The following is a 144,179-nucleotide window of genomic DNA, read 5'->3' on the forward strand; positions in this document are numbered from 1 at the left end:
TGTGTTCTATTGTGCCATCATTTTTTATTAATATTTCATTGGTATTAATTAGTCAGTAATATGTTTTATTTATGTATATGTTATTTTGTTAGTACGTATTTCGACTTTTGATACATGAATTTTTAAACTTATTTACTAGATGCATATTTAAATGCTTCTATGGATGTATATTATCTGGCATTGCAGGAATATTCATATTCAGTATAAGATTTTTTAAAAGAGCCATATTATTCGAAGAGTATGTATGTAATCTTGTAACTTGGAGAACCAAGCTTTATGTTTTGTGAGCGAGTAATTATTGAAATTTAGGATGAAATAAATGGAAAATAAAGAATAGTATCTGTACTTGGCAGTTACAGCTGAAAATCTGGCACATCTCCAATGGTTTACTTTATAACACGTAACAATTTTGATTGTGTGTGTTGTCTTACTCAATCAAAATTAGTAATATCGGGAATCGGACGAAGAATTATTGCTCATGTGCTGGAGAGCTTCACGTTAGCTGTACTTCACCATACTTTTCTTTTGTTACTTTTCACTCAAAGGTTTAAAATATACTTTTGAAAATCGACATTCTTTTTTAAGTTTATGCAATTATGTAACAGATCATTTTGTTATCACTGACTGTAACTGAAACCACAAAAATTATAAACTGTATATATGTAATCAATAATGCAATTGGTAATTTAGTATTCTAATTTTCCTAATGTGAACGAAACACGGTTCTATGTCTGATTTTTATATTTCAATCACAAACTTCTTAATCCTGTTTGTGGGGAGGAAATTTAAGTCTTAAAAATTAAATTAAAAGACAATTTCTGACCAAACCATATATTAACTAATAAATAATAGCGTTACGGCAAATTAACTTTGTCTTCGTCAGACATATTATGAAATGCAGTTTCTAAGATTACAGCTTATATACTTCTTAAAATGAGAAGTATATAAGCTGTAATCTTAGAAATTGTATTTCATGTGTCTGATGAAGGCAAAATTAATTTACCGAAACTGTATCGCTATTATTTTATTAGTTAATATGTGCTTTGCTTCAGAAATTGTCTTTTAATTTATACAAGAAGTTCCAAAGATAGAATGAGTGGTATTAAAAATTAAATATAATGAAGGGAGAGCCGGTAATTCTTAACACTTTCCCACGCTTTTATTGGAAAAATAATTCATGTCGAAAAGCGAAACCAATAGTTTTTGATGATATGTTAATTTCTCATGCATTCTTTACCTTTAATTTCGTAAATGACTTTTTACCAAACTGAAGGCCAACGAACTGGGTCGAAAGCTGGGTAGTTTGCAAGTACTAAAAGCAGAATTTTGAAAGTAAGTGATTGCACTTATTATCGAGAAATTATTATATCTGCTGCCAGGATTCAAGTTTCCATTTAACATTCGTTTTGTATCTGTTAGACGAACTAGTGTTGCAATGTTATTCAAGATCACGCACCTTCTTTTTCCCGTTAATTGCCCCGGAAACAGAATGGTTTGATATAAGGATAATGACGGAAACTATAAGCAGCGGACAACCATTATTCCATATTCTAGATACAGTGGAGGTGAGAGTGCAAGAGTGTTCTATTTAGTTCTCTTAAATATACAACCATGAGTGAGTCAAAACTACATAGAATATTCTCCTCGACGCAAGGCGCAAAATTTCAGTCAGACGCACTCGCCAATCGAAAAACGATGGTCGCCAGTATCTCACACGTACAAATTACCCCCCTCCTCCCCCCCACACACGGAGACAAACCATTTCGATTGAGGGTGGAAAAGGAAGGGCGAATTAGAACGTTGTGAAGACCTCACATTCCGCGTTTTCTGTCTCACAGTGACAATTATTTTCGTGCGAAACAGAAACTGTGCAGCCCTGTGAGTTTAGACAGAAACCATTCTTACTGAACACTGGTCGCCAGCTCTAAATTTCTAGTCGACAATGGCGACCAGAAATTGTGCGCCCTGCCTAAACATACTGGACCTTATGCAGAGACGTTCTGACGCGTGATTAATGCCATACTAAATAGTTCGACTAACATGTTTCCTGCGGTAGTCAGGCCTTTAGTATGACTCTAATCATACGTCAAAACGACTCTGCATAAAGCCCAATGTGATACGAGCTTAATAATATTTAACATTCTTGAGTATATTTTAATTGCATATTGATTAATAAGGCCGCCTTCATATGTACGTACTTCGAAAACAGAATTTTTCATGGCAACTTTATTTCCAATATACATTTATTACATATTTTGCAACGACGTATTTTTTGTCTCCAATACGTAGTTTTAGCACTATATCGAGTGCCCGAAGTTACTGTTTAGATGTGACTTGATCTATTTGCCCGATTAACTTCGAAAAGAAATCTGCTTGGAATATAAGAATATATATCTGCTTGGAAAGTTTTATATAACGTATTTGCTAAAAATTTTAAATAGAAAAATAGAACTAAAATACTTCTCAAAAAGTACTATTATAGTGTAATGTTCTATTTTATTATAGTATATCCCTGTCTCTTATTATTGAGATTTCTGAAAGAAGAAAATGCTTTGAACAGTGAATTTTTAACGAATTAAATGAAACTTATAAATTATTCATTGTAGCTTTGGAAAATTCAAGATTACTAATAAAACTCCAACTGACTAAAGCAGTATATATATTTTAAGATTATATATTTGTGTTACATAGCCGAAACTGTAACACAAATATATAATTTTAAAATATATATATATACTGCTTTCGTCAGTTGGAATTTTATTAGTAAATGGAACTTTTTTTCATTTAGAAAGTTTAGAGTTATCTCAACAGATATACAAAGGCTGTTTGGATAGTGATGCGACAGCTTCAGCTATTTTATACAATTGTTCACAGATGGCACTAGTCTAGCAGCAATTCTAGAATAACGACTACAGTCAGTCAGTCATTTCGAAGCTTGAAGTGAACAGTCTTTTTCTGAACAGAACTTAATTATTCCAAAATTCTTGAAAGCATGCTAACAAGATCTACGATTTTCAGAACAAAGCTATTTGAGCAATATATGAAAGCTTTATTTTTGAGAAGCATTTAATGGCGTCTCTTGGAGTGGAGGAAACCACATGTACCCTATCTTGTGACCATTTCTCGCTTTCATCTATGGAACGAACATTCTAGTCAAAATATCACGTGATCGGTCTTCCTTCGCCCGCTTCTCATCTGAAAGTGCTTTGGCTTCATAAGCCGATCGGTATAAGAAAACTTAGAACTGTGAATATAGCCATGTGACTTGTGTAGCAGCAAGATTTAAAATGTTACGTAACTAGAAAGCGTGAAATCTGAATTCGAATATTAGTACTCGTCATAAATTGGACTGAAATTAGCCAGTCAAATATATGGTAGTTGTAGTTCTAGAAATAACAGTAGATTGAAACGTGAGAACACTATACTCTATGTTTTTTTTTTTTTTTTTCTTGCTCACATAAATTGTCAGATGAAGATAGTGAAACGAAATCAGTTGAGACTGACAACGTTACGGCCGCATCAGCTGTAGGCTGTAGAGTAATTGTCAAAGATCGTAATTACAGGAACTGCGATGATAAGGCATTCATGCATGGACTACATTTACATGCTTGTAGACTCACTTAAGAACGTAATTAGTTGACTAAATGTGTCAAGTACTCAGCTTATATCGTATTTGTCAATATATACAGGTTTCCTACTGATCTGGAGAAATCTATTTCCCTGAATTCTCCCTGACCTTTGGCAGGAAATTCCGTGATTTTCATGACAGGTGTCGGATGACGTTGACATATAAATAAGAAATAAATAACGGTGAATGTTTATATATGAGAACATTTATTCTACAGAGACAAATAGTAATCAATTGCTCATATGTACATTCCACTTATCTCCCATAAAAATCTGAACAACGTCCATTATAATAGTTGACTAAGCTAAAATTGGTATACAATTAATGTTAGAAAACATATATTTTAAAAAATTTTCCTGACTTTCCCTGATTTCCAGTCTTTTTCCCTGAACACTCCTGACCTGCACCATTTTCCCTTTACTTCCCTGACCAGTAGGAATCTTGATATAAGACGCATTCTATTTTCTGTATTCAAATTTTGAGAAAAAATATTTTCACTGCATATTACAAAGATATATATCTATATCTATATCTATATCTATATATATATATATATATATATATATATATATATATATTAATAATACAAAATGATATTTTAGCAACAAGAAACGTACTCGGAATTTAGAATGCTTAACACTCAATGTCAATTTTGATCCGTCAACGTTTTAGTTATTGTATTAAAAAGCTTTGAATAACTGGAAATGTAAAAAATACGTATGTGTTGCATAGAAATCAGTCAAAATTTTGATAGATTAAAAATGATCCTATGTTTGACAAAAAGCGTTATGAGATCGTCATCGGACGAGTGTTAACTAAGTGTAGAATCGGACGTGCGTCTGCGAATGTCTATAGCGTATACGCCCAGAGAAAATTATACACACTATACGTCAAAATAAAACGATTGTGTCCAAACTAGATTTAATGAGTCTCTCAATTGTACGTTATCTAGAATGCTGCGTAACGAAGCAAGGAAGACTTATTGAAATTAAAATAAAAATCTCTGTATCAGCGTATAAGACAATCCACTTTTTGGACCTTCTAAAGGAGAAAAAGTGCGTCTTACACACCAGTAAATAAGGTTATTAATTCCTTCTTTGTAAACAGCTAATGCCACAGTTACGTGCAACTGTATGAAAATATCAAATTTTGAAGTTTTCATTGAAATCTATTACTGAAGAAGGAATACCCTATCGATACTCACATTATTGTGTTGTATCCGTAGCCACGACTCTGTATTGAAAACAAAAACTATTAATTGGCTACCGCCCTAAACGACTGGTTTTCAATAGGACAAATGGTGGTCGTTTACTAGAAGGTTCACTTTGTATTTCCATAGCAATTCCCTAACCAACATCTAAATTCGATAAATAGTAAATTACTGTAACGAATTAAGACAGTCTCAATTGAATTCAGTCGAAAGAATTTAGACTTTTTCAAGCTTAAGATGGCTCGTATGCCATTACTTATTGCTGTATAGCTCCTTTTGTACTAAGCGATCTTGTTCGAAGATTATACCAAGTACACTCCACTCTCGTTAATCTGATATTTCTTATACGGAAAAATAGCGAAATAGTGAAAGTGTCGGATTTCTGGGAGCTCTTAAAATCTTTGTATTTACATTACATACTATATTGCACTCAGCAGCAATGGCTTTCTGTGAAACTCTTCTTAACTAATATAAGATCTCCAATTTCTTGGACAAAATGTGTGTTTCTTATTTGATCTGTTTTGGGTCTATGACTGAAATTTGCGACAATCACTTTTTTGTACTTCAAAATCTCAAATTTCACACATTGTTGGTGTAGTCACAACAGTTACTACTAACAACAATAAAAGAAAAAGCAAACCATGGTGACAGCCAGATTAGCGAAAGTGTACTATACTTTCATTCTATTTACAGATTTCTGAATTTCCTTTAAACTTCCAAACTTTCGACCCTTCCTTGGAGTCTTGGTCACAGAGGTTAAAAACAGGAAGAAAAATAACAGAAACATCAAGGAATATACATGGAACAGACTTACCAAGGGAAGAACTGTATTGTTGTTAGAAACACGTTCTGAAGTACGTCGGTGATCAACAGATGAAGATGATGGAAACTAAAAAAACGAAGAATTAATTTGTGCGCCTTTCTTGTTCCTTGTTGAAAGGTTGTCAGTTCATGTTATTATTTTTATTGTCATGCCAATGCTCAGAAAATTTTGTAATCTGTAAGTAGAAGCATTCAGAGCATTGGCATGGAAAAAAAAAAATTGTAACATGAGTTGGCAACCTTACAATAAGGAACAAGAAAGACGCACAAATTGATTCCGTCATATTTTGGTTTGCAGCATCTTCATCTGTTGATCACCGACGTACTTCACAACGTGTTTCTAACAAGAACATAGCTCTTTCCTTGGTAAGTCCGTTCCATTTTTATTCCTAGATGTTTCTGTTATTTTTCTTCCTGTTTTTAACCTCTGTGACCAAGACTCCAGGAAAGGGTCGAAAACTTGGAAGTTTAATTACAGAAATTTGTAAGTAAATGATAGAATTCCTGAACGTGGTTTTGCATTATGCTAGACTTGCTTCAACCTGCGCTCATTATCCGAATAGCCATTGTATATTGAGCTATCTGTGCTTCCACCCATTCACCATGAACGTGAGTTACCTCCTTCAGTTGAACTACCATCTTGTTGAAAATAATCCTCTCTTTCGCCTTCGAAGTCAACAATGTAACTGTTGGAACACTCGGTATATCGCGCTTATAATAGTGACAACATAGGCTGAAGAGTGTGCATGATTCTTTTCTTTGTTTAGTGTAAATAGCATGTTTTTCAGATGATTGCATCCAATCTATTTAATGTCTAGGCTGCTGAATGAAAATGTGTTACAGAATGAATTCTATATAATAATAGTAGTATTAAATAGTTTGTATTTAGAATGTGTATAAACTGTTGTATCCTCCGTACACTATATAAAAGTCTATTTTTGTGTATTCTTCTATAGCTAAAATAAAATTTAATAATAGTAATATTTTCTTTTTTCTAGTTAACTCAGTTACGCTTCAATATATTCGCATCCAATAAAATTAAGATAAAATAATAGTGTCAATTCAACAAAATGTAACGGAAGTTTCACAACGTTATTTCAGTACAAACTATTTTCGTATGTATTATTGTAACCGTTTGAGAACTATCAAGTGTAAAAATACTGTATAAGCAGTTGCTACATTTAAATTTACCATTTAGAATTTATTTATAGTTTTTGATCGAAGAATAAGGTACAATGAAGTACGGTATGCAACATCACTGCTAAATCAGCATGTACTACAGGAAGCATATGCAATAGTGAAAATTGCTTTCCAGCTGTGCAGAGAACGAAAGTATAGAAACGGATTTGGTCAATCCAAAAGCTTGGAACACAAAGGAAATCTAAAATTAACTATCATCCAAATTTTACGCCGTTTCTTGAACACTATTGGAATTTCCACACAATTATATAAAATAAATCAATTAAAAAAGACTTACCAATGTGCTCGTCTAATGATCAGATCGGCTCAAAGTAATTTTACGTTTATTTGTGTGTGATGAAACTTTCCAAGCAGTGACTCATGACTAGACATTGACAAATATGAAACCAGTACATACCTGAAATTAATGATGTAGAGAATAAATGATTGATAGAATCCAACACAAGTAGATCAATCAAGTATGGTCCCAGCTCCAGTCAGTGGTGGATCCAGGACAGACTTCTGGGGTGGGGGTGGGGGTTGTCATACTGCTACTTAGAGCTACTTTTAAGAGCTTCAAACTCTGGGATGGATTTTATTTATATACAGTAGAGCGTCGATTAACCGAACGACCGCTTAACCGAACTGTGTACTCGCTCGCACCAGTTACTCTCCCACCCTACCGTCCATCATTCCCCTCACTCCCAAACCATGTTTCTCACAGTAGTCGCCGCTTTGAGCTATCGCTGGCGGAACATTGCTTCTAATGGGGCCTTCATAAGGCGCTGCTGACCGGCCAAGCCGCCAGTCGCTGTGTTTCAACAATCAGCACACTTCTGTCGGTTTGGCACTGGCTGTAGATGTACAGTACAGTACAGTACAGTACAGTACAGTTCGATTATCCGAACAAACCAGTTTTCCGAACACCCATGTCTCCCAATTACTTCGGATAATCGACGCTCTACTGTATATAAAATAAGAAAGTTTCCTCTTCTGGGGGACCATAGTCCCCCCCCCTTCCGGATCCAATACTATGTCCTTCTCCGAGTGTTACGTCGAAACTATTTCCAACTTCGGAATGGGAAGTAGTTTTCATTCATGACTCGAGCTGAGGTCATCGACTTCTTGTACTCGTGGTGAAATCGTAAATACGTATACTTATGAATACTTCTCTCATCATATATGTCCTGCATGAACTTACACGATGACTCGTGAAAGATAGATCACTTCAGTGCTCGGAAACGATTTCAAAGACGAAATTACATAGCAGTTTTTACAGATAAAGAATTCTTAAGTTAACTACAATTGAGTTTTGAGATAGCCAAAGTTTTCTTTCGCTGTTCTTTGAAAGTCATTTGAAGAGTAATGAACTAAAAATACAATCACGGATAGAAGTTGAATAACGTCCGTAACGTAATATTACTTTTAATTCCATCATTAATTTCTGGAATATTTCATATTTATTTAGCTTATATCCATACAACATGTAGCAAACTTTAGTGTCCAGCAATTGATAAGTACACACAATTTCTAATACGATGTAATTCCCTCACTGATTTAACATGTAATTTACTTAAATCTTGACTCAATTACTTCTACAAGTGTCTTTTTCTCTTTCTCGAAGATGCATGAAAAATAACAAGGCATTTCTATAAAAATTAGAATATAACTGATTTCATTTCAAAACAGTGCCATAATATTATTTATTAAGATTTCATATTGCCTGCTTCGCTTAGTTCAATCGTTAACTGCTGGAATCAGCCGCGCAATGTAAATGAACATGACGGACCGCTTACCTGTTTATGAGCGAGCTTCTAGGACGTTGGCGACTAGACAGATGGCCAACAAGAAATCTAGATCTCACTCCGCGTTTTTTTTTTTCTATACTAAGAAGCTACAGAAGCCCAAACCTCGAACAATGGAGGAATTGAAGGCATGGATTCAAGAGGTTATTGTCAATATCCCAGTTGATTTCCTTCAAACAAGTATCAATTGTATTCCTGGAAGTTTGAGGAAGCTGGTTAACAACATATTCGAAATTTAATATATTCTTCCATTTTGTAACGAAGGACGTATATATTTTTCTAGATAATTATCGACATTACAGAATTTATAGTTTTTTTTTTTTTTTTTTTGTAACTATCTAGTTTTTCATGCACCTGTACTTCCTACTTATTCTTTACTATAAATAATAGTAATAACAAGGAATATACGACGTTCGTGTTTAGTTTCAGTGTAAAGGAGCTTTATTTATTTTCCGACAGCTGTTCGGCTCGAAATGAGAACTTGGTTGATGCAGTACTTTTACATTCTTGTTAAAATGTACAAAATGTTTTAAGAAAATTATTCACAGGTATCCAGAGCCCAAACACGACCTTCTACCTTGTGATCCTATGTTCCGAGTCATCGAGAACGAACGACGGAAGAGGGAAACGAAATTTTGATCCTAAAGAATTTCAAGATATGGTCCGAAAGACATCTAAAACGTCTGTAGTAGTGCAATCCAAATCAAGTATATTTCTAGACTTCCGGCCTCATTTCGAAGAGAAATTTCACAAGCTACCAACTCTTTACACGGATAATAAAGGCAACCAAGAAAGAAAGAAAAAAAAATCAACCTCCTAAAAGAAAAGTCCTAAGTTTACATCATCAAAGTAGAGGTATATAGAATATAATAACAGGGTTCCCACAGATTTTTAGAAACTGTTTTTCCGTGATTTTCCTTCACAAATGTTACGTATTTCCCTGACAAAAAATTGTTTATTTTTCAATTTTTCGTAAACCCATTAGTTTAGTTGGATTCCTATACTAAAGATAGAGTATTAACTTCGTATAAAACGGATAGGTCTAGAAAACATGCGTAATAATTATATATAATATGCGTGTGTGTGTGTGTGTGTGTGTGTGTACAGCTGCGGATCCAGGATATGGTCAAGAAAGTAGGATTGAAGCCCATTTTATCTAGTGTATACCTGAGCGTCAAGGGAGTCTATAACTCCTATAGTCCTCCCCTTGGATCCGCGCCTGTATATATACAGGGGTTGGACAAAAAAATCTAAAACGTTTGCAAAAGTGAAAATCATACCTAGTATGGTGTGGGGCCTCCTTCTGCGTCCAAAACAGCTTGGATCCGACGTGAAACGAAATGAAATTTTTGAGTTTTACGTCCCACGTTTATGCCGGTTAGGCTAAAGGAGACTGTGATGATGAGCGATGAATGAAATGGTGGAATGAAGCAAGTGGGAGGAAACGGGAGAGCCCAGAGAAAACCCACGCACACGGTGTTTGTCCACCACAAAGTTCACTTGGCGGGAGCAGGGTTTGAACCCGGGACCCCAATCACCAGAGGTGAACGCTCTACCACTGAGCCACCGCGACCCCCCGACCTGGAACGGACGTATACAGCTCCTGAATCGTGGTGTGTGGAATTTTGTACCATTGTTCCTCCAAAACATGCTCCAGTTCCTTAAGGAATGCTGGTGGAGGGTAATGAGACCGAACACGCCTTTCTAACTCAGACCACAATGGCTCAATAATGTTCAGATCTGGTGATTGTTGGACCCAGGTGATAACTCCTGGTCATGCTCCTCAAACCATGATTTCACCGTTTTTGCAGCGTGACAGGGTGCCAAATCATCTTGGTAGATGCCATCACCATCAAGAAATAATATTTGGGCCATAGGTAGAACCTGGTCCCCCAAATGGCCTCATACGCCTTAGCATTCATCATTCCATGCAGGGTTATGAGGGGACCTGCGGAAAACCATGATATCACTGCCCATACTGTAACAGAACTACCCCCATGCTTTACAGTTGGGAGCAGTCAGTCTGTATCATAGGCCTGCGACAGTGTTCTCCATACGTAATCACGACCGGTTGTTGGAAACAAGGTGAAGAGGTCGATTCATCGGACCATATTACGTGTTTCCACTGCTCATGAGTCCACGCCTTGTGGTCCTTGCACTACTGGATACGTCTCTTCGCATTTACTGCTGTGACTAGGCTTTTGACGATAGCGGCCCTGCCATGAATTTTCATTTTATGAAGTTCCCGTCGCACTGTTTTCGATGAAACCGGGTTCTGTAGGCCAGAATTGAGTTCAGACGTAATTTTCATTGCAGTGGTCTTCTTTTTAGCTGCTACAATCCGTTTTAATGCCCTCCGGTCCCTATCTGACAGTATTGTCTTTCGACCACTGTTGTGCTTTGCAGACGTCGTTCGCCCATGAATTGTGTTATGCACTCATGATATTGGACAGTGCCTTTCGATACCCCCACAATATTCGCCATTGTTCCACTGAAGCTCCAACCAGACGGGCACCAACGATCATGCCTCTTCGGAAGTCTGTCAGGTCGCCCATTTTACCGCACCACTTTCACTCCACGACACTCACAGGTGAACTGGTTACTGCTGACGGAAGAGGAAGGTCCACAAGACACATTGAAAACAAAAAAACGATCGGCAACCGCAACACGTGTTGTACAGTGGAGGGCCAAACAACTTATGTGTCCTGTATGAAGTATTTTTAGATTTTTTTGTCAATCCCCTGTATATATATATATATATATATATATATATATATATATATATATATATATATATAGTGGTGTTATTCTAATTTTTAACAAGCGATTCTGTATTATATATAGTGAGAGAATGGATAGATAGGTAGATACATAGATATAACTCTTAGGAACCAAACCATACAAGGTAGACAAAAGGAAATTTTTACTGGCTACCGCAGGTGACACAGCATCCTAATACAAGGTGGTGTGACGAAATTAGGTAGCACTGTGAATATCTTGGAAACCAATTATCCAAGATAGATGGTTGTCAAGAAGTATTGGAAAGACCTTAATGCAGCAATGGATCGACAATTGTTGATGATGTATTTTATATACGTTTCAAATATACATAACCCTCACCATTACACTCATGTGATCCCAGTTCTTCTTGATATCTGAGCACTTGAGATCAAGAAATAAACGCTTATACCTTGTCCTGAGAGATCATATTGTAACTAACGGTAAGAATTTATAAAAACAAAGATAGTTAAACTAAAATTTGCTGTTCTTTGGGTATAACTGGGTAAAATTTACTGTTATGTTTGGGTATGACAAACGGTTCTGAGAACTCGAAATATTTTAACAACCGGTTCTAGCGAACCGGCTGAATAGCACCATTGTATATTATATATATATCGATACGGAATTATACGTGAAGATAAACACGGTCTGTCGAAGAGTTTCATGGCCCATCTCGAAAGACTATCATTAGATCCTGTCAAAATTTATATAAAACCTACGAGAAAGTATACTCGGGAATTAAAAAAGAATAATTAAAATTAATATATCTGTGTTGAACTTACGCGTAAGCATACACATAATGAAGTCGGTTTACGATATTAACACTACCAACAGTTGAAGAATTTATCATGCTCAAACTCCGATGACTATTATCAGATCCTAATAAAATTTATATGAAATCATCACGAGAACATACTTTTTCAAGCAAAGAAGTAAATCAACAAAATTGACGCCCAATGTCAAAATTATGCGTGATCATACACACAATTATTGTGTGAAAACTGTCAGCCATTGAGAAGTTTTATGTTCTAGTTCCGAAGACTATACTTAGATTGTCATGAAATTTATGTGAAACAATCGGAAAAGAATACCCTTTCAAACAAAAGAAGAGAAGATAATTAAAATCTATTGAATTGAGAACATATTTTATATATAAAAGTCTGCTTATAAGACATGTGTATCTCAGTTCAGAATTTTAGGAAATTTCAACCTGTCTACATTAAAGGATTCAAGATGATGAAGCTCAACTGATTTCAGTTATAAACTTAACCACAAATCATGGCAGAACACACCTTGATATAACTTAATGAATCTGTAACCTATTATTTTATATTGCTGCATTGTATGATGTCTAAATCGCAAATAACATTATTACTTCAAAGTTGCCTTCATTATCGAGAAGGACTATATTGTTTACCTGACATTAAAGAAGTTTTCAATAATTTCCCTAACAAAAGTCAAATTCCTTGATTTTCTAGATTTGTGAGAACCTAGAATAAGGATGAACTCTTGTATAGCTGTTCATTTTTGAAAAAAAAAAAAAATCCAGATTGTAAAGCCAAACACCATTTTTCTCTCTGCCAAAACCTGACAGCAAACTTTATTATGGTCCCTTAAGCATAAAAAATAAAATTAAATAAATAAATAATAATAATAAAAAGATGTGAAGGACTTAGCATTGAAATATGTCCCTTCCCCCCCCCCCAGACTGTATTTGGTTTTATAATGAACTTGTACAGACAACGACAAAAGTTTATTTGGGAATAACAATGATATGGCTGGAACATACCGAAAGTTATATTCTTTTTAATTCACTGAAACATATATTGAAATCGTCCTTCCATTCTGAAGTTATTTACGAAACTAATTTCATCTTTTGTTGCTGACTGTGCAAGATGATAATGCTAAGGACAGTAAGAGTGATGATAAATACTACAGAGAAAACAACAAACAAGAGAGTTTCATCTATTAGTGTTTATCAACAACTCGTTTATATATTAAGTGTTTTTGAATTGCGTAATGATTCTTTTTATGAGATCCTAAAAAGTGTACATTATCGGAGCAAAAGCGGGATAATTTCACATTACAACATTATTTTACATACGTCTATATTATCTACAACTTTTAATTAAAATCTGAGTTAATTTCGTTTTATAGGGGTAAAACGCTTCTTTACAAAAAGTTCGAAGGCTAAAGTTAAAAGAAAAAAGTAATTTTGTTTTCAATCCTAGAAATATTGCAAAACTGAAAGGAAGCTTTAAATTTTACGTCCCACGGTTATGCCTGTTAGGCTAAAGGAGACGATGATGATGAGAAATGAACGAAATGGTGAAATGAAGAAAGTGGGAGAACTCCGAGAAAACCCACGAGCACGGTTTGTCCATCACAGTCCACAGGGCGCGAGCTGGGACCGAACCAGGGACCCCAAGCATCGGAGGTGAACGCTCTACTACTGAGTCACCGCACCCCCATGTTCCAAAACTGAAGTTGATCTCTTCTTGCACCGGTCTTCAACTATCTTATAACAATTTGGACAAAACCACTTTTAAGGAGGTTACTATTTGAACTAATATTACTTGTTTTATTTCCAATATATAAACATTTTTTGAAAGTACAACGCCAGTTTGGGGACTCCATTACTCTCTGCATTGTAAACATTTTTAAAACCCTTATAATGTGTGTTAATCTTTCTCCGTGATTTAGAAGTTACTCTAACGTCATACTATTAAATAATCTTTCCAGTTTTCTTTCTTTGAATGACTAGGTACACCTACCCATGATTTTTATTTATTTATTTTAATTTTATAGGCGAAAGATTCGACTTTTACACCTGTGTCAATAATGTTTGTTCCTTGTATCCATTCTATTCACCATCGTTTTCCAAATATGAATTTAATTTCTCTCTCGACGCCTTTGTATTGGGACACAAATTGAATGCATTTGAAAAAAAAAAAAAAAAAATTACATTCTCGCTTTTATCCAAAAGGAGTGAGCGGATTACGGATAAATATGCTGGAAATCATTCGCAGTTTTTGCGAACTTCTACTTTCTCATCCCAAAACATTATCTTTTTTTCTCTCCTGTTACCCTCATTCTAGCGTAGACTTGCTTAAGAAGGAAAATGGTTCACTTCACAGTATGAAAGACTTCTCAACTACCAGGATACAACTTTGAAACTGAACATTTATCTCTGGATTCAATAGGAATGAGTTTCCCAGGTTGCCCATCCCTTTCCAGAATAATGAGTTCATTGTGCTTCCGAAGTATTGGCCCTCTTGTACCTAAAGAGGATGATTTTTTGATCGTTGAAACCATAGACAAATATTGTGTATGTATCACCATGATCCCACAGACTTTGCGGATATATTTTTAGTTTCTGTCGTCGATCCAATACCAAAACCGCGAATGTGCTAACTTTGACTGAGCTATAAGCATTTTAATATTCAACTTACCAGGACAAATCAGTATATAGACTTAGGCACATGTTTTAACTTCTAATATACTCATGTTTCACAAATGGGACTTTGATATTGGAATCTGTGTGCCCCAAATAACATGAAACTTCACTTAAGTGAAAATAGCAAAATTTGCACATTCGCGGTTTTGGCATTGGACCGACGCTGTGCAGATGAAGGATAAAAATGCGGATTCCCGAGGCGAGATTCAGTACTATGAGCAATGCAACAAAGCCAAGTACCGCATTTCCACTCGAACATGTGCTGGACAAATGCCTCTCCAACGTTCTCACTAAGACACACAGTCAATATACTCCTGCCTTCCTATGCTTCGGCTTGCCTGTCCTTCGTTTGATCAATATGTAGCCGGCCTTACAGTTCGAGCTATTTTTGAAATCGTTTCATAGAATAAACAAAATTTGTTATCTCATCTGCGGATGCGGATAGATATTGCGGATGTGATTATTTTATATCCGCGCAGACATCTAGTTATGTGAAACGATAAAAGCTTTCCCCATTTTCCACCACCGAAAGAGGCTGTGCACAGCTTTTTGCCAAGAAAGTCATGCCTTCTATTTTCTGGCATTGCAAGGACCAGAAGGGGCTCCTAAGGGAATCACACTGGTTAAAATTAAAGTGTTTTCGCTTCAAACTAAAAGATGAATATTGTAATGTATGGTAGAGAAGCAGTATACGGGCTTTTCCTCACCTTTTTTTAACGCTTTCAGCCCCAACCCTGTTTGAGTAAATTTCATCCCGGGACCAGACTACAGTTTGCTATGAACACTGTCAGCCAATGTGTATCTATTTGATACACGTGGTCCATCAGTAAACCCTCACTGTGTATCAAAAAGATACACATGGGGCTGAAAGTGTTAATATAGAAGTTTATATATAATTTGTACACAGTGTTACAATGCCTCTAATAATCCTCTCTCTGCAAGTTGGACATCCTGCCTAGAGCAACGCGGAGATCTTGAGGACCTCTTGCTTGAAGTAGTACAGAGCTGGGTTGGTATCTCCTGCCCAGCGCACAGACGGATAAGGAACCTCTTACCCGAAGCAGCACAGAGGCAAGTTTAGGGAGTCTTTCCCGCCCAGAGCAGCTTGGAGAAAAAGGTAAAATATGATAAGTTGGTGACTGATGTCTTCTGCCGCTGTGCGTCCTCTTTTATAGCCAGTTTTCGAGGTGGAGGAGTTGTAAGGGCCCTCTTAGTGATTCTTCGTGTCGTCCTCGTATTTCATCGGAAACTGCATCCGTAGGCTGCTTGTGTTAAAGCACGTGGTATTGCTCGTAAATATGAGGGGGCAATAATAATTGAGACCTTTTTCCTTAGCTTGAAGCGTTAAAATTTTAACCATTGTGATTTCCATGAGAAGCCGCCTCTAGCAAGAACATCATTCATTCTCATTGATTGTGTAACCTATGTTTTCAGTGTGTCGGGGGAAGGGGGCTCCTTTCGCCCGTGCCGATCGAGACGCAACGCAAAATAAGTGTTTAAGAAATTGTGAAGGAATAGAATTCCAAAACGTAATATGGAAAATCGCAATCTAAAACGAATTTTGCGTTGCAATGACGAAAACCGACATGGAATGAGAGACAGACACATTACAGCGATCTACTACTGAAACTTCATGACCTGAAAGTAAAGCTCCGTGACATACTCACCTGTTAGTCGACAATGCTCCTGTTCATGAAGACCAGGAAATACAATGTTGTGCGAAGACTCAGTTCTTGCTTCCGAATAATAAGCGGTCGCTGAAAAGATGTTTTCTTCTGGATGCTGAGGTCATTTCCGCTATGGACCACTAGCCAATGTGAATCTTTTACAAAGAAAGGAGGTTGAAATGCCGGTTTGGATAAATGCGTTACTTTGCACGGTGGTTATTTGGAAACAACATATGTCACCTTTAAATTTCTAGCTAAACTCTCCATACAAGCGAAAAATCTTAAGTGATTCACTCATCTTATTTTACGGTAAAATGATACAATGATACAACCAATTTCAGTATTTTTACAGTATTTTATTCGTCTTAATGAAAGAACATTAGTATAAATGATTTTGGATATGGGAGCGGCAGCTGATTTACCATTGCCTGCCTCCTTCTTCAGTACAAAAAGTGTTCAGGGTTTAAGCTAAGCTTTGAAATGTTCTATTTCTTTTAAAAAGTTACTCTTGACAAAGTTATTGTTAGTATTATAATATAATTTCACATTCCTTCATTTTATATATGAGGTGTTCAAAAAGATTGGCAGTGATATCTTTTGGAATCATATTTTTTTATTATTATTATTATTATCACGAAATGAAAGAAGAGCGTGTGTGTGTGTGTTCGCTTGACTAAATTGCCAAGATGACAGATTACTGCGAGCACTGTTATGCCATTAAAATTTTTGTAATCTGAAAGAACGTTTCGATTACCTAGGTGAACATCTGAAAGCTTTTGATGAGTGTGTCTTGAAGATCTTGTTTTTAATTACATATACCATTTCAAGATGGCCGTGAAAGTTGTAAGAAAAAGAAGACAAGCTACAGTATTAACGAAGAAAAAAAAAATCAAAATTCCAACTGTCACTATTGGTACTAACGCTTGAATTGTTTGACAACAAGTGCAATATTTAAAATATCGGTAAGTGGCACTCATATCTAGAGCATATTTACGACAGGTGCCTCATATATTGGCTGAGTTCCTGAACATAAAAGACATATCCACATTACACTCTTTATCTCGCCCCCTCTGACTTTTTTTTTTTCCTATACGCTATAGCGAAGATACACTATACACAATATTCCAATATTATTATGTACTGTTCCAATTGATCTGATTTTGTATCTATTTGAAGCTATTTGTATTCAGCACTGTTAATGGAAAGGTTCTGAGGCGTTTGGATGGACTATCGACACAAAATTAGTTTTTTTTTTTTTTTTTCATCTACAGCAGTATCAGCAAATGCGAGATAAATGCATTACTGAAACAGCAATAGCGCCAGACTTCATTGAACACCCCTCGTATATAATATTTATTTTCGCAGTGTTAAAAATAACTAAAGCAGCTTAAACCCTTCTTCTACTGTACAGTAACTGACTTACACAAACTTATACTTTGTACTTCATACTCCCAGTTTTGAACTTCATACTCATCACAGCCCACAGCGAGTTTAAAATAACATTATTTACACATACAAAAAGTATACGTATATACATAACTCAGCTTGTATACTTTATGGAACATGTTCACTCATTTATTGCATGAAAACAAGTATCAAAGAACAGCAACACATTTCAATACTATCTAAGTAGCATTGTAACTAAAACCAGTTGTACATTTTCAATACTATCATCTAAAAACAATCGTACAAAATATCACACGAGAAATACAAATAGCCGTTGCTCCTGCATAAAAGCTGCAGCATTTCCCACCACACGTTCTTGACAGTATATATGTATATGTATTTACAAAGTTGGATACGGAAATAACTTTACCAAGTTTATCCTGAAACTTAAGATTATATTCTTATAATATCGAACGGGATAGCTCTTCACGACTTATGCACAATCCGCCTACAAATACATGTATATCACCTTAACACTGATGTAAAATAACCTATATAAATACAGGCAAGATTTTACTTTGACTCGGAGAGTGACTTCAATTGGTTCTTATAGGATCAGTCACTTCCTGGAACTTTTTGTGCCTCAGTCACTTGTTGGAACTGTTTGTGCTTTTGGTGCTGTCACGTGGTATATAGTCCACTTTTCACACACAACTTTATTGATTAAAAAAAAGTGATTTACTTACGTTGCGAAACATAGCTCAGCGAGCGAAGGGGGTTAGAAGCTCTGCAGGGTTCGTTTTATTCTACTTTTACCCCCAAGATAATACCACGTGATATTACGTCACGATTGGGTGGGGCAACTTCAATATGATTCCTAAACTGCTCCGGGAACCGGGACAGATGAAAGTTACTATACGAGTCAAAGTAAAAACTTGCCTAAATGCATTACGAATTCACCAAGTGTGTGTGGGAGGGGGGAAGGGGAGGACGACTTGAAAAATGAATAAATAAAAATGGCATTTTTCAAATGTTATTCTACCCAGTGTAAAAATGAAAATTTTCGAGAAAGGGGAAAATCTGATCCTCAACATCCTTATTTTCGGTACGCCCTAGTCTTTAGCTAATAAATACTATAAAGGACTATATTGTTTCGTATCCCTTGCGAAAAGACACTGTATGCTGTCTTACTACTGTAATTTATTTGCTGTAATTCCATATGCAACATTTTTTATGGAAGATGAGACTACAGTTATACGTGAGATCCAAACACAGTCAAAACTTTGCTTACTATTTTGTTGTCTATAAAAACAAGATCATTAAAATAGAGCATACTAGCCATAGGGTTAAAGGAGAGCACAATATGTTGTTTAAACATAGCGAGTAGCATAACTAAACTATATTCTACATTTTAAATAGAAAACGTTTCATCTAGGATATCCTATATTTACAACTTTACTACACAAATTCTTTTTCTATCAAATACTGCACTAAGAACAAAGGCATGATTGTCTAAACAATGAAATAACAGATCAAATATATAGTTATCTTCAAGGTAGCTACAAGTACTAACATATTAATATGTAATATTCTAATAGTTCAATTATAGGAATAGTACAATGTTTAACATCTCTTTTTTGCACTTTGTTGTAATAACAATATTCATAGTACAAGAAAATACTATTTACACAACGCACTGGAAAACTGCACGATACCCCTCAAATGTATCTGAAGATATGTTCTGAGATTTAAAAACAAGAAAAAAAGACCAAATACAATACGTAATGCATAATACCAAAGAACGATTGACCCATAATCAAGTAAACTACAGTTATGACACACTTTTCTGGAGTGTAGAAAAATAACACAAAATAAAATAAATTAACTGAAAGCTTTAGCTATTGAATATCAGTACCACAAAATCCGAAACAATATTGTCGTACTATATCTTATGCATACTTTTTAAACTGATTTTACACATACAAAATGTTAATTTTAAAGCTACATTATTTATAGAAACAATTTTAACAATATAATAATTAGTATATATGATCTCGTATATTAATTATGATTCCATATATAATGGCCATTATCCATAGATTAACCGTTTCCAAAATTGTGGTCTGCGGCAATCACATAAAAGTGCGTCGAATGCGTCGAAAGAGGCCACTACCCTTTACTGATCTTTGAATTTGATTTGAAAATAAGTGGGAACGTGAAACAATAAATAATGGGTAAAAATATGCACATTTCAGATCATTTCTTCATGAATTGTTTACAGTGTTACCATTATAATTGTTTATAATATCTTTCTGTCCCCATTGTGAATGTGAGATTCTATTACATTTACCATAATATAATTCACATAATTGGAACTTCGAATATTGATATCTCAAAGCGCCTACCACAATTTCAGTACAATTAAAATTTTCTTATAGTGACAAGCAGAGGGACATAATAACAAAAATAAGTTTTCACTCTATTACCAATTCTCATGTGAATTAGGAGTTTTTTCATATCTATTGAAACTGATTTAAAATACTGTTTTTTCACACATTGTTTTAAAACCATTTAAAATAAAATGAATCTATTCCTAAATACAAAGATTCCCGTCTAATTCAGACAATAACTAGTTTTTTCTTACTTGTTTGTTGCAGAGTAGGCTTTCTTTCCTGAAGTTCAAAAAGGGGCATAAACAGAATTAGGATGAAACAATATACTGTATGGAATTGCCATACAAGTGCGTTTGAGGCATTGTATTTATGCTGCAAGAGACGTATTACACCGACATGTCAGTTAAGTATAGAATAGACAATGAGAACCGTTTCATTTGGCGTCGCTGCTATCGACATAACATGTGTGAGCACTACTGCTTTCTCCATATTTAGTTGGTATGTTGCTCAAGCTAATTTTAGCATACTAGTGTCATATGCATAGACCTAAACTCTACATGGCGGAACAAGATTCGAACTAGCACATTTCCAATTTAGAAATAAGTAAAGGGTCCTGCAGGGTATTGGTTTTGACAAACAGTTATACCTAGGTAGACGCTTCATCTATTAATGGCAAACTATCCTTACTCTACTTCAACACTTCTTTCAAGAAAATTTTGACACAAATAGTGAAAATAATCTACGATAAACCTTACTTTCTAGAAATCAAATTTCGTCCAGATCTCACACTTTTTGCACAATATGATATCCAATAACTATTCACGAAGTTTTTAAAACTTGAATAATAAAATAGTTTCCCCTTTCAAGGCTCAAAATAAGTAATTCATTTTATAAAATTGAAATGATTGCGATAGGTACTTTGATTAAGTATTTGCATTTTATGTATCTACGTGATTTGAATTAGCTTCAAATCATACGCCTCTAAACCGCGTGAAATAGCATTTATACAAATATTAATTGTTCTACGAACATATGTAAAAAGTACATGTATTTCTTTTTATAGTGATTTCATGAAATTTCAAATAAATATAACTTAGTTGTTATGAAGAAAAAACACTTTTCATTTTCATATACTGTCATATTATTGAAAAAAAAAAAAAAAAAAAAGCTACACCGCTCATCTGACATCATCTTTCTTACCCTGGTGAATATCATACGTTGATTCATGGTCCTGCAAGAAAGGCTTTATAGGGACAATGAAGAGATGCTTTTCATTGACAACGTCCACGATCAAGATTCATTCAAATAGAAGGTACTTTAGCTTCTACGTCATGTATCTTTCAACTAAAAAATAATCTGATGCTAATTTTGCTAGCTTACCAGTCTTTTTTTTTTTTTTTTCCCAGAGATGCACCATATCATCAAAACTTTAGATATAATTTTAATCAAACCAAATATTTTGTTTTAGCCCCCTTATCTGACATAATAGGTACCGGCAGTGCTATGCCGGTAGAGATAGGGAAGCCAGCACTTTTTTCTTGAATGGTAGATGGGAACTTGCACATTAGTAGATTGAGTAGAGAGATATCTTAAGAATTCGGATTATTTATATCAATAAAGAACTAATGCTTTCACGCGTCTTTGGCGTAGGTGAGACCCGGGTTCGATTCCCAGCATGAGCACATATGGTTCGGATCCCACATTATGCTATAGGTTCATATCTCATATAGTCTCGCTGCTGAAAGGGACGCTAAACTCAAAATCAATTCAATTCAACAACTTCACCCACACACTAAAATTAATATACTTCTGATCTTCTCTAACTTGTTATGGTGTGCAGAAGTTAGGTCTCTCACAGAGCTATGTTGATTATAATTTTCTGAAAAAAAAAAAAAAATCCAAACTTAACGTTCACAACTATGAGTCCTATTCTGGGATTGTGCAGGTGCGTGAGGTCCCTGGTTCCATGCCCGACCAAGTAAGTTAGTGGTGGACAACAGTGTCCGTGGGTTTTCTCTGGTTTCCTCCATGTTTCTCATTCCACCAACAGGGTAAAATTTCAAAATGAAATTTCGTGACTTTTTTTGTGACCTTTTCTTTTCCAAACCATAAAATTTCGTAACATTCTCAAGTGCGAATTTGGGTGCGAATTAGGCCGAATTTTCATACATGCGATAGAAGCATACTTTGGTTTCGATTTGGTAGCGTTTAAAGCCGACCATAGACATTTTTGGTGATGAATTTTGTCGTTTTATGCAACGAAAGCTTCCGTTCTGCACTTATATATGTACAGGTGAAAAAAAAATCGTGACCCAAAAGCTAAATTTCGTGACTTTTTCATGACGTTCATGACCGATAGACACGCTGACCAATTCTTTTATCATCATTCACTTGCCTTAATCACCGTCTTCCTTAGCCTAACGGGCATAAACGTGGGACGTTAAATGAAAAAAAAAAAAAAAAAAAAACTTGTTCATTGCTGCTTTTGCGCTTTGTTTTGTTTATACTCTACACATCATTCTTAGTTTATTTTAATTTCATCTGTATTTTCTAACATGTTTATCTTTTACTTCTTATTTTTGGTTTGGTGTACTTTTATCTTATTCATATACTATATACTATATATATATATATATATATATATATATATATATATATATATAGTTTCTTTCTTGGGTACATGTAACCAGAATAGAAGAAAATTGGAACGCTTTCACAATTTTAACTGGAAACCCAATGGATAGAAGACCATTAAGACGACCTAGGGAGGAAAATATTAAGATGGATCTTGCAGAAATGGGAATCCAAAGTAGAAACTGGATCCAGTAGGCCAATGATAGAAGTCAATGAAGAGCTTTTGTGAATACGGCATTAAATCTTCGGCTTCCATAGGTCATGGAGTTAGTTATTTATCTAGCTATAAACATTTTGCTTCTGAAGAGCGGATCATACAATGAATTACGATAAATAACGACCTCCATCATGTAGAAGTCATTTCAACAGAATGCTCTATCACGTCACAGTTCGATGCTCCCCTTCTTACTAAATCATATGGTGAGAGGAAAGAGTTGATTTTGAGTTTAAAGTCCCGTTCAGCAGCGAGGCTATATGTGACAAGGACCTACTGATTAACGTGGAATCCGAACCACATGAACTCCGTTAGGAATCGAACCCGGGTCTTCCACGCCAAAGGCGCGTACGCTAACCGTTTAGCCACGAAGAAGCTCCATGTTGTGAGAGATAGAAGAAAACATGAATTGATAAAATACAGTGGTGACAGGCAACAAAAAGATCCATAGTTTGCAAGCATACTAGGCGTGAATCCAACATCATGCGTACCTGTCAGAAACCTGCTTATTCCCTTAATCTACCTTATTCCCTCTCCTCCACTGCGCATTTTTCAAACTATAAAAGCAGTTCTACGTGATATATCGGCCACCTGGAAATACCTTGTGTAAAACATCAACACTTAAATCAATCTGTTAACTACTAATTTGCTAATTCTTACTAATGCAGTGAGTAAAACACTATTTTACACACTGTGGGAAAAAAAAGTATTTCGAGAGTTGTGATATATAGAACATAATGACACTACAGCGGATACCTTTTACATCAAGATGAAGAGAGTATTGCTGGATGGAAGCTTCCCACTTTACAGTAAATACCCTATCAACAATGACTGAATACTTATAATACTGACAAGTAAAGATAGCACTTTTTATTTGGATTTCGCAATACAATGTCAACATGCTATTTTATTTATTTATTTATTTATTACAAGTTCATAGTTTTTGTAGTAGCGAAACTGACCAACAAACATAGAAACAATAAACGTCACAGTGTAGAAAACGGATTAACAAGCTTAAGAGCCTGACATAGTAAAAATAATACAAAATTTACCATTTTTCTTTTGCTTGTTTTTGGTAAGTAAAAGGAGATAATGAAATGCAACTTACCACAATCACAGGTAATGTTATTCTACAACAAAAAATATGAACCTGAAGCATTTTCAGTGTTGCCATCCATAGAAATTACAGTGTTGCTAGAGTAACATTTCCCCTAAACTCTAAGACAGAGACTAGAGGAACGAACTCAACTGAATTTTTAAACGTATCATGTTGTCTTGGAATCTGGTGAACTACATTTTAAATAATAGTTGTATCTAGTTTGTAATAACAAAATAATTTTAACATACAGTTATTAAAATTAAATAACAATGTTATTTAAAAAGTAGTTCATAGGATTCCAAAACAACATGATACATAATCAAATGCAGCTCAGTTCGTTCCTCTAGTCGATGCTTGTACTTAGATTTTGTGGGAAATTTTATTCTGGCAACACTGTAATTTATATGGATGGCAACACTGAAAATTCTTCAGGTTCATATTTTCTGTTGTAGAATAACATTATCTATGATTGTGGTAAGTTGCATTTTATTATTTCCTTTCACTTACGAAAAACAAGCAAAAGAAAAATGGTAAACTTTGTATTATTTTCAGTATGTCAGGCTCTTAAAATAAAAATTTAGCCACAAACTCAACAGTGATTTATTCTTCAGATACGCAGATTTGCAGCACGAATGCCATTGACACGCTTTTGGGATCTTAAGACGCTGTCCTGAAACGATAATGTAGCTAGCCAAAAGGTGTCTGCAAAGTAGATCATTAAAAGACTGTAAATGCAACCAAAGAACTTCTGTTTCAATGAATACGCTATCGTACATACTACCCACATTTAGCACCGTCAAATAACTGTTTCCAAATGTGAAAAACAAAGAAAGGAAACATTCTAGACAGTGATTAAGAGAGTGTTCTGGCAACACAGAAGAGTTCTATCCAAATATGACATTTCGGAAATTCAAAATGCACTGAATTACTCAAGATGTGTATTTAGTCAACACCTAGATTCTTTTTAATGTGGCTGAAAACATTTCACTCGCCCCTTAGTACACAGGAATAGCACAAATGATTCATTGATTTTGAAAAGGCTATATTTTCGAAAGTATTGCACATACACACATGAAAGATATATGAAAAGAACCACAATCTCACCAAGTTTATACACCCTCTTAAAAATGTTCAATATGTGTCCCTTTAGTGACATGACACACGTCCAGACGATACTCGAGCTTATTTCATAGATTTTGTAGCATGGTTCTGTCAACTGTCTGTAGTGCAGCACTCATGCGTTCTTTGAGCTTGACTAAGGATTGCGGTAGTGGGAGTACGTAAACAGGTCCTTAACGTACCCCCACAGGAAGAAGTTGCAGTGCGTTAAACCAGGAGATCTGGGAGGCCAAGTGCTTTTCCCTTTGCACAAGCAACCAGTGTCCTTGAATTGCCGATACCACCGCAAAATGCTTTGTTTACGTGGCGGTTCTTTTCCATACTCTCTACTGAAAGTGCGTTGTACAGCTATAATAGACGAACATCTGGCATATTCAAACACACAAAAACTTTTTTCTTGCTTTCCCTCCATTTTCGACATGTGCTAACCTCGAACTGCCACACCCCATCGGAAAGATAATGAAGTCGTGCTGCCACACAGTACAAACTTTGTATATATCTTCATATATCTTTCATGTACGTGTAGTACTTTTTAAAGGTATGGCCTTTTCAAAACAAATGCTAATCCTGTAGTATGTAATGTGTTACGCCTTTAGATTTATCGAAAGTAGATAGGAGAATTCATTACTGACTCTCTCTTGCATATAAGATCATTCAACTTACAATTTTTTTTTCTTTTTCTTAAAAACCTATTACGAAATGATTATTCATATGAATCAAAATTCATCTCCCGTGTGTATGCGTATATGTTCTTTTAAGCTGTCCATATACACAAACGATCTATAACACAGCATGCAATCGAAAGTCTTACCATTACGACCTTTTGTGTGCCTCATTTTGTGCTTTTCTAAAGCGTCCTTGCGATAAAAAGCTCGTTCGCAGGAGTCACAAGCAAATGGTCTTTCACCAGTGTGAATTAAATAATGTCTTCTCAAATGACGTTCTCTCGTAAATAATATGTCACAGACATCACACTTGTAAGGCTTCACTTGCTCACGTTCTTCACTTACTTCTTCCTGCTTAACTGGGGAACCAGTCTTATTGGAGTCATGTTTTTCTGTTTCCGTATCTACAAATGATTTCTCGACAGTACACTTTTCTTCTGTTCTCTCATCTAGAAACGAGGTTTCATTAGTAATTCTACACGTATGTTCAGATAATTCATTTGCAGTTAAGAATGTGTCACCACAACTGGTACACGCAAACGACTCGAAATGCGAATTCACATGATGTTTAAGTTCCTCATCCGTTTGAACAGTAATGAAACACAACTGACATACAAATGCATTTGTTTCGGTTTCTGTATCTGTACACGAAAAACAATTCTCTGAAGATTTGGCCACATTACTGTTGATTTCACAGCCATTATTAGCACAATGAACAGTGTTACTTTTTCCACTTCCCCCAGTTTTGTCACATTCGAGACCCGAATCACAATTCTTCTCGTGACTTTTTGTGTGAGCCACATACCGCCATTTGTACACGAAAGTTTTGTCACATTTCGAGCAGGTAAACCTACTCGGATGCAGTGTTGGACGAGGGATTCTAAAATCAACCTGGTCATCGCTTTCAAACTCCATAGCTACTTGCTTCAAATGAAATGCAAGTTCTTCCTGTTTTTTACGAGCGTCATCTTCATCGCGATCCTTGGAACAAATCGATGATTGTACTTTGGTTGTAATGTTATTTCTACTACCTCTGTCCTCCTCCTTTGCTTTCACTTCATTTCTATTTATTGATTTAAGTACATGCTTTTTAGTTTGGTTCGCTCCACTCTGTAAAGCTTGCTTTCTAACTTTAAGGTTTTCTCTGATTCGTGGTTTGACACGTTCTCGATCGAATTTAACTGTTTTCGTACTCAATGACCGGATATTAAGTAACGGATAAGTCTTAAAATCCGAACGGTCTTTAGTTCGCGTAAAATATTGCTTTCGTTGTTTCATTTCAATATTTATTCTTGTTTTCCTTCTAAGTACGATAATTTTATTACCTCTCGGTTGTTCGATCGTTCTGTTTTCTCTCGGACGTACGATACTCCTATCTTCTTTCGGACGTATCGCGCTTCTGTTTTTTTTCGGATGTATTATTACACTTTTATTTTCCGCCGGACGTACGACACTTTTATTTTCCCTCGGACGCATGACACACTTATTTTCCCTCGGACGCATGACACACTTATTTTCCCTCGGACGCATGACACACTTATTTTCCCTCGGACGCATGACACACTTATTTTCCCTCGGACGCATGACACACTTATTTTCCCTCGGACGCATGACACACTTATTTTCCCTCGGACGCATGACACACTTATTTTCCCTCGGACGCATGACACACTTATTTTCCCTCGAATGTGTAACACGTCTATTGTCTCTCGAATGTGTAACATTTCTATTGTCTCTCGGACGCTGAGGTAACTGCTTCTGTTTCATTTTAACTATTTCACTGATTACAGATCTCAACGGGAACTGTCTTCCTTGAGCTGTATCACGCGATTTACGAAATTTTTTCCTGATGACCTCCTTACTCATTAAGAATTGTTTTGTTGATTTCCTAAGTTTCGGTCGCGATTCCGCTTTGTTATCCTTATTCACTTTATGATTAAGCGATGTTATTCGAAGGACCTTTCTCGTTTCTACAAAACCTTGCCTGTTCGCGATACCACTTCCTGCTGACCTTAGAGAATACTTTTCAGCACGAATGTCTGACGGTCTTTGCTTTGAACTAGAACCTTGCGATGAATTAGAACGCTTTATTGATATCAAATTCATCCGAGACCTTTTGGATTCAACTTTCGCTGATGTCCGCACTCGCTCTCTTCTTAACTCCATTCGCTTATTCTGATGTCCTAACAGGTCTTTGGTTACTTCAGTTCTGTTTCTCATGGATGATCTTGTGGTCATCTCACGCTTCATAGTCACATCTGCCTTTCGCTTTCTTAGTACAACATGCTTTTCATTCTTTATTTCCACCGATTTCAGCGAAGCATTTTCTCGTAAAGACCTGAAATGATCACTGTTCGAAGTTCTTAAATTATTTTGACTTCTGTTAACTATTTTACGCTCTATCAATAAATCTACCCTTCCTGTGTTGGTCACTCGTGTTCCTCTTATCTGGAACTCATCTGCGTTCCCTGGTCTAATGGGATGCTCTTGTTTAATGTGTACGTCATTGGCATGCATTCTCAAGGAGCGCGTCCTTACCGTAACATTTCCAGACATTTGAGATCTTGGAGGCCACACTCCTTTACTTCGACCTTCCCGTCGCTCTTTGTCATCTTCACGCCTTCTTTCAACACGATTTGTCTTTATATTAGATGGATCACGTACACTTAGAGCTTCTTTTGTTTCTACACCAACGTCAAAAACCCGTTTTAGCCTACGTATACTTACAACACACTCCTTTGTCACACTGCTTTGCACACAATCCCGTGATTTTACAATAATATCACTACACGACTGGTTTCTCTTTTGCAACATTACAGAATATCCACTCCTGACACCAACTTTGCTTTTATTTTTTCTTCTTATATTGCTGTTCTGTTGCCTCACACGATGACTTCTCATCTGGTTCCCATGTGGCTTCCGAAAACATTCATGGATTCTTTCTTGAGCATTTTTCACAGAGGACCTCCCCGAATGTCGAGTTCTTCTCCGCATTTTGTATCAATCAATGTTTCCTCCAATGACTGTCCTTTCCACTTGGAGCTATGCTTCGTTTGATTTCTGCAACAAAAGAAAATATTTTTATTATTTGTTTTTCACAAATAAGTGCAAGTGGAATTTATAAGCCTCTCAGTTCATCATCGCCCAGGGCATTAAAGTCAATATAAAATCAAGAACTCCAAGTACCAAGAAATTATTATGGCATACAACTGCCAAAACAGATACATACAATAACTCACCTTTAATAAGATTGTGTTCATTGTCTAATAATATAGCGTGAGCACAGAAACAGTACCTGATTTTAAAGTGCCATATAATTAACATTTAATTGAATATTTACATGAAATTTTGTACAGAGCTCAGTAAACTCAAAGTATTTTTCCATCTATCTTTTCAGAATCCTAGTTCTGACCATGGCAGCTAGAGGGCAGTAACATCGAAAATTGCGTTCACCCCACAGCAACGAAGCTGGTGCGTTTTACAATTTGCAAAAACAAGCAGTTTTGTGAGAGTGCAGCGTGATTTCAAACGACAATTTAATGCTGATCCACCCACACACAAATCCATTGTGAAGTGGCATAGAACGTTTATTGAGACGGGGTGCATTTGTGATCAAAGAAAAGGACATTCAGGGCGACGTCCAGTCTCCGAGGAAACTGTGGAGCGCGTAAGAGCAGCCTTCGTCCACAGCCGACAGAAGTCTACACGTAAAGCTAGCACAGAGTTGCAGATGCCACAAAAAACAGTAAGCAAGATCTTACGTAAGCGTTTGCGATGTTACCCGTACCGACTGCAGTTGATTCAGAAGTTATACCCACAAGACAAGGTAAAGCGCCGTGAGTTCTGTGAGACTATGCAAAATTTCATGGAGGACGACGAAAACTTCCTAACTAAGATCATTTTCAGCGATGAGGCGACATTTCACTTAAGTGGAAAGGTGAATAGACACAATGTAAGGATATGGGGAACCCAGAATCCTCATGCAGCTGTAAATGTGGAACGTGACTCACCGAAAATCAATGTTTTTTGTGCAGTATCAGAGCGTCGGGCGCACGGTCCGTTCTTCTTTCAGGAACAAACAATTACAGGTGAAAGATACTTAGCATTGCTACGTAACTGGTTGATTCCGCAACTTAGTAGTGCAGAGATAGACGACTTCGTTCTACAACAAGATGAAATGCCGCCACACTGGCATCGTGCTGTACGCAGGTTTCTAAACGAGAACCTCCCAAACCGATGGATAGAGCGCTCTGGAGTCAATGATCAAGTTCTTTGTAAGTGGCCTCCAAGATCACCTGACCTCACTGTTTGTGACTTCTTTCTGTGGGAATTTGTGAAGGACAAAGTGTATGCACCTCCACTACCCGCAATTCTGAACGATCTCCAAGAACGCATCAGTGATGCTGTCAACTCCATCACACCGGATATGCTTCACAACGTGTGATTGGAGCTAGATTACCGCCTCGATATTTCCCGCGTTGCAGGTGGCGCGCACATCGAGTGTTTGTGATTTCAATTATTGCTACAAAAACTTTTTGAGTTTATGTATCACTGTTCAAAATTTCAGCAAAATATTCCTTCGCATATTAAATTTACACTAATTTGAAACCTGGGACTGTTTCTGTGCTCACACTGTATAGTTGAAAATATTGATGACTGACTTAAGTTTGAAATATTTAGAGAATTATTGAACAAGTATTTGTGCGAAATTAAGTTGAATATAAAAGAGTAATTCATATTCTACATTACTATATTTAATAACTACGATAATCACATTTAATTATTTTCATGTTTTTGTAATGTACAATATCCATGGTGAGCACATAATGTGTGCCTGTGAAATGTGTTCGTGCAAAACATATTTGTATGTATAAATATTCATACATACATATATATTTGTATGTATAAATATTGGTGTATGTATATGCTATATATGTATACATAAGTGTATATATGTATGACTATTTCTAGAATGAAAATGAGTTTAAGTTCATAAGATGTATGCATTGATCTATGGAATGTCCGCATACAAGGTTAAGTACTGTATTTGCTTATTGCTAGTTTAATATTTTTACTATTTTCATTTATTAATTTCTGTTTTACTTATTATAATATAATATTGTAAGAATTGTGTATACCTCCTATAATTGGAGGAAAACCACGCTCTCTCTGTTGGAGGAAATACATAAATAAATAAATAAATACTACAGGATGCCCAATATACAATGCAACCCGGATTTTGGGATACTAGAACTTTTGAACCTGAAGCGATATACAAATAATGGTTATACCAAAATGAAGCTTTGTTCATGCATATATTTTTAAACTAGGAAGCAACGATTGGGGTACACTAGGAACCACACAGTGCTGCCAGATGTAACCGATTTTTTTTTTTTTTTTAACAAGATACGTAAATTGACTCATAACTCACACGTATAGATGTTCTGTCGTTAATTTTCAGTTTGTGTAGTTTGAGTAACTTGGAAACTATGGAATGAAAAAAGAATTTTTCATTTCCACCGATAACTAATTGGATGAGGCCTCTGTAAGGGGTTACTAGGAAAAACGTGGTTTTCATAAATTAACATTCTGAATTGGCAACAATGCTGATGTTTCAGTGCATCAAAAGATGTGTTAAGGATCTGCCTACATTATGCAATTCCTGAAAACAATGAAAAAGAATGAAATTATCATGATGAGACTTTTACTTACATACACCCGGCAACACTGCTATTCATTGAATCAAAACGGGGGCACTTCCAGAATCTGCCGTAGAACTGACACTTCAGTTCGTGATGAATAGCAATGTTGCCGGGTGCATACGACAGAACATCTATACGTATGAGTCAATTTACGTGTCTTGTAAAATAAATAAATAAATAAATAAATAAATAAAAAATAAATAATTTACACCTTCGGTTACATCTGACAACACTGTGCGGTTCCTAGTGTACTTCAATCGTTAAGTTCTACTATCCCAAACTCCGGGTTTCATTGTATATTGGACACCCTGTACTGTAGACAGAAACTTGAAGTTTGGACTAACCGTCTTAACTAGTAAAGTGGAGGGCCGCAGATAATAATAATAATAATAATAAATTATTATTATTATTATTATTATTACAATACAAAATAAAAATAAAAAATAGGTAGTGTATTACATATAGCTATTCAATGTGACAAATGAGGGTGACTAGCAGCGTTTACAAGGGCTGGTATATCTATTCCTGTTGTTGCGAGTCACAGGAGATATAAAAGAGAAGAATCTCCAATGCAGCTTCTGAAGCGATTCTTCACAATTTTCATGGTAGAAAATGCACTTTGACACAAAAATAAGTACTATCAAACATTGACACTCTTTTCCGACCAAACACCAAGGTTTAGGGAAAAATGTTACCGTGAATTCCCTTGACTTTTTGTTATACTGAATCGCTAAATGTATGCCTATTTTGAAATGAGAGTGGAAACATTAAAAGAATGAATCAATATAAATGAAAATAGTATCAGTAATAACAATCGTAAATCGTGAGAGATTTGTGGGCTGCAGAAAATGGTTTGGCGGGCCACATGCAGCCCGCGGGCCGCCATTTGGAGAACACTGGTGTATCTTACATATCCCCGAGGTCAGAAAGCTAGAACTTGGCATTTAAAAAAAACATCAAAATTTTGCAAATACATGTTCCAGCGTTTTCGAAAATTCTTTTCTTAAGGAAGGAAAAGGAAGATATTTCTATAATACTACGCGCTCGTGGAACAAGGATAGCGAGGTTCCTAATATGAAGAAAGTTTAGGATTCTTAATTCCTGTTATCCGATTGATAGATCTAGTGTAAATACCGAGAAAAACACTCTCAAAACCACGAACAATATAGACAAAACATGCACTACCACCCGTAAAAAGTTAAACTAATTGAGGAAAATATAGACATAAGAATTTCTATTAAAAAATGTGGATATTATTAATGAATAAGGGTACGAGTTTTTCGCACTAAAAATTTGAAATTTTCGCTTTTCGTTTTTCATATTTCGCGTTTTGTCGCATTTTCCAAGAAAAGTTCCGCATTTTGTAGCTCTTGTGGAAACGCTATTCCCTGACATTTTTACAATGGTTCTTTTTATTTATAAATCGCTACAGAAATAAACCATTACTTAAAACCAAAATACACGGAATATTTCACTTGACATTATAAATTTCACTTATAGAAAATTATAATTTTTAAATCGAACTAAAGGAAAATCAGTAACTAAACTTACTACGAGTAGGAAAGTTTCGCTGTCTTCTGAAAACACATAGGCACAACTTACATTTAAGCATTAAACATAGGCATGCTACATAATAATGTGGGATATATTGTGTCCTTTTTGCTTTTTTTTTTTTTTTTTTTATAGCTACTGGTCGCGAAATACCTTTCTCACTAAATGATAACCAGATGTATCAGTATCGTCTCCAAATAATGACACAAATGTGTAATGGTACAATACAATTGTTAGCATGATACTTTTATAATACTTAGTGAATGTATATGTTAACTTGAAAATCATCCGTTGTCTTCATGTTATTGTACACAGTTATTAATATTTGGCACTAAATAGAGAACTTTTAGAGCACAAATAGTAATGTCCTAGAAAATATAATTTTCCTACTCTGCAGTGTGACCCATGGCTTTATATATATATATATATATATATATATATATATATATATATATATATATATATATATATATATATATATATATATATATGCAGGTGTGTCATCTGTTTACTTATATCCTTTTCAAGGTCATTGTAACGCATAGTCCTCTTTCTATAGATTATGGAAATTTTTTTTTCAATAATTTGACCTTGAGAGTGACCTTAGATGGCTGGTTCGGTTATTGGATCTCTGTATTGACCTAAAGTACCTATATACCAAATTTGAACCCCTAGCTGTTATAGGTAAAAAAAAATTACCTTGTTTACAGAGAAACTTATTTCACCCCCATTTGCGAATTTGTATAGCTTGTACCTCGCCATATTAAAATTTCTCTTTCGTTTAATCAGAGCCTATTGAATGTAAGGATTCATTTAAGCTAGAGGTCTGAAATTCGATATATAGCCTTTGAATTTAAAAGAAAAACGTATTTAAGCGTTTCCGAAAATTCCACTCTTAAGAAATTTCTATACTACTAAAATTTCCTTTATTTACTTACAAAATGCAGAATGTGGGGAATAAAAGTCGATATATCAACTCTTAAATATGGTACTAATAAAGCAACACTGACCACAAAGTATTGCATATATTAACCTTTTTGTGGCCAGTGAGAAGTATCTTCCCATGAAAAAAAAAAAAAATCTGAGTTGGCGGTTAATTGTTTTGGTATGAAACGTTATTCTCAGTACAGTTGAGACAGTCGAGATTATTATATAGGAGGAAGTAAAACTCTCACGAAAATAAATTTTTCTTTGAGCTTGCGCTGCCGTATTTTATGCAACTTTGTAAACAGTATGAATTCAGGTTTCTACTTAGGTAAGTTCAATATTCAAATCTGCAAGGACTTCTTTTATTTTATTTTATTTATGGCACCTAAACACTTTTTCTTTTCTTTTATTCACCGTGAAGTAATATAATGCAAATTATTTGGAAGCAACGAATGCCACAACACCTTTTATGTACTTTTACTCGTAATTCAACTTGGAATGCAATTCTGAAAGTGTGTATTGAATGACTGGTAATTGTGGTTTTCAACTTGTCAGGAAATAACATTTTGGCACAGAATTTTATATTATATATACATATTCCAGACGTGGCTCGGCATCAATATCTTACCACGTCAGAAGCTCTTTATGACTTGCCAAGTGATCCAGATGATTGCAAATTTGTAGTTCATATTCTATATGCCAGTACTTTCTATTTTACGTACATCGAATATTATTCAAATAATAACCTGAGACAGGTAATTTCATTCTTATATATATATATATATATAATGAAATTGTAACTTACGAACCTATTAAATGTATATACATCAGGAAAACTCTCACTGTTCACCTCAGTAACCTCGAAAACTATGAGTTCGACACTAATATCGCAAGTTTTAGATTTTTTTCTTTTTACATATTACTTCTTCCCACACCACCTCTGGCTCACCCTCTATGCCGATGAAGACTGAACTTTGGATTTGAACGCCACTGAGAGTGTTACTATTCACCTCAGCGATCCTGAAAACTATGAATTCGATACTAATATCGCAATTTTCGATTATATTTACATGTTATCCACTTCCACCCACACAGTATTTCTTTTCCAGATGTGTTATCTGCACGACGTTTCTTGAAATTGCTCCAGTATTCGAGTGTTATGCTGGTACTTACACGCATACGTTCCGTTTTTTTTTTTTTTTTTTTTTTTTTTTTTTTTTTTTTTTTTTTTTTCAATTTTCAGCATCATAGATTTGTAGACATCCTTAAATAATATCGTGGGAAGAGCGATTCCCACACAGCTGAATACAAGGAAAAAGTAGGTGGGCGCTGTAAGCTAACCTTTTATCCAAAAGCCTTGACAACTCTAAACGTAAAATCAAAAAGGGTATCGTTCTATCACATGTGGAAAGAAGTGGCCCACGAAAGGGTTAACAACACTTGTGTACCAGTTTTGGCAATCAAACTCCTTAGGGATTTACGGTATATATATATATATATATATATATATAGGAAAGGATGTGGGGGGAGATATTTAAAACTGATCGAAAATGACCCATATTAGTCTAACCCACAGTTTGAGATCGCCGAGATGAAGAGTGACACTTCCGGTGCCGTTTAAATCCAAATTCAGCTCACAATAATAATAATTAATTTTTGAAGTCATTTTTACAAACACATTACTATATATATTAATGCTGGAATTTCTTTATTGTTTCGTCGTACATGCATTGCAAAACAGGTTACATGTGTTTTGAGGAGGAGCTCGTCAAGTTGGTGGACGTCATGATGTTAGCCGTTGTCAAATGCTTATTTGGTTCTCTCGCAAATCCTGTCTCAAACGTTTTGTGGGATCCAAGAACACATATGTCGTCGACATGAGCATCAGACAGTACACGTGCTATGGTTTCTTTCCTCTTCCTCTACAATTTTCTTATTGAGTAAAAAGGCACTGGTCTTCAACTTAAAATCCACTCTCAATATAGAAGTTTCTCATTTTCCTCGAAAAATGAAATGAAATGAAATATTTGAGTTTTACGTCCCACGGTTATGCCGGTTAGGCTAAAGGAGACGGTGATGATGAGTAATGAATGAAATGGTGGAATGAAGAAAGTGGGAGGAAACGGGAGAACCCCGAGAAAACCCACGCACACGGTGTTTGTCCACCATAAAGTTCACTTGGCCTCATTTTCCTCGAATTCACTTTTTCAGGTATAAAATACGAACATGCGAATGGTACCTTTGGAAGATTTATTCTGAAGAAAATGAGGTACAAACCAAAATCTTAGGATAAACAGTGATGATGCTGTAACTGCTTGACTGAAAGTCTAAAATTTACGTTAAAAATCCCAAAAAGGATAACACTGCCTTCATCAGACATTATATACTGCATAAACATAATTTAAAATTATACTTTTGCAGTCATATACACTTCCAAAATATTTTTATATTTTGGATTTCAAGCCTGGTAACGTCAACTTATTTAAAATAGGTGGACGATCTAGTTAGAATATATCTGAAGAAATGATTCCATTTACACCCGTCGACAGCGGACGATAAGAAACGCGATGGAGGGCTAGGTTTTCCGAATATTGCAACTCATCTTGCTGGCCCAACTTAAATTAACATCTTCCTTATATTCCCAGGATAATGATGTCTTTTGATAGCAGTTTAGAATAGAATTGTTAGAATGGAATTGCTAGACCGTATAATTTGTAATTTCACATCAACAGAAGAAGCAATTAAAAGAATCTATTTGCCGATTGTTCTAGGAGGGAAATCCAAGGTAAGGGGATTAATTATTTTTAAAATAATTTTTTAAGTAATATCTTACTGTTTGAAGGTAATTTCCATGACAATCAACTTATAAAAGTCTTTAAAATGTATACAAATACAAATGGAGTATTGGTTGTAGTTGTTAGGGTTCACTCTGAATCACGAGAAAATGTGTAACACGTTACGACTTTCTGGAAACCCTTGTGTACGCATTAGGAAAATGCTATACGTATGAATTAATAGACGCATTACTAAATATAATAGGGTTGTTGATAAACTAATTAAGCAGTTCCATATTACCAAATTTAAAATTAATGAAGAGCCAGAAAGAATGAGAATGAAAAGCTAAAACCTGATATAATATTCAGGTTGTTGCTTTTAAAATTACCTTTAACTGATTATTTTTTTTAGTTATATCTGCATTTAAAAAAAACATACAGAAATTGTTTTAATTCTTACACAATATTTAAGACAAAAAAAAAGAAAAAAACTTGTATAAAGATAGTTCTATAAGCTCCCGCGTCTTCAAATAAGTATAAAAAGTGCAACTGGAAATTTACTCAAACGTAGGTGCTGTTACCATTGGCATGAGATTTAGTTCTTTCAGTTTATTTCTTACAAAGCTTGCTTGCTGTGATGACAAGTATTACTCCTGGTAATTTGTGACATGATTGTCATTCCAGCACTTTGATCTCGAAGAGGTATCACAGACTTACACAAAAAATAATCCCATGGAGCAACATCTACTGTATATGATGAACCTGACAAAATTATTATCATGTTCCATGTTGCAATGGACACTCTTTCTCATTATCTTAAGTTTTATTCTCATTATCAGTAAGTATACAGTCATTACTACTACGTATACTTACTAAGAGAGTAAGTATACTGTAATATCAGCAACTATACAGTATAGAGATGTATTTCTCTACTATTTGGCGCATCCCTTCCTGGTAAAGTTGCCAACGTGCGTGCTATCTATGTATGTAGCTCCGGGTTCGATGACTGTGGAAGTATCTGGCTCGCGTGTAAGCTCGAGTAATTATTTGGATCCCACTTTAGGTTCCGTTTCATATAACCCCTACGATGAAAAGGGGCGTTAAACACTAATCACATGTACTGCTGGAGGTTCGAAACGCATGCTCTTAACTTTCAGTGGCTCAACCGTGTTCTCAAATCTTTCAACCTTACTTTAATTCATTTCTGGATGTAATAGAATGATAAAGTGTTGTACAATGACAAAATTTCTTACATTCAAACATGAATGCCCTTTGTCAGTAATAATGCACCTTTTTATAGAATAAAGAAAAACTTTTGTAAACAGGATCTGAACCTATGTTAAAATGAACATTGATAAACGAATTCGTTACGTCAATGTTTTGCAACCTGTGATCCGCGGTACATTCTTAAACTATCACTGAAAATATAGTTTAACGTCCCACCGTTATGCCAATTAGCTTAAAGGAGCCAGATGATTAATAGAAGTGACCATTGTAAAATTAAGTTTTCCAGCTCTTCCACCGGGAATCAAACCTGGCACCACATACACCAAAGACACACGCGCTTGCCGCTCAGCCAGGGAAAAGAATTTTATCCTTCAAGATATATAGTCACCTTCAAGATAGATGTTGCTCACATCTACGATATTTGTATTGTAGCACAGCGTATGCTCTCCGAAATGAAAACTGTTCTTGATGAGTCAGTATAAATCGTACATTTTATTAGGGCTAATCCTTTTTAACAACCTGTTATTTTCTTCTTCTTGTAATGAAACAAGAAGGTTATCAGGGATACTTACTACATAAATTAGCTAGCTTTTTCGGGCAAGGTTTTGATGCGGTTGTATGAGCATGACCAAATGAAGTTATTCCTCATCAATTCGAATTTGGGTTAATATAAAAACGATTTCACATGGCTCTCGTCTCTTGCTTACTGGCGGACATTTTCAATATCTTTAATACTTTTAACTTAAACCTTCAAGATATATAGTCACCATATTTCTGTGTAAACAATATACCGGCAACAATCAAATTTGTGATGCAACCGTTTGGAGAAAAAAAAATACAATTCCTTTTACATATCGAGCGATTTCATTGATTTCATGTGATATTGCTGAAAGTCTTAACATTTGTGGTCATTGGGATTTCTACTAGAATATTTTTCGATTTGTCCTGAAAAAAATAAAAAATCGGATAGAAATTGGCTTTCTAGGCTCGACGGAGTTTTGGTTCCAGTCTACGCCTGTTTAACCTGATATTCCCAAAAGGACTGTCAGATACCTACTGCCATTTATTAAAAACCTGCAGATGTGTTCTGGTTTTATTTGAATTAGCGTTCCTTTCAGGAGTGAGGCTATATTAGACGTGGACCTATAACTTAATGTGAGATGAGAACCACATGAGCTCCCGCCGGGAATAGAATCCGGGTCTCCCGCGCTGGAAGTGCGTAAGCTATCAACATAGCAACAAGGTAGCTCTACTATTGTACATATCTGTGCGAGATAACGTTTTCTCATCTCACAGGAACATGCTTAACGTTGAATCAGATGTACGACTGAAATTACCCAGTTTTGATTCGGATATCTGAACAAAAGCATCACTAATCCCATTAGGTAAATGTTGAATTCATAATATTAAGTATAATTGGTAGGATGTGTTCTTCCGAATATCTCCATTAGTAACAGTTTCCATTGTCATAAATCACACGGTTAGTTGTAGAATGTTGTAATGACATTAATTTATCATTTCATTGTTATGCTATGTAAAATATACAGCGGATGGACAAAAAATTCAAACGTTTGCATAAGTGTGAAAATCATACCTAGTATGGTGTGGGGCCTCCTTTTGCGTCCAAAACAGCTTGGATCCGACGTGGAATGGACGTATATAGCTCCTGAATCGCGGTGTGTGGAATTTTGTACCATTGTTCATCCAAAACATGCTCCAGTTCCTTAAGGAATGCTGGTGGAGGGTAATGAGACCGAACACGCCTTTCTAACTCAGACCACAATGGCTCAATGATGTTCAGATCTGGTTATTGTGGGACCCAGGGGAGGTGTGATAGCTCCTGGTCATGCTCCTCAAACCATGATTTTACAGTTTTTGCAGCGTGAGAGGGTGCCAAATCATCTTGGTAGATACCATCAGGGAACAATATTTGGGCCATGGGTAGAAATTGGTCCCCCAAAATGGCCTCATACGCCGTAGCATTCATCATTCCATGCAGGTGAAAACACGATATCACTGCCCATACTGTAACAGAACCACCCCATGCTTTACAGTTGGGAGCAGAGTCTGTATCAGGCCTGCGACGGTGTTCTCCATACGTAAACACGACCGGTTGTGGGAAACAAGGTGAAGGTCGATTCATCGGACCACATTACGTGTTTCCACTGCTCATGAGTCCACGCCTTGTGGTCCTTGCACAACTGGATACGCCTCTTCGCATTTACTGTTGTGACCAGGTCTTTGACGATAGCGGCCCTGCCATGAATTTTCATTTTATTAAGTTTCCGTTGCACTGTTTTCGATGAAACCGGGTTCCGTAGGCCGGAATTGAGTTCAGACGTAATTTTCATTGCAGTGGTCTTCTTTTTAGCTGCTACAATCCGTTTTAATGCCCTCCGGTATCTGACAGGATTGTCTTTTGACCACTGTTGTGCTTTGCAGACGTCGTTTGCCCATGAATTGTGTATGCCCTCGTGACATTGGACACAGTGCCTTTCGATACCCCACAATGTTCGCCACTGTTGCCACTGAAGGTCCAACCAGACGGGCACCAACGATCATGCATCTTTGGAAGTCTGCGAGGTCACCCATTTTATAGCACCACTTTCACACCACGACACACACAGGTGAACTGGTTACTGCTGACAGAAGAGGAAGATCCACATGACACATTGAAAACAAAAAACAATCGGCAACCGCAATACCTGTTGTACATTGGAGGCAAACTTACGTGTTCTGCATGAAGTTTTTTTTTTTTTAGATTTTTTCCCCTGTATATTTTAAAATAATTTTCAATTTCATTGGTATTGGGGAGAATCAGCAGTTGCTAAATTGGATTCGCGACATTAGGAAGGTTGGGAATGCTGTGTTACGTTACCCACAAGACGAAGAACACTTGACCATTCGTCTTCTTAATTTGTTTCTATTACTGCTCTCTTTATTGATTATTCTCCAAAGTATTGAATCTGATGCCCTACAGTATGCCAGTTTTTGACTTTTCTTTGTCACATTTTATGACTTTTTTTTACATGCCACTCATACATTTACTAAGAGGCAATGTCCAGATGGTTTATTTCTATTAGAGAATATGCATGTTACTCTAACAGAATTGAGAGAAAACAGATTTCTCTTGTAAACAGACCCTACAAACATAGGGATTAAGGTTTAGCTTTTTGATCTTAAGACTCCAGAGAGCAGTTTAGGCTTTTGTGACCCAATGAAATCTTTCAGTTTTACGTCCCATGATTATACCGTGTAAGCTAAAGGAGATGGTAATAATGAGAAATGAATAAAATAAAAAAAAAAATTGAGAGGAAGAAATGAGAGAACCAAATAAAACCCACGCACATGGCGTTTGTCCACCACAAAATCCATTTGGTGCGAACTGAGATCGAACCAGGACCCCACATGTTTTGTGTCTAGAAGTGTACAAACTACCGAACTGCACACCTGCATCCCTTCAGAGCATCGAAAAAACTGGAAAACTAAGATTTGAAGGAAACTGGAAAACTAAGATTTGAAGGAAACTCGAAAACAATCCAGTTAAACTTCTGCATACCCATATGCCATCACGCATTATTGAGAGCATTGTTCATTATAGTGGTCACTTATTATTGGTTGCGTTACAGTGACCCAATACATTAACTCTTCGTAAGTGTGGTGAATTTCTGGAACACCTTTAGTGTGGCTGGTCTCAGAGACCGGCTTTTTCTTTCGTTCTGCTCTGAATTCTTTCTTGTTGTTAAAGCTAAATATGGTTGTTCTATATTACCATCACATTTATCAATATACAATTATGATCATTTCAATTATCGACCGTAAAAATACATTTCGAGTCGTAAATGAAATCTACCCCGAAAAACATCTAATTTTGAGTAATGATAAGAGAGACAAAATAATTATAATGAAACTAATATATATTTTTGATTATTTTCTCACATTCCTCTTATGATTTACATTTTTATGAACATTATTATTATTATTATTTAATTTTCGTTCCACAGAATCTGTGAATATTTCAACTAGAAATATGACCAAATAGATGTAATATGGCCAGAGACCATATACTGACTTCCAGTCGCAACGATAATGAGGAACTCACTGACACACACATGACATTAAAGCACATTGCGGGAGAGAAAGGTACTAAGAGGTCCAACTCCCACCACCTGTTGCGGAAAAAAAATGAATACTAGCCAGAATCTGAGACCGTGCCACACTCACGAAGGGTTAAGAAAGCACTCTACATATTTAATATATTGGATTACAACCGGATTTATTTTAAACCAACGAACAGTATCGAATACTTCCGATCCACCCAGTCTTCAACCATGTGCCCGTACCAAATCCTATTTGAGCACATAGCCTTGGAGTACGAATCCAACAGACCGACCATCCTGACATTTCTCCTCACTTCTACCAGGAAAATGTTTTCTATTGCTATTCTTTGTACGAGGTACATTTATTTAATTTTGTTTGATGAATCACTCATACAGTATCGAAACTTAACATGGTACATATGTTTTAACAAAGTATGTACTGTCCACAATTAGTTTAATATACTTCCACAAGGTCAAATAATCGTTTAATAGAATTATTAATGCGATTGTAAACTGATCTTTAAGACTACATCTGGGGTTTCGTTAAAAAGTAGACTTGCAACTTTAATAGTCACGGCACAAATCTGCTACATACTAAATAAAGTCTCCCAACGCCACGCGCATGCGTAGTGCCAATAGTCTCTCGTATGAGCTGATGATCTAAAATTGTACAATAGTGGTATTCAAGATTGAATCTGCTTACGATATTGTTCATTTTTGAAATATGATCAGCGGTAATTGATCCAATATTTCCTGGATAATTCTCTCATCAGTTGACAAGACAATGCTTAGTGGCAAGCAGAGCAACATGTGGCAGATTTGTTCGCTTGGAGAGACTAGGAAGTGCTAACATCCATTATATTCCCCAGACTTAAGTCCTGTGACTAATTTCACTCCCAAGATGAAGGAACTGGTAGTTTCCTAAATGCTCCTGAGATTTTCCAGGCAATAAATAAACTGCTCCATTGGAACCTTCAACAGAATACGCACTGCTACAGGTACACTACGATTTCCACATCTCTGACAACAGTTCGTACACAAACCTGGAGACAGCATTGAAAGACAAAAACTTAAGAAACTTATTCTTTCTGTATCAGTTGTAATACAAAGTTGCCACTATTCCATCTCCCGCAAGGAAGTTACCACATTCCAAGAGATCGTACTTCCGTCTATCCTCTTGGTGAACTTAACCCTTTTCCGCAGCCCAAACTACCAGAAATTAAGATACTACGTTCATTACAAGAGAACACATGAAAGTACAGTTTTTGGTATTTAAAAATATGATCATATATTGTATTTAACACAACTGCGGGTTATCACGCTATCTTTCACGGTGTTTTCACGGCACAGACTAGGTGAACAACTGAAGCACATGTTACTGGTTGTGTTTGTAACTTAGCGTTTTTTTTTTTCCGAAGCTATATGGTATGGACCTACAGTTTAGAGTGCAATTCGAACCACTGTATTGCGTTCAAATGTTAATACTCTTCTACCGGGAACTGAACCTGTGACCCCGTACACCAAAGGCACATGTGCCAGCAACTAGACCAGAGGGGAAGGTTAAATATCTGATCTACTTCACCATTAAGATTTAAAAAAAATAATTGGGAAATATTCCCACAATGAAATCTACGTATCTCTAATGCTATACTCAAATGTAGGATGCACAATATATCTAAAAAATTTTTGGAATACCTGAATTAAAGTAGATATTACTTAATGAAGTAATAAGATACATATTACGTTGACGTATTCATTTTTGTTTACGTATTTTTATATTAATGTAGCAAAATAAAACAATTACCTTAGTACGTCTTTTGTATTACCCAAACTTTTGGCAACTATTACCTTACCTCGTCCTCCTCAAAGGTAACAAGTTAATAGTTATCGACAGTGAGTAAAAAACTAAAGAACATGTTCTAAAATAAGTATCTTACATTGCTTTATTATTATTATTATACATATTACAGTAGGCGGCATACGAACTGGCGTGTGACCTTCAGCAGTGCTCTCACGTCGACCAATTCGGCTGCAGCAATGTTGACAGTGTAATAAAGTGGTAGACTACTTCGGCCGAAACTAAGATTCAAATCTAAAACAGTAACCAAGAGTTGTAGAATATATACTTCTGAGAATATTGGTGAAACAGCCACGTTTCTAGCTAAATTTTTTCGTGTTCTACGGCAATTTTATTTTCCTGTGATTTCTTATTGTGGTTATTGCTTTATTACGAAACTTGATTTTATCAATAAAAATCAACTTATAACTATTAACTTTATGAATTTTCTCTAATTTTAAATTTCCATTGTGTATGGAACTAGATCAGTTCTAAATGGAATTTATACCTATAACTGTATAGTGTGTCCTTCTGGTACTACTGTGTAGAACTGTTCGAGGACACTTATCTCAACAGATTTTAAAATCTGTTGAGATAAGTAGGTTATAACAGGTGTTCCTAAACTTTCTTGTGCGAAGCCCTGGATCAACGCAAAATATTCAATGCTGTAATATGATTAATAACTTTCTGGTACATTATACCTTTAAATAGTATTTCAATTGTTTATTTTAGCTAAAGACGCGGTGGTGAAGTGTCTAGCAGAGACAACACTTCTTGGTGCTCATGAAACACAAATGGTTAACTTGGGGAGTACTATTAATTAGATTTTTTTAATGAATCACTATCACCAACCAGAAAAAAGATCAAGCAAGGAATGGGGCCATAGCTCTTCACTGAAACCCAAAAAATTCCGCATTAAACCATCAGCGGGAAAAATCATGCTCACTCTCTTCTGAAATGCAAAGGGAACATCACATGCAGAGGGAGCAACAGTAACCAGTACTTCTTATTCACATCTGCTCACAAACCAACTTCGCTAGAATATTCGGAGTAAACGATAAGGACTTCTCACTTCAGGTGTATTGTTATAGCACGACAACGCTCGACCGCATACCGCCCATTTGACACTTGAGACTACCCAGGATCTGAAATTTGAATGTATCCCAAACCTATCTTACTAGACATCGCCAACTTTTGTGTGTTTTGGCCGCTTAAAGCGTTGGCAGGCAAGCATTTCAAAAGCGATAAAAAATATGAAAACAGTGGTGCCCGTGTCACAACCAAAATACTTTTTTGAACGTGGTATTCATACACTTTCGAAGCGTTGAATTACTTGCACTGAACGTTAGAGACTACATTGAAAAATGATATGTTTTATCTTAAATTGTTCTAACATTTACAGCACTTTAAGTTTTCAATTCAATAACTTTCGTATTTTATTTAATCAATTTCGATCAAAGGAAGTATTTCATGAAACTGAACATAAAAATCAGGTATTTTTTAAAAGATTAAATGTTTAATTCTAATTATAATTCAGGTACAAATGAGTTACATGTTTCCTACATTATCTAACAAAACAAACTTTATACCATAATGAACTAAACATATTCAATATTCTTAACGAACATACAATTTAACGATTATGCAAACATTCAAAATTTTATTCAACAGTCTTTATAGCTGTATCATCAATTTTACACTTTATGAAAATAATGTCTACGGTATATAAGTACTTAATATATTCAATATTGATGTCGTAGAAATAAACAAATCATTGTAATATTTGTTTGCTTTTACAGTACAACACAACACAACACACCTTAACAGGACCTCAATGCTCTAAATTGATATATTTCTGGAAATAATACAGAAATAAATTTTCAATAAATTACCCTAACAGTCCGAATTGTTTTGAATTTTTTCTCATATTTTTGTTTGATCAAGTTCACAGGGTGGCGCAAAATCTACCATCAAATTTAAAAGTAATTTTCTCTGCAATTAAGTTATAAAAGTTGACGAAACATTTTGCCACACCTTATGTGTACCAGGTGGTTTCTATGTTCTTCAAAAATTTGTATTGAAAGAAAGAGAAGATTGCATAAAAGGCTTAAATTTGAAAGAAAATTTAATATGAATGGCAAGTATCTAGTAGTAACTAAAATTTAGACTAAGATTTCCTATCTTTTCATTCAATAATAGTTTACAATTTAAGTTGGTGGGCAGGTTTTGTGTTGACATCAGATCAGAATCCTGCGTACTACTAACAGCGAAATGTTATCGCTAAAAATAAAATAAAAAAAATTAAAAGGCTTTTTTGAGAGAAATAAAACTTCTGGATTGAAGACGAAAGAATTTGCATTGGAATGAGAAATGGAAGAAAACTGAACAATATGTCCACAACTTCACATGCACTGGCACACAACCTACAACATACGGAAACCCCCTTGGCTGTATGGTTACCATAGATGTCTTCGATGCTGAAGCACCGGGTTCGAATCCCAGTAGAGCTCAAATAGTTCGAATTCCATATCAGGCTGTAGATACATGTTTCTCACAGCCTTAGTGCTGAAAGGAACCAAGTCCCCAACGAATCTACACCTTTCCACGAGTGCTGTACCACTGAAGAGAATGTAATATCCTGTAAGAGTCTATCAGTCAATTTAAATTACGAAATTGGCAATCGATAATAGCATACTAACTTAACGGAATTAAATGCTTTTACTTTTTAGTGTATTCTAATATAGAGGGTTAACATACAGGATTCATTCGTTTTGAAAAGGTTATATTTTCAAAAGTATTGTACGTACACACATAAAAGATATATGAAAAGAACTACAAACTCACTAAATTTGTACTGTGGCAGCACAAGTCTATCTTTCCGATCGGGTGTCACAGTGTGGGGTTGGAGGGAAAGCACGAAAAATGTTTGTGCGCGCTTGAATATGCCAAATGTTCCTGATATAGCTGTGCAACGCACTTTCAGAAGAGAGTATGGAAAAGAACCGTCTATTTTGCGGTGGACACTGGTTGCTTGAGTAAAGGGAAAAGCACCTGGCCTTCCAGATCTCCTGATTTAACACCCTGCGACTTCTTTCTGTGGAGGTGCGTTGAGGACCTTTTTACGTACCACAATCTTTAGTCGAGCTCAAAGAACGTATCAGTGCTGTAGTGCAGACAATTGACAGGACTATGCTACAAAATGTATGGAATAAGCTCGAGTATCCTCTGGACGTGTAAAACATTTATAGAGGGTGTATATACCCGGTTATTTTATTGAGTTTGTGATTCTTTTCATATATCTTCCAAGTGTGTACGTTCAATACTTTTGAAAATATAGCCCTTTCAAAATGAATGAATCATTTATGCTAGCCCTGTATAATAAACTTTGCGAAGATTTCAATGAAGCCTTCATGAGTCTCCATTGGGATTTTATTTGCTTGGAGGAAGTATCAGACAATAACAATCAAGTATATAATATAAACTTACTATTTACAGTAGTACCAAAGGTCATAAAACAAAATACAAAACATTTTAAATCATCTTATTAACCTGATTTCCATCACATTTAAAGGAGTACAAAAATAGTGAAGCAAATACGCTTATAAACAGTCAATTAGTTTGATTTTTTTTTTTTTTTTTTTAATGTTTATTTGAACTGTCACCCTAGATAATTTCCTATCTCTAAACATCAAATCTTGGTCCTGATTTTGATTTCTCTAATGGATTTCCACTGTACAAGTAGTTTAAATGATTACTTACATAGTAACATAATCGCCTGCTTGCACTTTGCCGAGAAACTTTTAATTATGGAGTTAGGATTTTTAGAAATATCTAGGATCAACTATGAGGGGCTGCTGAACCCAGGACTGCAGGCTGAATGATGAAATAGTACGTTTTTAATGAACATCTCTGTAGGCACAAATACAAATTTTCATATTAATAACGAAATTCTTATTGTGTCTTTCAGGACCCTCAGTGATCATGCGTGCCCAAACAGCGAATTTCACGGACCAGAACTGTCATCACTGTTCCACCAAAGAAAGTCACCGAAGCAAATTCAGAAGGAAATCAATGAAACATTAAGGGTCTCTTCTCCATCATATGCAGTGGAGAAGAAATGGGTGGCACAGTTTAAACGTGCCAGATGTTGCTCCACGTGCAAAAAGACCAGAAACAGTGACTGTCCCCGAAATTCTGAAAGAAATTCATTACATTACTCTTGAAAATCTTAGAATCTCCGCAAAATGTGTGACAGAGGTTGTGGACATTTCTCGGTAACGCGTAGCTAGAATAATTCATAATGACCTACGCATGCGCAAGCTCTAGGCAAAATTAGTTCCCCAAAAATCTGTCAACAGATCAAATATGAAAGACTGAGGGCATAACGGGAAGTCACCTTCCATTTTGACCGCAATGCCGATCAATATCTGTCATGAATAGTAATAATGGACGAAATATGATTCTATTATTACAATCCTCAAACGAAACTAAGTCAATGGAGTGGTGGGACTCAGGTTCCCTCACCTCAAGAAGTTCAAGAGACAGAAGTCGACTGGGAAAGTGTTTGTAACATTCTTCTGAGATACGGATGGAGTCGTACTCATAGACTACCCGTCCAAAGGTAATACATTTAATGTAGAGCATTACTCTGCATTACGCACAAAAAAAAAAAAAAAAAAAAAAAAAAAAAAAAAAGTCGCGGAAAATTTAAAAAAGGAATTTTGTTTCTTAAGGATGATGCCCCTGTCCATTGAGCACTGCAAACCCAACTGAGATTGCATGATCTAGAGTTTCAATGTCTTGATCATCCCCCTTATTCATGAGATCTAGCTCCATCAGATTATTGCTTATTCCCCCAAATCTTCACTTCGACACTTCAAAGGACGCTATTTTGGATCTGATGATGAGGTGATTAGTGCTGCGGAACAGTTTTCCGAGGAACAGTCTTCAGAATTTTTATTAACAAGTCTGCAAAATTTGAAGTATCATGCAAGGAAGTGTATTGAACTTTAAGGGATATGGAACAACTGTAAAATTTCATCATTTCACATGCACTCTTTCTGGGTTGGGCTTCGAACTTTTCACCAGCTTCTCGTATACCAGTCCAATGTTGTAACAAAACTACACACGCATTGTTAAAAATTGCTCTAATCTCTATAACACTCTACTGTCTACACTTTCAAGGCAAATAGCATCATCCATAAAAGCTATTAAATTTACCATCTTCCATTCACAACTAGCTTTAATTCTGGTGTCTATATCAATCTTTAGAAATGTTTTTCAACTCCGTGCATTGTCATATAAAGTACAAATATGAGGTCCTTTCAAAAATCTGAGTTCTAGATCTGGGAAACCGAGAATGTAAAGAATATTATTCTCTTTAAATCTAACTTTAGTATACGGAAGGAAAACAAAAATTAATATCGACATTTTCATCTCATAACATTTAATATTTTATGGCGTCATTTCTCAATATTAGGGATTACAAAGAGAAAACATCGGTTACTCCAATATCTTGCGAGTATTAAACCATTATAAGACCAAACACTTTTCTTTATTTTGAAAGCTAGTTTAAACTTTTCATAGTAGTTTGCAACTGCAAGAATGGTAAACCAGTTAACATTTCCAAAATGTATATTGTCATATGAATGTGCCATAAATGGCTTCCATATAAATGCTTTCTGATAATACAATATCTTCAAAACAATATAAAAACATTTTTTTTTTTTACAATATTTTCTGAGTACTACACGGACACAAACTATTTTGACACGAATTATTACGTCATGACTGAATGTAGCCACATATATTTATTGTTTTTCATCAAGTTGCACTACTTAATTCGACACTTTAATACAGTTCTAGCTGGTTTGGCTTTTGTGAAAGTACGCTCCTATTGCTCTATCGAATTTTACTACAAAGGGTTACGGTGCAATGGTGTCTTGAGTTGAAGAAAAACATGGAATTCGTTAAATCCTTTTACAAATTTTACAAAATACGTCAAAAAAAAAACTTTTGAAGAAAAATTAAATGACGATCGTTACCAATCACTTTAAATAAATCATAATATGCGAAATACAATGATGAAAAATTAGTGAAATAGGGGAACGTTAGAGAGTGCGTCAAATGAGTGCTTTTATTTGCCGCATAGGGTCCCCTAATTTGATACATAACTTAAAAAAAAAAAAAAAAAAAAACCTTTTATAGGAAAAAGGTTTTCATATGGGGTGTAATGTACGAAATGGCCAAAGCCATTTAACTTAGAGTTCTTGCACAGCACGATAAAACGCTTAGTGTTTATAAATCAAACAGCTAGAGATTTTTTTTTTTTTTTTAAAAAAAAAGAGTATCAGTGGACGCATAAAATGGAACGCTCTATTTGTCCCGGGATCACCCGAAAATTTCTGAAGTTACGGTGTTATTTGAAATATCACTGAAAAGATCATGAAAAAGTAAACAAATTTAGTAGGATAAAACTGTTTGTGTGGGGCACAATTTATTATGAAATTAATACAATTTAATATTTTTGTTTGACTAAGAATTCACAGTTACAGTCTGTTACAAAATAACTGCACCACCTGCTAAAATTTCAATGTTTTAGTTTCACTTTGAAAATTGTTAATTAATTTTATCTCTATAGGGGCTTAACGTATCATACAATTGTTAGCCATTGCATTTTGATGTGATTTTGTTTGTTATTGCTCATGGATTTTGTGTGCTCTTTGCTCAACAGGTGCCAGTACATTCAGTATATAAATGGCTGCCTTATGTATGCACAAGTGAATGGTTATCCGCTGATCGTTGTTCATGAAAATTTGTTCTATACGTGATCTTTTGTACTTGTGAGTTGTTGTTTATGATTTGTATATAATATTTAGTGCTTTGTGATTGTTCCTCAATAGTTAGTGTGATTACGTACTAAAAATGGGTAAAATACTGAAGACACATCCCCGCGTAAACAAAGGAAAATACTGGCGTTGTACCATACTTGCATTTCGCAACATCAAATTGCAAAACAACTTGAACTACATCACACAACAGTCGGTAGGGTTATTAAAAAGCGAACAATGTATAGTAAGTCCTCTTTGAGAGACAAATGTGGCCGAAGGCGAAAAGGAAGCCCTCAAATAGACAGAAAAATAAAGACCCTAGCTCTGATAAGCAGAACATCATCTTTACTGCAAATTGCTCAAACTCTGTCCGATGATACTGGTCTTAGTGTAACCTACGTGACTGTTGTTAGAGAGCTAAAGGAAAAGGAATTCGGAAGAAAACACCTAGAAAGAAACCGATACTTAACGTAAATCACATAAGAGCCAGGAAACTTTCTTAGTATGTACGACGCGTGGCGTGTTAAAGATTGGGGACATGTGATTTTCTTCGATGAAAAAATAATGTTGGGGTGCTTGGGAGTGACAGTGGTGTCCGAGTATGGATGAGAAGTGAGGAAGAACTAAAAGGCCACAGCACATCACCGACAGAGATGTTTGGTGAGAGTATAATTCTGTGGGTCTCTTTCACGTCGAAACATATCGGAAGACTATAAGCTTTCAACAGTCAATTAATACACAGTGTTACATGGACATTTTAAACAGTAAACTTCTAGTAACTGCAAGGGATCATTCGTCAGGCAAAAACTTAGATTGCTTCATATTTCAAGATGATAATACTCCGTGTCACAGAGTTGCTGTAGTTAATAAGTGGTTTCCAGACATGCATGTCCAAAGGTTGTTGTGGCCACCTAACTCTCCAGACGTGAATCCTATTGAAAATTTATGGCATATCATGTCCCGTAAGCTTTCAGAAAAGTGCTTCCAAGCAAGGAAGGAGCTTATTGAAGCTGTGATGCAAGTTTAGTTTCATGAGTTAGATGTATTCTTGTGCCAGTCTCTCGTACACACCATATCAAATAAGTTGGCAGCACTGAAAGTAGCACATGGGAGACATACAAAGTACTGAATAGGGTATATACGCAGATATGGCTTTTATACACTTAACTGTACTATTCAAAAAAGCTCGTATCCATTTCTTGTTCATTAATGAGATGTTAACATGCGTTCATATAAAGTGCATGGAAACCAATATCTTCATATTTTTTGTAACAATGGCTGTTTGTAGTGCATTTATTATGTAATATATTGTATTCCAATCATTTGTCTCTATATATGTAGTAGATAAAACACCAAGTGATGTATGAGAAATAATTTGAAACCACTGCAATTAATATCCTTCATACTATACATAACAATTCGCGAAATGTATCGATTTTTCTTAGGTGGTGCAGTTATTTTGTAACAGACTGTATATGGTGACTTATTTTGTAAAGGATGCCCCACATGAAAAATCTTTTCCCACAAAAGTTGTTTGTTCTTATGCCGTGCCATTTAGAGTTTTTGGATGACCAACCGGAGTTCCATAACAGAGGGTTCTGTGAGGGTAAATAGAGGGTTCCATTTCATATGCTCTCGGATATTTTCCTATTTCATTTTCTGCTTAGTTTTTTTATCTCCAGCCGCTTGTGATTCATAAGCACTGGACGTTTTATTTGACTGTACAAGAACTCTCAGTTAAATGGTGACCATTTCGTCAACACCCGGACAGCACATTGAGATTTTTTGATAGATAAATGGTACGCTCCATTTCACGGCCTCTCTTAACATTTTCGTCTCCTATTTTCATCCTCACATTTCCGATCTCATTTTTGTTGATTATATCTTGAACCGATTGTGTTTCATAAGTACTGGGTGGTTTGTCTGAAACACCGGTGTGTATATTATATATATATTTTAACGTCTTTTATGTTTATTTTTACCCTAACAATTGTTAAGATAGGGAAATGCTAAATTCACACGCAAAATAAAAGAGAAGCATTAAACTAAAAATGATTGTTAATTTTAACAAATAAGATGAATAAGTATTAAATATAGAGTTGTTTGATTAAATGAAAGTAGTAATGTGATTATAAGAATTTGAATAATAATACAGTATTATGAGAATTATAACCTAAAATCACATTTGGACAACATAAGTACTTTTACTTTGCTTTTTACGATAAATGCAACGTAAAAGTAAGTTTAATACGCATACATATATTTATAATAGCATATGTATCTTTTATACATATATTTAAACTGGTTGAATTTCGAACAGTCTCAAGTTTATTTCACGGATTTAATGTTGCTAAAACTTTGGTCAAAACTTTCTACGTTCTTAGCTCTATGTTGAAGAAGAAAGTGGCGATCAAAAGTAATGGAAGTAACAAAGGAACTAATATTTTCAGTAAGAAAGACCATTGAAGTAATGCCACGATATCATACTGTTCGCATAGTTTTCATCAGTGATTAGTGGAACGAAGTTTTGGTAAGATGCGAAATACAAGCGTACCAAAAAGTATTTATACAAAGTTTGTCCGGGAAGTAGTAGAACTGATTCCCCCCCCCCCCCCGCGAAAACGTGGTGAAGGAGGGGGATGTTATTGCGCTGGTTGGGTGGTGATGGGTCTTAGGTACCAGTCGCCAGTTATCTCCCAAGTCTTCACGGAATGCAAATCAAGTTTAAGGTGAACCCCTTTCAAGGTCTCTTGTCATCTCCACAATAAATCGTTATTTAGAAGTAGCGTTAAGCGGTGAAGTTTTGCGTCAAAGTGGGTAAAACTGCGAGTGAGATCCATGACATGATCAAGAGTGCTTATGGGAGTGATGCCATGGGTCGCTCAAGTGTTTTTGAGTGGCACAAATTGTTTCGAAAGGGAAGAGAGCAAGTTGAAGATGCACAACAGTCAGGACGCTCTTCAACGGCAAAAAGTGACGAAAACTTACTGCAAATGCGAAGTCCTTTGAACTGACCGCAGATTGAGTGTGCGGATGATATCAGAACAATTAAACTTGCCAAAAACTATTGTGAACAAATTTGTGACCGAAAACTTCGGTATGACAATACACCGAACCACACCGCCTTTGCTGTCATGGACTTCCTGACCAAACATGGCATCACACAGCTTCCCCAGCTACCCTACAGCCCAGATGTAGCAGACTTCTTCCTCTTCCCCGACTGAAAAGAATCATGAAAGGATGGTACCACGGCTCGGTCCAGGCCAGTCACGAGGAAGCTGAAGAACATTCCAGTTTCTGCGTTCCAGGTAGCCTTCAGTGATTGGCAGTCACTGGAAACGCTGTATTGATGCAGAAGGGGTATATTTTGAAAACTATTACGTCGATGTGTCAAAATTGTGTATATTTTTTTTAAAATTCAGTCCTACTACTTTCCAGACAAACTCTGTAGTGTCTTTATTAGAGAGTGTCTTCTAATTACGTTATCTAAGGTATGGAAATTCCACAGAATCAGCTTGTTTATTCAATCTTCCACCACGGAAAGGTCAAAACTTCAATGTACTAACCACTCCAGAAAATTCAAAAGAACAAGTATTGAATCCAGTCATTTTTTGTTCATGTATTTCATGCAACAAGGTATTAGAACGCTTTTGTAACAAAAACATGTGCTCCAATTCAGAGCTTCAGCGTAACTACAAGTTTTAAAAATGGATTACACAGCATCACTCACACACAGAACTCCAACTAGAACGCCCATTCACGATGATTTTACTAACACATGGCAACAAAAGCATTAGTATGTGTAAAGTTTGTCAAACACTTTAAAGAATGAACTATAGTAACTTCCTCGTCACATCTGTCAAACAATATCCAGGAATAGAATATAATATTAAAAACTCAAATTTTCTCGTAGCCGATTCTAAACTGCATACGCTTCATACAATGTTTCGTAACGAGAAAATATTTATCAGCTGAGAACTGAATCGAAAACTATTTTTAAGCAACGTAGTAATGGAACAATTACGTAATATGAGACAACTTATTTCTCATCCTTAATACGTTTTCTTACGTTGACAGGCCCCGACTTGCTTCCTAACGCACGCAAGCGATGCTGACGAGACCTAAAGTGTCTCCGAAAGTGATCTTTCCTATAGAAGTTGTAGCCGCACAACATACACAAAAACCTCCGTTCAGCACTATGTACGAGAGAATGCTTTCGCAAATTCTTCTTCTGCGTAAATATTTTACCGCAATCAGGACATGGGTAATCCTTCGGTAGTTCATGTACCTTTTCATGTTGAATTAAAGAGCTTTTCAGAATAAATGGTTTCTGGCATATGCTGCACTTGTAAAAATAGTCATTGTGAACCTTTGCTTTATGAGTGGTTAAGCTGAGATGTGTAGAAAATGCTTCACCACAATAATCACAGCGATACTTCTTTTCAGCGTCTAACCGTTGCTGATTGAACGAAGAATTCAGAGCTCCAGTATGACTCTTGTAATGTTCTTGCAGCTCAGTGATATTAAGGAAGACCTTATGGCATTCTGGGCATATATGATTGTTCCAAAAGTGTATTTGCACATGCTTCTTAAGTAAATAATTCTCTGAAAATCCCATACCACAAACTTGGCACGTGAATGGTTTCAGTTTCGTATGTGTTAGCATGTGACGATTTATACGGTAGTTGTCACGAAAAGTCTTATTACAGATGTTACAAGTAAGCATACGAGTCGTACGAGAATGACTTCTCACATGGGACTGCAGTCCGGATTTAAACATAAATTCTTTCGGGCATAGTTCACATTGAAACTTCGTCGTACTACATTGGAACTCTCTGTGAGTTCGCATATGACTAAGATAGCCAGCTTTGTGAGTAAATTTTTTGTCACATTTCTTACAGTTTAAGTCCCCTGAGATGTTTAGATATGGCAAATCACTAAAAAGTTTGCTGTCCAAATTATTTTCTTTATTGTTCGTTTCATTAGAACTAATAGAAAGGTTATCCAATAAATCTTCTAATTCTTTGACTTCAACCGCAGGCATTTTCGAAACTGGCATTCTTCTATTACTACCTACATGTTTTCGTTTTAGAAGGTGGCTTTTCAGTTCTGTTTCTGAATTAAATTTCTTTTTACAGGTACCACACTTAAGACAACTTGACTCACTCCGATAAGATTTATCAGAATTCTTTGTGTTCAATGTCTTGCTTTCAAGTTTCAAACGGAAATCATTATGTTTACGCGACCTTTTATGCAGTTCTACTCGCGATGTATTATTGTTTAACAACTTATTATCTTTTGAACGCTCCTGACTTGACACAGCACTATTTGAACAAACTCCGTTTACAAAGTGATTCCAAAATCTAGATTTATACAAAAACCTTTCACCGCACTTTTCGCATTTGAGTTCACATTTCACATTATTCACTGATTTGCTGTCCGATAGAATATCACTGTCCTCGGTATTGAAAGCAAGTGCTGTCGTTTTCAATACATTGTCCAAATCTACTAGCTTCCATAAAGGCTCGTTTCCGTCTGAAGAAACTTTCATCGTATTTTGAATGTTGAATTCTTCATTCTTTACACGCACACTTAACTTCGGGCTACGCGCTTTACTTGATGAAGCTTCAAACGAAACACTAGAAAATTCCTGTTTTATCTTGAACTCTCTTCCTTTTGATTCCCTGGTGTGTTCCGTTAGTCCTTGATAGATATCAACTTGTGAAGTTTCACTATGAACGTCCTGAGCTTGCACTCTTGATTTAGCTTTAATATTCTCCAGAGATGATCCTCCCTTCATGGATAACCGTACGGATCGTTTTTTTACGTCATTACCATTAGAAATCCTCTTCAGTTTTTGGTCTGCAGAAGAGTTACTAAGATGTACAACAGGCACACTACTCCTCGGTTTTACGTAATTTCTGATGTGACGTGCTCTACTGGTGTTCTTGTAGCAATAAGGTTTTGAGTTCGATATTCGATACAACTTCTTATGTAGTTGTTCATTATCTGCTTTCTTTCTTCTATAGATCGCTACAGAATAAGACTCCAATTTACCCTTGTAGTTCTCAACTATAAAACCCTTAAAGCGAATAACTTTACTAGCGGCTCTTTTCGGACGCCGCACGCAACTTTTGTTTACACTGACTTGACACCGCACGCTACTCTTGTTGGTATTGACTTTACGCCGCATGCTGCCTTTGTTTACATTGACTTGACGCTGCAGGTTACTTTTGTTTATACTGACTTTATGCCGTATGCTAGTTTTGTTTACACTGACTTTATGCTGCATGTTACTTTTGTTTATACCGACTTGACGCTGCATGCTACTTTTGTTTACACTGACTTGACGCCGAATGATACTGTTGTTTACACTGACTTGACGCCGCGTTTGCGTTTCTGATTTTTTAATTTGATTTTTCTTCTGTAGTATTCTAGCAGAACGTTTCGGTGAATCTTCAACCCTCGTCTTCAATGGCTCCTTCCAAGGTTTCAATTCTCGACTGTTATTGACTTCTGTATATGTTTCTCGCGACTTCAGTCGTTTGATTCTCCGCATGCTACTGTTTGGAGACTCAGCAAGGGAACGTTTTTTACGACTTACACTGTCATCTTTTTTACTGGATTGTCTTTGGATTCTTACGGATCGTCTGGCTCTTTCACCAGATTTGCGAGTTCCTTTAGCGTCCATATTTACTCAATAAGTTCTTGATGTGCCTGTAAATAAAAATATGAGTCTTAAAAATGTTATACTTAGCCCAACTTTTTTTTCTTTTGAAAAATCAACATAAAAGTGGGGTACAAAAAAATACTTAAAAGTTTGCACCAGGCGACATTACTGTTTCTCGTTCATATACTATAAACACGCTATATTGAAAAATGTTTTGCATAAAATAAAAAAAATAAAAAAATAAAAAAGAATAAAACCTACTATATAACGAAAAAAATCAAGAAGAGGTGTATTGGGAAAGTCTTTTTTCTCTTTACAGGGGAAAGGAGCATTCCTAGAATCTTAACTGTATTCGCTGAAAACTTAGCCCTTAAATACACGAGCGAGAGATTATGCATCCCACTTGTTACGCTGTTGATTGATTTGTTAGCTATTGATTGATTGATGTTAATGGAGACGTCATCAGAATCGAGGCTATTTGTCCCACATTGAAAAACTTTACAAATTTTCTTTGCGGAAATATGGTTGAGTGGATATTACTCCAGCGCATATGTTGGAGGGTTAAAGAACTAAAGGATTGAATTCTGCTCGCAAACCATAAATCCAGCATATGCCTAATGAAAATAACACGAAAAGTTAACCGAAGTTTATACAAATCGAGAAACAAATATTCTGGCGAAAAAAATAGTAGCGAAAGTGGAATAAGAAATCAAACCTTGTGTTATATCTCGACAATAAAAAGCACAGAGGAAGATGATTACTGTACATAATATTATCGACACCACATGTTCATCTGTACATAGGTTGTCCTAGTGACAGAGAATGAAGATGATAACCGATTAGAAAACTCAAGAGCAGACATGATAAACCATATACATTAAGCTCCGAAAATTCAACAGGCCTAGCATCTTGTCCTATCTCAAGTCCTGCTTTGATATGGGTGTCTTATAACAGTGCTACTCGATTTCAGAAAATAAGGAACAAGAGCTGCTGTCAAAGTATACGGAAAAACACAGTTCTGAAACCAGTAATCAGCAGGACTGCACGGGCCCACATGCCACGGAAGATTCAAGAGTGGCTTCAAAGAGTTGTAACTGATTTCATTCCTCTTGATGATTGGCCTTCTATCAGACATGATCTCAATCCACCAAACTACATAACGGACAATGCTTGGGGAAATGGCTTATTCGAAGTGACAATGAAACATTGCCAACCTTGAGTGATCACTGACTCCAAAGGTAGCGCGTATTGTTAGAGATCCTGCAAGCTGATTTTGACGATCAGGTGATAAAAAACTGGCACCACATTTGAACAAAAAGTTTTTAACTTTGCAAATTAAACTTTCTATGAATTTTACGCTTCCAGTCACCTCTTATGCAACTCTAACAAAAATTTTGAAGCTCGCAAAGTTCTTTAATATTTTCGGATTGAGAAAGATGTTTTCTTTCTTTCTTTTTGAAACTTTATATACTTTGAGCACAATACGAAAGTTATTTCTATATTACACTACTTTGTGAAAATTTTATCAAGGAGATATCGGATTGAAATGAAATTTATACCATAGAGTATTTACATGACAATACACGAATGATCAAAATTTCAGATCTGCACGCATTATATAACCCTGAGAATTCAGTATAGTGTAAAGCACACACGTGCTGTAATCAGAGCATCTACAGATATATATATCATAAATAGATACACTGCAATATAATGAAATCTAATGATTTGAAAGACAAAAATGGTTGTAATTTATTATTCTAGCTGTAGACAGTGTAAAAATTCCACAAGAGGAACAACGATGCAGTGACCCAAACGAGAGGGGTGACTTTAAATGTAGTTGAATAGTGGGAAAATGCTACTCAGTGCAAGCCAAAGGCATACTTCACGAAACCTTCAGATTTAATTCCCCACTATCAATTGGGTTAGTACCCCTTTAAAAGGAATCAAAAAGAGAGTGAGTCCATGTTCTAGCCAACCAGGTTCAATGCAACGCCAGTTGAGGACTACCAAAAGTTGTGACTCAAAATCCCAGTGCAAAGTTCCAGACGTAGCAGAACACCTGAAGGTCTGTATCAACTGGACTATCACGGGGGAGCTGCAAGACGATCCTGGCTTACTAGCGCCAATATTGCTAAGCGGAAACAATGAACAACAAAAATGGTGCGGCACGTTAGATTTTGGAGCCAGGCAACTTTTTCTGATGAGTACATATTTCCCAATTTTCATTTAGCAGATGCACATGGGTTTGGAGACGAGCTCTTCCGCAATTCTACTTGGACCGTGCACAACCAACGGTCAAACACGGAGAGGGTTTTCATTAATAATGTGGGGAGCTATTTGGGGATCTAGACAGTCCGAAAAGCTGGAAAGTGTTGGAACATCAATAGCGCTGGATACATTGACATTTTGCACGGATACAGATATCTGCCACTGTATTACTTTCAAAAACAACAATTCTGTTTATGGTAGATGGCTTCCCTTATCACACTAATACTACCAAAACCACCCACACCTGGCAAACACAAAATGGTATTAAAAATAGCATGGGTCAGTCAGCCCCTGGATTTGAACATGTTTGAGTTATTCCAAATCGTGCCATCAGAAGGCATCCCCACAAATTCCCTTTTCATAAGAAAAGTATCCAATATGTGTGTATGAAAAATGGACCCCCCCGGTCAAAATCACGTAACTCATTAGTACACATCATAGCATGGAATCAGAGAGATCCTGGATATGTTCCTGAGATATCTTCCACGCAGTTCGCATGCGAGTCTACAATGCAACAACACTAATTGCTGAAAGCCCATGATAATAAGGTCGCGGACCAACCATATCCAACATATGTTCGATGGGCGACATGTAAGGCGAACGCACAGGCCCGGGAAACAGTGAGTCCGTTGTTCTTCAAAGAAGTCCCGCACATTCCTCGCCACATATGGCCGGGCATTGTCCTGCACAAACATGGTATGTGGAGTTGCCTGAAACAGGAGCAGTGACAGATTCTAAATCCTCCCTGATGTAGCGGTTGATGTTCAGAATACCCACAATACCAAGCATGTTGTTGTCAATAACACACTAAACCATCCCACTTGTACTTGTTCGCTATTTCGTTCAACAATGCAGGTTGGTATATTGCGCTCATCACCGCTGGATAGGTTGAAGCTGGACTCGTTCGAAAACACTAATTTGCCACTCACTTCACACAGCCAGCGACAGCGTTATATACCCTTTACAGACTGAAGCAGCTGCAATACTACTGGCATCCAACGCAAAGGTATGCGTGCCACCAGCCTAAGCCGCAGCAGATGGCCGAGTTGATTTTTAGTTTAGCGTCCCGTTTAGCAGCGAGGTTATATGAGACGTGGACCTGATTAACGCGGAATCCGAGCCTCATGAGCTCCCGGCGGGAATCGAACCCGGGTCTCCCACGCCAAAGGCGCATAAGCTAACCGCTTAGCCACGAGGGATCTCCCCGCAGCAGATGGCGTTGAACCATCGATACACCGAAGTCCACGCCCAGATTCGAGTCAACAGGGGACGAAGATGTAGAGTTCTTTATAGTCATGCACAGAAGATGGAGATCATCTCGTTGTGTGGTCTAATATCAGCTAGTCGCTAAATAGGATCCTCTTCTATCCACTGTTTTCACACGCATCACCAACGTAGCAGCATACCCTATACGAGACGAGGTCTCACAATATGACATACCTGTTTCTCTGAGACCGATCACTCTGCCCCACTCGAATATTGTGGCCTTTTGCGTCGACACAAATACTGGCATTTGCTTTCACGTTTCAACTTCTTTAACTGTTCTTTACTGACTGAGCATGGCATAACATATACAAGCAAGGAAGCAACGCTAATACAAGAGAGGCGCTGCTGAGCCTCCGCGTCCACAATCGCTCTGCATCATTTATTGCTGGTTACTGTTTTATTCATCCTCTGAGTTTAGTCATTTGGACCATTCTTTAGACTAGACACTAATAGGATACTGCAATTACTTCTAAACCTTCAATTGGCTCATTTCGAAATGAGCTGTTTTCTGCGAAAATTAGCTACATAGCGTGCTCAAAAAGGAACGATCCATGTTTGGGTTAACCCACATTAGTGCAGAGTACACTAGAATACAGCATAAATAATTCAAATTAATGGAGCTCGATATGACCGCTCTGCATACTGAGACAGTGTTCCCGAAACTTTGATGTAATTTGCAATCTATTTCCACGACAATCATTTCGTTTTCTCATTTGTAGGTAATCTGAAAGAAACTGACGATGCAGCAAAGGTAAGGATTAAGAAGATACTGAGAAGTAACGAAACATTTCTAGGAAAACGCTAATTGGGTTCTCTCATTTGCAGGTAATGTGAAAGACGTCGACCACACAGCAACCAATAATCGTCGTAATCTGGAGAATCAGTGGACTACCCTTTGCTGAGGAAGAAGGTTTGACAATATTACCACACACAACCCCCAAGGTAACAAAATATCCGACTACTGGGCAACAAGTATCGCCAAACAGGGAGTGCCCTCGACGAGAAACGTTCCGGACAAAAAATGTCGCAGGAAACTTTGAAGACTATATGAAGGCGATCAAGCAGAATCCTAAGGCGTCCACACATCGTCTCAGTTGAGAACGGTATTCAAAAGTTCAGTGTGTGTGGCAAACATCACACTTTGTGGGAAAAAAAAAAAGGTCTATCATATCCCAATGTTACATCACCTTGAATCTCACGACTATTTGATACACATGGTCTTGTGCACTAATCTCCTTGAGGTAGTGAACAATAAACATTTGTTGCATTGTTGCAACATATAATGTTCAGTGACGAGGTGGCATTCCATACCTGTGGTCTAGCCAATCACCAAACAGCAGCGAATGAAGAGCAGCCACAATGATTATGGAATGGGAAGGATACATTCCAAAGGTGAACGTCTGGTTGAGGTTCACTCAAGCGCATTTACGGACCATTCATATCTGCCGAATAAACAGTAATCTCCAAAAAAGCAATTTCTGGAGCCACAATTGCTGACAACATTCTGGATACGGTAGTATTCAAACATGACGGTGACCCACAGCAATTTGCTCGGATTGTTCGCTACTACTTGGACCAGATTTTCTCTGAACGCTTTAATAGGAGATAAAGACGCTCGCAGTTCTGGTCAGACGCTCGCCTAACTTGAGACTCTTGAACTTTTTTGAATGGGGTTACATCGAAGTCTGGTGTACGAGTACAAGGTCAGGATTTGGGATTTCCTGCTCGTGCGTGAACACATTGAGGCAGCGGTGCAGATTCTAACCCCTGCAATACTGCAGTGTTCTGGTCTACCGGAGAGGTGGCAGCACTGCCTCACCATGGAGGGTGTCATGTCTAGCTGCATTGATTTGACTTATTTATTGTGTATTCCATTGTACTCTGAATTTTTCACATCGATTAAAGTGGGTTAATCTGAAAATGACTCGTTACTTTTCGAGCACCTGTATATACATGAACTATCTGTAAGATAAGCTAAGCTTCTAATATACTGCTTTTCGTTTTCGAAATTGGCATGTTACACATATTTTGCACAATGTTAATAGGAAAAGTACAAGTCAAGATAATAGATCAAGAAATGAACCAGATAACCACATGATTAACAAATGAGCTCAACGTAGGTTTCACGAATGAAAGATATTACTTTTATTCCATCTACGTTTATTATATGACTAGCAGCGTTCACCCCGCTTCGCTGGGGTCACCCCGGAACGCAATAAACCTTGTTAATTAGATAATTTTTACTTTTTCGCTTTCAAGTGATATGATAAAAACCATAGTAGATTGCAGTAAATGTTAACATTATATCGCCTGTCATTTATGTTAACCCGCCGAGTGACACGGTCATGCGGGTTGCATATAAATACGTTTATTTTTACCTATGATGAACTAACAAAGGATTTGTACGTTATGGACACTTGAATGGTCAATTATCTCAAGACACTGGTAATTGAAAATTAAAGTGATATGATAAAAACCATCTAGGGTCCAAATCCTAATAACCCCCCAAAAATGAAAGAAATTGGTTCAGCCGTATTAGCGTGATGAGGGAACAAAGGATTTGTGCGTTCTCTTTTATATATAAGATTTTAAATGCTTTCGTTATCCTTTTGCATCAATCACAAAGATCTGGAGTAGGAAAACAATAGAAACAACACAGAATTTCATTTGGAAATACGTATAGTTTCAGCGGATCCACATATGAATACAAAAGATTAGTACGAGACAATAGGAGTCAAGCTGAACAGAGGTAGATTAGAAATTAAGAGATATTTGAAGAGTTAGATCTCTTCAACTTTATAATAATATAAATGAAAAACCAAGTCTTCTTTCTTTCACGAGACGATATTTATACACTTACACTGCAAATTGAGATATTAAACCATCTTATCAACTCCAGTAAAAAAGTTGTCACAAACCATGGAAGTGATTTCCCCTGATGTTTCACAACTTTTGGATTATTTTCTATCAGTAAGTGTAATTCATGGAAATAATAGCATTAGGGTAAGGGTTTATTTTAGTTGTTACAACATAAATCCAAACCTGTAATTGCATGCAACATAGTTCTAACTTGATTGTATGAAGAAAGAAAGAAAAATGAAAGTATTCCAGAGAATTCAATGCTGCCCACGTTGTAATATTTACAAGCATAAAACCACAACAAATCATCCTTCAATCCAACCCCTTTTTTTCATCCATCTGGGGCTGACACTAGATTGTCTTGTTACCTTGGACCATACTGCAGACGTCGGCGTGGAAAATTCGGGTTCGACTCCCGGTGGAAGCTCAGGTTCGGATCTCACATTAAGCTATTCGGCCATGTCTCGTACAGCTTCGGTGCTGAGCGCGATGCTGAACTCCGTTAAGTCAAATAAACCAATTTACTGCACATATTCAATTTTGCGGACAAGTTCGACCCTGTAGTCGATGCCAGACGGACGCGACACATCGTGATACTAAAAGCTTCGAGTAAGAATGGTGGAATGCGTTCAAACAACTTGCATTAGCTTGTTATAAAAGTCGGTCCCACTCCGAAAAAATTTTTCGGTTTACGTCCTACGATTATACCTTGTAGGCTAAAGACGACGGATGATTAACGAAAGTGACTGAGTATGGAAGAATTGGTGGAATGAGAATGCGAGGAAACGAAAATCCCAAGAAAATACATGGAACGATTTTGTTACCCCCTCCCCACCTTCACCCACACGCCCTGGGATCAAATCATCTACAGGGTATCTACTGAGTTTCATTTTCAAAATTCCAGTATATTCAGCATAACTATCAGCAAAATTCCAGTACCTAATACAATGATTTTTTAAAAAGTTATTTAGGAATAATCACACTCTTGATGATTTCAGGTTTGTAATTGATTTACCATCAAAAGAATATTTTTATTTTTAATAAATTTAGTTAACCTTGATTTTTTGAAATACAAATGATTTAACATTTTTCAAAGGACTTCCCAATTACCCTCACAGCCCTCCACTCCACCTACTGATTTAAATATCTAATTACAAAATGTATTCTTGTCACCACGGTATAGCTCGTCCTGAGGTTGCGGATCGAGAAGAAGGCCTCTAGATATTGAGGTTAGCTGCAATATACTGAATAAGCAGTCGCGGACAGACAAGGAGTGGTCCTCCAGTTTGGAGGTCTGGTTAAGGCTAATAACCTCATCCCGTAAAAAAAGGCACTTTTTCAGAAACATTCACAGAAGCCTCGGACAAGGATTGATAATTTGGCACGACCTTAGAAAAAAAAAAATGGGCATGAGAGTTGGAACATGAAATATTAGAAGTCTTTATAGGGCAGGCGCGTTAAAATCCGTAACGAGTAAGTTAGAGAAATAGAGAAGGGACCCAGTAGTAGTTCAGGAACTTAGATGGGAAGGAAATGGAACAGTGAATTCAGGAGATTTTACTTTTACGGGAAAGGAAATAAAAATCACCAATTAGGAACAGGGTTCTTCGTTCACAAACGAATAATATCAGCAATTAAGCGGGTTGAATTTGTTACTGACAGACTTTCTTTTATTGCTCGTAAGTGTCGGTGGTGTGACATTATTGTTTTAAATGTTTATGTCCCAACAGAAGATAAGGATGACGATATAAAATACAGTTTTTACGAAGAAGTGGCACGCATATTTCACCCAATTCCCCCGAAATCATATGAAAATTCTACAAGGGGATTTCAATGCGAACGTACACGAAAGTCTGCATAAGGAAAGTAATGACAACGGTATTAGACTCGTGAACTTTGCAACATCCAAAAGCCTTATCGTAGAGTACAAAATTCCCAGATCGCGACGTTCATAAATACATTCGGGCCTCACCAGACGGAATAACACAATCAAATTGATCACGTTTTAGTAGACAGAAGATGACAATCTAAAATAATTGATATCCGGTCGTTCAGATGGGCTGATTGTAACACTGATCACTATCTGGTAGCAGCGATAATAAGAGAGATCATCGTTGAATAAAGGAAATATTCAATATCTGAAAACGGAGAGGTTTAATTTAAAGAAATTAGAAGTGAGCCAGGTAAGAGAGGAATACCAGATTGAAGTTTTGAATAGATTCTCGGCTTTAGAAGATTCGGAGTGCACTAGTGTTGAGGACACTTGGATTGAAATTAGAGATAGCATTAAAATTACAGCAAATAAATAAATAAATAAATAATTGGGACACGTAGGAACAAACCATGGTTCGACCAGGAATGCATTAAACTAGCAGAGAAGAGCAAACAGACAAAATTATGTTGGCTACATAATCCGAATGAAATAACTACTCAAAATTTCGTAGACATCAGGCGAAAAACTTCCAAAACTTTTAGAACAAAGAAACGCGATTTTTTGAAAGATAAAATTAAGGAATTTAAAGATAATTGTAAAAATAAGAACATTCGGGACATGTATAAGGGGATCAACAAATTTAAGAAAGGCTACCAACCTCGTGCTTATATATTAATGAAAGCTGACGGAACGGTTTTCATTGATACAGATAGCATCTTAAATAGATGGAAAGATTTCTTTGACGATTTGCTTAACACGCAGCCAAAAACTAATGTGCGTGGAGAAAGGGAGATAGATACCGCAGAACCGCATATTCCAGAATCCAGCCGAATAGAAGTAGAAATCGCTATAAAGAAATTAAAGAAACACAAATCTCTGGGTGCAGACGAAATTCCTGCTGAGTTAATTTTAGCTGGAGGCGAAAAATTGTGGAACAAAATACCCAAATTCATTCCCCTTATCTATTTGGTCTAGGAATTAATTCGTGTTGCAAACCCCTGTCATCGCGTATCGTTCGTAGTATAGGGCAGTGGATTAAAGCGTCAACAACACCAGTTTGTAGTTAAGTGAACATGGCGCAATTTGTGCTTTAGTTAAGTGAACATGGCGCAATTTGTGCTTGATAAAGTGTTTTTGCGGGGTGTCCTGCTGCATTACTTTAACATGCAGAAAAGTGCGACTGAAAGTCATCGTATTTTGGTGGAAGTGTATGGTGACCATGCTCTAGCTAAGCGAACGTGTCAGAAGTGGTTTGCACGGTTTAGAAGTGGTGATTTCGGCTTGCCAGACCAAGAGCGAGCTGGACAGCCAAAAAAATTTCAAGACGAAGAATTGACAGCATTGCTCGAGCAGGATTCGTGTCAAACGCAGGAACAACTTGCAGCAGCATTAGGCGTTGATCAAACAACAGTCTCCAAACGCTTGAAAGCCATGGGAATGATTCAAAAGATGTCACATTGGGTTCCACATGAATTGAAAGACAGAGACGTTGAAAGACGAAAAACCATTTGCGAATTGCTGCTTCAACGACAGAGCAGAAAGGGGTTTCTGCTTCGAATTATTACGGGTGATGAGAAGTGGATCCATTACGAGAACCCTAAACGAAAAAAGGCCTGGGTGAAACCAGGTGAACCAGGTCCATCACAACCAAAACGAGATATTCACTGTGCAAAGGTTATGCTGTGCATATGGTGGGATATGAAAGGTGTGGTGTACTATGAGCTGCTGCAACCGGGTGAAACTATGAATGGAGAACGTTATCGACGACAATTAATGCGTTTGAAGCAAGCTCTGGCCAGAACACGACCAGAATGGGAGAACAGACATGATAAACTTATTGTTCAACATGATAACGCTCGCCCACATGTCGCAAAACCGGTCAAAACCTATTTAGAAAATGTCGGATGGGAAGTTTTACCCCACCCGCTGTATTCACCAGACGTTGCTCCTTCGGACTACTACTTGTTCGATTGCATGAACAACGATTTGATTGGACAGCGGTTTACTTCTTTAGAAGATATCGAAACATGGGTCTCTGACTGGATCGCTTCCAAGGATGAGGACTTCTTTCGCCACGGAATCCGTACATTGCCTGACAGATGGGCGAAAGTGGTGGCTAGCGATGGACAATATTTTTCTTAAGGTATTTATGTATTTTGTGTTTGTACTACAGCTTCAATGTGTGCGTACCAACCGCACGAATTAATTCCTAGACCAAATATAAGGAAGAATTGCCACAAGAGTGGAAAGAATCAATCATTGTTCCAATTCACAAGAAAAGCGACAAAACTGACTGTAATAATTATCAAGGCATTTCTCTTCTGTTAACATCCTATAAAGTTCTTTCAAACATTCTATTAGCAAGATTGACCCCATACGCAGATGAAATTATTGGAGATTATCGGTGCGGATTTAGACGAAATCGATCAACTATCGACCAAATATTTACCATTCGCCAAATACTCGAAAAAAAAAAAAAAAGTGGGAATACAATACCCCGGTACATCAACTATTTATTGATTTTAGAAAGGCTTACAACTCTGTTAGGAGAGAAACATTATACATCGTTCTTACAGAACTTGGAATACCGAGAAAGCTAATTAGATTAAGATATGTTTAAATGAATCCCAAAGTAAAGTCCGGGTAGGAAAGTTTTTCACCACGAGCTTTCACGTCGAGAATTGCCTGAAACAAGGACATACGTTGTCGCCATTATTATTCAACCTTGTCCTGGAATACGCTACAAGGAAAATCGAAGATAGCAACCAGGGCCTAGAGTTGGTGTTCATCAGGTTATGGCGTATGCAAATGATGTAAATTTAATAGGGGATGATAGAAAAACAATAGAAAGAAACGCAGGTCTTATTAAACGCTTGCAGGGACATGGGCTAAGAAGTAAAAGCTGACAAAACTGAATACATGGAAGTGCGTCGGGATCCTAATACGGCAAATTATGGATGCTTTAAAATATTAAATACTACTTTTGATAAAGTGGATACTTTCAAATATCTAGGATCAATATTAACAGACGAAAACCATATTTACGAGGAAATTAAAAGTCGACTAAAAAGCAGGGAATTTGTGTTATTTTTCAGTTGAAAATCTCTTGTTGTCGCGAATTCTGTGGAGGAATTTGAAACTTAAAATATGTAAAACTATAATAATGCCTGTTGTTCTGTATGGTTGCAAAACATGGTCGTTTAGTCTGAGGGAATAACATAGACAAAGTATTTGAGAACAAGATCATGAGACGAATATTCTGACGAATAAACACTATCACACTTTATTCACACGCAGTTCCATTAGCACTTTAGGAAACACTGAAAGTATCAAATACTAAAAATGAAGTTCTTTTACACTACACTAGCAGTTTATTTTCACTTACGAAAGTTAATTCACATTTTTTTCTCTGAAATTATTAACAACTTCATAATACTTTCAAACAAAAGACTGCGTCCTGTCAAAGAATTCGCTTTAAATGTGGAAATGCTCTTTCAACATCTACAGATGTATATTGAAATAAAGTAATTTGGAAAGAATTCATATCACCGTCAAGAGTTACATCAATATCATCTTTCGAACACTACCAATGTTCAATTTTTCCAAACGTGGATTAGCACTTACAACACGATCACACTTTCGCCAAATGTGTGCGCCCTTATCACCAGATTATTGCAGGTTTTAAGAACAAGATAAAACTGTTTATTTTGAAAAAAAAAAAAAAAAAAAAAAAAGGTAATAGCGTCCGGCAACTTTAAAAAATGTGTTTCAATGGAAGCTAGGTCCTTTTTCAAGCAATTCTTGAAAACACACACTTTGAGCAGTTTTAATTGAAAACACATCATTCTCATCAAAAACAATTCTTTTGATGGACTGAAGTTCTTAAGCATAATAGAGAACAGCTGTAATCCATGCACCGTATCTCCTTAATACGGGCTGTAGTGGGAACGAAAGTTCAAGAGGTAATTCACGAAAGACACTAGTTTGCGTGGAAGGTTTCAGAAATATCTTTTTACATTTGACACAAAAACGTCAACGCCGGGAAAATGAAAACTTACTTTCTCTGCAATTCTATGTAGTGCGTATGGCAGACAGATGACATGCAGCATGCTTGGGAATAGAATCTTTAGGGCTTTTGCTGCCCTTTCATGTACACAGCTTTATCTGTGACAAGAACCCTATTATGTTTAGGCATTCTGGTGATAGAATTGTCAGCGATTTTGTAAAAAGATGTGGAATTGGCTACTTCAAGAACTTCTGATGCAAATATGTTTGTATACCTTCTCTCCCTTTTAAAGTTCCAATTACAACATTAACAACAAAACGGCCTAGAAAATAGTGTTTCAGCAACTGAAATCCATATATTTTTCGTCCTGAACACTTTTACGGATATCGTCACTAGTTCTGTTGTACGCGCTATCAATGTAAGTCTTTTTCAAAGATGCTTCACTTGGAACTCTGTATTTTTGGAGACACTTTCTAACAAACATTTTCTCACTTCCATTAAAAAAATAAAAACAGCCTTCGCTTTCGAACAGCGAATAAACAAACAAACAACTTGAAAGTAGGCTTCCAGTCGGTTTCTTGGCAGTGTAGCAAAAGGTGCAATGCCCTGTTCACAAGACTGACATTAGAAGTAATTGCTGTACGATATCCTCACCAAACCCTAAGCACTAACCCTTGGATGAGTGCTCCTGAAGATCCTTACGACCTTTGCATTAGCTCGTAATATCCTTACTTTGTCGGTTGAGGACTCTCAACAGCAGAGTTATTTTCATCACTAAAAAGAAACTGTCGGCTGATATTTCTGTGCATAATTAACACTTCTTCGTACTTACTATGATTCATTTACTGTTTTCATATGAAGTATTCTACGGTGCAAACAATAATTTAAAAAAAAAAAGCCACGAATATGTAATAAGATGAAGTTCAAGTTAAATTCTGAGAAATTAGCCAGGGAAAGTTCTGAATTAGCCAATAAGAGAAAGAAATATCACTAAGTGAAAATACAACCAAACACTTGAGATAATTACAAATTTTATTAACTATTTTCATTTATAAAGTGGATTAATATGCACAATTTAACTTACTGAGTAAAATGTTGACTTTGGTTATCAAGTATGAACATGAGTATGATTTGTATTGTGTGAGAACCCGTTTATAAAACTTTTAGAAAGACTATAAAAAGACAACAAGTGTATGGAACGTCAACAGTAGAAGGAAATGGAAGAGCTTACTGAAAACAGGACAGATATGAGTGTGTGTCCATTACAAACTCTTACAAGTTTGTGGTCGAAATCGAGACTCATAAAACAGATGTGCAATGGTTAGATACCAGGGTTGGCAAAAACCATGGTTTTTAATGAAAAAACCCAAAAATAAAAAAGGAGGGGGGGGGTTGGTTTAAACCCGGTTTTTAAGGTTTAAACCAGCTTTTACTGGTTTAAATAATTTGCTCTATGTATTTATATCACATATGGACAGGAATAAGTTTGATTCGCCTTGGTGTTATTAGGCAACAACCACAGGTTATGCTGGAAGGGGTCACATAAGGTTCAAGCGGAATCCAAACCGCTTTTCGACTTACATCTGACAGAAATTGTCCTCCATTTGAATTCGAAACCGGGACTAATTGGCCACAAATGCCAATTTCAAAATACTACAACAGAGTACAGAGGAACTAATGTAGTCCAAGTTAGTTCACTACAACTTTTATTAGTCCAAGTTAAAGAAATACGACTTAATTTGCATGTCAGTAAGAAAAGTGAATAAAGATACGAATTATTTGAGTCCACTTTGGCTCTGACCCATTTATACATAAATAGATACGAAAGAACTTCTGATTTCCATAAATGCCTCTCGTGGGGTTTGTATGAGCCCCCTCCTTAAAAAAGTCCCGCATTTCGATGTATTTTATCAATAGTAAACATTATTAAAACGAAACAATATTTAGAATTTTTCTTTGATTATAACTGCGTAACAAGAATAACAAATTATATATATATAAAAAAAAAAATCACAGAAGAAACATTGATCAACTTATTTTAAAAACAGGTTGCTTTTGTAGTATAATTTCTTTCAGTAATGAATGGGAAATTTAGGTCTGAATATAATACGAATAATATACAGGAGTGAAACGTGATAACCCACAAATGTGTGTTCATCAAGATTTTACTAACATTTATACTTTTACGAAAAATTTTCGTTTTTTTGGTTTAAACCAGTTCGTTTTTTCTGGGGGAAAAAAAAAAAGCTGGTTTAAACCAGCCAACTTTGTTATATACCATACTGCCCGGTTTGGAATACATTCAACAAGTCTTCCTTCTATATTAAATTACTTACACTTAATGTAATTCATGACATATACGTAGCACTTAGCTGTTGTTAATAATTATACTTTCATTGTAAAAATGCGTTTTAATTCTCTTAATTTTTGTGCCAGTATTATCAACAGAAACAAACTATCATCAGAACTTGTGATGGATGAAATTTGTGTCCGGATGAACTTGTAAAAATACAAATTCTTCCACAAAATGGTGCTGCGAAATACAAACCTTCGTAATGAGGAGTTTTTAATCAGTAGGGTTTATACAGTACAGGATACGTTTGATCTGTAGTAATAGCAGTGTTGGTAATATTTGTTGATGTTTGAAAAAACATGCAAAAGAAGCAAAAAAATCTAGTTTCAAACGTGTCCCCTATTACACAAATTCATTCAAGTTTCTAATACTTAGGCTTCTCTTAAGTTCAATCTGGTAACCCTAGAGAAGGGTGCTCTATCACTTACACTAATGGTTAATATAATGAAATGCGCTTCTTCAGAATAGGGCTGGCTTTCAAATGGTACCACTTGCATGCTCATACCATATACCAGAAGCGGAAAAAAAAATGTCAAAGTGAAAATTTCGGAGGGAAAATTTTTTTTCTCGAACATTGCCCCCCCCTGGACCCCCCCCCCTGTGTGATCGTAGTCATCTAAAAAAAATCTGATAAATAGTACTTGGTATGCTGAATGTGTGTGCCAAATTTCAAGTTTCTATCTTGAATAGTAAGGGCGGGAGAATTTTTATCAAAAATTCCCACAATGCCCCAAATTACCATAAAACACTATGATCTCAGGGAAGAAAATTCCTGAGACATCCCTAATTACCCTAGGACTATAATCCGCCAATCATTCTCTTCAGAATAGAACTGTCTTTCAGGCGGTTCCATTCACATGTCTCCATCATGTATCTAAGGCGGGAAATTCCTTTTAAAAAGGGATTTTTTGGGGCAAAATTTCCCTTTTTTCAACTTTTGCCCCTCTGGAATCCCCCTAGTTTTTACGCAGAAATCGAAAAAAAAAAACTTCTGGTAAATACTACTCGGTGGACTGAATGTTTGTGCAAAATTTCAATCTTCTACGTGAAAAAATAGGCCCGCCAGAAAAAAATTCCCTATCATGTCCCACTTTTACCCTATACAGAAGTATATTTGGATAAAAATTCACTGAGACGGCCCTAATTACCCTAAAATAATAATTCGACCTTCGTTCTCTTCAGAATGGAACTGCCTTTCAGACGGTATGACTCACGTGGTCCTATCATGTATGTGAGGCGGGAAAATGACGAAAAACGGGATTTTGGGGATAAAAAATCCCTTTTTTTAACCCTTTGCCCCTCTGGTTCCCCCCCTGTTTTAACACTGACATCGGAACAAAAAATCTGGTAAATACTACTCGGTGGACTGAATGTTTGTGCAAAATTTCAATCTTCTACGTGAAAAAATAGACCCGCCAGAAAAAAATTCCCTACCATGCCCCACTTTTACCCTATACAGAAGTATATTTGGATAAAAATTCACTGAGACTGCCCTAATTACCCTAGAATAATAATTCGACCGTCCTTCTCTTCAGAATGGAACTGCCTTTCAGACGGTATGACTCATGTGGTCCTATCGTGTATGTAAGGCGGGAAAATGACGAAAAACGGGAATTTGGGGGTAAAAAAATCCCTTTTTTTTTACCCCTTTGCCCCTCTGGTTCCCCCCTGTTTTAGCACTGACATCGGAACAAAAAATCTGGTAAATACTACTCGGTAGACTGAATGTTTGTGCAAAATTTCATTCTTCTACGTAGAAAAGTAAGCCCGCCAAAAAATATTGAACATAGGCTTAGAAAATGAGAAAAGAAATTTTTGACTTATGACGTCATCACCTATGTCTGGACGCAGGACGGTCTGAAACCATACGTAATGTCTTCTGCAAGGCCTCTGGACTTGAAGAAAGAAAGAAAGAAAAAAAAACGGACGAAAAAGCTCAAATAGAAGAGAAATAACGCAATGTACCATGAAAAACGCGTATGGTACAAATTGTACCATAGGATCCCCAAAGGGTTAAAAATGTAAGAAATACGTAATAGTATATAAGAATATGTAATATTACATATGTTACATATTTATGAAAACGTAATATTAACACACGTATGAGTATGCAATATTTAAACGAATTATGAAAATAAAAAGGAAAATCTACTACACTTTATCCTGCTTAATGCAAGTCCCCCGATGAAGTGAAATGCTTGAACAGCTGAGACAGCCATACGTCAATGACGTGACTGATTGCAGGATAATAAAAATCAGACGCGAATGACGGAAGATTTGAATCGTCTAGAGAGAAACAGGAAAGCCTCGAGAAAAGCAATGCATACGGCATTTGTACGTCAGAAATATCATGTAGTGTGATGTGGCCCAGTTTCAAATCTAGAATCTTTTACACGAAATGCGCATCCGTCACCACGGCCCAATCTTGAATTATACGCAATATACGGATTTAAATACTAAAAGCAACTTAAGACGAAATGTATTGTTTTATATATATTTCAGGGAAAAGCAGTCCTATATCTTTTAAACAATACCAGCTGAACTAAGATGGAAGAATATTTCCACTAATGAACATTTTAAATTTGAAATAAAGTACTTACAAAAGATGTGCCTGCAGTTCACTTGTGTGTTGTTGCACAATGGATTACAAAGTACATTTCCAAATGATCAGAAGTAAAATTTTGTCGGCGATCGGATAAAATATTCTTGTATGCAGAGTATGTATGTATGTATGTATGTATGTATCTTTCCACATCACAAGAAGTAACAGGAGCGTATTTCAACAGGGGGATGTAGTTGGGGGAAATATCTTCCGGGGGGTTCTTGTTTCACCACTAATAATCTCACACACTGCCAATAGGCTGTCGTAACCCGGGTTTCTTTCAAGTACTGCATTTAGTTTTTCAAACTTTTTCTCCTACATCTCCACACTCACACCTTGCAGCAGTCTCTTTGCATCCTCTATGATTTCCATGGATTCCAGAAGAGGCCGCCCAACAGTCTCTCGCTTTTTAATGCTTGTAGGTAGCCAACCAAAATTGCTGTCTACGTATGCGATATCACACGCTAGTCTTAACGCATTAAATAGTTTCTGATCAATGCCAACTGACACAGCAGACTCCAATGGAAATGAAAGAACAACAGGCTTAATTTTTTTGAAAATGTTCATTGTAGAAATGTACTGCCTGTATCCAAGTGCCCCATCGCGTTAGCACAGGCTCCGGAGGAAGTGGCACGTCTAGCAGTTGATCTCTGTAAACTTGAACACGTTGTGGCGCCTCAACAAACATTTCTTTCGTGGAAGAAACTAGTTGATTTACTTCGCAAAAGTTGTCTCTCACCTCTTCAGCAACACGCTGAAGAGCATGGGCCATACATGTGAAGTGCATTAAGTGAGGGTAAAAAAACTAAGTGCTCTAGCCGCTTTTAACAGTACGCTGCACCGTCTGTATAAAGAACAAGGACTTTTTCTTCCTGAACTCCTCTCGGCCACAACACTAAGACCATCGTTTACAAAGCGAGCAATCGTGGAATGATTCGTGCGTTCCAGCAATTTACTCGCAATAAGATAGGATTTAGATGGAGCATCTTCACTTAACTTTCCAATCACTAAATTTGCTACATAACGTTCCAAAACGTCAGTTGTTTCGTCCACAGAAATCCAAATATATGAACTATCTATTTCTGCCCTAATGGTATCTATAGCTTCCCTATAACAAACTTCGAGATAACACTTTCGAAGAGTGGATTCGTCAGGAATTCGACGCCCGCAGTACTTCTCCAGAAAAGCACGGTATTTTGTTCCAAGGAATGTTTGCTGCTATTATTGCTTGGCACAAGTCTTTGAAAAAACTAACTCACTGAAGTATCTTGATGCATTTGTGTCAAGAGTATTTTTTTTTTTTTTTTTTTTTTTTTTTGCAGCTCGGAAATTTTTATTTCTTGCATGGAGTGCACTTCGTACATGTTGTTCTAACTGAGATTTCATTGAACATCCAATTTTTTTATCACACACTTGGAACACCACTTTACCGTCCGTAGTAAACGCATCATCGATAGTTACCCACAACCGCAATTTTGCGGATAAGGTTGAGGCAACCGGAGCCATTTCTAACTTTGACGGTCAATAGAGAACACGTGCGTTTTGCAACCGCAATACTAGAGTACTGTCCTCCTGTCATTCAGTTGAACAAGCGAAGTTCTTTGAAAGCTTAGGTTACCTGCTATGATATTAACATTGTCGCCAGCTTCTTGGAACGAACTTTTGCAGTAAATTCCTGGAAGCACACTAGCATACAGTTTAACTTGAATTGCAGGCTTTGCTTTCATCTTTTTTCCCGCCCGACCTCCGATAATAATCAAATAGACTTCATGTTAGGAATTTCCTCGCCAGTCGCCTGCCAGGCGCGTGATCTGTCTTCCTCCAGAGTTGACAAAGAGCGCTGCTAATGTACCCTGGAAGGAGGATTTTTACTTGTTTCTTATATTTCTTTTGTTATCGGCGAAAAGTCTGCGAAACATGGTTTTTTAAAAAAAAAGAAAAAAAAAAAAGAGAGAGATTTCTCTTTCGGTAAAGAAACGAAAAGATAGACATAACGTTGAATCTAGATGGAAGTCTTGCACAGTTGGAGAGAATTTTTTTTCTTTATTTCAAATTAAAATTTCAGTATACGCAAAATTTTAAGACAGTTTTATGTAAAAATAAATAAATAAATAAATAAATAAAACGTAGAAACCATAGAAATATATAATATTGGTCAAAACATGTAAAAATATGTAATATGAAACTTGAGTTGAAGCACTCTAGAGATGTGCATCACAAACTAAGGATTTGACGAACTTACATATGAAGGAAAAAATATGTAATTACATACAAATCCGAACATTAGTCATTTCTAAGGCCAATGACATCCTTTTTTTCATTTTTAGCTATTTTTAATTGCATAAAGATCTCCACTTTTAACGAGGAGACTTTCGCTTAAAAAAAAAAAAAAAAAAAAAACATTGGGTGGATCTACCTGCGCCATTCCACATACACTTTAACACACTTATGTTATCTTTTCTTCCTTTTCTACTCTATCCAAAATTTTCTCTACAAACCATGGATATTCAGTCCACTATTCCAATTCATCATTTCTCTCTTCTCTTCATACCCATTCCACCTCTTTCCATTTCCTTATTATGCTCCTTTCTCTTTTCAATCCTTCTACACCTACCCAGTCTATTCTGTGTTCTGTTTCTCTCACATGCTTATATACTGCGCTATTATCCCTCTTTAATCTAGCGTCGTCCGTATGTTGATTAACACTTCCTTCTACTTTTCTTTCTCTTATAACTTATTTCGCATTCTTTTCACCTAATTCTATATACTATCCCTTTTCACTTTCTCCATTTCTCTTCTCTTCCTTTTCAATAAATCTAATATACTGCTACCCTCTTTCCTGCTTACTTCTTCAGGACTTCTGTTTATTCTCCTATACTTTCTATTCCAAGTCATCTTTTCTTCTCTCACTTTCCTTCTTCAACTTGCTCTATTTTATCCACTCTGCACTAGAACTATAGAACTTCTGTGGTCTTCCTCTTTTTTTCTTCAATGTCTATCATTTCTATCCATTTTTTTCCATATTTCTAATAAAATTCCCTTTAGTCCCTTAATCTACATCACTTCTTCTATGACAAATATACACCTACTAAGCATTATTTCCTGTACCATGTTGTTTTGAATCTCTGTCTGACATTTATTATTGTCATATCCAAAATCTTATTTCACAGTTTTCCCCTAATTCCACCTCTAGATTTATTTGTTTTCCTAGAAATAAATTATTAATTATTTTGTTTTTCTTAGTTATCAATGACTATTTCGGTTAAATATTTTTTAAAAGTAATCCTTATATAATTTTTCCTAAAACGTATCATTAACTCAAAATGTTAATAACTTCTATTCTAAAAACGAAAATGTAAGTTTGTTGAATCTTGATGAGGATGTGATAAAAATAATGTAGAAAAATTACGATATGGTAGAAATACAAAAGTAAGGTAACTGTTAAACTGCATATCCTACTAAATTGAGAAAAAAAATTATGTTTTAATATATTTTTAAGAAAATAATTTTAAAGAAATTTCAGTTCTGATCAGAATAAAAGTTTAACAATATTTCAGTTTTACAGTTAATTTTGTAGTTATTTTAGGTCAGAAATCTAAATTTCGTATATATATTACAATTAAAAATGTACGAAATCTAAGTCATAGGTGATATATTTTTCTTTTATTGTACCCTTTACAAAACAATTTCAAACATCAAATGGCCAACCGATACAGTAAAGCTATAGCTATTGCAGATACACAACAATTCCATGATTTCATACCTCTACAGTGTGAGACAAAGGTAAATGTTAAATTATTTTCCAATTTAACCATTACAACCGCCTATTCTGTAACAACTGACGGAAAGAGTGATATAAATGGATATGTAACTTCTATCTACGGTAACAGGTGGTGGATGAGCTATGTTCTGGCCAAATATGAAGAGCAACAGATGATACAAGTGTCTTAGGACCGTGGTGTTCGTCGTGGTTAGAATTCTCTGTAAATATGAATACAATACTCACTTTTCTTTTCTCTCTCTATGTAATTCGCTTTTCTTTCTTTCTTTCTCGTTTTCCCAGCTGCGCCACGACGAAATACTCACCAATCCTCATCATCCAATACTCACATCATTATCGCAACCGGAGCTGGGAAGCGGCGAACAAGAAAAAAATGAAATGAAATCTGAGTTTTACGTCCCACGGTTATGCCGGTTAGGCTAAAGGAGACAGTGATGATGATTAATGAATGAAATGGTGGAATGAAGAAAGTGGGAGAACCCCGAAAAAACCCACGCACACGGTGTTTGTCCACCACAAAGCACCAGAGGTGAAGGCTCTACCACTGAGCCACCGCGGCCCCAGCGGCGAACAAGAATATGAGTACCGTAGAATATATAACTTAACTAAACACAAACAACAAGTTAAGAACTAATCTCACGAGCAAATGACAGAACTTGGTTTGAAATGTATAGCATATGTAATGACATTCAATATGGATTTTATAATATACATAGAACAGCATTAAACATACAGATAAACAAATCCCTGCTTTTACCATTCACGGCCTTTCATTATCGATAAATTTCGGTGGCTTGGTGGAGATTTGGAATACATTATCATACTCACGATAATCTTCGACCGGTCAACTCGTTCGGGGAGTTTATGGTCCTGGTGTCAAGTTCCAATTGGATGCAAGAGTCCGTAAGAGGCTCCACAAATGGTGATTTAAATTGGTTCGCATTAATATGCTCACAGCTGCTCAATAACTACTCCAAAATTTCTTTCGTGGGGGTTTCAAATGACGCACAGTTACTTAACATATAAAAGCATAGGCTAGTATTCTGGTATACGAAAAAACAATATGCACCACACAACGTACAGTATTTCAGTAATTATGACACTATTGATAGCAGCGGCGGATGGAACTATATGTTGCATGGTTGTGCAACCGTATATTTTTTAATACTAAAGATATTTGTAAGTATTAAAGTGTGTATCAGTAAAAAAATAAATTAAAAAAACAAAGGAAGAGAGTGATTTACAAATCCAGTTGCAGGGAGCGTTGCCACTGGAAGCAGTAACATTGCACACAGGGCAGCGGGCTATCTCTTGACATGAGGAAGTGGATTTATTCTTGCATCACTGCTATCCTTCTGTATTGCGCTCTTCCACTTGCTACTTCGTCCGCAACTGGTATATAGTCAGCTTCTGTAGTAATTACGAATTCCTCCGCTTGGCAGCGCTTGACTCAATTGATAGATTGAGCGAGATATAGACGCTTGGAAGAAAGAAGTTATTCACCAAACAAACTAGCAAAGAACAAATATGCATCTGGTGGTAGCAGGGGCGGATGCAGGCTGAATATTTGGGGGAGGGCGGTCGTTCAAAGTCAATAGATTTTATTTTACATTTATAATACAAAGGTAAAAATTCTTGGGATAGATTTTATCTTTAAAATAAATATCCTATTCTGGGAGGAGGTGGCGATTGTCTCGAAGAAGAAAATGTCTTAGCTCTGTGTCGTTCGTGCACATGATCCCGTGTTCGATTTCCAGTGGAGAACATAAAATAATCTTAAATCATTCACTTTCAATACTCATCTGTCTTCTTTAGCCTAAATTGCTGGAATGTTAAACTATTATTTTTTTTTTTAATTTTCGAAGGGAAAAATCTTATATTTCATGCTTCTTTATAGTAGAACAGCAAACAAAAATACGTAGTTACTGAAAATGAACTTATTGTACCTTATATTCATACAAAGATGCTAAGAAAATGCATATTGTCGGAGGAGAGGTGTTTCTGTACCCTAAAGAAAATAAAGCGGAAAATATTTGCAGTAGTGATGCTTTCTATTCAGAAAAACTTGGCGAACAGCATTTCAGATTACAATTAAGTCATAGAAAATTTGAAGCTCGGAAAGAACGAAGAAAGACCTTCCATTTTAAAATAATGCCTAGTTTACTTAACTAAGTAATTTTGTTTAACTGCGTGCAGGAATATATGTGTTTTTTTGCTTTTTTTCTTCTTTTTGGATTCATGGCTTACAGCACATGCTATATATTCGATTTCTCTTTTGTTCAATAACATGAACGTAGAAGGTTTGTATATAAATAGTGTATAAACGTACACTGATAGTGGTTGTTTGAAAAAAAACAAACGAAATAACGTATATTAAATCAATATTAGAGAATACACTTTAATCAATAAATATACAAATGGAGCTTAAAAAGACTTTCCTCTTCATATTTCCTGATTTTTTTTGGATAAGACTCAAGAATGCTGAGGGAGGGGAACACTTGAGCGTAACTACATACCTTCGATATTGCAGCATTGCAACCGGTGCTTCTACAGACCACGAACCGCTACTGATATGCAGAACGGACCACTTTAGAATTTTTTCAAGTTAATGTCTCGTCTCCTAAAATACTCAACCCAGGCAGGGGAGTTTACTTTACACAAAATGTACAACTTCGAACAGCGCGGACGCCAAAGGTCAGGCTCCCATTCACACAAGCGCGCGAATAATCTTGTTTGTCCAACGGGCTTCAACCTACAGCAAAGCGTGGGCGGAAAGAAAAAGTCCCAAAAATCCAAATTCAAGGGGCAGACACAAAGAATCATGAGAACAGTCTCCCTGTTCCTTAACCATGTATGGTCACAGGATTGGAACTAAACGCACCAACACATGAGTAGGCACACCAAACTTGTGAGAGCGGCTTCGAGATCTTTCTCTCATGTACGAGGCTTGGTCAAATAAGTTCAAAATTAACACTGTCTTTCCCATTTTGATTTAGGGGCCGGTGACATCCTTTGTGGGTTTATTGCGAATAGGACGACTTATTTTGATTTTGGATTGCTAACAGATTTTTTTTTTTTTCTTGCTTGCTTTAAACTTTGGTTTTATGGCTTTTAGCGCTTACAAAAGGTCATAAACCATACCGTTTTGTTTTTACTGATTGGATATTGGGAAAGAGGAGAGTGCTTGCCGTAAAGATTAATGAATAAAACAAATTAACTTACAAACCATTATAACACACTGTAAAGCTACGAGCGATTACGGCTAAGGATTAAACGTGAGATTAAAATTGCGAGTACTATATACTATGAGTAAGCAAATAATATATAATAAGCAAATTATATTTTTAACAACTTGAGCGCTTTAAATAATTATTTTATTTTTATTTTTTAAATTTATTTTAAATAAATGGCTTTTTTAATTTATAAGAGTTACTTTTTTTAAATTTTACTTATAGTTTGCGCTGACGGTAAAGAATGAGAGTAGGGGATAATTTATATAACATTTGCGTTTTATTATGCACATTGCACTGCACAAGGAGGGTGGGGATTAAGTCAGCCGTAGTTTTTTTTTGGGGGGGGGGCTATATATATATATATATATATTTGGTCTAGGAATTAATTCGTGCGGTTGGTACGCACACATTGAAGCTGTAGTACAAACACAAAATACATAAATACCTTAAGAAAAATATTGTCCATCGCTAGCCACCACTTTCGCCCATCTGTCAGGCAATGTACGGATTCCGTGGCGAAAGAAGTCCTCATCCTTGGAAGCGATCCAGTCAGAGACCCATGTTTCGATATCTTCTGAAGAAGTAAACCACTGTCCAATCAAATCGTTGTTCATGCAATCGAACAAGTAGTAGTCCGAAGGAGCAACGTCTGGTGAATACGGCGGGTGGGGTAAAACTTCCCATCCGACATTTTCTAAATAGGTTTTGACCGGTTTTGCGACATGTGGGCGAGCGTTATCATGTTGAACAATAAGTTTATCATGTCTGTTCTCCCATTCTGGTCGTGTTCTGGCCAGAGCTTGCTTCAAACGCATTAATTGTCGTCGATAACGTTCTCCATTCATAGTTTCACCCGGTTGCAGCAGCTCATAGTACACCACACCTTTCATATCCCACCATATGCACAGCATAACCTTTGCACAGTGAATATCTCGTTTTGGTTGTGATGGACCTGGTTCACCTGGTTTCACCCAGGCCTTTTTTCGTTTAGGGTTCTCGTAATGGATCCACTTCTCATCACCCGTAATAATTCGATGCAGAAACCCCTTTCTGCTCTGTCGTTGAAGCAGCAATTCGCAAATGGTTTTTCGTCTTTCAACGTCTCTGTCTTTCAATTCATGTGGAACCCAATGTGACATCTTTTGAATCATTCCCATGGCTTTCAAGCGTTTGGAGACTATTGTTTGATCAACGCCTAATGCTGCTGCAAGTTGTTCCTGCGTTTGACACGAATCCTGCTCGAGCAATGCTGTCAATTCTTCGTCTTGAAATTTTTTTGGCTGTCCAGCTCGCTCTTGTTCTGCCAAGCCGAAATCACCACTTCTAAACCGTGCAAACCACTTCTGACACGTTCGCTCAGCTAGAGCATGGTCACCATACACTTCCACCAAAATACGATGACTTTCAGTCGCACTTTTCTGCATGTTAAAGTAATGCAGCAGGACACCCCGCAAAAACACTTTATCAGGCACAAATTGCGCCATGTTCACTTAACTACAAACTGGTGTTGTTGACGCTTTAATCCACTGCCCTATACTACGAACGATACGCGATGACAGGGGTTTGCAACACATGTGTGGATACACGGAACTGTGGGACGCTCCGTTCGTTGCACCATCTCTTGTCCACCCGCACGAATTAATTCCTTGACCAAATATATAACTTTGTTTTAACTGTTTGTTATATGAAAGAAAAAGTATTTAACAGCTATGCTGCTCACAACGGGGTTATCATTTGGAGGTGCTCATGCCAAGGTTAATTGATTGCATTGAATTATGTTTAAAACTGGCTTACTATTTTTTTTTCTTTTGCTACAATTTATAAGATCACAAAATGGATTTAGATGCAAGGTTTGTTTTATAATTATACATAACTAATACTTTTTTTTATTTATAACTTTAATATTTTAGGAACGAAACTTTGTAACTAATTGGTGTTGGTGGGCTAAGTCCGAGCCCGCGTAAAAGCCTATTTTACGAGCAGGATGCACGACAGGTGCGAGGCGCATCCCTGCCTAATCGAGTTTCTTTTTTTCTTCTTCTTCTTCTTCAACCTTTTGCGTTGCTTCTCCAAAGAGAAAATGCCGGCTCTGACTTGAGATGCAACCAACTGATACAATGGCTAAACTTAGCGATGAGAATTTTTGCTGGAATGCTTTGTGAAGATTTTTTTTTTTCTTTTTTGCCATTTAAGGATTGCTGGGCGATTTGATTGAAGTTAGTTGCACACACACATTTAAACATATATGTATATGCTTGCGAAGAGTGTGTTTTCGAAAATTTTTATACGAGAATTTTTTTAAGAAGTTTAGATTTACATTCTAAACTATGTGGGCGCCATAGGTTATTACGGATGTTTTGGGCTCATTAATTCTGTTAATCAAAAGAAGAAAGACAGTCGATGCAGTGTGAACTTCCAAATTAATGAACAGGCCTCGCATGGAAATTTTCCAAGAACTTTTTCTTCGCAAGCATATACATATATGTTTCAATGTGTGTGCAACTGACTTCCATCAAATTGCCCAGCAATCCTTTCATGGCAAAAAAAAACGCTTCAAGAAGATTCCAACAAGGGAGACTCATCGTTAATTTTAGCCATTGCATCAGTTGGTTGCGTCTCAAGTCGAAACCAGGATTTTCCTTTTGGAGAAGCAATACAAGAGGTTGGCGAAAAAAGCAAATCAGTCCATTAGAGAGACTCGGTTAGGCAGGAGTGCGCCTCGCACCTGTCGTGCGTCCTGCAGATAGAGTAGGCTCACACCCAGCAAGTTGACATAAGTTTAGTTTTCGGAGTGTCGCTCCTAAAATTTAAAGGAAGAAGGAATAGAGTGTTAGTTTTGAGTAATTACTAAACGAGCCTTGCATCTAAATCTATTTTGTGATCTTACGATTTGTTGTATCCAAAAAGAAGGAAGGCTAGTAAGCCAGTTTTAAATGTTTTTCGATGCAGTCAGTGGACCCTGGTATCAGCACCTCCAAATGATAACCCCGTTGTGAGCAGCATAGCTGATGGATGCTCTTTCTTTCGTATGACAAATGGACAGTTGGAACCAGGTTTCTGAGAAGAGGATAGCCCAGAAGAGGGAACTTTAACCTCTACCCTCCTTGTACAATGCAGTGTTGTTTCGCGAAACGAGTGTGTTATATAATTATCCCCTACTCTCATTCCATGCCGCTAGCGCAAACTAAGTAAAATTGAGAAAGAATAATTCTCATAAATCAAGAAGGCCATCTGATTGAAATAAATGTGTTTAAGAAAATAAATTTAAACTAAAGTAATTGTTTTGAGCGCTCAGGTCGTTAAAAATATAATTTGCTTGTAGTTTTTTTTTATTGTACATTGTTTGTTTAATAATAATAATACATAGTATTCGCAATTTTTAATCTCACGTTTAATTCTTAGCCGAAATCGCTCGTAGCTTTACACTGTGTTTTAGCTGTTGATAGATCGTTTTAGTCATTAATCTTTACGGCAAGCACTTCTTTTCCCCGATACCCTTCCAGCGGTCGGTGGAGACGGGGGCTGCTTGTATGGTTCATGATGCCCTTTTGTGGGCGCTGGAAGCCACGAAACTAGTTTGGGGCAAGCGAAACAAAAGAGAGAAATAAGTCGTTTGTTAGCAAAGCAAAATTAGAATAAGTCGTCCTATTCGCGATAAACCCACAAAGGTCGGTCATAGTTTTTCCTACAGCACCTGATATCAGGGTTTGAAAAAACCCGTTTTTTTTTTTTAAAAAGCCCAACACACCTGGCCCATATGGGTTTTTTCGGGTTTAATTGGGTTTTATCGAAATATTTCAATGCATTTAGGGTAAAAATGTTAAAATATGATTTATATTTCAAGATTATCATTGTCACAACTTGCAACAATTTTCCATTAACTGCTGTTTTGAGAAAAATGGCCAGCATTTTCAAATTTTATATTGAGTCGCCGAGAAAATCTATACAGCAAATTTAGAATGTCTCATGCTTCTACCCTCAAAATTTCAACTTGAAAGTCTGAAAATTGCACCCTGTAGCATGTATAACCGCTATTTTGAAATTTTACGTTTGATCGCCGCCAAAATATATACAGGTAATTTGGAGTGTCTCGTGCTTCTGCTCTGAAAATTTCAACTTAAAAGACCGAAAATTGCACTTTGTAGCGGGGATACCCGCTATTTTGAAAAAAAGGCCGCCATTTTGAAAGTTTACGTTGGTATGCCGCCAAAATCTATACAGGAAATTTAAGAGTGTCTCGTTCTTATACCCTGAACATTTACACTTAAAAGACCGAAAGTAGTACCCTGTAGTAGGTCTGTGTGTGGTACAGGCAGACGAACGAATGTCGAATTATTCCAGGAGACTCAGTGACATTCGCCAAATACGAACATCATATACATTAATTTAAAACAAAGATATAATTCATGTTTTATAAAATAATCGCTTTAAAATGTCTTACACGACAAATATTTTCCAATATAAATGGTTTTATTGTTGAAGTTGACTTCCGATACTTTGTGCGTTCAATTTCGAGAATTTCCCGAGCACTTCTTCACGATGGCTATTTTTTCCCCTTCGAAAATGCAGCTTTCTTTACTGTACATCGAAATTTCAACTAGTATGGAAGTTTGAATTTAGCAGTTGAAATAGTAAGCATTACGTAGTCTTCGGAACTCCGAACATTAAACGTCTTAAATTAAACAAGAATTTTTACGCTATTGTTGGTGTTGATTCTACAGAATCTCTATTTGAAGAGTAGCAACAAATAACTGAACTAAACTACTGTTGTTGGAAAATTAAATTTTACTGAAGAATACCTTTGTTACCATGAAAAGTAATAAAAAAACAATACTAATAGTTTTACTAATGCACTACATATTTACTAGTAGTACCAGCACCTATGGCCTTACACTCTCAAACGTATGAGAGAACGTCCTTCGGCATCGCCGAGCACATTATTCTCGGAAAGTATTTCATAAAATATAAAATTGCATATTTTACTTCAAATAGGCTATAAGTATAATCCATACATTGTTCTATAATTATCTCAAGCTAAGGTAATGCTTTTTATTCATTCCGTGCATTCAGAACTTTACAAAGGACTTACGTTGAATGTCATTGTATAACTTAATGCGAAAGCATCTAATTGCCCAACGGAAGTCTAAAATCTGATAATCACTTTCAATGTGATCATCTTAGTTGTATCAATAACATACTAAGAAAAAGCTCAAAAACCCAGGTGGAGCCCCATTTGGGCAAACCCTGCCTGATATACTGTGGGTTCCCATTGCAGATGTGATATGCACGGTCAATCCAGTCACAGCAACTGGTCGAACATATAATTTACCAGAAAAGGAAGTGAAAAAAATGTGGAGACATTCCAGCAATTCAAAGCTTGTCACCAGATAGTGATACAAGTGTATATATTATACTAATTTAATCTTTTTAAAGCAATATGTACATATTTTGAACATATGTATGACTTATGCACTGTAACTCTTGATCCCATGGGGATCCCAGAACAAAACTTTGGGTGATGTAAGGAGACATTATAAACTTACAGTAGAGCGTCGATTATCCGAAGTAATTGGGGGACATGGGTGTTCGGAAAACTGATTTGTTCGGATAATCGAACTGTACATGTTTATTTTCCAAAAAGAAGCACTGTACAGTAAATTTATTCATAAAAAGAAGTGTGCTGATTGTTGAAACACAGCGACTGGCGGCTTGGCCGGTCAACAGCGCCTTATGAAGGCCCCATTAGAAGCAATGTTCCGCCAGCGGTGGCTCAGTGCGGCGACTACTGTAGGAAACTTGGTTTGGGAGTGAGGGGGATGATGGACGGTAGGGTGGGAGAGTAACAGGTGCGAGCGAGTACACAGTTCGGTTAAGCGGTCGTTCGGTTGACCGACGTTCGGATAATCGACGCTCTACTGTATTTTGAGATATCTTTCAAAACTTTAAAATTGTTCCTTTTTGAAAAAATAATCAAAGAAAAGTTTGATTTTTCTTTTCAAAATAACTCCTATCAAATAACATCTTATATGAAAGCCTATTAAAAAGAGCTTTTAAACGATACCACTCCCAGGTCTGTATCTTAATTGGTTGCTGCTCTGCATCTCATTAAACATTTCAAAATGCATCCAATTTTCTTGAAATTTTTAAATTTCAAAATTAAATAACTTAAGAGCCAATGGAGTAAGAGGCTAGAATTTGATATTTCTTCATAGGTCTATGAGGCCAACAATTGTACCAAAATTCATCGAAATCCAAACAGGTCAGTCTGGATGACTGTGTTGAGTTGACATGGAATGACCCAAAACTATTCATTATTACTGAACAGATAAATAGTGAATCAAAGACGTTTAGATATAACGGGAACAGATAAGTAACATTCAGTTCCTGATTCTCTAAAAGTCATTTCAATATTGACGCAACTTTGTTTCTAACTTATGAGTAGACAAAGTTACACCACATTCAAAAATTATACAAGAATATTTGTGGGCCCTGTCCACAGATCATTGGAATCAGTTTGCCAAGCAAGTGTTGGTTTCATAAATTGTAGGGGAAAAAAAAAAACAAGTAAGACACTTTGTGGGTCAGTGGGTATTTAGGAAAGTGGAAAGAAAATCTGGGAAATGCTTCGTTGCTACTGTACACGATACAAATTTTGAAACCTTACCATCGATTACTCAATAGATTCTACCTTGAAGAACCGTTGGAAGCATACGATGATTTAGAAAAAAGAAAAAAAAAATGGTTATGAACCTTTTTGTCAATCGTATCATTGCACTTGTTGAGAAAACAGGTGTCTACACAAATACCCTAAAATTCACATACAGACACGTGAAAGTACTTTAATTGGCAATACGAAGCAAAATTTTATTAATTATTTAGCATATTACATGTCTTTGAGACAATATACAAATAAGAAAGAGAGCGTAATTTTATTCTTTTGGATAAATTCTGCTTTTGGGCGGCCACTTTTATATATACCCTACCTGGCCAAAAGTATCCGGACAACTCTCCGATGAAGTGGATCAAGTCGGTGACGTCAAGTGGCGCGTGACAAAGCGAGAACACTATCGGAAGGTCACAGTGATGCAATCGTGCTACAATGAGTATGTCTACGGAGCTTAGTGACTTTGATCGTGGCGTGATAGAGGGATGCCACCGTAATGAGAAATATGTTCGTCAAATTGGGGACATGCTACAGAGCCGAAATCCACTGTAGGAGATGTAATTATGAAGTGGAAACATCGAGGGAATGAAACGACCGACAAACGAAGTGGCAGGCTGAAAATACTTTCTGAAGTTAGAACGCTAAAACGTGTAGTGGGGTGGGGCCTCGGTGGCTCAGTGGTAGAGCGTTCACCTCTGGTGCTTGGGGTTTCGGGTTCGATCCCAGCCCCCGCCAAGTGAACTTTGTGGTGGACAAACACCGTGTGCGTGGGTTTTCTCGGGGTTCTCCCGTTTCCTCCCACTTACTTCATTCCACCATTTCTTTCATTACTCATTATCACCGTCTCCTTTAGCCTAACCGACATAATCGTGGGACGTAAAACTCAAAGATTTCATTTTCAAACGTGTAGTGAAACAAAATCGCAAGCCCTCGTTGGTAGAAATCACACAGGAATTTCAAAGTGCGTTGGGCATTAGTGCTAGCAGAGGACTGCTCGTCGCGAGATACAACACCTGGGATTCCATAGTCGTGCAGCCGCGCACAAGTCGAACATCAGTCCCCAAAATGTGAAGCGTCGATTGCAATGGTGCAAAGCCCACCGACATTGGACGTTGGGCATGTGGAAACGTGTTCTATGGAGTGACAAATCCCAGTATACAATCTGGCAGTTCGATGGAAAAGTCTGGGTGTGGCGGATGCCCGGCGAGCGCTTCTGCAATGACTGCATTGTGGCATATGCGAAGTTTGGTGGTCGCAGCGTCATGGTGTGGGGGGTGTTTTTCATGATCTGGACTGGATCCCTCAGTTCGTGTTTTGAGAAACATGGACTAAGAAGTATCTGGACAATGCTGCTCTCCCAACTTTATGTCTTTATTTCGGGAAGGGCACATTTCTCTTCCAGTAGGATAACTGCCCCAGTCACATATCGAGACTTATACAGCCATGGTTTGATGGAATGGGCATTCAAAAACTGGACTGGCCCTCCCAGAGCCCCGATTTCAATCCCACTGAGGCTCTTTGGGATGAGTTGGAACCCAAACTACGCAGCCAGCCAAAACGACCATTCCTATTACCACATATCAAAAACTGGTGAAAAGTCCCCCTAGACGTGTGCGGGCTGTCATAGATGCAAAAGGGAGACCAACACCCTATTAACATATGCCTCAGGACTCTCCGACTTCGTATCACTGGATGTCCGGATACTTTTCGCCAGATAGGATATATATACTTGCTAATCTGATTTTGGTTAGGTTAGGTGTTTCACGGAAATTCATACTTACCACCACGGTGTACTGGTTTACTTTTGGCGCACCACCAGAAAGAATTGTTGAAAAACCCCCTTCTTATTGCTCGCTAAAAGTTTTCCGCTGGGCACATGAAAATATCACACTTGGAATAGATATAATTCAAGGGGGCCACCAGAAGTAATTGTTGAAAAATCACAATTCTTTTACGATTTGCATATAAATACGGCTTCCAGATGTGTGGCATAAAAACTACAGTCCAAAAAATACAAACCAACCTGTGCTATGTGGCCATTAAAAAGCACGAATGCTATCTAACCGAGTCAGACTAGAACGAAGCGGGTGCGTCCGAAGGTAACAGGTGCGTCAGCGATGGTAGCGAAAAATAGGTTTTATCAATTATACGAGTTTTAATAGCATTTGTCATAGTGTCATACTAGAAACTATCCACTTGTAAACATACAGATTCTGTACACTGTGCAGAAGTATACTGCCGGTGGAAAATAACATTTAATAGAGTCATCTTTCACATGGACCCAATTATTTTATCCGTCATAAAGCATTTGTAATGATTTTATACTACACTTGTAAACCTAAAATACACAGGTATTAGTTGGTATTTAATTCTGTCGCCTGCAGAAATTTCCGCCTTATAAACAGGGATTAAAAAATCTTGCTAGAACTAGCCAGGCCATTTTGCGGTCATAGTGTGTATATCGTAATTTACTCACCAGATGAAAAGAAAAAAGGTACTCGCCACTGGCGAGCAGGCGATTGGATCTTTCAAGCCCTGCTTATAAACATGTATTTTAATGCAAAGTTTTGAATTTTACCTGTAAATCTTCCAAAATGTAGTGCGCCAAAACTATATCAGCACCCCTTCACGATTTGTGTAGAAAGGTAACTGCTCCTGTTGTTGATCCTCCATTACACATGTTGTAATTCTATTCATTTCACAGATTACTCACTCTTTCGTGACAGAGGGTTGGCAAAAACGATGGTTTTTATTGAGAAAAAAAAAAAAAAAAAAACAGGCTTTTTGGTTTAAATAATTTACTCTATGTATTTATATTAGATATGGACAGAAATTAGTTTGTTTCGCCTAGGTGTTATTATGCAGCAACAAGGTTATGCAGGAAGGGGTCACATATGCTTAAAGCGGAATCCAAACCGCTTCTCAACTTCAAGAAAAAATGTCCTTTTCGACAAGAAACCGGGACTAATTGGTGACAAATGCGATTGCCGACTCACTCACGAAGGACTCCTGATAAAAATACGTTGAACTGATCTTTACATAGGCCTAGTTGTTAATATAATTGTCAAGAGTAATTTCAGAAGGACAAAATGATAAACAGCTTCACAAGTAAAAACATTATACAATATTATATAAATCGGGAAACTCCCGCCTTAGCCATTGGGAAAATCCTGTTATTACTTTAAGTGTATTTGTATATAAAATTTTAAGGTCAACGTATCATAATCACTACGCTAAAACTGAGGTATTAAATTACAAATTTGGTATGTAGATATCATTCAATAAAATTAAAACCAAGTCAAATTCAAGCTGTTGTTGGAAGCTGCGTAGGCAGTTAATAAATTTTGCCAATTTCTATCAATATGTTTAAGCAACCTTGACTTCTTTATAAAACAACAGACATTCAGGCAAGTAGAAATATATAATTTGGTTTCGTTTCGTATGTTTAGGCTTACCATCGTTATGAAATACCAAGGTTATCACGGAGAAGACTTTCACTTAAAGGGACACCACGAATTACTACTTGGTTTACACCTGAAAGATTGGTTGTGGTTCGACTGAGAATTGAACACGGGACCCCTTGATTAAAAGATGAAAAGTACATAAACGTAATGCAAATGGTTTCATATGTGGAGACGTCACCATGAAGTTCACACGATTTAATTTTTTACCAACCAACTAACCCTGCCGTAACAACTCGTTTCTCCTGTAACATTCTGTTTTGTTCTTAGTTTTGACCGCCGAATGCAGAATTAACCCTCTCTTCGTTTATGTAACTGACACATGTGAACGGTCAATCAAAATTTTAGATTTTTTAAAGGGGAATGCGTTGTTAGGTTTTCCGTTAATTAATTTATATATTTACTTAGCAAATGAAACTATTTCTTTACCCACTGAACTAAAATGACTAAGTTTATTTTATGGTAATGGTGGTACGATTAGAGATGCAAAAAAGCCGGCTTTTTTGAATCGATGGTTTTTTGCACATAAAAAGCCGGCTTTTTTGAGGAAAAAACGAGAATTTTGGAAATTTAGGCTTTTTTCATTTTCATGACTTCTCTATTTAAATAGCTTTCTTATAGTATACTCTAAAGTTAAATAAGATTTCATGATCTAAATGCTATATTTCACTCTGGAATTCACCATCATGATGGATATAACACAATTTATGAATTAAACATATAAAGCACGTAGTATTTGAGGGCAACTGTAGAAGATATTTAACTATTTTAACTTCTGACTTAAACATTTTTTTTTTCTTTTCTACATCATTTCTTTTTAGTCATCCGTGTTTCATTTCCTAGAGACTAGTAGGCCTACTCTAGCTTCTAGCACATAAGTTAAACTTTTGTTTTTCAATATATCCGTCAGAGCGTACGTTTGTCATATCTGTCAAAGAGTACTTCCACATTCTTGTTATACTGTAGTTGTGCAATGATTTAGCAATAATCTTCTGGATACAAACTTGAATCCCATTTTATAAAAATAATCAGTAGGGGATTCAGAAAAGTACTTTGGGAGGTGTTTCTCTGCTTAATGTTTGTTTTTTCTAAAATTTCCTAACTTTTAATTGGGAGTTCATGAATACAAGCCTAACTAATATTTCGTTTGGTTTGTATATTCAGCAATAACCTTCCGGATACAATCTTGAAGACCATTTTATACCGATAATCAATGGCGGATTTAGAAAGTATTTTGGGAGGGGGTGCTTTCCATTTCAACTCAGGCAAAAAATAAATAAATAAATAAAATTGTACCATCACCATCTCAGAAATTGTTGCAACTTTTTTTTTATAGCAACTAGACATGTTTTTAAGAGACCCATATTTTTTTTGTTTTGTCGGAAAACATTTTCCCGCCGAGTAATGGGCCATCAAAGACTGGGAGTACAATTTATGAATTGTAGAAGACATGGAAAATGGTCAACTTCGGAGCCTCACCATTCGGCTATGGAGACAGGTAGAGTTATAATTCTTGTTGTGGTATGTACACAGGGATATAAATAAACTATATTTTATTATAGTTTGGTTTGCGCATGCGTATCTTTTTCTACATAAATTAACAAATGAACGTCAATTTATCTGAAAATTCGAAGTTTGCGAATTTTTTTTCGAGCACTTCCGGTTCGAATTGTAAAGTTCTGTTTTCACGGTTACCAGCTTTCCGAAAAAAAAATTGTATCGTTTGTGTGCAACCGTTTTGTCGAAAAAAAATTGTAAATTTTCAAAAATTGCCATTTTCTCGAAAACACCATCTTTTAAAATACTGAAATTTTGTCAGATGGTTCAACTTTACATGAATATTAACACATCAATTAGCATTCTCGACCAATGCTTCATGAATTAACTGCAGCCTTTTAAAGTAAGCGAAGTTTCGTTAATTTCGATGTCACAGTTAGCAACAGTGGGAACAATAAAAGTGCAATGATTTGATGATGTTTGTGGTTCACATTCATTAAATGAAGAATAAAAGGTTTTCTTGACTGTTTTTTTTTATTATTATTATTTTGATCAAGAAGGCTCTCTGAAATAGTAAAATGAGCCTCTCCCTACTCCTCAGTTTTCTTAAACCGAAATAATCTGAGGTGGAAATTACGATTACGAAACACAAATTTCAAGTTCACTTACTTAAAATGGTCTTCGAAAACTTTTTTTTTTATTATTATTATTATATTTTTACATGGACCAATCATTTGCTTTGTTGGTGTCGCCTTCGCTAATAGCATGTAACCGTGCAGATGCTCCAATAGGTGTTGGTTCACTCACAACTCGTCCAGGAGTGGATCTAGGGGGACGATTTCCCCCCCCCCCCCCGGAAGAAGAAACTTTCTTTTATATATAAATAAAACCCACTCCAGAGTATGGAGCTCTTAAAAGTAGCTCTAAGTAGCAGTATTACAACTCCCCCCCCGCAGAAGTCCGTCCTGGATCCGCCCCTGCGTAGCATATTGTCGATAGTCACAAAACACTTATTTTCACTTTTCTTATGCTCTTCTGGAAACCTGTATCCTGCTGAAGGTCTATGTGGAAGCATAAACAGCACTTTAACTTCACGTAATTCATGATTTATTCATAATATTTCTGCTACGCACCACTAGTTATCATGCATATATATATGTAACAAAAGTTCGATTTTGCAGATTTCTTAAATCTACACTTTGAATTGCAGAAGTTCGATTTTGGGGGAAGCATGGTGACCCGTTACTGCCATAAAAACTTCGCAATTTTCCGAAAGCCAAAGCTCACTTTGTTGAATACCAGTTACCGTTCGCACACTTTTCCCATTCTTGCTTTTCTTCTTTCTTTCTTCCGGAAGTTGTCGAATTCAGTTCCAGGAAACAAAACGAGAGTAACTATACTCACGAATTCTTATGCGGTTTTAGTGGGGATGGGGGCGCGGTGGCTCAGAGGTAGAGCGTTCACCTCCGGTGCTTGGGGCCCCCGGTTCGATTCCAGCTCGCGCCGTGTGGGCTTTGTGGTGGACAAACATGCTCGTGGGTTTTCTCGGGGTTCATCAAGTTTCCTCCCACTTTCTGCATTCATTTCATTTTTATTCTGCAGTTTTAAAACTATCTGTTTTTGCCTGTTATGCCGCGTTGCCTCATTCTTTACCCCCCACCCACCCCAATACCGTCGCATGGCCGGTTTCACAGCAAAACCACTGCTTTATCGGACCTGTCTGCATCTCGAACATCTGAAAGCGATTTTTAAAATGGGATGCAGCACCGTCAGAAATTACTGACACGATTCGGGAAATTGTAGACACTTATTTTCACGTATTCAAACATTTTTCTACAAAATATATTTTCGCTTTTCTTCGAGTATTTTTAGAATATTGTCTATGGCTATGAGTACATGAGCCGAATCGTGTGTTTTATCGTCGTTTATTACAACAAAACTGTCAGTCGTTTCATATTCCGGTGATAACTGAATTTCACTTTGCAGAATAACAGTCCAGTTTTCAACGAAGTCCACATGAAGTAAAATAGAATTTGTAGCTTGAAATTTTATACGATGCTTTTCGGTAGCAATTACTTCTCTTTGGACTTTCTTGATGTAGTCATGAATTACAATTCTTACAGTTAAACCAGCAATGTACGATTCGAAAACAAAGTGGCACAGTTTTTTTTAACGAGATCATTGTTTTCCCATGTGGCATTATAATACTTTCATTTTCATCAGTATCAATAATTAAAGACTCCACACTTATTCCTTCTATTCCAGGACATTCACCACATTCTTGAAGAAGACAGCTGTCATTTTCTACGGATCATACTACTACAAGAAATAGGTCACTAATGACAGCTTCAATACAGGCTGCACCTTTGATTTGTTGCAACGCAGTAGGAGCTAACTTAAAATTCGGACAACACACACACACACACACACTTCCCTCGCAGGTTGCGGACTGACCCACTTTAGTCGAATACAGTAAAATTCCGAGTGACCCATTCTTAAGCTGGGATTGTTCTGTTTAAAAAGTCAGTAAATTTCTTTGGAACGGGTAAGAAAACGTTTCGACTTTTTAAAATTTTTGTCCTTTTCCGATCACTGTAACGACATCGCACTTTATTGAGGCTTTGTCTGGAGCATTCCAAATCATCACAGATAATAGTTCAGGCTTTTTATAGATCATCAGAATTTATTGGATGGATTTCAAGTAAACTTGAAATGTGCGTGTTTCGTAATCGTAATTTCCACCTCAGATTATTTCGGTTTAAGAGAACGGAGGAGTAGGGGCAGGCTCATTTTACTATTTCAGAGAGCCTTTTTGATCAAATAATAATAATTAGAGACCGGATGTTAGGCAAAATGCCTATTCTTTAATATTAAAGATATGATCAAAAATAACGTTTTAAAGTTTATATGGGGGGTTTAAGTTTCAATTTAAGCCAATTTTATTTTGCCTATTTTGCCTATTTCGACCTTTACTGCCTAAATAATTGCTTTAGTGCCTAATGTTGCCTATTCTATGCATTTTCTTCAAATTAAGCCTTCATTGGGAAAAATGTAATTTATATAACATAAATAATACACACATATATGTGTATATTAGGTGTTTGTAAACACAAGCACCTGGTACGTTGCAATATATATACAGAGTGAACTTCAAAGATGTGCACATACTTCGGGAAGTGATTAGTGATATCAAAAGAAGACAAACAGTCCTCGTGTATTATTTTCATATTCCGTGTCATTTACGAGTGACAGAGTGCCAACTTGGAATGGAAAATCGAATCCTAACAATTGGAACGAAACCGAAAGATGTGCGCATACTTAGAGGTGATTCGTGACATGAAAAGAAGACGAAAAGTCCTCTTGAATGTCACGAATCACCTCCCGAAGTATGTGGACACCTTTATGTCTCGTTCCAATTGTCAGGATTTGATTTTGGATTCCAAGTTCGCCCCCTTGTCACTCCTACACGACGTGGTATTCGACAACGTGCAAAAGGACTTTTTGTCTTCTTTTGATGTTATGAATCACCTCTTGACGTATGTGCACATCTTTCCGGTTCTCCTAGTATATATGGAATGCATAACAAGCTTCGTTTTTATATATACAATAAAAGAAGATATTAACAAAGAAGTATGTTTCTATATTCTTTGAACATTATCTATGACTTGAATCTAGTTTTTAATTATATTGAGTATTTATCTTCATTATTTCGAGTTACATTTTAGTGCCTATTTTACTGCCTATTTTTTAAATTTTTAGTGCCTATTTGCCTGCCTATTTTCCAGGTTTTTAGTGCCTAAACATCCGGTCTCTAATAATAATAATAATAAAAGAAAGTCAAGAAAAAATTGTATTCTTCATTTAATGAATGTGAACCACAAACATCAAATCATTGCACTTTCATTGTTCCCAGTGTTGCTAACTGACATCAAAGTTAACGAAACTTTGCTAACTTTAAAAGGCTGCAGTTAATTCATGAAGCATTGGTCGAGAATGCTATTTCGTGTTCTTATTATTCATGTAAAGTTGAACCATCTCACAAAATTTCAGAATTTTAAAGGATGGTGTTTTCGAGAAAATGGCAAGTTCTGAAAATTTTACAATTTCTCGAATTTTTTGCGACAAAACGGTTGCACACAGAAGCGATACAATTTTTTTTTTTTTTTTTCGGAAAGCGGGTAACTAGGTCTTACCAACCGTAAAAACAGAATTTTAAAATTCGAACCGGAAGTGCTCGAAAAAAATTTGCAAACTTAGACTTTTGAGATAAATTGACGTTCATTTGTTAATTTATGTACAAAAAGATACGCATCCGCAAACCAAACTATAATAAAATATAGTTGGTGGGGCTCCGAAGTTGACCTATTTCCAGGTCTTTTACAGTTCTTAAATTGTACTTCCCGTCTTTGATGGCCCATTACTTGGCGGGAATTTTTTTTTCGACAAAACAAAAAAGTATGAGTCTCTTAAAAACATCTTTAGTTGCTATAAAAAAAGATTCAACAATGTCTGAGATGGTGATGGTACATGCTCTGCCTGAATTGAAATGGAAGGCACCATATATGGTTAGGATAGGCATATTTTACTTCGGTTTTTCATTTAAATTGCTTTGGAAACTGACTATTTCTCTGCATGTTGTACTGATTAACATCTCGGAGTCTATCGTTAAAGATAGATTCAGTTCACGGCACTTTTTTCCGAAGTTGGTCATCTGCCTGGTTTGGGACAAACGTAATAAAAGCTACGAAAATTTAAAAATCATAGATTTTAAATTTAAATTTACTGATTTCCTGTTCCCCTCCTCCACTCTGAACTCCTCCCTCACTGTGCAGTTATTTCACACAAAAGAACAATAAGACATAGCTTATCACATATTCACTACGCATGTTAGGTTTCCTGGGTTCATTTCTTATAATCCTGTTCCTCAGATGGGATCCCAAAAGAAAAAATAAAATTACGCAAAGAAATCTAGGATAACGCTCCAACCACGCATCCATAATTAGGACCGCTTTAAAAGGGTACAGTAGAGTAGGGTAGGAATAAGTAGGGTCGAGTTCGGTTAGCTTATGGTTAGGGAAGTTTGGATCCATTTTGGTAAAATTAGTAGTGTAATTTCTCGTCCCTGTGTAAGGATATCAAATGGAGGTTCTCTGTACACCTGAAGCCATTCCGAATATAAATGGTCGTTACTTGTCCACAATCCAACCAAACGATAACCTTGCGCGAAGTAGTTCCCTCCGCTTGCCAAATACTTCCAAGTTTATAACAGCATTATTAAAAAACTCCGCTCTCCTTACATATCATCACGCAAACAAACGAGCAAATTATCAGCTTCTTCTCGTTAAATTTCCAAAATTTTACTAGAAACAGACGACCAACTTTGGAATTTAACCACAGTTCACTGCCCTTATTACTGTGATTCTTTAGATACTTCAATCACTTGTTTTCATTAAAAACACTTAAGTACCGTATACCTACTGTAATTTATTCGCGCGCCTTTACACTTACCTAAAATGACCTATGATAAGTAATAGTCCTGCGTTCTAGTTTTGATCTATAAAGCTTATGCATTCGTCTCCCAGCCCTCATTCCACACACTATCTTATTCTACTCTTCCCCACCATTTCAAAGTGGTCCTGCTTATCAATGCACAGCTGGAGCGTGTATTGTAAAGTTTATCCAAACCATTTTTTCGTAAAACTACCTTGCATAACAGCACACAATAAATAATGGTTAGAACACAATGCAATTGGTGTTGGATTCTGGTATTTAAAGCTAACAGATTGTGCATGATCAACTTTACAGTTTACTTCTACTTCGGTAAAAAAAAAAGCCTACACATGGGAGATGAGGTTGGCTACTAGTATACTTGTAGCTACATCTAGTTACTAATTTCCCGCAATTTTACAGCACGTGCTCTTTTCTTCAAACTATACTACCTAAAGTACACTACATAGACAGTAAAGAATAAAAGCGTATTTTACTACACGCGTACTCAAAAAATTTTTAAAAGTGTCATGATTTTCATATAATAATGATGCTAAGAAGAATCATTAGTGAAGAATGTTAAATCAATTAACTGTACGTCGTACTGCTAACAAGAATCTAATGGTAGTACAGCACACCTTGTACAGAAAAATCACATGTTTCGAAGTTATTTTATAAACGGTCCCTCGCACCATTCAGTTAAAAATTTACTTCAAATGTTCTCGATAAAGTTAATTTGACACGCGTGACATGAAAAAGTAACTAAGTTACTAACACAAATGAAACTATATATGGTTTTCATTACTTTCTTCGTAAGCGATATATAACAAAGTAGGAACGTGTCATACACTGCTGTCAGTGATTCTTGTTATCAACAAAGTTACATGAAGTGACACATTTAAATAACATTCCGTTTAACAGTTATATATTCTAAGTAAACTCATATTTATAATGAAATACTTACAATGCAGTTCGATTACTCCAAACAACTACGAAATCCTCTTCAGAGTTTTATTCAAACCTCCATGTCCAGCTGTAACACAACTCCCTTTCCCGGTTTTGCAACCATTAAAGACAAATGACAAAATACATTGCACATGCACAGAAATTCATGGATACCGCGTGATCAGCAACAGCATTGCCAACTATTTGTTATAGCAATTTCTAGCACAGCTTTGGATTCACTTGAGATGGAGAAGTATATTCTTTATTTGGAAAGCGCAAATACACATAGAAAATGAAGTGGAGATTTTTTATGTGCCTATGGAGCAAAATTAAATCAAAATTGCGCCCCGAATTTCAAGGAAGATTTGAGCATTTTAACAGAAAGTACTAATATTTAGCCCCTATTTTAAAACTAAAACTCAACTACCCCTGTAAAAATTGTGTCGTTTTGATTTCTAACATCTTAATATTTTCTAATATTTAGTGGACAAATGTTATATTTCAGTTAAACTTTTCTCAGTGCAGGTGAAGAATAACCCATCTTAAAAATAATGGAGATTTCTCAAAGTACCAGTTCAGAATATTTACAATAGTCAGTCGGAATACTTATAAACAAAGTAGCAAGTTAGAAATAAAATAAATAATGAAAGGGCCACTGTCACATAATACTTCATTATAGAGTTACAATACGTTACTTTTATCATATATTAGTAAAATGATCCGGAAGGGTTTTTAGGACTTTTTTTGAAATGAAATGGACTTTTTTTTCTTGTGAAGTGCACACAATGCTTCAACTTCAAAATTCGTAATTTGTTTATATATTTGTATGTAACTGTTAACGTTAATATTTTTGAAGTTATCAATTTCCAGGAAAATTCAACACACCCAGCCATAAGTACGGAGAGAAACTTAATTGGTATTTGCGAGATCAGTAGGGTCTATTGTAAAACTTTAGGTGCATAAATTTACGTTTTATCACTAATAGGACATATGTCCAGTATTATAAATCTTTTTGTGAAATCTGAAAGTAAGGTATGGTAACCCTGTCTTACTATGAGAAGTATTGCACATATTACGCACTAGTTCTGAGATATTTTAAGGACAAATAGCTTTAATTAACGCCTGCTCCTGTACCTTCGATTTCCTAACTTAGAATTACTCGCTTGATGTAATCCTCTCAGGCACCTACGCTATAATTCATTAATAAGAAAATTACCTTGTCCAAACGTACCTGGTAAAATGGAAAGGCGCTAATAAAACAGGGTCAGCTGTATACAACATTAGTTTGTACCTTTTGTTAATAAATTATAAGTTAGTAGACGTGGTAGCGTAGCATCGAGTAGAGTAGGGTAAGTCAGTCCAGGTTACTTTTAAATTCTTTTCTTTCTGGTCCCCTTCTGAAATAATTAATGCAAAATTTTCAGTATTCATTAGACGTCAGTAAAAAGAACTATATTAGTAAATATAATTTAAATGATTATGAAAATGAAAATATTGGGTTGGAGCTACTGAAATATCAGGTTGACATGTATCACTTTCAAAAGGGCATAAAAATGAAAATTACAATACCTTGGCCGCAGCCAAATACATTTGCCATCTCTCAACCAATGAATGAAATTCATGAAGAAACAAGAAGCGATGTGAGGAAGTCCTCAACCATAAGTTTCATTACCGGGTCATCAGAGAAATAGCCAATGATAATATGTCATCGAGAATCGGAAAAGATATAGTCAGGAGTATAAGGTGGGAGAGGAAGGATGTATTACAGTTATTCCAGTAGACACAATTGAGGCGTGTTTATATTCTTTTAACAATAATATAGAATCTACATTGTCACAGTCGTTCATTGAGGTTTAATCATGTCTAGCATTCCAAGCTTTCCCGTCTTTAATGTGTAAACTGACCACCTACGGTTATGTGGAACGGTTTAAGTGTATGTGCATAGCAGCACAAATTCCAGAAGAACGAAAGGTTGCAACGACAGTAAAGGGAACAACCTCGCCCATCTTAGCCACAAAATCCAGCCACAAAACTAAGGACGTTCAAGGTCATCCACACAACACACAGGGTTGCAAGCACTACAAATTTAAATTTAGAAAAATAAAAATCCCATAGCAAGCTTACTCCACGCTCAAAAGGACCCATGCAATCATCATCCCTATCATCCCTTTACATAATATACAAAATTTTGTGTGCTAAATGCCATGCTATCAATACCACAAGACATAAACGAAATGGTTCAAATTTACAAAAACTTTTGTGGCCAGGGTCGTGCACGTTCACTAGCGGGTCAGGACCCATGCGATCATCATCCCTATCATCCCTTTACTTACTATACAAAAATTTGTGCTGTAAAATGTCGTGGTATCAATACCAAAACACATAAACGAAATGGTTCAAATTTTTAAAAAACTTTTGTGGCCAGGGTCGTGCACGTTCACTAGCGGGTCAGGACCCATGCGATCATCATCCCTATCATCCCTTTACTTACTATACAAAAATTTGTGCTGTAAAATGTCGTGGTATCAATACCAAAACACATAAACGAAATGGTTCAAATTTTTAAAAAACTTTTGTGGCCAGGGTCGTGCACGTTCACTAGCGGGTCAGGACCCATGCGATCATCATCCCTATCATCCCTTTACTTACTATACAAAAATGTGTGCTGTAAAATGTCGTGGTATCAATACCACAACACATAAACAAAATGGTTCAAATTTACAAAAACTTTTGTGGCCAGGGTCGTGCACGTTCACTAGCGGGTCAGAACCCATGCGATCATCATCCCTATCATCCCTTTACTTACTATACAAAAAATTGTGCTGTAAAATGTCGTGGTATCAATACCACAACACATAAACGAAATGGTTCAAATTTAAAAAACTTTTGTGGCCAGGGTCGTGCACGTTCACTACCGGGTCAGGACCCATGCGATCATCATCCCTGTCATCCCTTTACTTACTATACAAAAATTTGTGCTGTAAAAGGTCGTGGTATCAATACCAAAACACATAAACGAAATGGTTCAAATTTACAAAAACTTTTGTGGCCAGGGTCGTGCACGTTCACTAGCGGGTCAGGACCCATGCGATCATCATCCCTATCATCCCTTTACTTACTATACAAAAATTTGTGCTGTAAAATGTCGTGGTATCAAAACCACAACACATTAATGAAATGGTTCAAATTTTTAAAAAACTTTTGTGGCCAGGGTCGTGCACGTTCACTAGCGGGTCAGGACCCATGCGATCATCATCCCTATCATCCCTTTACTTACTATACAAAAATGTGTGCTGTAAAATGTCGTGGTATCAATACCACAACACATAAACGAAATGGTTCAAATTTACAAAAACTTTTGTGGCCAGGGTCGTGCACGTTCACTAGCGGGTCAGGACCCATGCGATCATCATCCCTATCATCCCTTTACTTACTATACAAAAATTTGTGCTGTAAAATGTCGTGGTATCAATACCAAAACACATAAACGAAATGGTTCAAATTTAAAAAAACTTTTGTGGCCAGGGTCGTGCACGTTCACTAGAGGGTCAGGACCCATGCGATCATCATCCCTATCATCCCTTTACTTACTATACAAAAATTTGTGCTGTAAAATGTCGTGGTATCAATACCACAACACATAAACGAAATGGTTCAAATTTTTAAAAAACTTTTGTGGCCAGGGTCGTGCACGTTCACTAGCGGGTCAGGACCCATGCGATCATCATCCCTATCATCCCTTTACTTACTATACAAAAATGTGTGCTGTAAAATGTCGTGGTATCAATACCACAACACATAAACAAAATGGTTCAAATTTACAAAAACTTTTGTGGCCAGGGTCGTGCACGTTCACTAGCGGGTCAGAACCCATGCGATCATCATCCCTATCATCCCTTTACTTACTATACAAAAATTTGTGCTGTAAAAGGTCGTGGTATCAATACCACAACACATAAACGAAATGGTTCAAATTTAAAAAACTTTTGTGGCCAGGGTCGTGCACGTTCACTACCGGGTCAGGACCCATGCGATCATCATCCCTGTCATCCCTTTACTTACTATACAAAAATTTGTGCTGTAAAAGGTCGTGGTATCAATACCAAAACACATAAACGAAATGGTTCAAATTTACAAAAACTTTTGTGGCCAGGGTCGTGCACGTTCACTAGCGGGTCAGGACCCATGCGATCATCATCCCTATCATCCCTTTACTTACTATACAAAAATTTGTGCTGTAAAATGTCGTGGTATCAAAACCACAACACATTAATGAAATGGTTCAAATTTTTAAAAAACTTTTGTGGCCAGGGTCGTGCACGTTCACTAGCGGGTCAGGACCCATGCGATCATCATCCCTATCATCCCTTTACTTACTATACAAAAATGTGTGCTGTAAAATGTCGTGGTATCAATACCACAACACATAAACGAAATGGTTCAAATTTACAAAAACTTTTGTGGCCAGGGTCGTGCACGTTCACTAGCGGGTCAGGACCCATGCGATCATCATCCCTATCATCCCTTTACTTACTATACAAAAATTTGTGCTGTAAAATGTCGTGGTATCAATACCAAAACACATAAACGAAATGGTTCAAATTTAAAAAAACTTTTGTGGCCAGGGTCGTGCACGTTCACTAGCGGGTCAGGACCCATGCGATCATCATCCCTATCATCCCTTTACTTACTATACAAAAATTTGTGCTGTAAAATGTCGTGGTATCAATACCACAACACATAAACGAAATGGTTCAAATTTACAAAAACTTTTGTGGCCAGGGTCGTGCACGTTCACTAGCGGGTCAGGACCCATGCGATCATCATCCCTATCATCCCTTTACTTACTATACAAAAATGTGTGCTGTAAAATGTCGTGGTATCAATACCACAACACATAAACGAAATGGTTCAAATTTACAAAAACTTTTGTGGCCAGGGTCGTGCACGTTCACTAGCGGGTCAGGACCCATGCGATCATCATCCCTATCATCCCTTTACTTACTATACAAAAATTTGTGCTGTAAAATGTCGTGGTATCAATACCACAACACACAAACGAAATGGTTCAAATTTAAAAAAACTTTTGTGGCCAGGGTCGTGCACGTTCACTAGCGGGTCAGGACCCATGCGATCATCATTCCTATCATCCCATTAGTTACTATACAAAAATTTGTGCTGTAAAATGTCGTGGTATCAATACCACAACACATAAACGAAATGGTTCAAATTTACAAAAACTTTTGTGGCCAGGGTCGTGCACGTTCACTAGCGGGTCAGGACCCATGCGATCATCATCCCTATCATCCCTTTACTTACTATACAAAAATTTGTGCTGTAAAATGTCGTGGTATCAATACCAAAACACATAAACGAAATGGTTCAAATTTACAAAAACTTTTGTGGCCAGGGTCGTGCACGTTCACTAGCGGGTCAGGACCCACGCGATCATCATCCCTATCATCCCTTTACTTACTATACAAAAATTTGTGCTGTAAAATGTCGTGGTATCAATACCAAAACACATAAACGAAATGGTTCAAATTTTTAAAAAACTTTTGTGGCCAGGGTCGTGCACGTTCACTAGCGGGTCAGGACCCATGCGATCATCATCCCTATCATCCCTTTACTTACTATACAAAAATGTGTGCTGTAAAATGTCGTGGTATCAATACCACAGCACATAAACGAAATGGTTCAAATTTACAAAATCTTTTGTGGCCAGAGTAGTGCACGTTCACTAGCGGGTCAGAACCCATGCGATCATCATCCCTGTCATCCCTTTACTTACTATACAAAAATTTGTGCTGTAAAATGTCGTGGTATCAATACCACAACACATAAACGAAATGGTTCAAATTTACAAAAACTTTTGTGGCCAGGGTCGTGCACGTTCACTAGCGGGTCAGAACCCATGCGATCATCATCCTCATCATCCCTTTACTTACTATACAAAAATTTGTCCTGTAAAACGTCGTGGTATTAATACCAGGACACATAAACAAAATGGTTCAAATTTACAAAAACTTTTGTGGCCAGGGTCGTGCACGTTCACTATCGGGTCAGGACCCATGCGATCATCATCCCTATCATCCCTTTACTTACTATACAAAAATTTGTGCTGTAAAATGTCGTGGTATCAATACCACAACACATAAACGAAATGGTTCAAATTTACAAAAACTTTTGTGGCCAGGGTCGTGCACGTTCACTACCGGGTCAGGACCCATGCGATCATCATCCCTATCATCCCTTTACTTACTATACAAAAATCTGTGCTGTAAAATGTCGTGGTATCAATACCACAACACATAAACGAAATGGTTCAAATTTACAAAAACTTTTGTGGCCAGGGTCGTGCACGTTCACTAGCGGGTCAGAACCCATGCGATCATCATCCCTATCATCCCTTTACTTACTATACAAAAATTTGTGCTGTAAAATGTCATGGTATCAATACCACAACACATAAACGAAATGGTTCAAATTTTTAAAAAACTTTTGTGGCCAGGGTCGTGCACGTTCACTAGCGGGTCAGGACCCATGCGATCATCATCCCTACCATCCCTTTACTTACTATACAAAAATTTGTGCTGTAAAATGTCGTGGTAACAATACCACAACATATAAACGAAATGGTTCAAATTTACAAAAACTTTTGTGGCCAGGGTCGTGCACGTTCACTAGCGGGTCAGGACCCATGCGATCATCATCCCTATCATCCCTTTACTTACTATACGAAAATTTGTGCTGTAAAATGTCGTGGTATCAATAACACAACACATTAATGAAATGGTTCAAATTTACAAAAACTTTTGTGGCCAGGGTCGTGCACGTTCACTAGCGGCTCAGGACCCATGCGATCATCATCCCTATCATCCCTTTACTTACTATACAAAAATTTGTGCTGTAAAATGTCGTGGTATCAATACGAGAACACATAGACGAAATGGTTCAAATTTACAAAAACTTTTGTGGCCAGGGTCGTGCACGTTCACTAGCGGGTCAGGACCCATGCGATCATCATCCCTATCATCCCTTTACCTACTATACAAAAATTTGTGCTGTAAAATGTCGTGGTATCAATACCACAACCCACAAACGAAATGGTTCAAATTTACAAAAACTTTTGTGGCCAGGGTCGTGCACGTTCACTAGCGGGTCAGGACCCACGCGATCATCATCCCTATCATCCCTTTACTTACTACACAAAAATTTGTGCTGTAAAATGTCGTGGTATCAATACCACAACACATAAACGAAATGGTTCAAATTTACAAAAACTTTTGTGGCCAGGGTCGTGCACGTTCACTAGCGGGTCAGAACCCATGCGATCATCATCCCTATCATCCCTTTACTTACTATACAAAAATTTGTGCTGTAAAATGTCATGGTATCAATACCAAAACACATAATCGAAATGGTTCAAATTTTTAAAAAAACTTTTGTGGCCAGGGTCGTGCACGTTCACTAGCGGGTCAGGACCCATGCGATCATCATCCCTATCATCCCTTTACTTACTATACAAAAAATTGTGCTGTAAAATGTCGTGGTAACAATACCACAACACATAAACGAAATGGTTCAAATTTACAAAAACTTTTGTGGCCAGGGTCGTGCACGTTCACTAGCGGGTCAGGACCCATGCGATCATCATCCCTATCATCCCTTTACTTACTATACAAAAATTTGTGCTGTAAAATGTCGTGGTATCAATACCACAACACATAAACGAAATGGTTCAAATTTTTAAAAAACTTTTGTGGCCAGGGTCGTGCACGTTCACTAGCGGGTCAGGACCCATGCGATCATCATCCCTGTCATCCCTTTACTTACTATACAAAAATGTGTGCTGTAAAATGTCGTGGTATCAATACCATAACACATAAACGAAATGGTTCAAATTTACAAAAACTTTTGTGGCCAGGGTCGTGCACGTTCACTAGCGGGTCAGAACATATGCGACCATCATCCCTATCATCCCTTTACTTACTATACAAAAATTTGTGCTGTAAAATGTCATGGTATCAATACCACAACACATAAACGAAATGGTTCAAATTTACAAAAACTTTTGTGGCCAGGGTCGTGCACGTTCACTAGCGGGTCAGGACCCATGCGATCATCATCCCTATCATCCCTTTACTTACTATACAAAAATTTGTTCTGTAAAATGTCGTGGTATCAATACCACAACACATAAACGAAATGGTTCAAATTTACAAAAACTTTTGTGGCCAGGGTCGTGCACGTTCACTAGCGGGTCAGGACCCATGCGATCATCATCCCTATCATCCCTTTACTTACTATACAAAAAATTGTGCTATAAAATGTCGTGGTATCAATACCACAACACATAAACGAAATGGTTCAAATTTACAAAAACTTTTGTGGCCAGGGTCGTGCACGTTCACTAGCGGGTCAGGACCCATGCAATCATCATCCCTGTCATCCCTTTACTTACTATACAAAAATTTGTGCTGTAGAAGGTCGTGGTATCAATACCAAAACACATAAACGAAATGGTTCAAATTTACAAAAACTTTTGTGGCCAGGGTCGTGCACGTTCACTAGCGGGTCAGGACCCATGCGATCATCATCCATATCATCCCTTTACTTACTATACAAAAATTTGTGCTGTAAAATGTCGTGGTATCAATACCACAACACATAAACTAAATGGTTCAAATTTACAAAAACTTTTGTGGCCAGAGTAGTGCACGTTCACTACCGGGTCAAAACCCATGCGATCATCATCCCTATCATCCCTTTACTTACTATACAAAAATTTGTGCTGTAAAATGTCATGGTATCAATACCACAACACATAAACGAAATGGTTCCAATTTACAAAAATTTTGTGGCCAGGGTCGTGCACGTTCACTAGCTGGTCAGAACCCATGCGATCATCATCCTTATCATCCCTTTACTTACTATACAAAAATTTGTGCTGTAAAATGTCGTGGTATTAATACCAGGACACATAAACAAAATGGTTCAAATTTACAAAAACTTTTGTGGCCAGGGTCGTGCACCTTCACTATCGGGTCAGGACCCATGCGATCATCATCCCTATCATCCCTTTACTTACTATACAAAAATTTGTGCTGTAAAATGTCGTGGTATCAATACCACAACACATAAACGAAATGGTTCAAATTTACAGAAACTTTTGTGGCCAGGGTCGTGCACGTTCACTAGCGGGTCAGGACCCATGCGATCATCATCCCTATCATCCCTTTACTTACTAAACAAAAATTTGTGCTGTAAAATGTCGTGGTATTAATACCAGGACACATAAACAAAATGGTTCAAATTTACAAAAACTTTTGTGGCCAGGGTCGTGCACGTTCACTATCGGGTCAGGACCCATGCGATCATCATCCCTATCATCCCTTTACTTACTATACAAAAATTTGTGCTGTAAAATGTCGTGGTATCAATACCACAACACATAAACGAAATGGTTCAAATTTACAGAAACTTTTGTGGCCAGGGTCGTGCACGTTCACTAGCGGGTCAGGACCCATGCGATCATCATCCCTATCATCCCTTTACTTACTATACAAAAATGTGTGCTGTAAAATGTCGTGGTATCAATACGAGAACACATAGACGAAATGGTTCAAATTTACAAAAACTTTTGTGGCCAGGGTCGTGCACGTTCACTAGCGGCTCAGGACCCATGCGATCATCATCCCTATCATCCCTTTACTTACTATACAAAAATTTGTGCTGTAAAATGTCGTGGTATCAATACCACAACACATAAACGAAATGGTTCAAATTTACAAAAACTTTTGTGGCCAGGGTCGTGCACGTTCACTAGCGGGTCAGAACCCATGCGATCATCATCCCTATCATCCCTTTACTTACTATACAAAAATTTGTGCTGTAAAATGTCATGGTATCAATACCACAACACATAAACGAAATGGTTCAAATTTTTAAAAAAACTTTTGTGGCCAGGGTCGTGCACGTTCACTAGCGGGTCAGGACCCATGCGATCATCATCCCTATCATCCCTTTACTTACTATACAAAAATGTGTGCTGTAAAATGTCGTGGTATCAATACCACAACACATAAACGAAATGGTTCAAATTTACAAAAACTTTTGTGGCCAGGGTCGTGCACGTTCACTAGCGGGTCAGGACCCATGCGATCATCATCCCTATCATCCCTTTACTTACTATACAAAAATTTGTGCTGTAAAATGTCGTGGTATCAATACCAAAACACATAAACGAAATGGTTCAAATTTAAAAAAACTTTTGTGGCCAGGGTCGTGCACGTTCACTAGAGGGTCAGGACCCATGCGATCATCATCCCTATCATCCCTTTACTTACTATACAAAAATTTGTGCTGTAAAATGTCGTGGTATCAATACCACAACACATAAACGAAATGGTTCAAATTTTTAAAAAACTTTTGTGGCCAGGGTCGTGCACGTTCACTAGCGGGTCAGGACCCATGCGATCATCATCCCTATCATCCCTTTACTTACTATACAAAAATGTGTGCTGTAAAATGTCGTGGTATCAATACCACAACACATAAACAAAATGGTTCAAATTTACAAAAACTTTTGTGGCCAGGGTCGTGCACGTTCACTAGCGGGTCAGAACCCATGCGATCATCATCCCTATCATCCCTTTACTTACTATACAAAAATTTGTGCTGTAAAAGGTCGTGGTATCAATACCACAACACATAAACGAAATGGTTCAAATTTAAAAAACTTTTGTGGCCAGGGTCGTGCACGTTCACTACCGGGTCAGGACCCATGCGATCATCATCCCTGTCATCCCTTTACTTACTATACAAAAATTTGTGCTGTAAAAGGTCGTGGTATCAATACCAAAACACATAAACGAAATGGTTCAAATTTACAAAAACTTTTGTGGCCAGGGTCGTGCACGTTCACTAGCGGGTCAGGACCCATGCGATCATCATCCCTATCATCCCTTTACTTACTATACAAAAATTTGTGCTGTAAAATGTCGTGGTATCAAAACCACAACACATTAATGAAATGGTTCAAATTTTTAAAAAACTTTTGTGGCCAGGGTCGTGCACGTTCACTAGCGGGTCAGGACCCATGCGATCATCATCCCTATCATCCCTTTACTTACTATACAAAAATGTGTGCTGTAAAATGTCGTGGTATCAATACCACAACACATAAACGAAATGGTTCAAATTTACAAAAACTTTTGTGGCCAGGGTCGTGCACGTTCACTAGCGGGTCAGGACCCATGCGATCATCATCCCTATCATCCCTTTACTTACTATACAAAAATTTGTGCTGTAAAATGTCGTGGTATCAATACCAAAACACATAAACGAAATGGTTCAAATTTAAAAAAACTTTTGTGGCCAGGGTCGTGCACGTTCACTAGCGGGTCAGGACCCATGCGATCATCATCCCTATCATCCCTTTACTTACTATACAAAAATTTGTGCTGTAAAATGTCGTGGTATCAATACCACAACACATAAACGAAATGGTTCAAATTTACAAAAACTTTTGTGGCCAGGGTCGTGCACGTTCACTAGCGGGTCAGGACCCATGCGATCATCATCCCTATCATCCCTTTACTTACTATACAAAAATGTGTGCTGTAAAATGTCGTGGTATCAATACCACAACACATAAACGAAATGGTTCAAATTTACAAAAACTTTTGTGGCCAGGGTCGTGCACGTTCACTAGCGGGTCAGGACCCATGCGATCATCATCCCTATCATCCCTTTACTTACTATACAAAAATTTGTGCTGTAAAATGTCGTGGTATCAATACCACAACACACAAACGAAATGGTTCAAATTTAAAAAAACTTTTGTGGCCAGGGTCGTGCACGTTCACTAGCGGGTCAGGACCCATGCGATCATCATTCCTATCATCCCATTAGTTACTATACAAAAATTTGTGCTGTAAAATGTCGTGGTATCAATACCACAACACATAAACGAAATGGTTCAAATTTACAAAAACTTTTGTGGCCAGGGTCGTGCACGTTCACTAGCGGGTCAGGACCCATGCGATCATCATCCCTATCATCCCTTTACTTACTATACAAAAATTTGTGCTGTAAAATGTCGTGGTATCAATACCAAAACACATAAACGAAATGGTTCAAATTTACAAAAACTTTTGTGGCCAGGGTCGTGCACGTTCACTAGCGGGTCAGGACCCACGCGATCATCATCCCTATCATCCCTTTACTTACTATACAAAAATTTGTGCTGTAAAATGTCATGGTATCAATACCACAACACATAAACGAAATGGTTCAAATTTTTAAAAAACTTTTGTGGCCAGGGTCGTGCACGTTCACTAGCGGGTCAGGACCCATGCGATCATCATCCCTACCATCCCTTTACTTACTATACAAAAATTTGTGCTGTAAAATGTCGTGGTAACAATACCACAACATATAAACGAAATGGTTCAAATTTACAAAAACTTTTGTGGCCAGGGTCGTGCACGTTCACTAGCGGGTCAGGACCCATGCGATCATCATCCCTATCATCCCTTTACTTACTATACGAAAATTTGTGCTGTAAAATGTCGTGGTATCAATAACACAACACATTAATGAAATGGTTCAAATTTACAAAAACTTTTGTGGCCAGGGTCGTGCACGTTCACTAGCGGCTCAGGACCCATGCGATCATCATCCCTATCATCCCTTTACTTACTATACAAAAATTTGTGCTGTAAAATGTCGTGGTATCAATACGAGAACACATAGACGAAATGGTTCAAATTTACAAAAACTTTTGTGGCCAGGGTCGTGCACGTTCACTAGCGGGTCAGGACCCATGCGATCATCATCCCTATCATCCCTTTACCTACTATACAAAAATTTGTGCTGTAAAATGTCGTGGTATCAATACCACAACCCACAAACGAAATGGTTCAAATTTACAAAAACTTTTGTGGCCAGGGTCGTGCACGTTCACTAGCGGGTCAGGACCCACGCGATCATCATCCCTATCATCCCTTTACTTACTACACAAAAATTTGTGCTGTAAAATGTCGTGGTATCAATACCACAACACATAAACGAAATGGTTCAAATTTACAAAAACTTTTGTGGCCAGGGTCGTGCACGTTCACTAGCGGGTCAGAACCCATGCGATCATCATCCCTATCATCCCTTTACTTACTATACAAAAATTTGTGCTGTAAAATGTCATGGTATCAATACCAAAACACATAATCGAAATGGTTCAAATTTTTAAAAAAACTTTTGTGGCCAGGGTCGTGCACGTTCACTAGCGGGTCAGGACCCATGCGATCATCATCCCTATCATCCCTTTACTTACTATACAAAAAATTGTGCTGTAAAATGTCGTGGTAACAATACCACAACACATAAACGAAATGGTTCAAATTTACAAAAACTTTTGTGGCCAGGGTCGTGCACGTTCACTAGCGGGTCAGGACCCATGCGATCATCATCCCTATCATCCCTTTACTTACTATACAAAAATTTGTGCTGTAAAATGTCGTGGTATCAATACCACAACACATAAACGAAATGGTTCAAATTTTTAAAAAACTTTTGTGGCCAGGGTCGTGCACGTTCACTAGCGGGTCAGGACCCATGCGATCATCATCCCTGTCATCCCTTTACTTACTATACAAAAATGTGTGCTGTAAAATGTCGTGGTATCAATACCATAACACATAAACGAAATGGTTCAAATTTACAAAAACTTTTGTGGCCAGGGTCGTGCACGTTCACTAGCGGGTCAGAACATATGCGACCATCATCCCTATCATCCCTTTACTTACTATACAAAAATTTGTGCTGTAAAATGTCATGGTATCAATACCACAACACATAAACGAAATGGTTCAAATTTACAAAAACTTTTGTGGCCAGGGTCGTGCACGTTCACTAGCGGGTCAGGACCCATGCGATCATCATCCCTATCATCCCTTTACTTACTATACAAAAATTTGTTCTGTAAAATGTCGTGGTATCAATACCACAACACATAAACGAAATGGTTCAAATTTACAAAAACTTTTGTGGCCAGGGTCGTGCACGTTCACTAGCGGGTCAGGACCCATGCGATCATCATCCCTATCATCCCTTTACTTACTATACAAAAAATTGTGCTATAAAATGTCGTGGTATCAATACCACAACACATAAACGAAATGGTTCAAATTTACAAAAACTTTTGTGGCCAGGGTCGTGCACGTTCACTAGCGGGTCAGGACCCATGCAATCATCATCCCTGTCATCCCTTTACTTACTATACAAAAATTTGTGCTGTAGAAGGTCGTGGTATCAATACCAAAACACATAAACGAAATGGTTCAAATTTACAAAAACTTTTGTGGCCAGGGTCGTGCACGTTCACTAGCGGGTCAGGACCCATGCGATCATCATCCATATCATCCCTTTACTTACTATACAAAAATTTGTGCTGTAAAATGTCGTGGTATCAATACCACAACACATAAACTAAATGGTTCAAATTTACAAAAACTTTTGTGGCCAGAGTAGTGCACGTTCACTACCGGGTCAAAACCCATGCGATCATCATCCCTATCATCCCTTTACTTACTATACAAAAATTTGTGCTGTAAAATGTCATGGTATCAATACCACAACACATAAACGAAATGGTTCCAATTTACAAAAATTTTGTGGCCAGGGTCGTGCACGTTCACTAGCTGGTCAGAACCCATGCGATCATCATCCTTATCATCCCTTTACTTACTATACAAAAATTTGTGCTGTAAAATGTCGTGGTATTAATACCAGGACACATAAACAAAATGGTTCAAATTTACAAAAACTTTTGTGGCCAGGGTCGTGCACCTTCACTATCGGGTCAGGACCCATGCGATCATCATCCCTATCATCCCTTTACTTACTATACAAAAATTTGTGCTGTAAAATGTCGTGGTATCAATACCACAACACATAAACGAAATGGTTCAAATTTACAGAAACTTTTGTGGCCAGGGTCGTGCACGTTCACTAGCGGGTCAGGACCCATGCGATCATCATCCCTATCATCCCTTTACTTACTAAACAAAAATTTGTGCTGTAAAATGTCGTGGTATTAATACCAGGACACATAAACAAAATGGTTCAAATTTACAAAAACTTTTGTGGCCAGGGTCGTGCACGTTCACTATCGGGTCAGGACCCATGCGATCATCATCCCTATCATCCCTTTACTTACTATACAAAAATTTGTGCTGTAAAATGTCGTGGTATCAATACCACAACACATAAACGAAATGGTTCAAATTTACAGAAACTTTTGTGGCCAGGGTCGTGCACGTTCACTAGCGGGTCAGGACCCATGCGATCATCATCCCTATCATCCCTTTACTTACTATACAAAAATGTGTGCTGTAAAATGTCGTGGTATCAATACGAGAACACATAGACGAAATGGTTCAAATTTACAAAAACTTTTGTGGCCAGGGTCGTGCACGTTCACTAGCGGCTCAGGACCCATGCGATCATCATCCCTATCATCCCTTTACTTACTATACAAAAATTTGTGCTGTAAAATGTCGTGGTATCAATACCACAACACATAAACGAAATGGTTCAAATTTACAAAAACTTTTGTGGCCAGGGTCGTGCACGTTCACTAGCGGGTCAGAACCCATGCGATCATCATCCCTATCATCCCTTTACTTACTATACAAAAATTTGTGCTGTAAAATGTCATGGTATCAATACCACAACACATAAACGAAATGGTTCAAATTTTTAAAAAAACTTTTGTGGCCAGGGTCGTGCACGTTCACTAGCGGGTCAGGACCCATGCGATCATCATCCCTATCATCCCTTTACTTACTATACAAAAATGTGTGCTGTAAAATGTCGTGGTATCAATACCACAACACATAAACGAAATGGTTCAAATTTACAAAAACTTTTGTGGCCAGGGTCGTGCACGTTCACTAGCGGGTCAGGACCCATGCGATCATCATCCCTATCATCCCTTTACTTACTATACAAAAATTTGTGCTGTAAAATGTCGTGGTATCAATACCAAAACACATAAACGAAATGGTTCAAATTTAAAAAAACTTTTGTGGCCAGGGTCGTGCACGTTCACTAGAGGGTCAGGACCCATGCGATCATCATCCCTATCATCCCTTTACTTACTATACAAAAATTTGTGCTGTAAAATGTCGTGGTATCAATACCACAACACATAAACGAAATGGTTCAAATTTTTAAAAAACTTTTGTGGCCAGGGTCGTGCACGTTCACTAGCGGGTCAGGACCCATGCGATCATCATCCCTATCATCCCTTTACTTACTATACAAAAATGTGTGCTGTAAAATGTCGTGGTATCAATACCACAACACATAAACAAAATGGTTCAAATTTACAAAAACTTTTGTGGCCAGGGTCGTGCACGTTCACTAGCGGGTCAGAACCCATGCGATCATCATCCCTATCATCCCTTTACTTACTATACAAAAATTTGTGCTGTAAAAGGTCGTGGTATCAATACCACAACACATAAACGAAATGGTTCAAATTTAAAAAACTTTTGTGGCCAGGGTCGTGCACGTTCACTACCGGGTCAGGACCCATGCGATCATCATCCCTGTCATCCCTTTACTTACTATACAAAAATTTGTGCTGTAAAAGGTCGTGGTATCAATACCAAAACACATAAACGAAATGGTTCAAATTTACAAAAACTTTTGTGGCCAGGGTCGTGCACGTTCACTAGCGGGTCAGGACCCATGCGATCATCATCCCTATCATCCCTTTACTTACTATACAAAAATTTGTGCTGTAAAATGTCGTGGTATCAAAACCACAACACATTAATGAAATGGTTCAAATTTTTAAAAAACTTTTGTGGCCAGGGTCGTGCACGTTCACTAGCGGGTCAGGACCCATGCGATCATCATCCCTATCATCCCTTTACTTACTATACAAAAATGTGTGCTGTAAAATGTCGTGGTATCAATACCACAACACATAAACGAAATGGTTCAAATTTACAAAAACTTTTGTGGCCAGGGTCGTGCACGTTCACTAGCGGGTCAGGACCCATGCGATCATCATCCCTATCATCCCTTTACTTACTATACAAAAATTTGTGCTGTAAAATGTCGTGGTATCAATACCAAAACACATAAACGAAATGGTTCAAATTTAAAAAAACTTTTGTGGCCAGGGTCGTGCACGTTCACTAGCGGGTCAGGACCCATGCGATCATCATCCCTATCATCCCTTTACTTACTATACAAAAATTTGTGCTGTAAAATGTCGTGGTATCAATACCACAACACATAAACGAAATGGTTCAAATTTACAAAAACTTTTGTGGCCAGGGTCGTGCACGTTCACTAGCGGGTCAGGACCCATGCGATCATCATCCCTATCATCCCTTTACTTACTATACAAAAATGTGTGCTGTAAAATGTCGTGGTATCAATACCACAACACATAAACGAAATGGTTCAAATTTACAAAAACTTTTGTGGCCAGGGTCGTGCACGTTCACTAGCGGGTCAGGACCCATGCGATCATCATCCCTATCATCCCTTTACTTACTATACAAAAATTTGTGCTGTAAAATGTCGTGGTATCAATACCACAACACACAAACGAAATGGTTCAAATTTAAAAAAACTTTTGTGGCCAGGGTCGTGCACGTTCACTAGCGGGTCAGGACCCATGCGATCATCATTCCTATCATCCCATTAGTTACTATACAAAAATTTGTGCTGTAAAATGTCGTGGTATCAATACCACAACACATAAACGAAATGGTTCAAATTTACAAAAACTTTTGTGGCCAGGGTCGTGCACGTTCACTAGCGGGTCAGGACCCATGCGATCATCATCCCTATCATCCCTTTACTTACTATACAAAAATTTGTGCTGTAAAATGTCGTGGTATCAATACCAAAACACATAAACGAAATGGTTCAAATTTACAAAAACTTTTGTGGCCAGGGTCGTGCACGTTCACTAGCGGGTCAGGACCCACGCGATCATCATCCCTATCATCCCTTTACTTACTATACAAAAATTTGTGCTGTAAAATGTCGTGGTATCAATACCAAAACACATAAACGAAATGGTTCAAATTTTTAAAAAACTTTTGTGGCCAGGGTCGTGCACGTTCACTAGCGGGTCAGGACCCATGCGATCATCATCCCTATCATCCCTTTACTTACTATACAAAAATGTGTGCTGTAAAATGTCGTGGTATCAATACCACAGCACATAAACGAAATGGTTCAAATTTACAAAATCTTTTGTGGCCAGAGTAGTGCACGTTCACTAGCGGGTCAGAACCCATGCGATCATCATCCCTGTCATCCCTTTACTTACTATACAAAAATTTGTGCTGTAAAATGTCGTGGTATCAATACCACAACACATAAACGAAATGGTTCAAATTTACAAAAACTTTTGTGGCCAGGGTCGTGCACGTTCACTAGCGGGTCAGAACCCATGCGATCATCATCCTCATCATCCCTTTACTTACTATACAAAAATTTGTCCTGTAAAATGTCGTGGTATTAATACCAGGACACATAAACAAAATGGTTCAAATTTACAAAAACTTTTGTGGCCAGGGTCGTGCACGTTCACTATCGGGTCAGGACCCATGCGATCATCATCCCTATCATCCCTTTACTTACTATACAAAAATTTGTGCTGTAAAATGTCGTGGTATCAATACCACAACACATAAACGAAATGGTTCAAATTTACAAAAACTTTTGTGGCCAGGGTCGTGCACGTTCACTACCGGGTCAGGACCCATGCGATCATCATCCCTATCATCCCTTTACTTACTATACAAAAATTTGTGCTGTAAAATGTCGTGGTATCAATACCACAACACATAAACGAAATGGTTCAAATTTACAAAAACTTTTGTGGCCAGGGTCGTGCACGTTCACTAGCGGGTCAGAACCCATGCGATCATCATCCCTATCATCCCTTTACTTACTATACAAAAATTTGTGCTGTAAAATGTCATGGTATCAATACCACAACACATAAACGAAATGGTTGAAATTTTTAAAAAACTTTTGTGGCCAGGGTCGTGCACGTTCACTAGCGGGTCAGGACCCATGCGATCATCATCCCTACCATCCCTTTACTTACTATACAAAAATTTGTGCTGTAAAATGTCGTGGTAACAATACCACAACATATAAACGAAATGGTTCAAATTTACAAAAACTTTTGTGGCCAGGGTCGTGCACGTTCACTAGCGGGTCAGGACCCATGCGATCATCATCCCTATCATCCCTTTACTTACTATACGAAAATTTGTGCTGTAAAATGTCGTGGTATCAATAACACAACACATTAATGAAATGCTTCAAATTTACAAAAACTTTTGTGGCCAGGGTCGTGCACGTTCACTAGCGGCTCAGGACCCATGCGATCATCATCCCTATCATCCCTTTACTTACTATACAAAAATTTGTGCTGTAAAATGTCGTGGTATCAATACGAGAACACATAGACGAAATGGTTCAAATTTACAAAAACTTTTGTGGCCAGGGTCGTGCACGTTCACTAGCGGGTCAGGACCCATGCGATCATCATCCCTATCATCCCTTTACCTACTATACAAAAATTTGTGCTGTAAAATGTGATATCAATACCACAACCCACAAACGAAATGGTTCAAATTTACAAAAACTTTTGTGGCCAGGGTCGTGCACGTTCACTATCGGCTCAGGACCCATGCGATCATCATCCCTATCATCCCTTTACTTACTACACAAAAATTTGTGCTGTAAAATGTCGTGGTATCAATACCACAACACATAAACGAAATGGTTCAAATTTACAAAAACTTTTGTGGCCAGGGTCGTGCACGTTCACTAGCGGGTCAGAACCCATGCGATCATCATCCCTATCATCCCTTTACTTACTATACAAAAATTTGTGCTGTAAAATGTCATGGTATCAATACCAAAACACATAATCGAAATGGTTCAAATTTTTAAAAAAACTTTTGTGGCCAGGGTCGTGCACGTTCACTAGCGGGTCAGAACCCATGCGATCATCATCCCTATCATCCCTTTACTTACTATACAAAAAATTGTGCTGTAAAATGTCGTGGTAACAATACCACAACACATAAACGAAATGGTTCAAATTTACAAAAACTTTTGTGGCCAGGGTCGTGCACGTTCACTAGCGGGTCAGGACCCATGCGATCATCATCCCTATCATCCCTTTACTTACTATACAAAAATTTGTGCTGTAAAATGTCGTGGTATCAATACCACAACACATAAACGAAATGGTTCAAATTTTTAAAAAACTTTTGTGGCCAGGGTCGTGCACGTTCACTAGCGGGTCAGGACCCATGCGATCATCATCCCTGTCATCCCTTTACTTACTATACAAAAATGTGTGCTGTAAAATGTCGTGGTATCAATACCATAACACATAAACGAAATGGTTCAAATTTACAAAAACTTTTGTGGCCAGGGTCGTGGACGTTCACTAGCGGGTCAGAACATATGCGACCATCATCCCTATCATCCCTTTACTTACTATACAAAAATTTGTGCTGTAAAATGTCATGGTATCAATACCACAACACATAAACGAAATGGTTCAAATTTACAAAAACTTTTGTGGCCAGGGTCGTGCACGTTCACTAGCGGGTCAGGACCCATGCGATCATCATCCCTATCATCCCTTTACTTACTATACAAAAATTTGTTCTGTAAAATGTCGTGGTATCAATACCACAACACATAAACGAAATGGTTCAAATTTACAAAAACTTTTGTGGCCAGGGTCGTGCACGTTCACTAGCGGGTCAGGACCCATGCGATCATCATCCCTATCATCCCTTTACTTACTAAACAAAAAATTGTGCTATAAAATGTCGTGGTATCAATACCACAACACATAAACGAAATGGTTCAAATTTACAAAAACTTTTGTGGCCAGGGTCGTGCACGTTCACTAGCGGGTCAGGACCCATGCAATCATCATCCCTGTCATCCCTTTACTTACTATACAAAAATGTGTGCTGTAAAATGTCGTGGTATCAATACCACAACACATAAACGAAATGGTTCAAATTTACAAATACTTTTGTGGCCAGGGTCGTGCACGTTCACTAGCGGGTCAGGACCCATGCGATCATCATCCCTATCATCCCTTTACTTACTATACAAAAATTTGTGCTGTAAAATGTCGTGGTATCAATACCAAAACACATAAACGAAATGGTTCAAATTTAAAAAAACTTTTGTGGCCAGGGTCGTGCACGTTCACTAGAGGGTCAGGACCCATGCGATCATCATCCCTATCATCCCTTTACTTACTATACAAAAATTTGTGCTGTAAAATGTCGTGGTATCAATACCACAACACATAAACGAAATGGTTCAAATTTTTAAAAAACTTTTGTGGCCAGGGTCGTGCACGTTCACTAGCGGGTCAGGACCCATGCGATCATCATCCCTATCATCCCTTTACTTACTATACAAAAATGTGTGCTGTAAAATGTCGTGGTATCAATACCACAACACATAAACAAAATGGTTCAAATTTACAAAAACTTTTGTGGCCAGGGTCGTGCACGTTCACTAGCGGGTCAGAACCCATGCGATCATCATCCCTATCATCCCTTTACTTACTATACAAAAATTTGTGCTGTAAAAGGTCGTGGTATCAATACCACAACACATAAACGAAATGGTTCAAATTTAAAAAACTTTTGTGGCCAGGGTCGTGCACGTTCACTACCGGGTCAGGACCCATGCGATCATCATCCCTGTCATCCCTTTACTTACTATACAAAAATTTGTGCTGTAAAAGGTCGTGGTATCAATACCAAAACACATAAACGAAATGGTTCAAATTTACAAAAACTTTTGTGGCCAGGGTCGTGCACGTTCACTAGCGGGTCAGGACCCATGCGATCATCATCCCTATCATCCCTTTACTTACTATACAAAAATTTGTGCTGTAAAATGTCGTGGTATCAAAACCACAACACATTAATGAAATGGTTCAAATTTTTAAAAAACTTTTGTGGCCAGGGTCGTGCACGTTCACTAGCGGGTCAGGACCCATGCGATCATCATCCCTATCATCCCTTTACTTACTATACAAAAATGTGTGCTGTAAAATGTCGTGGTATCAATACCACAACACATAAACGAAATGGTTCAAATTTACAAAAACTTTTGTGGCCAGGGTCGTGCACGTTCACTAGCGGGTCAGGACCCATGCGATCATCATCCCTATCATCCCTTTACTTACTATACAAAAATTTGTGCTGTAAAATGTCGTGGTATCAATACCAAAACACATAAACGAAATGGTTCAAATTTAAAAAAACTTTTGTGGCCAGGGTCGTGCACGTTCACTAGCGGGTCAGGACCCATGCGATCATCATCCCTTTACTTACTATACAAAAATTTGTGCTGTAAAATGTCGTGGTATCAATACCACAACACATAAACGAAATGGTTCAAATTTACAAAAACTTTTGTGGCCAGGGTCGTGCACGTTCACTAGCGGGTCAGGACCCATGCGATCATCATCCCTATCATCCCTTTACTTACTATACAAAAATGTGTGCTGTAAAATGTCGTGGTATCAATACCACAACACATAAACGAAATGGTTCAAATTTACAAAAACTTTTGTGGCCAGGGTCGTGCACGTTCACTAGCGGGTCAGAACCCATGCGATCATCATCCCTGTCATCCCTTTACTTACTATACAAAAATTTGTGCTGTAAAATGTCGTGGTATCAATACCACAACACACAAACGAAATGGTTCAAATTTAAAAAAACTTTTGTGGCCAGGGTCGTGCACGTTCACTAGCGGGTCAGGACCCATGCGATCATCATTCCTATCATCCCATTAGTTACTATACAAAAATTTGTGCTGTAAAATGTCGTGGTATCAATACCACAACACATAAACGAAATGGTTCAAATTTACAAAAACTTTTGTGGCCAGGGTCGTGCACGTTCACTAGCGGGTCAGGACCCATGCGATCATCATCCCTATCATCCCTTTACTTACTATACAAAAATTTGTGCTGTAAAATGTCGTGGTATCAATACCAAAACACATAAACGAAATGGTTCAAATTTACAAAAACTTTTGTGGCCAGGGTCGTGCACGTTCACTAGCGGGTCAGGACCCACGCGATCATCATCCCTATCATCCCTTTACTTACTATACAAAAATTTGTGCTGTAAAATGTCGTGGTATCAATACCAAAACACATAAACGAAATGATTCAAATTTTTAAAAAACTTTTGTGGCCAGGGTCGTGCACGTTCACTAGCGGGTCAGGACCCATGCGATCATCATCCCTATCATCCCTTTACTTACTATACAAAAATGTGTGCTGTAAAATGTCGTGGTATCAATACCACAACACATAAACAAAATGGTTCAAATTTACAAAAACTTTTGTGGCCAGGGTCGTGCACGTTCACTAGCGGGTCAGAACCCATGCGATCATCATCCCTATCATCCCTTTACTTACTATACAAAAATTTGTGCTGTAAAATGTCGTGGTATCAATACCACAACACGTAAAAGAAATGGTTCAAATTTAAAAAACTTTTGTGGCCAGGGTCGTGCACGTTCACTACCGGGTCAGGACCCATGCGATCATCATCCCTGTCATCCCTTTACTTACTATACAAAAATTTGTGCTGTAAAAGGTCGTGCTATCAATTCCAAAACACATAAACGAAATGGTTCAAATTTACAAAAACTTTTGTGGCCAGGGTCGTGCACGTTCACTAGCGGGTCAGGACCCATGCGATCATCATCCCTATCATCCCTTTACTTACTATACAAAAATTTGTGCTGTAAAATGTCGTGGTATCAATACCACAACACATTAATGAAATGGTTCAAATTTTTAAAAAACTTTTGTGGCCAGGGTCGTGCACGTTCACTAGCGGGTCAGGACCCATGCGATCATCATCCCTATCATCCCTTTACTTACTATACAAAAATGTGTGCTGTAAAATGTCGTGGTATCAATACCACAACACATAAACGAAATGGTTCAAATTTACAAAATCTTTTGTGGCCAGAGTAGTGCACGTTCACTAGCGGGTCAGAACCCATGCGATCATCATCCCTGTCATCCCTTTACTTACTATACAAAAATTTGTGCTGTAAAATGTCGTGGTATCAATACCACAACACATAAACGAAATGGTTCAAATTTACAAAAACTTTTGTGGCCAGGGTCGTGCACGTTCACTAGCGGGTCAGAACCCATGCGATCATCATCCTCATCATCCCTTTACTTACTATACAAAAATTTGTCCTGTAAAATGTCGTGGTATTAATACCAGGACACATAACCAAAATGGTTCAAATTTACAAAAACTTTTGTGGCCAGGGTCGTGCACGTTCACTATCGGGTCAGGACCCATGCGATCATCATCCCTATCATCCCTTTACTTACTATACAAAAATTTGTGCTGTAAAATGTCGTGGTATCAATACCACAACACATAAACGAAATGGTTCAAATTTACAAAAACTTTTGTGGCCAGGGTCGTGCACGTTCACTAGCGGGTCAGGACCCATGCGATCATCATCCCTATCATCCCTTTACTTACTAAACAAAAAATTGTGCTGTAAAATGTCGTGGTATCAATACCACAACACATAAACGAAATGGTTCAAATTTACAAAAACTTTTGTGGCCAGGGTCGTGCACGTTCACTAGCGGGTCAGGACCCATGCAATCATCATCCCTGTCATCCCTTTACTTACTATACAAAAATTTGTGCTGTAGAAGGTCGTGGTATCAATACCAAAACACATAAGCGAAATGGTTCAAATTTACAAATACTTTTGTGGCCAGGGTCGTGCACGTTCACTAGCGGGTCAGGACCCATGCGATCATCATCCATATCATCCCTTTACTTACTATACAAAAATTTGTGCTGTAAAATGTCGTGGTATCAATACCACAACACATAAACTAAATGGTTCAAATTTACAAAAACTTTTGTGGCCAGGGTCGTGCACGTTCACTACCGGGTCAAAACCCATGCGATCATCATCCCTATCATCCCTTTACTTACTATACAAAAATTTGTGCTGTAAAATGTCATGGTATCAATACCACAACACATAAACGAAATGGTTCCAATTTACAAAAATTTTGTGGCCAGGGTCGTGCACGTTCACTAGCTGGTCAGAACCCATGCGATCATCATCCTTATCATCCCTTTACTTACTATACAAAAATTTGTGCTGTAAAATGTCGTGGTATTAATACCAGGACACATAAACAAAATGGTTCAAATTTACAAAAACTTTTGTGGCCAGGGTCGTGCACGTTCACTATCGGGTCAGGACCCATGCGATCATCATCCCTATCATCCCTTTACTTACTATACAAAAATTTGTGCTGTAAAATGTCGTGGTATCAATACCACAACACATAAACGAAATGGTTCAAATTTACAGAAACTTTTGTGGCCAGGGTCGTGCACGTTCACTAGCGGGTCAGGACCCATGCGATCATCATCCCTATCATCCCTTTACTTACTATACAAAAATTTGTGCTGTAAAATGTCGTGGTATTAATACCAGGACACATAAACAAAATGGTTCAAATTTACAAAAACTTTTGTGGCCAGGGTCGTGCACGTTCACTATCGGGTCAGGACCCATGCAATCATCATCCCTATCATCTCTTTACTTACTATACAAAAATTTGTGCTGTAAAATGTCGTGGTATCAATACCACAACACATAAACGAAATGGTTCAAATTTACAGAAACTTTTGTGGCCAGGGTCGTGCACGTTCACTAGCGGGTCAGGACCCATGCGATCATCATCCCTATCATCCCTTTACTTACTATACAAAAATGTGTGCTGTAAAATGTCGTGGTATCAATACGAGAACACATAGACGAAATGGTTCAAATTTACAAAAACTTTTGTGGCCAGGGTCGTGCACGTTCACTAGCGGGTCAGGACCCATGCGATCATCATCCCTATCATCCCTTTACTTACTATACAAAAATTTGTGCTGTAAAATGTCGTGGTATCAATACCACAACACATAAACGAAATGGTTCAAATTTACAAAAACTTTTGTGGCCAGGGTCGTGCACGTTCACTAGCGGGTCAGAACCCATGCGATCATCATCCCTATCATCCCTTTACTTACTATACAAAAATTTGTGCTGTAAAATGTTATGGTATCAATACCACAACACATAAACGAAATGGTTCAAATTTTTAAAAAAACTTTTGTGGCCAGGGTCGTGCACGTTCACTAGCGGGTCAGGACCCATGCGATCATCATCCCTATCATCCCTTTACTTACTATACAAAAAATTGTGCTGTAAAATGTCGTGGTAACAATACCACAACACATAAACGAAATGGTTCAAATTTACAAAAACTTTTGTGGCCAGGGTCGTGCACGTTCACTAGCGGGTCAGGACCCATGCGATCATCATCCCTATCATCCCTTTACTTACTATACAAAAATTTGTGCTGTAAAATGTCGTGGTATCAATACCAAAACACATAAACGAAATGGTTCAAATTTAAAAAAACTTTTGTGGCCAGGGTCGTGCACGTTCACTAGCGGGTCAGGACCCACGCGATCATCATCCCTATCATCCCTTTACTTACTATACAAAAATTTGTGCTGTAAAATGTCGTGGTATCAATACCAAAACACATAAACGAAATGGTTCAAATTTTTAAAAAAACTTTTGTGGCCAGGGTCGTGCACGTTCACTAGCGGGTCAGGACCCATGCGATCATCATCCCTATCATCCCTTTACTTACTATACAAAAATGTGTGCTGTAAAATGTCGTGGTATCAATACCACAACACATAAACAAAATGGTTCAAATTTACAAAAACTTTTGTGGCCAGAGTAGTGCACGTTCACTACCGGGTCAAAACCCATGCGATCATCATCCCTATCATCCCTTTACTTACTACACAAAAATTTGTGCTGTAAAATGTCGTGGTATCAATACCACAACACATAAACGAAATGGTTCAAATTTACAAAAACTTTTGTGGCCAGGGTCGTGCACGTTCACTAGCGGGTCAGAACCCATGCGATCATCATCCCTATCATCCCTTTACTTACTATACAAAAATTTGTGCTGTAAAATGTCATGGTATCAATACCAAAACACATAAACGAAATGGTTCAAATTTTTAAAAAAACTTTTGTGGCCAGGGTCGTGCACGTTCACTAGCGGGTCAGGACCCATGCGATCATCATCCCTATCATCCCTTTACTTACTATACAAAAATTTGTGCTGTAAAATGTCGTGGTATCAATACCAAAACACATAAACGAAATGGTTCAAATTTACAAAAACTTTTGTGGCCAGGGTCGTGCACGTTCACTAGCGGGTCAGGACCCACGCGATCATCATCCCTATCATCCCTTTACTTACTATACAAAAATTTGTGCTGTAAAATGTCGTGGTATCAATACCAAAACACATAAACGAAATGGTTCAAATTTTTAAAAAACTTTTGTGGCCAGGGTCGTGCACGTTCACTAGCGGGTCAGGACCCATGCGATCATCATCCCTATCATCCCTTTACTTACTATACAAAAATTTGTGCTGTAAAATGTCGTGGTATCAATACCAAAACACATAAACGAAATGGTTCAAATTTACAAAAACTTTTGTGGCCAGGGTCGTGCACGTTCACTAGCGGGTCAGGACCCACGCGATCATCATCCCTATCATCCCTTTACTTACTATACAAAAATTTGTGCTGTAAAATGTCGTGGTATCAATACCAAAACACATAAACGAAATGGTTCAAATTTTTAAAAAACTTTTGTGGCCAGGGTCGTGCACGTTCACTAGCGGGTCAGGACCCATGCGATCATCATCCCTATCATCCCTTTACTTACTATACAAAAATGTGTGCTGTAAAATGTCGTGGTATCAATACCACAACACATAAACAAAATGGTTCAAATTTACAAAAACTTTTGTGGCCAGGGTCGTGCACGTTCACTAGCGGGTCAGGACCCACGCGATCATCATCCCTATCATCCCTTTACTTACTATACAAAAATTTGTGCTGTAAAATGTCGTGGTATCAATACCAGAACACATAGACGAAATGGTTCAAATTTACAAAAACTTTTGTGGCCAGGGTCGTGCACGTTCACTAGCGGGTCAGGACCCACGCGATCATCATCCCTATCATCCCTTTACTTACTATACAAAAATTTGTGCTGTAAAATGTCGTGGTATCAATACCACAACACACAAACGAAATGGTTCAAATTTACAAAAACTTTTGTGGCCAGGGTCGTGCACGTTCACTAGCGGGTCAGGACCCATGCGATCATCATTCCTATCATCCCTTTACTTACTATACAAAAATTTGTGCTGTAAAATGTCGTGGTATCAATACGAGAACACATAAACGAAATGGTTCAAATTTACAAAAACTTTTGTGGCCAGGGTCGTGCACGTTCACTAGCGGGTCAGGACCCATGCGATCATCATCCCTATCATCCCTTTACTTATAATACAAAAATTCGTGCTGTAAAATGTTGTGTTATCAATACCACAAGGCATAAACGAAATGGTTCAAATTTACAAAAACTTTTGTGGCCAGGGTCGTGTACGTTCACTAGCGGGTCAGGACCCATGCGATCATCATCCCTATCATTCCTTTATTTACTATACAAAAATTTGTGCTGTTAAATGCCGAGGCATACATTTTCTCGGTGATCCTACATAAAATTTCAAAATAGCGGCCATTTTTTAAAATATGAGGTATCCACGCTACAGGGTGTAATTTTCGGAGCTCTAAGTTGAAATTTTTGAGTAGAAGCATAAGACATTTTGAATTTGCTGCATAGATTTTCTCTGCGATCCAATTTAAAATTTCAAAATGAATGCAATTTTTTTTTTTCAAAACAGCTGTTAATATAAAATTATTGCAAGTTATGACAATGACAATCTTGAAATATAAAGCACATTTACCCCTAAACATTGAAATATTTCGAAAAGACCCAATTAAACCCGAAAATATCCGAAAAAAACACGTGGATCCAGTTGCATTGTGTTTTTTTTAAAGCCCGGGTTTCTTCAAACCCTGATACAATCCCTGTAATTACTATACTTGACGTGGTATTGGAACAGAAATTACATTGGAGCACATAGGAAATGAGTAAAAAATAATATATTAATATAAAATCCTTTATTTTTTATTTTTATTTTTTTTTAATTTTTTTTTTTTTTTTTTTTTTTTTTTTTTTTTTTACATAATATTCAATAGGATCTGGAGGCCTTTTCGGTTTGGATGCACTTCGTCTGGGTGTCCATTTCGATAGCTCCTGAAAATAAAGTAGGAAGTTTTAGTCGCTCAAATATTGGTAGTATTGGTACTTTAATTTTTATTGTTGTTTTTTCACTTACTAGCCATATTATATTCAGTCAATTCTAACTGTAATTTCGTATTTTTAGGAATCATATTGGGGATTACGTAATGTGAACACCAGTGGCGTATTTACGATTTTATTTCGAGGGGTCTTGGCTAACTTTATTCCTGGAAATGTGAAAATTCTGCAAGATATTTCATTCACTTTAATATAGTAAATACAATTTCGGGGGGCTTAAGCCCGGAAGCTGCCCCTTAAATACGCCACTGCTGATGGCCATATACTTACTTATTCCTAATTAGTATGCTCATGCCTAGCTTCGGAAATAATACATTTTTCTGTGCCTCTTTATATATATAATGTATATAATTATTCACTATAGTCGAGAAAGCATTTATTTATTTATTTATTTATTTTACATTTAGCTTCATAAATAAAAGGAATTGAAACGCCTAGTTTTATTTCTGTATTCATCATATATCCTAAAGGTTCTTCTGATCATCCTAGAGTTCTCTTTGCAGTGTGTAAAAAAGAAAGAAAAATGCGATTTGCTGATAGTTTTTTATTGTTTGTGGTTCGTGGTGATTGTTACAGTTATCTGGATGTCTGTGATACCAGATTGTATAAATACTGTATATCAGAATTTACCTGTCGCTTTTCGATGCATTTATTCATGTGCCCTTTAACTCTAACCAGTTATTGTGTACTTGGGCAGTCTGCTAGAGGAATTTCCTGACTGAAAGAGGAATTTCTCTAAAAACCAGTAAAATGTTTTCCACTTATGTTTTTTTTTTTTTTTTTTTTTTTTTTTTTTTTTTTTTTTACTGTTGTTTTCTAGCAAAATTTATTTTATGTAACTTGATTTATGTTGAGCTCGAAATGTTACTTTTCCACGTACTACAACTCTAAAATTAAAGATATCCAATCGTATTCGGAGAGGTTTTCACGTGATTAGTGTCGACCAGGAATTTGACTAACACATGATGCTATTTTCCGTATTTGGAAGCACACTGGTTTGAGTGGTTTCAAATTTCATATTTAGAACACATTCGTTATGCTATGCATAGTTTAAATAATGAATTATCTATTTACGTTGAATTCTTTTTATAACCATATAGTTGGAAAACACACACTAGTTAGATTTTGTTTGTTTATAAATACGAATTCACGAATATTTCAGTATCATGTTACGATTATAACGGTAGTTTATAGCTCTTATCAATTTCTAATATTAAAATTCAAATAATCTGGGTTTATTTTACCTGTTAAACAAAGTGGCTCCATTTCCAAACGTTTTGTGTGTAACACTGTGCTGTGTTACGTGAATTTGAGTAATATCATGCCCATTAGCACTGGCGCAATTCCCGGAGGGACGAGGGGGACATGTCCCCCCAATCTTGGATCTGGGGGGACTGTCCCCCCAATAATCTGATTTAAAAAGTGCTTTTTCGGATAAGTGTCATGATTTGTGTCCGACTGTCCCAAAGGAATGTAAGATGAAATTGATTTCTCTTTGTTTTTCCATTTTTTTTTTAAAAAAAAAGAATCGTATTCTGTAGTATTTCAAACTGAACTTCGTACTGTAGTGAGTTTAGTAGTCTCATCAATATGTCTTAATTCCACTTCCGCTATTTGGGCACAAATTGCAATAAATGCCAGAGGAGGATATGCCCCTCTCCTCATGCTGGAAAGTTGTCTCAGCTGTAGGTATGGGCACCAATTCCGGGGAAATGGGGACACATGTCCCCCCCCCTTCCAACATTGGAACTGGAGGCTCTCCCAATAATCCGATTTGAAAAGTGCTTTTTGCAGATAACTGTGATGAGTTGTGTCCGACTGCCACAAAGGAAAGTGAGATGAAATTTGTTTCTCTTGGCTTTTCCATTTTTAATGAAAATGAAGGCGTGCGACTGTGCGTGACGTAACCTGATATGAAATCTTATCTCCTCCTCTCTCCTATGCCCTAGCACACGAAGTATATAGACTATCCAATGTCAGTAGAACCCATCTTTTCAGTAAATGCGCATTTAATCTATTTGTAGTATCAGCCTAGGAATCTACTCATGCTTCATAAGCTAACTAACTCTATAGCCTATGGAACCCGGAGGTTCAATGCCGCATTCACGAAAGCTCTCCACTGACTTCTATTCTTAGCCAACTGGATCCAGTTTCTACTTTGTATTCCTATCTCTGCGAGATCCATCTTAATGTTGTCTTCAAATCTGCGCCTAGGTCTTCTTAATAGTCGTTTTCCGATTGGTCTTACCGCTAACACCTTGAAAGCGTTCCTACTTTCTTCCATCCTGGCTACATGTCCTGCCCACCTAAGCCTCCTAGACTTGATGACCTTAACAATGTTTGGTAAGCCGTATAATTTACGTAGTTCGTCGTTATGAAGTTTCCACCATTCCCCATTCCCGTTTCTCTTGGTCCGAATATTTCTCTCGGGATCTTGTTCTCAAATACTTTCAGTCTATGCTCTGCACTCAGTAAGCGACCATGTTTCGAAACCATACAGAACAACAGGTATGATTATCGTTTTATACATTTTAAGCTTCAAATCCCTCGACAGAATTCGCGACGACAAGAGGTTTTGAACTGAATAATAACACGAATATGGCGAATGGTAAATATTTGGTCGATAGTTGATCGATTTCGTCTAAATCCACATTGATAATCTCCAAACATTTCATCTGCGTATGGGGTCAATCTTGCTAATAGAATGTTTGAAAGGATTTTATAGGATGTTAACAGAAGAGAGATGCCTCGATAATTATTACAGTCGGTTTTGTAGTCTTTCTTGTGGATTGGAAGAATGGTTGATTCTTCCTACTCTGGTGGCAATTCTTCCTTGTTGTAGATAAGGAGAATGAGTTTGTGTATCTTGTTCCACAATTTTTTGCCTCCAGCTAAAATTAACTCAGCCGCAATTTCGTTTACACCCGAGATTTGTGTTTCTTTAATTTCTTTATAGCGATTTTTACTTCTATTCGATTGGGTTCTGGAATATATGGTTCTGCGTTGTGTATCTTCCTTTCTCCACGCACATTAGTTTTTGGCTGCGAGTTAAGCAAATCGTCAAAGAAATCTTTCTATCTATTTAAAATGCTATCTGTATCAGTGAGAACTGTTCCATCAGCTTTCTTTCATATATAAGAACGAGGTTGATAGCCTTTCTTAAATTCGTTGATCCCTTTATACATGTCCCGAATGTTTTTATTTTTACTATCTTCAAGTTCCTAAATTTTAGCTTTCAAAATATCGCGTTTCTTTGTTCTAAAAGTTTTGGAAGTTCCTCGCCTGATATCTACGAAATTTTGTGTAGTTATTTCATTCGGATTTTGTAGCCAACGTAATTTTGCCTGTTTTCTCTTCTCTGCTAGTTCGAACCATGGTTTGTTCCTACGTATTTCCGCGTGTCCCAATTTTACTTTTGAGAGAGGATGTTTCGTAAGCAAAGAAAAGAATTCAATTGCTGGAACATTTTTCTCTATAATCTTAACGTTACATCTGTTAAGTAAAGAGTATGACATGCGTCAGATTTCTGAAACGATTCCTGTAATGTTATTGAGATTATAATCATTTTGCTCAAAGAGTATTGTTGCGTCATACATAATTGATATTCTTTCTTCATAGTTTTGGGGAAGTCGTCATTTATATTATTATATTACTATAAAACAATTTTAACGTGGATCTTTGTGGATGCCTAATTAGAAACATACCAATTATAAATATGCATGTATTCAGATTTCAGTGTGTTTTCACCGCAGTGATTTGTAATACTGATATGTACTACTACTTCATCTACATCACCTAATATATAATATACTCTACAACAGTTGATCAGATTCATCTACCGTAATATGAGTTTCATCTCCCTTATCTAGAATAAGCCTCAAATCTGCCCATCTTCCAATGTTGAAGACAACCAATGGCGTATTTAGGATTTTCTTTCGAGGGCTATGCCCAACACAAGGAAGAAAGTGGGCAATTGCCCACCTGAGTTTGAGAATTATATATATTTTAATTTATGCTTAAATTGAAGTTATAATGGCAAGAATTACAGATCGATAAATCCTATATGATATGATACAAAAATTTAGAAGTGAATCTAACCCTTTATTCTATTCATACAAGAAAAGAAAGCATCCTCTTGGCCGTCCTAATTTTCCGGGCTAATTATTCCCCCGTTTTGATTTTCTTTAATTCAAACATTTCCTTCTTTTAAAAATAACTAAACGATATAATTGTTCCTTTCTTATAATAACTAAAGTCCTGTCATGTTGATATCCGCGCATGTTGGTGTGGAACACTAGTTTCGCTTATCAACTCCTCTTAGTTTTGGTGTTACTGATGACGGCCAACTTGAATCACAACTGACAACGGTCGATAAAGTATGATAGGCTAAATGAAAGTAGTAACGTCAAGAAAAAGAACCAGAAAAAAAGAAAGGATGACAGAAAGAACAATTAAGGACGCAGTTTTTACATGGAATGAAATTTGACAAATACAGTATTATTTCTAAACAAAAAGCATAAGAAAATAGAAAGTCAATGACATTCTTAGAAATGGTAAGAGGGATTATTGTTGTACGTGGAATGCGTAAAACTAACAAATTATTTCGAGGGAAGAATAAGCCCGATAGCCTCCTAAATACGTTACTGAAGAAAATTCTGCTCCCCTGATCCTTCGCAGCATTGTTTTTCAACTTCATAAATATTTTGAACATCGCTTATATATATACAGTGGCGGATTCAGGATATGATCAAGGGAGGGGCTAAACCATAATTTGCCGTTTTATCCAGTGTAAAGCAGAATTGAAGCCCATTTTATCCAGTGTAAACCTGAGCGTCAAGGGGGGGGGCTATAGCCCCGTAGCCCCCCTTGGATCCGCCCTTGTATATATATATATATATATATATATATATATATATATATATATATATATATATATATATATATGGGAACGTCTTACCCGTCCCCCCCCCCCCAATGTTGAAGATAGATTTTCGCCTATGCCCATTAGTGTATATGAAAACACATTTTCTTCTTCACATACTGTTGTAGAATTTTCGTATATTTCTCTATTATGCATGATCATTGCATAAATTAACCAAGCACAAACGAATAATTAAATGTTACCAAATGAGTTTCTTTTCACAGTGTAAAACTACAGTAGATTTGGAAACTTTGTGACTTCAATATTTAAACTTGAAATAGTACATCTATAGCTACTGATTGTAATAAAGGAATAAGATCAAAGATAGAACCTGTCTTTGGACGCTCAATCCACGTCAAAAACCCATTACTCGCTATTTCTTAGAATATATATATATTTACTACTCAAGAAACAGAAAGTGTTAATTGATGTCTATCACTTCTGGTTGCAAAAGAGGAATAAAATCAAAGGTGAATCCATATAAGAAAACTGCTTATCACTATCTACGTCCGTTTTATGCATTATGCGATTAGTGTTGTAAGAGAAAAATCGTATCTTTCCACCACTTCTAGTTTGTACAGAGACAAATATAGAAAGAAAAGTCATTTTTGGGATACTGAAACTTTTAAGTAAAGCGCTGTTCATTATCTATTACCGTTTTGCTCTATAGAAATAAGTATGAAAACCGTAAATACTAAACACAAACAAACTATTTGCTGAGCAAAACAATATATTCACATAATAAACTATATACGTGTTACAGTTTCGCCAACTAACATTTTGGCTTCATCAGACACTATCAGACACTTAGATAGTGTCTGATGAAGCCAAAATGTTAGTTGGCGAAACTGTAACACATGTGTAGTTTATTATGTGAATATGTTGTTTTGCACAGCAAATAGTTTGTTTGTGTTTAAGTACATACAAAGCAAAGCTTCTACTTATCGTAAATACTAGTGAACTTCAACCAGTAACTATTTTGGTAGTGCAATGCGCTAACTCAATTACTAAAAATCTTGAGGAGCTAATAAAGCAATCACTAAAATCACTTGCCGCTATCGATTACCGTTTTGTTGTTTGGCGATCAACGCTGAAGCCGGAAATGGTTAATTTGAATCGAATCATTTCTGGTTTGAAAAGAGGGTTAAAGAGGAGATTGGAGCTATTCTTGGGACGCTGATGCAAATGCAAGAAACCGCTTCTCAATTTTTTTTTACTGTTTTAGTTCTGATACCTGTCGACAGACTGACGGACATAGCCGTTGTATGAGACACTGATATTTACGTATAGTATAGCTTACCAGTCTAAAAATCCCGTTCTGAATATACGAATAAACTCCATCTCACTACTTTCCTTCAAAATTCAGTTAAACAGAAATTTGTAATTCGGTAGAGATTGTTGTGCGCAAAAAAATTGATACCGTAACGCATTCTGCGAGACAGTCACTGATAAATATAAATTATTATTACCTTTCGTATAAGCGCATGTTGGGTCTACCATTATACATGAAATACTTCCAAGTTTCCACTATTTTGCAACACGACTCTGAAAATAAAGATAATATAAAATTGAAAGAGTTTCTTACATACAATTCCTAGATAAAAATGACATACGACATGTTTATTAATCGACACCAACATTTATGAAATTAAAAAAAGGTTTGAACAAAAATTTTCTACTTTCGTTCCTTTCGTTTGTTTATCGTTATTAATTTTAATTGGATAAAAATATATTTTTTTAAATTAGTTATTTCTGCATTATTAGATTATTAGATACCTAGTCCATATGTAACTAGGCATCCAAGTTTATCATTGCGCATCTTGTACTTCTTTGCAATTTCGCAGTCGGGCATCATCAGTTTCAAGGTATATAAAATAACAGGTAGGACCAGTTCGCGTTTAGCGTTCTGATTGAATCCCTGTCCGTGACGTCATGTGGAGGTATTGGATGTCTTTTTTGCTTGCCTGCTTGTTACACTTCGCCCTTTACTCGTAAAACGGGATTCAAAGCTACATAATTTTCAGATTTCTTGTCTTTTCAATTGAAAAAAAAAAAATGAGTTATTTTATACTCACAGATAAACTCCTCCTCGATCAGTTTTAATGATTTTTGGTACTTTAATGTTTACAGTAAAACACCATGTTTACAGGAGAAATGAGTTGATATTACGTAAGGGTAATTACAACGTTCTAACATGACATAACTTAACCTTGCCTAAACCATTAAAAACAGAAACTATACGAAGAAAGCACGAATTTTAAGCAAAGAATTCTGACCCACCAAATCCAACAATTCTAACCTAAACTAATCTAGGCCTATGTTTACCAGAAGGGGTCAAACAATTAAAAAAAAACATGTGACTTTTTTGGTAATTTCTATTCTTATTTGGTTAGTTTAGGTTAGGTTAGGTCAGTTTAGGTTAGCTTAGGTTAGTTTATATTATATTATGTTTAGCAGAAGGTGTCCAGCATAATTTTCAAAAAAATGATAGAGTTTCACTTATTTCTACTAATATTAGCTTAGCTTAGGTTAGTTTACGTTAGGTTAGGTTAGATTTGGTTACGTTATGTTACGTCTAAGTACTTGCATCATCCATTTCTCCTGGAAATTTTGTGTTTTTTACGTGCTTCTGGACCCTTTCTGCTAAACATACTCCCTAATCAAAACTGACCTAACCTAACCTAAACCATCAAAAGTACAGAAAATATAACAAGAAAGTACGAATTTTAAGCAAAAAGTTCTGCACCCCAATTCAAAAAATATCCCAATGTGATTTTTTTGCAATAGGTACGATTCTGTTAGACAAGATTAGGTAAGGTAAAATTAGATTAGGTTCAGTTCGTAATGGGTTCCTATGAATGTTCTGCTCAAAGTGCACTTTTGCCAGAATAATGAACCAGATGCTCAACATAACTTAAGAATATTATTTAAGTAAAGAATATATGAGAATATACCTTTATATTCTCGTTGGTACCCCCTTCTAACTCGTTTTACATACATAAACTCCTTGGGCCTTATGCAGAGACGTTTTGACGCAAGATTAGTGCCATACTAAAGACATTGACTAATATAAGTTTCCTGCAGTAGTCAGCCCTTTAGTATGACGCTAATCATACTTCAAAATGACTTTGCCTAAGGCAGCTTAAGTTTCAGACCCTCAGAAACAAATGTCAATAAAAGTAAAATAAATTATTGTTGTTGCATACATAATAATAATAATTGTTTTTGTTCTCCAACTTGGCTAGTGTCTTGTTTAGTTTTTTTCCCCATGCCAGTTTAGTATCAATAATGAGGGAACCGTGTCAGATCTTAAATACTTCTTTTGCGAAAATACCTCCTGGTGGTGGCAACGGTAGCCCCTTACATATGTTAAAGTGCAGGTCAAAAAAATATATAATTATCCTTTCTATTGTGCAAAGAAGAACAAGAACAAGGAAAGAGAGTTAAACAAAATTATGCAACCTTACAAAGCACTTACTGGAATTTAGATGACGCATATACATTCGAAAAGTGAGACAATCTTCTCTGTATCCGAATCTATTAAATACTTTTGGGATTGGTGGAGGCTCTAATAGAGTTATGTAGTTTTCTTTTCTCCTTAATATCACCAGAATTGATTGAATATTGTTTAATGTTTCTTCAATATTTATTCCCTGAAATGATAATAATAATAATAATTCGATAAAAATTCCTTCAAATTCAATTTTATTGCTACTCCTTAAAGTTACTATTTATATTCATATTACACGAAAAAAAAAAATCCATCGAACTCATGTGGGTTCGTAATAAATGGTACGGAATCGAATTAAACCTAAGTTTTTTAATAATAAGATAAAAATCAATGACTGCATTTAACTTACTTAGAAAAAACACGAATTTCCTCCCAAATGAATATTCCAACTTTTTCTATTTATAATCTGCATGAAGCTGTCGTGTTGCAGTAGAGTAGTACGTGCTTAACTCGTACGCAGTGGCGGACTGGGACATAAAGGGCTCATGCGGGGATTAATCATGGGGGACCTTCTCTACACACACACACACACACACACACATATATATATATATATATATATATATATATACCTAAAATGAGAAGCTGATAGCAACACTTTCCAAAACATTCTGCCGTTATGTGATTCTTTTGCATGATACAAGTATCCATCAATTTCCAAATGTCCATGATTAAAGAGGTTGTTTGCCCTACGTTTGGCTGATTTCGTTCCTTCCCCCTCCCGAGCAGAATGGACTCACCCGACCTGGCTCGTGGCGTCCTGTAGTGTTGTGCAATGGGTTCCTGGAAACGGAGTTGTTTTTCCGCGTGGACAACAATAACGCACAAAACAGGACCATTGTTGTGAGTGTTGTGTTAAATTCGTTTTCAAGTGTGTGAGTTTCCGCTATGTCACCAAAATTCCGCCCAAACTAAGCCGGTTTTGGGAAGGCTATGTTACGGCTCTTTATGACTCCCACTTTAGTATTTCTGTCATTAGAAAACAGTGCAAGAAGAATGGTTGCAACATCAGAAGAATGGTATTATTATTATTATTATTAACTCAAAGAGTCGAGGCGGGAATGCACGCCTTCCTCCCGGATCAGTCCACCCCTGCACGTACGCAATTGTACTAACAGTTTTCCGAGAGTACGTTTCCACTCTTTCATGAGTAGTTGATCATGGGATTCTGCTATTCGGTTTGGCAACAGTTACTACTGCACTCTATTGTGAACATAAGGAAACTGAAGGGATCACTCTCCTTCCATATAATCTTTACAGCTGCTTCAAATCATGTCATTTCACTGCATCTGGCACTTGTACGGAACTGGGAAAGATTTTCACATGTACGGAAGTGTGAATGTACGCAAGTGGGAGGACACCGTGAAATCTAGTTAAATCATTACTGAATATAAATCCATTCATCAGCAAAAACTAATGTGTATGTAAACGTTGTTCAGTCTTAAAGATATAGAATAATTATAATGTAATGACTATATATAATCATAATGTAATGATTAATGTACAAAAAGAACTCATTTAGATTTACATCATACCTTCAGTAAATCATTTGTGCCCACCATCATCACAACTTTTTTCCTTGTAGGAGATTCTTCCTTCATCATACGTAATATTTGTTTTGTGGTTGCACCACTAATGGTCCATCCAACCCACCTCTTTCCATTTTCTGCAAAAAGATGGTCTTCATAAAAATATATTTATTTAATCAAGATACAAATATAAGGCGTGTCATAATCGTAATAAAACATTGTGTAAGTCATGAATGAAGATATAACCATATGCGTAAATCTAGCACAACCTATTTCCAGAAAGTGAAAATAAACTATCCGGATCTTTTTCTAGTTGTTTGTTCATGATTGTTCACGATTTGTAAACATTTTATACAAAAAACAAAAGGATGCTGCCAACTTCACGTACCGTACCTGAAATTTTTCGAAAATCGGAAAACAATCATGCAGATAGTTTGTTGTCGATCGTTCACATAAAATTTCTTGTTATGCTCCCGATTTATAAATAATTTACAAAATAACAAAATGGGAGGAACGATGTACATTATAAACTAGAACCTATAAATGGTATGCGGCAGAAAGGAAAACATGACAGGCCACAAGAAGACATCGAGGGTCATCTTAGAATCGGTTATGTTGAATTTGGCCCAAAATTCTTCCCAGAGATACATCAATATAGTTATTTTTGGGTCTATCTTTATTTATAACGAAACGATTACCATTTTTTAAAAATAAAATATCTACTCTTCTCGTTCATAATGTACAGTCATGTCCAAAATGACGGTCGCATATCTATAACTGGTTTCTTGTAAGAATATAATTTGATAATGCAATTGAACAATTTGAACACTTTCCACTGCAATAACTTTCAATCAATTGATTAATTGCAATTGATTCTCCATTATTAATGGCCAACTGCAATTAACAATTAACCATTACTTACTTCAATTGTTAATTGCAATTAACAATTAAAGTTACAGATTAATTGTTAATTGTTAATTCAATTGAAATTTGCCCAACACTGCTAAGCAGTCATCTTGAAAACAGCCACATTGAATTTTGATTAACATTTTTATACCGATACCATTGAATATGACACAATCTTTCTCCCTTAGAGTCTTATAATGTTAATTACTACGAAACTTCTTTTTATCTTTTTTACAGATTTCCACAATCTCAATAGGTTCAGAGTGTCAACGTCTTCCTACTTCACTTGTAAAAAGATACATCATTATTATTACTTTCAACTGATCATAATTAAGTTATGATCAAATATGGAGTAAAAATAAATTATACTAATGCCTTCCTGAGAGCAAGCGAAACAAGAACATTTTATGACTTTCTATTATTATTATTCAATGCGACCCAAATCTAATGTGAGGCCTTCAAAATGTTCGTGGAGGTACTCGAGTATCCTGCCACTTTTCCCCCTCTTTTCAGTGTCACACCTGCAGACTTTGATTCCATACATTCTGAACTAATTTTGTTTTAGTGTTTACAAACTTCAAACACTGAAATAAATCCTATACTTTCTGAGTGAACAGAAGTTCAGAAGGAAACGCCTAATGGTTTTGCTCACATTCCACAAATAAATATTTCACCAACATTTGGCACATAACGGTATTTTATTTAATAAATTTAATCGAAAAAGGTTACTATGGTGGCCTTTTTTAATGTTGTGAAATGAAATGAAATTATTTTTTTTTTAAACTTTCCACGATTATGCCCTGTAGGCTAAATGAGACGAATGAATAGAACCAGGGGTCTCTAGCGCAAGAAGTAAGTGCTCTACCATTCATGCCCCATTTTCCACATTTGCAAAATCTTAAAAATTGTTGTATATTGGTTAAAATGTAAGTAATATAATACTTTAAATTGATGTACAATCCTACAAAATTTTTACACTAACTTAACGTAGAATTACCATGGTAATAAAAACATTCTGCATGTTGTTTTTTTAATTATATATATAATTTGTTATATAGCATAATTTTTAACGCTTAGTAAGTGGGAATCTTCTTATAGTAATACGTGTCGGGCGTTAAGAAACAAACAAACAAACAAACAAAAAGAAACGCAATAAGAAAGCAAATTACTTCAATTTTTTGGATCTAAGTAGTTGGCAATATAACTGGTACCTGAGGTATCCCGTCCACTTGCCCTGGAAATTCATGTATCTCGTGGTCTAATTTACTAGATTCATGAAACAAACAGTGTGAACCAGTTTGCTACCCTGGTGACTTCAAATTCGAATATCTCGAGTTCCGAAATTCGAATCGTCTAAATTCCTTCAGATTCATGTTTCTCGTGGTCAAATTTACTAGATTCATGAAAAACCAGTGTGAACCAGTTTGCTTCCCTGGTGCCTTCAAATTCGAATATCTCGAGTTCCGAAATTCGAATCGTCAAAATTCCTTCAGATTCATGTTTCTCGTGGTCTAATTTACTAGATTCATGAAAAACCAGTGTGAACCAGTTTCCTTCCCTGGTGACTTCAAATTCGAATATCTCGAGTTCCGAAATTCGAATCGTCAAAATTCCTTCAGATTCATGTTTCTCGTGGTCTAATTTACTAGATTCATGAAAAACCAGTGTGAACCAGTTTGCTTCCCTGGTGACTTCAAATTCGAATATCTCGAGTTCCGAAATTCGAATCGTCAAAATTCCTTCAGATTCATGTTTCTCGTGGTCTAATTTACTAGATTCATGAAAAACCAGTGTGAACCAGTTTGCTTCCCTGCAGCCGTGATAACGTTGGCAGGGCTATCTATTAGTGTGATTGTGGCGTTTATCTTTATTATTAGGATGTATATTCACATAATATTTCATATGAACTAAATAATCACGTTTTTCAATTACACATTTTTATTTTAATAGTCCTTTCGAGGCCCTTATTGGTGAGGGGCTGGGGGGCACTGCCCTAGTTGCTCCTGCCTAGTTAGGACACTGGATATATGCTTATGTAATACATTACGACCATGTGAACTTGTATAAGAAACAGAATGTACTTAAATTGAGACGCGAACTATGCGGAATTTGAATGTAACTAGTTTGGTAATCACTATTGCCACACTTGTTACAATTGTTCCAAATTCAGTCCTTTTTGTTAGTCATCGTCCCGTTGGTACCACGCTGGCATTTTCAGCCCCTTTTGTGAAAAAGTTGGTACAATTCTACCCAATTCAGCACCATTTAACAAACACTTGTCACATTTTCGAAAGTGTCAGTAAGACTTTTCCTACATCTCACGTTACTCATACTGTGTGATGTCATGAGGAGTGATGTGATACGAACTTGGAGATGATTGATTCTTTTTCCTCGTTTTACATATTTTTTTCATATATGGCCATAATACCATTTTGGTTTATTGGTCACTAAAATAGAGGCGTTTGGTTGCCTTATAATACGTACCGAAGACTATAACTATTTTCTCTTTTAATTTGCGGCCTGTGTTATATTTCCTACGTGCGAGAAAAGTTTCATCTACTTCCAGTTGTTTGGGGTCCTCCTAGTGGCGTAGAAAGAGGGTAGGCAAGGTAGGCAATGCTACTGCCCAGGACATTTCGGTATATTAAAGGGGCGCCCCAGGCTTTTAATTAAAAAAAGAACCAACTTATATAAATGGAGCCCCAAATTCCTGCTTACTTAGCTCGCAGTTTATTACATTTGCGTATCAAATTATTGGCATTACTGTAAACTCGTCGAGGTTATAGCATAGCACTGTATGATTAAGAAATTATTCCTCCTGCATTAGTACGATATCAGTCCCATATTATATGTACTGAGCTTACTCCCAGAGGAAATGCATGGGGAATTTTTCATTGCGTTAATTACCGCCAAATTCAGAAGCACTAATGATCTATTTCAGTGCAATCTTTAGTGCATCGTTAGTGCTTCTTAGTGTACCAACCATAACGTTAGTGCTTTATTAGTGTAGGAACTACAAGTGGAAAATCCTTTGGGCCTAGCGTGAACTTAGCCCTCCACTTTGAGCACTAACGAAAAGATTAGTGTCATTCGTTAGTGTATCGTTAGTGCTTCCAGAAAATACTAAAAGTTTCGTTAGTGCTTCGCTATTAGTGTAGATATAGGCAATTTTAAGTCACGAAACTACGATAAGAAAAACATGGAAATTTTTTCATTAGGTCAAATTCTCACGAAATTCAAATGCAGTATTGGTCTCTTCTAGTGGCATCGTTAGTGTTTCGTTATTGCTTGCTAGTGCACCAAGACCGAACATTAATGCTTCTCATCGTGAATGCTTTTATTGACTAGCGTATAGTTAGCTTTTCCCTAAGTTTTATTTTCTATCGTCCATAATTGTTGATGCACTAATATTTGGAGTTTTGCAATAAGAGCTACTAACACTACACTATACTATAACCATTTCACTATATGTTGTTATTAGTGCTTTTAAATATGTGGGAAGTTTACAAAATGAAAAATGCTAAGTGTCTAAATTTAGCCCCGCACGATTCCCAAGTGCTAGTAAAACTACTTACATGTTTAGTGCTTAGTAATTGCACATTAGTGCACTAAACACTAACGATAGTACTATCATACTTTAGAAGTTATTAATGAATATCTCGTTCGAGGCTAACTTTAGATTTTTCAACTTTTACACAATTTTTTAGTAATTGTGCCACAAAAGTGGGACTAACACCAGTGGGTAGTGCATTAATAGAGTGAAATTGTAGTTTGGGAATTATTAATGAATAACCCGGACGAGACTGAATTTAAAAATATCGAAAAACAC

At 36.9% G+C, this 144,179-nt stretch overlaps 1 protein-coding gene across 2 annotated transcripts; it reads right to left on the reverse strand.

The window, feature by feature from the left end:
* Positions 1 to 16,884: 16,884 nt before the first annotated feature.
* On the reverse strand, positions 16,885 to 100,253 carry LOC145690780 (uncharacterized). Of its 2 annotated transcripts, none has more exons than XM_081766035.1 (2): positions 100,055 to 100,253; positions 16,885 to 29,119 (listed from the first exon to the last, which is right to left on the reverse strand). In XM_081766035.1, the coding sequence occupies exon 2, from the start codon at positions 29,051 to 29,053 to the stop codon at positions 26,111 to 26,113; it is 2,943 nt and encodes a 980-aa protein (XP_081622161.1). In that variant the 5' UTR covers positions 29,054 to 29,119; positions 100,055 to 100,253; the 3' UTR covers positions 16,885 to 26,110. The 2 variants fall into 2 exon arrangements, with proteins under 2 accessions (XP_081622161.1, XP_081622162.1); XM_081766036.1 differs by lacking the exon at positions 16,885 to 29,119 and adding an exon at positions 47,648 to 57,724 and having other exon boundaries at positions 100,055 to 100,246.
* Positions 100,254 to 144,179: the final 43,926 nt, after the last annotated feature.

This window comes from Thermobia domestica, chromosome 7 (genome assembly GCF_964235325.1).
Source record: "Thermobia domestica chromosome 7, izTheDome1.hap1.1, whole genome shotgun sequence".
Taxonomy (NCBI): domain Eukaryota; kingdom Metazoa; phylum Arthropoda; class Insecta; order Zygentoma; family Lepismatidae; genus Thermobia; species Thermobia domestica.

What these genes read in the sequence shown, in the direction of transcription:
- LOC145690780 (XM_081766035.1), bottom strand. Translation starts at nt 29,053, where the DNA reads ATGCGGAGAAGAACTCGACATTCGGGGAGGTCCTCTGTGAAAAATGCT.